This window comes from Panicum hallii, chromosome 9 (assembly GCF_002211085.1).
Source record: "Panicum hallii strain FIL2 chromosome 9, PHallii_v3.1, whole genome shotgun sequence".
Lineage (NCBI taxonomy): Eukaryota > Viridiplantae > Streptophyta > Magnoliopsida > Poales > Poaceae > Panicum > Panicum hallii.
The window spans coordinates 15,785,198-15,907,093 of NC_038050.1; the positions used below are offsets into that span (position 1 = coordinate 15,785,198).

The following is a 121,896-nucleotide window of genomic DNA, read 5'->3' on the forward strand; positions in this document are numbered from 1 at the left end:
GAAAGTGGTTAGAGGGTTTTCCTGACTGCTTTCATCTCTAGCTACCAACCAGTACCGCACAGTACGTGTCGTCCATTCAGAAACGGCAGCAAAAGAAAAGGCCCGCCGGGCTTGCAAAAGCCAAGCCCTGAGCCCAGCTTGAAGCCCAACACGAGCATCACCCAAACCTGGAGCCCGGCCCAACCGCACAAGCCTGGCCTAAGCCTAACATTAAGTTTACTCACAGTTACAATAGTAACGACTAGAACTGCGGTAACAAACTTACCACTACAGTTTGAACCTGTTTATTTGCGTGTTTTCCAACGTGCATTACCTAATAAACTTTTTTTAAAAAAATACGAATAATCCACACAATTGCTCACATAGACATACACACACTCCTCCTGTAAATACAACAAAACTACAAACACACTTGTATCTACATAAACACCATCGAGCGACTAGGCCGTTAGATCTTGTGATTGATAAAGTTGCTAGAAGAACCTCAACACCTTAAGAATGATTAGCCAAAAATACAAACAACCGTGACGAATTGAGCTATCAAAAATGCACTTCAATTAGCTACGAAATATATAGTTCACTCATCAAGGGTCTATTTGGATCCACCACAGATTGAGAAAGCTAGCTTAGGATTATGGACTATTAAAAGTTGGACATTTAAAAAACTGGATTGTAAAAGTTAGTTGTTTGGACCCACCAAGAATGTGGGGCGGTTCTCTCACAAGTCGTAAACACGGGGAATTAGCTAGCGTTGGTGGTCTGTAAAAGCTGGATCACAATTTAGGATGTTTGGATCATAAGCTTGATTGTAAAAGTTAGATTCACCATTTGGGTGGATCCAAACATTATATGCACTAGCTAATGTCAATCGTTGTCATAGGCATCTTTATCACGTCATCATCCGATGGAAGTAATAAAGCATCGTTAGATACCAAGCTTTTCAGCCAGAAAAGCCATCACGGAATACAAAATGTCACCATCGTGCTTTGAGTTCTTGATGTGACGCGACCAAATCCAATTGACCATAAAACATTTGGTCCAAAGCATGCCGGCCACTTGCGTACCGAATCCACGTGGCAATCAGCAAATAGTATTCCACCTACGCACTTAGATTAGAATAAGACCACCACCTGATTCGCTCTCTCATGATCATGTCGTATGTTCTGAGGCAAAATAATCAACCTAAATGACACTAAAGAATCTTTTTTCTCTTTTTGAACGAAGATTTTTTTTTGACTGAAGACTATTCAGAAAGCTGAACTTTACGTAGGCTGTATCTGGACACACAAAGCAAATTTAAATATGTTTCCAATCCCGTTTGATTAATTGAACTTGTAACTGGCGCCTGTTTTTATTTACTATGTAGTAACTACAACACAAGAAAGCTATGACCCTTTGTTCCCTTCACATCCGCCACAACGCACTACACACAATGTCGACCACCTTCATCGGCATTGTAGTTAGATCGCCGGTCACCATTTCAACTGGCCTTTCCTTCGACAAGTCAATGGACGACAACAGGAATATTTCTTTCTTGTTCAATAAATAATAAAGCTTTATGATCAAGAGACTTGACATAAACATATCAATATCATCAGTACCGCATAAACATATCCAAACCATCAGTACCTGTGCACAGGTACTAATGATTTTTGTTATGTTTATACGTCACGTCTCTTGGTTGCAAAGTCTTGCAAGAAATAAAGAAAGATACCTTGACAATAATCATGTCACAACCAGATGTATGTTACGACGACGACTTGACGCGGTGTCCATCCAGAGAAAAGAAGGGAAGGAGAACAGAACAAAGCGGCGATCGATCATCAAGATGATGTTGGAGATCGAACGAATATGATCCACTGTGTGGCGGGGTGGGACCGTGGGAATAGTGAGCTTGTTCCACTCCGCACCTGATCGAGATGATGTGAGCGAGGCTATTCCGAGAATGACGCCGCTGCACGCGCATTTTGTTTGGCGATAAGAAGGGCCAGCCATTTGCATCTACTGCCCAGTGTTGTAGTATAAGTGACTTGCCTATCTCTTCCCATCAGTTTAAGCTTTTGGCTTGAATTGATTGATGCATGTAACTCAATATGGTTTCAGAGCCAGAGGTCTCGAGTTCGAATCCTAACGGGCGCGATTAAATAAAATAATTGCAGCCAACTCCAATTTCCACGTTTGAGGCCTGAGGGAGAGCCTGCACGTGAGGGGGAGTGTTGGAGTATAAGTGACTTCCCCATCTCTTCCCATCAGGTTAAGCTTTTGGATTGAATTGGTTGATGCATGCAACTCAATACCTAGTACTGGCATGCATGGATCTTGCCGGAACGGGCATGCGTGTGTGGTGCTGCGGCCATGCTCCGTTGTCCTTGCCTCCGATCCATGGTAAAGTTCTCTAGCTAGCTAGAGCGAGCTAGCTATTGTAGCTGAAAGTAACCGGCCGGGCGAGCGAGTGCTGGATGCGCGGCCTGCTTTGCGTGGAGGATGGAGCTCCTGGCATCGTTCGGATAGTCGATCGCTACGGTTAAAGGTGCCTCCGCCACAGCCAGCCAAGCAGCAGCCCTTTTTGCTGCTGGGTACCTGCAGGTGCAGTGAAATTTCGGTTGCGTGCAGCATCACTAGTGCTTTGCTTCAGTTGTGTGCTTGCGTCCAGCACGGGATGCAGCTTGGCCGACGTTCATAATAAATAAGTACGCGTGTAAGCGTGTTCACTAGAGAGCAGAGCTGCACGGGTCACATTGTAGCAGGTTATATATAGCCTTTTCGTAATCTGCAATCAATATGCATGCCCGCACGCCCCACACACCGCATGACTCTCCTCGTCAAACCCCAGCACCAAACACTATTATAGTATACTCTCTCGATCAATTAGATCATTTTAACTTTTCTACTATGTATATTTACTATTCATCTAAATATAAACTATGTATATGTAATATAATTAATCTGTAATTTTGAACAGAGAAAGTATATAGTTTAGGTTCAGTTACATGCACTAAGTACAGAACATGACATTAGTTCCGATTGGAAAACCCCGGTCCCGATAAATCAGGACTAAAAGGTCCTAAAACGTCTGCAACACCAAAAAAATAATTGGCATGCACAACCAACCTGTGCAGTCCACAGGAATCGAACTCAAGACCTCCTGCCTTGCATATAGTTTCTTACCACCCTATCTACACAACACATGTGACTTCGCTGCCTCCACCTCGGATGCGGTACACAACATATGTGGCTCCAACCAGGACTAAAGATGCCCCGCCCCCTAGCCGTTGGACCCGGAACTAATGCTTTCATTAGTTCCGGATCCAACCCCGGCCGGGACTAAAGAGGTGATGAAAGGCCTATACCGTACTAGTGATGAGCTGTGGTTGGGTCGTGCTTGCAGGGTTCGTTCAGTCTTTTGTGTGCCCCCACCCCCCCCCCCACCAAACCCAAAAAAAATGCTTGAGTTGAATTGACCATTATTTTGTATTGTAACATATGTATGGGATAAGGGTCATTTTTATCTATCTCCATAATACGCTCAAGCGGTGCTTGGTCAAGGGGCAGCAACATTCTTCCATTTTCCTGGAAAGTCAAACAAACGCAAGAGAATAATGTAAGTGCAGCGCTGGCAAAATAATAACTAGCTAGAGATATGCTAGAGAATGTTAGAACCTTCTTGCAAGCTTTCACCAAATTCTTCCACTTACCCTGAACATAAATTTATATTAGCAGCGTTATTACTGGAGGTTCATAACATAGTAACATAGCTTGTAATATAATGATGATGTATGTGCTACATAGTGCAATGTGTCACTAATGATGTACCATGCGTACCTTCAAATGCACTGATGTTCCAATTGATGTTAAGAAATATTTTGTCTTCACATCTTTCCATTTTCCAACTCCGTACTCTGATACATCGTTCACAAGTTTTCTCATTTCATCCTGCGTCCAATGTTCATTATTTTTCCTGGTGCTATGCTTTCTCCCTCCACTTGTGGAAGGCTCTTCAAACCCAAAACATCGATGGACTCTACCACCTGGAGGAAACAAATTAAACATACATGGGAGTTGTGTAAGGGTGCAAATTGGCGACCCTTAAATGCACCTCCAACCCTTTTTAGTTTAAATATTTGCACTACTTCTCTAAAATGGAATCTCAATTTGAAAAATTAGCATAAATATTTGAACTAAAGAGAATTGTAGGTGCACCTATTGTGGTCCGGTTGTGCTTGCATAGTGTGCACATGTCCCCCCCCCCCCCCCCCCCCCAACCCCCACCCTCCTATAGAAATGCTTTAGTTGTATTGACCATCAGTTTGTATTGTAACATACGTATGGGATTATATAAGTGATGTTTAAGACAAACATACCCATATGATTTCTATGTTTACATATTTGAAATTTGAGGATATGTGTTTGTGGTCAAACTTTCACAATTTTGACTGATTTACGTACCCAATGCGTCAAGTATCTGATGGATGCTGTTTATTGATTGCATATGGCAAACTCGTTCTTTCCACTATCTGATCGATGCCACTTATTTATTGCATGCATGCGTGTGCTAGGAGTTGGTTGAGCTAGTACACTAGCTATAAGTTGTCTTTGTCCACCTCGTATAAGAGATAGTAAAGAAAATTACCTCTCCAATATTTTTTCTTATAACACATTGCTCAAAGTATCTTCGGTCCCACAACCTATCTCTCATTGATAAGGTAGATTGCCCAATTTTTCTTTAAGAGCTAGCTCTTGAAAAAGAGATGGTATACTCTCTCTCCTCACCTTCTCTTTCTTCCATGTAAGCAAAATGATGAGTCAGATTTCTATGGGCTAGCTGTGTCATCAGCCTTGTTGGAGGAGGCCTTTATTGATTTGTAGTGCATGTTGCTAGTTGGAATTTGTGAACGTAGAAAGACTAGGCGCCGCGGGAGCAATGCAATGAATAGCATGCAGCCATGCATCAAGTATGATTGTGACGATACACACATTTGGTAGGCTGACAGGGCAATTGCCGGTAGCTAGTGTTTTGCCAAAACAGTTACTAGAATGGCGACGGGTGGCTCCCACAAATACACGGTTGCAACCAACCCATGCAGTAGGCCAGTAGCTATGCAGCGACCTCTTTGTTTTCAAGAGGCAGGGAACGCTGTTCTTACAGCTCTTACTATACGCCCGTACGTAAGGTACATCCTCACAGCAACACCGGCCGCTTCGGCCAGCTTGTCGTCGCTCACCAGTCATCACCATCAATTACCGGCGTACGCAACCGATCGAGGCAGTGCCATGCGACGCCCTGCGCTGCCAAGAGCTACGCGCTTCACGGAGATGGCCGGGGGAGGATGAGAGGCGCCGGCCAGAGGGTCTTGCTGGACCGGTATTATAGAATACTCTCTCGATCCTAAACTATAGATCGTTTTAACTCTTCTATTAGATATATATATTTACTATGCATCTAAATATAACTATGTATATATAAAATAATCTATAATTTGGAATAGAGAGAGTAAAAGCTAGGTTCGATTACATGCATGCATGGGAGCTGTGGTCGGGTTGTGCCTGCAGGGTCTGTTCAGTCTTTAGTGTGCATGTAACCCCCTAGAAACGCTCCAGTTGTATTGACCAACAGTTTGTATTGTAACATATGTATGAGATTATATAAGTAATGTTTAAGACAAACCTACCCATATGATTTCTATGTTTACATGTTTGACATCTGAGGATCTGTGTTTGTGATCAAACTTTTACAAATTTGACTGAGTTAACGCGTCAAGTATTTATAACACATGCCTCTCAAATTTAGTTTTGATTTCCTTCTACTTCCCATACGGCCAAGTCATTTTTTTATATCTGATCGACGTTGTTTATTTATTTCATGCATGTACTAGAAGTACATAGCTGCATGTTGCTAGTTGGAATTTGTGAAAGTAGAAAGACTAGGTGCGGCCGGAGCAATGCAATGAATACGCATGCATAGTGATGATACATACATTTGGTAGGCTGGTAGGGCAATAGCCGGTAGCAGGGGCGGATCTAGGGGGTGGAGGAGCCCCTCTAGAGCTGGTGCATTAGTGAAGGAGGAAGAAGGATTAGAGAGAAAAAATAGGGAAGGAAAGAGGAAAAATTGAGAGATTGAGGAGGGAGAAGGAGCTCAACGCCCCTCCAACATTTTGCTGTATCCGCCACTGGCCGGTAGCTAGTGTTTTGCCAAAATGGTTAGGGCGCCTCCAACGAACGTCGTTCCCATATTCTTTCTGCTCATACTTTTGCACACTAATTGATTCAAACTTTTGTTCATAAATTTGGTATTTTCTAATTATGTGCAGGGACTAAATTGACGTGCATGACTTTTTCCTCATAAAATTTATGTTGCATGTAAGCCTGTGTTGTAAAACTTCAGGACGGGTTACCACGAAATGATCGATGAATGATTAAAGAGAATGAAATGGAATGGTAAAAAACAAAGCGATGATCCATGAATAACTAAAGGGAACGAAGGGGAAGTCAGCACACATAGAGAGATAATAGCCCATATGCACCCTCCGTGGTGCAAAAGACTTCCCCGGACAGCATGTCCGAAATCGATGGCTGGCGTCCATCGTAGCGCGCTCGCAAATTAGCAGACTCCGGTCAGAGACACTAAATTTCTCATGAAGCGAGTGCAGCACCGGCTCCGGCCGACTCGTCGTCGCTCACCAGTATGGCAGTATAGTCACCATCAACAATCCGCGCGCGCGACCGATCGAGCCAGCGCCATGTGACGCGCCATGCGCTGCCGAGAGCGACGCGCTTTCACACGGAGTTGGCCGGGGCCGGGGAGGACGAGAGGCGCCGGCCGGAGTTTCTTTTAATTTCCGGATCGGGTAGTGCCTTGAAAGTGGCCTGCCAGGAAAGCACGCACCTCATGCCAAGGCTATCGTACACGACGGTGTGGGGCGGAGGGTCACGTAGCACGCGTCGTTGTCGCTGCGTCGTCTCTGACTCGCTGCTGCGCTTGGGTGGTGGTCATCTCCATTATCGCTCCTCCACTTTGGTCGTTGGCGCTCAGTCCCGGAGCGTCAGCTATGCCATGCTTCCACCCAACGCTGGCTTTCCCATCAGCGGGTGCTAATCACACTACTTAAAAAACGATCTGTATGGACATCCTGTTTTTCTCGTAGGGCGGATCAAAAGATAATCCAATTCTATAAATGGAGCATAGTTAATATAGCACATGACCCGCCTCTAGAAAAATATTTTTAGAGGCAGGTGACACCTTGCAAATGGACATCATTTTCAGGGGCGGGTGATGGCATCACCCGCCCCTGGCATTTCTAGGAGCGGGTGACGCCACCATCCGTTCCTAGAAATGGTGGCATTTCTAGCGGTGGATGATGGCATCATCCGCGTCTAAAAATGACTTTCGAAGGTGGGTGGTGGCATCATCAAACTTTATATTAAAATTGTAGAGAATGACGAGATCTAAAATTTTATAGTTGATAATATTTTTATTTAAAGTTATTTAATGATCCAAAAAATATTATAATTTCTCTAATTTGAAAATCTAGAAGTTTGATTTTTTCAAACAACCTCGGATATAGAGTAGCTCCATATTAAAGTTGCAGTGGTAAGATCTAAAATTTTATAGTTTATATATTATTCATTTAAAATCTTTTAGAATCACAAGATCATTTAATAGTTGTACTTTACATATAGCTATGACTATATAGTATCTCGTACAACTCAAGTCATATTTTGAGGGTTTCTACGATCTTAACCTTTATATACACTAAAATATATTTGGCATAATTATTTTTGTATATATAGTTCACAATAACCATAATGTAGAAGTTTTATTTTTTTATTTGTTTTGCTATATGTAAATATTTAAATAAATTTTTAGAATAAAATTGAAAAATATTTGTAGAGGTGGGTGGTGGCATCACCCATACCTAGAAACAGATTTCTAAGGACGGGTGAGGCGCCACCCGCTCCTATAAATTAATTTTAGAGTTAATATAAAAGAATAGCATACCCATAGAGTCACAAGTGACTGTGCAGTGTGGTGGAGAGGAAGGTACGCGCGAGGCTTGAGGTATACGGTTCGAACCCCACCTCGATAATACAGGGGTTTGTGGTGGCTGGTTGGTTGGAATATTTTTTTCTTTTCTATTTTATTGTTTTCAAATTTTTTTAATTTTTATTTTCTGGAATGGATTTTTAAGGGCGGACGAGTTATCCATCCCTAAAAATAGCATTTCTAACTATGAGAGATAGGAACGAGAGGTAGGAACAGATACCGCATCCGCTCCTAAAAGAATATTTTTACTCGCCCTTAGAAATAATCCTTTTTTAGTAGTGTCATGGCCGAGTGCTTGTTGCACTGTCCATGGTAGGGCCGGGGTATACACTACTGCCATTCCATCTTAAAATAAGCTAGCAGATCAAGAATTCAACACACACATGCTACATAATTAAATGCATAAGCCATTCTGTTTCATTACAGATCTTAATTTGGACACAAGACATGACAACACAGAGTTAACTGCCACCGCCATTGTGATCTGAGCACCGTCGTACTCGCCATTACTTAGTTCTGCTCTTCACCACTGACCATCGCAGCGCCGGATGGAGGTTTGGAGAGGTCGGCGGCGCTAGACGGTTATGGGAACTGTTGCTTTGCTTTGGATAAGGATCGTTTTTATCTATCTCCATAATACGCTCAAGCAGTGCTTCGTCAAGGGGCAGCAACATTCTTCCATTTTCCTGGAGAGTCAAATAAACGCAAGGGAGTAATGTAAGTGCAGTGCTGGCAAAATAACAACTAGATAGATAGAGATGTGCCAGAGAATGTTAGAACCTTCTTGCAAGCTTTCACCAAGTTCTTCCACTTATCCTGAACATAAAATTAGCAGCGTTAGTACTTGAGGTTCATAACATAGTATTAACTTAGTAATGTAGCTAGTAATATAATGATGATGTATGTGCTACAAAGAGCAATATGTCATTAACAATGCACCATGCGCGTACCTTCAAATGAACTGGTGTTCGAATTGATGTCAAGAAATATTTTGTCTTCACATCTTTCCATTTTCCAACTCCGTACTCAGATACACCATTTACAAGTTGTCTCACTTCATCCTCCTTCCAATGTTCATTATTTTTCCTGGTGCTATGCTTTCTCCCGCCACTTGTGGAAGGCTCTTGCAAACCCAAAACATCGACGGACTCTACCACCTGGAGGAAAACAAATTAAAAACCTACAATTTATATCCATATATAGCTTCCCCCTATGATCGATTGTGCATAATACTATGTTGCGCGGACTCTAAAACAAGAGATGATTCCCTGTATATGCCATCAAAATTTAGAATCCTCAATCTTCACTAGAAAAGTATGTCGTTGCTCATGTGCCACTAATTTAATCTTTGTTCTGGGAGTTTTTTTTTGCCTCTAGGGGTTATCTTAAACTCCTAATGAAACTTGTATAGTCTTGTGCTAGTTATTTAATAAAAGTGTCGCATTGTTGTCAACAAACGCTTCTATGATGGTAGTGGAATAAAGGGATTTGAAAATTGTATTGGTGGCATAGGAGGTTCGAAACTTTTTGGGTGGCAGATCAAGGCTTTCGATACCTTTCGATGGCATATATGGATATATACCCTTAGAATGATCACATGAAAGGCTGCATGCATTTAATTTGAGAGCTTACATTAGCTCCACCTCAGAGTTTACACACTCGGTCACATAGACAAATAATCTGGATTAAAGATATATATTGCTTTCTAGCAATTGCCAAAGTTCCATTTTTTTTGTCAACATAACATTTCCTCTTATATCTTTCCAAATTAAATTTCGGCTTGTTCTTAGGCCAGTCTGAGTGCAGTTTCATAAAAGTTTTATAGGTATTAAATTTTGCTGATACGACAAGATCATTATAAAGAGAGAGAAAAGTTTCATAGAATGAGAGAGGAGTTTAATCCTTGTGATACTCATCCAGCTCGGTTATCAAATTTTTAATTTTGGTAATTGTGCAATAAAATCATGCATTGAGACTGGCCTCAGTCATCCATGCTCAGCTTGGGCACGGAGCCCGAGGGGCTATCAGAGTGAACGAGTCAAAGAGGGCAGCACCGGTGTGGCTGTTCAAGCTGGGAGCTTGGTATTGAGGTGATGGCTGGCGATTAAGGTTGGTTTCCTCCACCTACATGGAGATAAAAGGAAATAAGTAGGTTTTCTGCTTTTGTCTAGTATTCAATTATTGCTTAAGGTTGGATTCCAAGCTTGAGTATGATTGATAGCTTTTCTTTTCTTATCCTTCAGTATGGATCACACCCCATATAGTTAAGTTCCTATACATCATACATACATTTGAGACCCTCTCCCGTGGCAACGTAACATTGGGCCTGTCCTTAAGGGCAACACAGGGAGTGATGGTGCTGGCTCAGCACCAATGCATTCTTGTTGGTATGACATGTTGGCCTAGGACTGCTATGGAACTACTAAACAAAATAACTTCATTGGCCTTTTGTCATGAACCATACAACTCCCCTTTGGCCAAATTATTGAGTGACTAAACTTGATATTGCTCAATATAAATTCTTTTTACCAAATAAATGCACTCTGACCATCTTAGAGAATGTGTATGCTAACCCTCATAGATGTGTTTTTCCTGCGAGGTCCTCTTCTCCCATGCCCCAAACTGCCATTTGGAAAGAAACAACCTGAAATCATGATTCGTATGTACGTGAGTTTATAACAAAAAAAGTGAGTTCACATTGCAATAAGTCACATAGACAATAATATATTAGAAGTTATAATGTATCTAACCAGGTTTTTCCATGGATTACAATGTATCCTATTTGGATGATTGTTACAAGTCTTGACTCTAAACACTGCAAGAGATTCATAGTAAGGGCGTGAATATGTAATTGTGTATATATGCATACTATGAACCTTTTTACGGTCCTTGGGTGGTGCCAAAATTTGGTATCCTTGTGATACCTCCCAAGAACTGTAAAATCAGCTAATAATCATATTGAACTAAAATTCATATTATATCGATATATTCATATTATAAGCAGGTAAATTTACTGTATAAAAAAGATAGTGGTCAAAATTATGTACATATCAAATAATGTAAAAAAATTATAAAACATAGGCTATGTAGCAGAGAAATAAAACCTAGCATGCTTGGGTCGACGTAATCTTTGGTGTCAAAGTCATCAATGATTGTTTCTTGGTCTGCTGCTTCACCGTCTTTCACATTCAGAGAATGAAATTGATTTTCCATCTATAATAAAGAAATCGAATTGGTTAGCAGTGCTAGCTTGCAGTATGTAATTCGTACTAGGATAGGTTTAACATGTACTTGGAATAAAAGTCTAGTAATCGGAAAAAAACAATATTAGTACTTCGGGACATATATCTCTCAACAACAGTAGTATATATACATGCATGATAGATCCACAAAAGCATACCTGGGAACTGCAACGGCCAAATACACCTGCAACTGCAAGATAAATCTGATAAATTCCTCAACAGCTGAATTCAAGAAGTATAGATAAAAGAATAAAACATCAGTTAAACATAGTACCCCCTAAACATTCCTGTAGATGTTTCTCGTTCCTGGGCCCTGTCCATAGCTGCTCTAAGTCCATTTCATCTTCCATCTATCATAAAGAAAAAGTTCATGCAAAAGTACAAGAAGCATGCATCTTTCCATGATAGTAGAATCAAACATGCATGATCGCTGAAGGTAGAAATTAAATATATTTTTTTGTAAATTGCTATTAACTATAAATTAATAATCTGCTACATCACGTTTGATTCTAGAGTCTAGACTTCCCATCTTTGGAATATTTTTCCTCAATAATCAGGTTTTTACAGGATCCACATCATTTCTAGCAAATGCAGGGGCATACAGAGACGATGGAAACGTATTTCTAGAGGCGGGTGATGTCGCCAGCTGCCCCTACAAATAGTCTCAGGTAAAAAAAATTCATAATTTTTTCATATAATCTCGGATGAAGTCAAACTTTATACAAAAATTGTAGAGATTGACGAGACCTACAATTTTATAGTTGATAACTTTTTATTTAAGGTCATCCAATAGTCCAAAAAATTATTATAAGTTGTCTAATAGCTATGACTATACAGTATCTCGTACAACTCCAGTCATACTTTGAGGTTTCCATGATCTTAACCTATATATACACTGAAATATACTTAGCATATTTTTTGTATCTAAATTTTACAATAACCATAATGTAGAAATTTTAGTTTTGCTATATGTAAAGATTTAAATGAATTTTTAGAATAAAATAGAAAAAGATTTTTAGAGGCGGGTGATGGCGTCACCCGCCCCTAAAAATTGAGCCATCCCCCGCTCACTCCCCGATCCCACGTCATCGATCCGCACCCTCTCACCCAACACCAATCGCGCGCCGCCGCGGCTTCTACACAACCCGCCTGCTTCCTTCTCTTTCCCTCCGATCCCCTCCCTTCCTCTCTCGATCCCCTCCTCTCTCGCCACATCGCCCCTCCCTTCTCTCCCTCGCCGTCCTCCCATCTCTTCCTCCTCTCCCTCCCCCACCGGCCTTCCCTCTCCCGCCTGGCAAAGTCACGGCGGCTCAAGGAGGCTGCAACGGTGCGGGTCGAGCCACTCCTCCCTCGCCGCCACTTCTCCTTCTCTCTCCCGCCACCCGGAGCCACAGCGGCGTGAGGGGGACCGGGGCGGTGCTAGGAGGGCTACACGGCGCAAGGGGGACAGCAACGCGCAGAGCTACCGGTGCAGGGGAGCTGCCAGCGCAGGGGAGGAGTAATGGCTCTGCGCGGCACGGGGAAGCAGTGGCGGTGCGACACGGGAGAGGGAGGCTAATGTGGCAGCAGCGACGGGAGGCGGCGGCGAGCGCACGGGTGGATTCGTTAGCGACCGAGCGCATAAGCGGATTCCGACGGCAAACGCATGAGCGGCGGTGGCGATGCTCTCCGTTCCCGGCGGCACGCCCCGAGTCGGGAGCAGCAGCTGCCGGCGCGGGGAGCAGTGGCGACTGCCAGCTCGGGGGTGCGGCGGCTGCCAGCTGTCAGCGATTTTTTGTTTTTTATTTGATCGGTAGAGGTGGGTCACGCCACAATCCGCCCCCTGAAAAATAAATTTCCAGGGGCGGGTCATCCCTTCACCCGCCCCTGGAATTCCAAAGGCAGGTGAGGGGGTGACTCGCCCCTGTAAACAGCATTCGTAGCTGCGAGAAGCAGAGGTGGGTACTGCATCCACCCCTACAAATAGGTTTTTATCCGCCCCCAAAAACTATTTTTTTATAGTGCGTATAAGATACCCAGCCAGCAATGTATTTGTACATGCTCTTATTAATGATGGGTAGAGTGGTTGTTGTCTCATGGAGATGCATATTTTCGAGGATTGAATATCGACAGATCGGTGTTCCTGACCACTCACATGTTCTGTTCAGACTTCAGACCAAGAAAAGAAAGACCGGCCATAATTGTATTACCATATGTAGGCCAACATTCAGATCAACAACCAGACACAACACTCTAGCTTGGGTACCTATTTAGCTCATCCTAATAATTCTTCTTATGCAGTCTGTGCTACGAAAATACTAGAAGTACTGTGTGTGTGTGTGTGTGAGAGAGAGAGAGAGAGAGGGAGAGAGAGAGAGAGCTCGATCTACAGGAAACTAAATATTTTCAGGAGAAAAAACCTTGTTGATGGATTGAATCCCGAAGTCTTGAGCTGGAGATCGAGAGGCCTTGAGCTCTTAACCAGCTCGGGGCAGCATCGAGCTCGGCAGCTCGCACACCGCCGTGGAGGACGGAGGAAGCAGCAGATCGACGACAGGCAGTATTGCGTCAGAGATCGAGATGAATCTCCGGCCAGAGGTAGAAGATCGCTGAGTTGGCCGGTGTGGGTGATGATGCTGAGGCTCCCGGCAGAGGTGGCTCAAAATTAAAGCTCAACCTTGCCCAACTGGAGGTGGGGAACTGCGATGAGGGCCTGCACAAGTAAAGAGTACTCAAAACACACTAGCAATTCTTTGATGGACTTTCGATGTAACAAATAAAAATAAATACAAATCAACTTAGACATCGTCAATGTAGTGCGGCCCAGCTGGTGCTATAGGGTTATGCAACTCTAGATGTCGAAATCCAGAAGTATCCCATCTAAGTACTAGTACATTAGTAATCCAGCAGTGCTGCTTAGAATATATAAGACCACCTCCAAATAAAAAAATGCACTAGAACAATAAGGCCATCCTCTAGAAGGGAAGAAACACTAGAATAAGACCACCAGCTAGTTTATTCTCTAGTTATTCTATGTACCACGTCCTCCAATAATATCGATAACTTATTTATTCTGACAAAAAAATCCGTGTGGCAAAATGGTTCAGAACCATACCTAGCTTGAAAAGGTCGCCGATTGATCCATCACTTCACTGGAGAAAATAATCTTGGTCCAGTCTGAACTGTTTTGGAAAGTTATCGACAAGGATCAGCTTCAAGTTAAATAAAACAAAAAGGTCTAGTAAATTGGCAGGAGGTGGGATGAATTTCATGCACCTCGCCGGCCAGCCGGGGGGAGGTGAGGACAGGAGAATGGCGTCGGTAGGAGGCAGAAGTTGTGGAGCTAACTCCTTGCTCTAAAGGATGGTAGCTAGAGAGAACAGGGAAGTGGGAGGAGAGAGAGGGAAGAGAAAGATCACGCGAGAAAGAGAGGAGTGACGAAGGGGTGCGGGGAGTGGGTGAAGAGAGGGAAGAGAAAGATCATTGAGAAAGAGAGGGGGAATGACGAAGGGGTGCGGGAGATCTCTCGGGTATAGTGAAACCTTTATGCCTAGAGAAAATGTGTGGGACAATTTCCATCCTATCCAAGGATATTTTTATAAAATGGATTTTCATTGTAGTACTATATAATTTATTACACCATATATATATACGATAAGTTTTATCTACACATCGCTTGTAGCTACTCTCACTATCAGTATACCACCGTGCGTATGTCCACGTACTCATCTATCACTTTGAGTATGTTTGGGAAAATCCATTCTACACGCACTTGTAGCTACTCCCACATGTGTATCTCATGACGTAGGACGTATCTGATTCAATAAAGAGCATGTACGTGAAGTATGTGATCATACTAGAATATCTATGATGATATATACGTTAGGTATGTGACCATACATACAGTATGTGGATATATTAATTTTTATATACCAGTACTAAGGTATAATTGTAATATATTTTAAAAAAATAGGGGTGCTTTTGAAAAAAATTTATATATCCTTTTGAAGTATCTTAGAATTAGTATATGAAATACTCAAAGTGATAAATGAGTATGCGGACATACGCACAGTGGTATACTGATGGTGAGAGTAGCTACACGCGAGTGTAGATAAAACTCGTCCTATATATATATATATATAATAAAAATACATTCTACACGCATGTGTAGCTACTCCCACGTATGTATCTCATGACGTAGGACGTATCTGATCCAATAAAGACTATGTATATGGAGTATGTGATCATACTAGACCATCTATGATGGTATATACATTATATATGACCATATATAGAGTATATGTACATACTCATCTTTATATACTAGTACTAAGATATAATCATAATATATTTAAAAAATATGTATGCTTTTGAAATTTTTCATATATATCACTTTGAAATATCTTATAATTAGTATACAAACATACTCGAAGTGATAAATGAGTATGTAGACATACGCACGGCACGGTGGTATTCTGATGGTGAGAGTAGCTACATGCGAGAGTTTTATCTACACTCGCGTGTAGCTACTCTCACCATTAGTATACCACCGTGCGTATATTCACATACTCAATTATCATTTCGAGTAGGTTCATATACTAATTCTAAGATACTAAGGGATATGTACGAAAAATTTCAAAAGCATCCCTATTTTTTAAATATATCATGATTATACATTAGTAGTAGTATATAAAATTGAGTATGTCCATATACTCCATGTATGGTCACATACTTAAAGTATATACCATGACAGATGGTCTAGTATGATCGTATACACCTCATACATACCTTTCGTTGAGTCAGATACGCCCTACATCATGAGATATACATACATGTAGAAGTAGTTACAAGTGCGTGTAGAATGGATTTTTTCCTTCTTAACTTTTCTTACACGCACATTCCTCTAGGGCTGCTTATCCTTTTTGTTTTAATCATGTTACCCTATGAGCTCCCCTAGAACTTATGTTAATCTGTGCCATGCCAAAATATATTTCAACAGAGCGACCTTTTACCAGGATGCACGTGAGATACGAGTAACCTGTACGCATAACCTATTGAACTCTTTAGTAACCAATCACAAAATGGATGTTCCCCTAACCCCATCAATCATCATTGAATTGAGATACACGGAGTTAATCCTTACGGTGAGGGCCGTCACGCATGAGCTCAATCTTTTGCAAGAATTTGTCACTGAAAGATGCACCACTAGCATATCAGGATTACACTTTCCATACATGATGCCCTTTGCTACTTTGGCCGGCCACCCACAAACTAGGGCTCATTAATTAGGCTAGGCATTGACCTACGATCCCTTCTCGTTATATATACATACATACATTTATGTACTATTCTACACTCTAGATATAGCAATATCTATCTAATTACTGGATAAATTTTCAGCAACGACTACTGCGCACGATTAGCGACAGTGACAGCCTTTTACTGAACGTGGTTTAGTACTACGGTAATTCAGTTCAATAATTTCTAGTCAAATAATTTGATTACTGCGCACGATTACTGACAACCTTTTTCTGAACGTGGTTCAGTAATACGCTAGTTCGGTTCAGTAATCAGTTTGGTTGGTAACTTGACCGCTGGTTGTAAATAACCGTGCCATCTAGGGTGTTGAATAGCGGCAGAGAACAGTAGTCGTTATCGAAAATCTCCATTCTATCGGCTACGGATCCGGATCATCAGCAACTACCTAGTCCGCCTAGCAAGAAAGGTACTGCAGGAGATGCTCTGAGCGTTGAACTTGTTGACAGAGACTAAAGTTGGACACATGAGCTAGTGTTTGTTATTACTAGATCTATCAAATAGCTAAGCTGGTGCCTGATGAGCTATATACAGACTCCTGCTACACGCCTACACATCAGGTGTATGTATTGTCCGTGTCGGTGGCTAATCAATAGGCCATACACATAATGCCCATGCTGTTTGATCGAGTAGCCGAGTCGATGGACACATCAGCTTGCATTGGTGGAACAATTAGCTTGCATGACCCTCTCTCCGGCGACGGCGTGTGGAAAAGAGATCGAGAGAGAGAGAGAGAGAGAGAGAGAGAGAGAGAGAGAGAAAGCGAAAGTGGCGAGACTTTGAAAAGACGACGAGCTAGGGATATATAGGGAGTGATGCATGTACTGATTTGGTGAGGCGGGGTGAAAGGCCGCGGCCATGGCATCTTGCCGAGATGGGAAAGCCGGGAGCTTCCGCGAAGCTTCCCCTTGCTTGGTAATTATTTTCCCGGCCCCTCTGCTGGTTAGTAATCGAGTGCATGGCCTATATATGACTGTGCATTGCATTGCTTGCTTGTGTTCATCCATCTGCATCGACATTATTGTTTGCAGAGAGGAGGGATCGGAGCAGCAAGGACGATTCTATTCCTACGTCGTCGTCAGATGCTCGATCTGAGTGGCATACTAGTGCCCATTTTCGGATCTAGCACTCCCTGTAGAATTCCCTTCTATGCTCCCTCTTATCTGTGCGATTAGCTCAGTAACTAATGCATATTTACTCCTCCTAATTGGCATCCAAATAAGAGGTTAAAGTTTGACCTAGAATCCAAATGGACCTTACATACTTTTGGTATTTCTCTCTGTCACACTCACACATGGCAGTGTGCTGGAGGTGAAAGAGTCGAGAGACAAGAGTGTAGAGGCGAGGGTTGTGGACGTACGACACAACAGGCATGGGAAAAGCACAACTTTGGGCGCATGCACGCAGAGCAGGCGAGGCTGGCATGGATCCTCCACGCCACGTACTCGTTGCTCGCCGTGTGCCTTCGCGCGGATCTCCTCCTCCCCAGGCCCCAGGCCCCAGCCCTTGGATCGGTCGGTGCAGGCGCGCGGCCAAAGGTACGTAGCACCCTCTCGCTAGCAGCTTCCTCCTTGGAAGCCTAACCTCTTTGACCAGATCGCTTTGTTCTCCTTCTGCGAAGATCCTTTACCAACTTCTGGCAGCGCTATTCCGCGAGGAGCCTTTTGTAGGCGCAACGATACCCATTTTTAGTTTGTCACTGTTCCAAATTATTCATCCAAGAAAGGAACTCTAAGCTGTAAGCTGGTATGAAAATTTGACTAGTTTCTCACTGTGCAATTGATACCCTATTTTTTAGATTTTGTTTTACCGTATACTAGAATTTGGCTGCCGCGCAACGAAAATGAAGATGGCAACTTGCCCTGGTATTCTTCGTGCAGTGCACGAATGGTTGGCAAGGCTGCAGATGATACTATGCCTTTGCAGCCTGTTGGTTTGATACGCGCGCGATCCACTAGATCACTACAGAGGGGAGCATAGTCAGGGTCTGGTGAGACAGAGAAAGGCTGCTGGCCGGAGTGCTGGTGATCGACCGAGGAGCAAAGCCAGGCCCTGCTCGTGTACTACTCCTACCGTGTGGCGCCGCCCATAACACGGCAGCCGGCAAAAAGCATGTCGCTACTATATAATAAGACTCATGTTCCAAAGCAAACCTGACAAGCTCGAATCGTTCAACTGATCACCTAATCATATATTTACATTACTGATGCGGCTGCACGTGTGGTTCAGATTGCAGAAAACCTGCACATGTTGGTTTATGATCTCATCTTTCAATTCTTGTACAATCCTCAGCGTAGTTTTTTGCGCTTGAACCTGGAACGAACCGGAGAAATGTTTTAAAGACAACACGTACGATTATCCAATGGTGCTGCAAGCTAGTTACTATGAGTTACAAAAATGCAAGAGAATATGACCTTCTCCTTGGAGCCAACTTGGATCCCGCAAGCTCTTAGCAAGCCTCTCCATTTATGCTAAAAATATATGCAACATCGTAAAATAATGATGATGTATATGCTACATAGTGCAATGTGTCACTAATAATCTACCATGCGTACCTTCAAATGAACTGGTGTTCGAATTGATGTCAAGAAATAGCTTGTCTTCACATCTTTCCACTTTCCAACACCGTACTCAGATACACCTTCCAACACCGATAGTATATTGTTTAAAGTAAAGATTAAAATAATGTTGATGGTCAGATGGTTATTAATTTAGTAATTTTAAGTTTTGATTTGTGAAATAGACTAAAAGAGCACTAGACTAAAAATAAAACAATAATAAAATAGAGAAGATTCACTGACTCAGTACGGACTATGGAGCCAAAAGGACGGAAGGGGAGGTACACTCGTTCACTAACCTTAGGATGAGCTCATCCTCGTAATCCACCGCAACACAGCAACACTGGAACTACGAGTTGCGGCAACAACATTGGAGGGCCGCTGCAGGGACGGGATTCTACAGGTGAACGGCTGCGAAGGCGACTGGATGAAGCGGCTGCTAATTGCTGCAGGGAATCACAGAATGGATCCTATGGGTGGAGGGCTGCTGCACTGGAGAGTGAAGGATTCAGCGGCGCGGACGGGCGGCCGGTGGCTCCTGATGATCTGAGTGAGACTCATATTCCGAAAATCTAATGAGTCACCAAATTACCAGTCCAAAAGTTGTCTAGAGCATGTAAACTAGTCGTCCGCATGCTAATCAGATAACTAATTATAGTTAGTCGATGATTAGTCGGACTATCAGACTTCTAGTTGAGCTAATCGCCTTGGTGGAAATGATTGGTTCTGGCACGCCGATAGACGATTAATCGTGACAAAGCACGACCGATAGACAATTAATCGCAACAAAACAAATCGCAATTAATCGTGTCAAATCGCGATTAGTTGGACGACTTATTAAAAACATTGCAGCACACAGCAGAGCGGATGCCCAGCTTAAATCATGCGCTCCGTCGTGGCCGGCGTGCGGGCTGGAGCAGAGAGGTCCACCGCCGCTCCAGCGCGAGGAAGCTCCGCCGCCCCGGCCGCGCCCACCGCCGTCCGTGCCTTCTCGCTTGGCTGCTCCGCCGGTCCACGCGGGTGTGCGCCGCCGCGCGTGGCTACTTCGCCGGCCCGCGCAGGGGTGCGCCGCCGCCCAGCGGAGGAGCTGTCCCAGCCGCGCGTGGCTGCGCCGTGGCCCTGCGGGAGAGCTGCCTCGACCGCGCGTGACCCCCCCGCCGCCGCGCGCGGCTGCTCCGCCGGGCCCCGCGGCGGTGCTGGAGCTGCAGCGCATCCCCGCGGGCGAGCCCCGCCGTCGCGCCCAAGGGGGTGCGAGGAAGAAGGTGAGCGGTGGAAGCACAGGAGGTGAATCAATACGCGCTACTTGAGCTACGGCTTGGCCAAAGCCTAGCTCTTGGGAAACGGCCGCTCCTCACGTTTCCGCGGAGCCAGGCCAACAGCCCTCCGCTGCACAGCCATGTAAAGAATGTATTTGGAGCTCGCTCATCAACAGATCGCGTTCACTTTCATTTATACTCGAGTTACAAGCTCACCGGCCGTTGGCAGATCCGAACTGCACGGCACGTTAATCACGCACACAGAGCACTACGCGTTCCACACGTTTCCCTGAGAACTCGGTCACTTACTATCTTGATATGATCCTAGAACGTGATACACATGCATATACGGTTCATAATACACACCGTATACGGTACATTTATATGTACACAAGACACCTATATTCTTAACAGCACCCTCAATCACAACCGTGCTGACAGAGGTTGAGATTGCTGCATATCAAACTGAATGGTGACTTGGACAATGGCTTTGTAAATATATCTGCTATCTGCTCTTTTGATGATATGAACCGAACTTGCAGTGCTCTTCTTGCTACTTGCTCTCGAACAAAATGAAAATCAACTTCTATGTGTTTTGTTCTGGCATGGAACATAGGATTGGATGTCATATATGTAGCTCCTAAATTATCACACCACAATACAGGGGCATTCCACTGAAAAATTCCCAGTTCTTTCAACAGAGACTGAATCCAAATCAACTCTGCAGCCACAGCCACATTAGCAATTGCTTTGTACTCTGATTCTGTGCTTGATCTAGAAACTGTAGGTTGTTTCTTTGAACTCCATGACACCAGATTTGATCCCATTTTAACTGCAAACCCACCTGTAGAACGTCGATCATCCGGACAGCCTGCCCAATCTGATCTGCATCAGAGAAGGCATTCAATGTATTGTCAGACTTCTGAAATTGCAACTTCTGATCAAGAGTTCTTTTCACATATCTGAGTACTCTTTTTACTGCTGCCCAGTGTTTATCCGTGGGTCCTTGAACATATTGGCTTACTTTATTTAGTGCAAAAGAAAGATCAGGCCTGGTGATGGTCAAGTATTGGAGTGCTCCCACGGTACTTCTATACTGAAACTGCTGTTCTTTGTTCAGAGTATACCCTGCATCTTTTGTTAACTTTTCTGTGGATGCCATAGGAGTTGAAATTGGTCTGCACTTGTCCATTTTTGCTCTTCTCAATATATCCTGAACATATCTCTTCTGTGATAGTGCAAGTCTTCCTCTTTCATGCTGTACTTCAATACCAAGAAAATACTGAAGTTTTCCTAGATCTTTAACTGCAAACTGTGAAGTAAGTTGCTTGACCAATATATCTGTTGCCACTGCAGAAGAACTTGCTATAATGATATCATCCACATAGATGAGCAAATACATTGTGAGATCCTTCTTCTTCAGAATAAATAAGGATGTATCTGCTTGTGAGGAAACAAAATCAAGTTCCTGCAATACCTGGGTTAACCTTGAATGCCATGCTCTAGGAGCCTGTTTTAGTCCATACAGAGCCTTATGCAGTTTGCAGATGTAGTTTGAAGTTACTGAGGAATTCTTATAGCCAGGTGGTTGCTTCATAAAAACTTCCTCTTCAAAATACCCATGCAGAAAGGCATTTTGTATATCAATTTGCCTCAAACTCCAGTTTCTTGAAACTGCCAGTGACAGAATAATCCTTACTGTGGTTGGCTTTACTACAGGACTAAAGGTTTCTGAATAATCAATTCCAAATCTTTGTTTGAAACCCTTTGCTACCAATCTGGCTTTATATCTCTCTACTGATCCATCTGCTCTTCTCTTTATCTTGTAAACCCATCTACTGTCAATCAAATTAATTCCTTTCTTGGGAGGCACTAAAGACCAGGTCTAGTTTTTCAGCAAAGCTGCATATTCTGTGTCCATGGCCTGTCTCCATTCTTTATATTTCAGAGCTTCACTCAAGCTACCAGGTTCTGTAACTGGTTTTGCCATATTTTTCAGAGTAGCTGCAGCATTGTACCTCACAGTTCCATCTGTAAACTCCTTAGGCTTCACAATATTATCCCTCAATCTTGTTCTCATCTGATGTAGAGGTTGAACAACAGACTGTACAGCTTCTGCAGTTTCTGATTGTTCAACAGATGTAGTAGAAGTGCCCATTGTGTCATCTTCTGACCCTGCAATAGAAAGGTCAACTCCAGCAGATTCATTAGCTACAGGTTGAGATGGCTCAACCTCAGTTAGTAAATCATTTGTTACTGGGCTGCTTGGAGAAGATGAATTAGAGACAGACTCTATTGTCGGATGGATGTCAGTTAGGAACTCTTCAGTGTAACAGACAGTTGGCAAGGAAATGGGTTGTGGATCAGCAGAGGCAGTGTTTTGGTTTTGATCTGGAATGGTTTTGAAAGGGAATTGATTTTCATCAAAGACAACATCTCTTGAGATGTAGACACGACCTGTTTCTCTATCCAGGCATTTGTATCCTTTGTGGTTTGGGCTGTAACCAATAAAGACACACTGTTTGGATCTAAAACTCAGTTTCTTAGAATTATATGCCCTCAAGTTTGGCCAACAAGCTGACCCAAAAACTCTAAGGATTTTATAATCAGGTTGGGAGCCAAGAAGTCTGAAGATAGGAGTTTCATTGTTTATAGTTCTACTTGGCAGCCTGTTTATAAGAAAATATGTAGATTGGAATGCATCCCTGAATCTGATAGGCATATGAGCTTGGGCTAAGAGGGTAATTCCAGTTTCTACAATGTGTCTATGTTTCCTTTCAACTAACCCATTTTGCTGATGAGTATGTGGGCTGGACAGCTGATATTTGATCCCTACTTTGCTGAAATACTTATGCAGTTTCAGGTATTCACCCCCACTGTCAGATTGAACAGTTAAGATCTTTTTGTTCAAAAATCTCTCAACTTGAGTTTGGAACTGAAGGAACACAGATTCAACATCAGATTTATGTTTCAAGAAGTAAATCCATGTAAATCGGCTATAATCATCAACAAAACTGACATAGTAGCTAAAACCATTTACAGACCTCCTAGCTGGACCCCACACATCAATGTGGATTAGTTCTAAGGGTTCAGTAGTGGTATGAGCTACAGAAGAAAATGGCAATTGATGAGACTTCCCCTGTTGACATGCATCACAGATGCCAGGGTTTTTATTTTGCACTAAAGGAAGATGATTTCTAGCCAAAATCTGATGAATAACAGCAGATGAAGGATGGCCTAGCCGACAGTGCCAAAGATCTTCAGTGTTCCTAGCAGTGAAGAGAGCTCGACTGATATTTTTATTTGGGAAGTGGTAAAGTCCATTGGTGCAGCTTCCTTTAAGAAGAATGGTCTTCGTTGCTTGATCCTTAATAAGAAAATGTGTGGGATAAAATTCAGCATAAGCATCATTATCAGCAACTAATCTATGGACAGAGAGAAGGTGTCTATTGATTTCAGGAACATGAAGGATGCCTTTTAAATGAATAGGTCTATGTGCAGCAGTAACAAATGAATTACCAATATGAGTTATAGCCAAACCTGTGCCATTTGCCACCTGAAGCCGATCACTGCCATTGTACCTTTCCTTCACAGAGAGGCGCTCAGGATCATTTGTCACATGGTCAGTTGCTCTTGTGTCGGCATACCAGTTGGTGTCAACTGCATAACCACTTGCTGCCATTGCTGCAACACGATTGGTGTCTTGGGCCACATAATTCTGATCAAAACGATGGTAACACGCCGATGCAACATGGTTGTCACGGAAACAGATCTGGCAAAAAGCTTTCTGTCCAGTGCTAGTGTTACCTTGGTTGGTATTCTTACCACCACGCCCACCAAAGTTGCGGCCTCCATTGCCGCCACGGCCACGGCCACGCCCCCGGCCGTTCTGGTTGAAATTGCCGTTGCCACCACGTCCTTGAGTGTGGCTGACTTGGTTCACCTAGGATCCTCCAGTGTTCTTCTGAATTCTCAGCTCATGGCTGAGCATGTGGGCGTAGACATCATTGATGGTGAAGACATCATTGCGGGTGGTGAGACTAATGACCAGAGATTCATACTCCGATCCCAATCCTCCGAGCAGATACGATATGACCTCATCGTCTTCAAGTCGTTTGCCGATCACAGCTAGGGTGTCGGCCAGACTCTTCACCTTGCGGAAGTATTCAGCGATGGACATGTCCTTCTTCTGAATGTTGGCGAGCTGCATCCTGATCTGCATGATCTGGGCACGTGAACTCGCGGCGAAAGCACGTTCAACGGCGCACCAGACATCACACGCCGAGGTGCACCCAACCACCTGTGCCAGAACACTTTCACTCAAGGATGCAAGCATAGCACTCATTACCAGCTGATCTTGTTGGTACCAGTGGCTGAACTCTGGGTTCACCACTTGCTACACGGCGCCGTCGCTGCCTGTCTGGGCAATGGTCGTCGGAGGACGTTCACTTGTCCCGTCGATGTACCCCATGAGCCTCTGGCTTCTCAGATAGGGGAACAACTGCATTGTCCACAACAGAAAGTTCTCACCAGTGAGCTTGACTGTAACCATCTGGCTGAATGCCGGGACGGAGACCACCCCGGCTTGCATTGATGGCGTCGCTCCTGGAGCTTGGGCGCCGACGACAGAGCTCGACTGAGAGTTGGTCGTCGACATGATTTTTTTTCTTGCGTGGATTGGATAGTAGCTCTAGTACCATGTAAAGAATGTATTTGGAGCTTGCTCATCAACTGATGGCGTTCACTTTCATTTATACTCGAGTTACAAGCTCGCTGGCCGTTGGCAGATCCGAACTGCACGGCACGTTAATCACGCACACAGAGCACTACGCGTTCCACACGTTTCCCTGAGAACTCGGTCACTAACTATCTTGATCTGATCCTAGAACGTGACACACATGCATATACGGTTCATAATACATACCGTATACGATACATTTACATGTACACAAGACACCTACATTCTTAACAAGCCAGCCATCCAAACGCGCATGAGTTGGCTGGCTATCGGGAGCCTGGTTGGGGCTTAGCCGCCCAAACAAACAGGTCCATATATGCTGCGTGGACTCTCTGTATATACCATCAAAATTTAGAATCCTCAATTTTCACCAAAAAAGTATGTCGTTCCTCATGCGCCACTGCTCTAATTTGTAGAAAGTATTAATAAAGCAATTGTAGGCATTGAACCGTTAAATTCAATATACCCTCCAAGGCGTTCTTCGCTTGCGACATTTTCTTTGGCCATGTCCTCCAACTTGCATCGGTAACAAGTCTGAAGCATATAGCATACTAACATGAGTCCATGCAAATAAATTACATACTTGGTTCATTGGGAAAAGGCATGCATGAACCCATGATAACCATAATTCATACCTAGCAAGCTTGGTGCACCAATGTATGAGTGGAATTGATGATGATTGACCTTATGATCAAGGGGGAGAATGTTGGAATTGATCTTGGCTTAGTCAAAAGGGGTATAGTTCTTGAAGGGGTTAACTGCATATGAGAATAGGGTCACGTTGGACCAAGCCTTGCCTATGATCGGTGGGCCATAACTAATTGTGTGGGTCTGGTCCCAAGTTACGCGAGCTATAAGAAGGGAGACTATTATCTCTCTATGTCATGAACGAAATTAGGAACACCGCAAACCCTTCCGATCAGGAGGTGCTCGGAAGTAACTTGAAGACCAGGTGCCTCCGTCACGACAGGGAGAGGATCTTCATCAACGCCTGCCTCCTCAAGAAGGCACGGGGTCGCCAGCGCCCCTAAAAGGATTTACTAATCTTAGGTGTTCATGTAATTAAACTACCAGATTCTAAATTTTAGTAATGTTATTTTCTATCATTTAGTATCAAGAGTCATGTCGATCAGCAAAATTGACGATGATGCACAGAATTTAATACTATGAAATTTTTCATAAAACTCTCATTGAAACTAGAATTATCTAATTTATTTTATGCTGGGTAGCACGTGGGTAGTGAAATGGGTCAACCAAATATGACCCGCATCACGAGGAGTGCATGTATATTCTCTCTTTTGTTCCGAGATACATATAAGCCCGGAAGGGTCACCATGCATCATCGCGTGCTGACTGCTACCTACTCATCAGCGTCGTCATGGGGGTGCTGGGCTCCGACCTCCAGGCATGCACTCCCACCACTTGGATGTGGTAGCGTGGTAGAGCACGGGGCGTATAGTCCACAGGTCACTAATCTTTAATCTTTAGTTAGTTAGTACTCTCTCCGTCCACAAAACGAGTTAATACTCTCTCCATCCACAAAATGATACAGTTCCGAGGAGTCAAACAATATTAAATTTGACCAAATTTATATAAAAAATTACTAATATTTATATTTCCAAATAGATTTAGTATAAAAATATATTACATGATTAATCTAATGATACTTATTTCGTAACATAAATATTAATATTATTTTGTATAAATTTAATCAAACTTAAAATTGTTTGACTGCTCGAGAATCGAGAGTTGCGTTCTTCCACGAACGGTGAAAGTAGTTACCGTGGGTATGGCTCACTAATCATCAGTTACCGTGTGACCGTGTCAATGTATATAACCCACAGCACTCAAAACTGTTTTCCCAGTCCAACGCAAATTAAAGCAGGAAGGGCGAAACTTCGTGGAAACAACCACGCTGACCATTTCGGCAAAAGCACTAGCTCTAGACCTTTGCCCTAGCGCCTTCCAAATGCGTGAAACATCACTCTCTCACACTGTCACACATCACGCACCATCATCCATTCATCATGGCTTCTCCCAACCAGTCTCCACTTGGCACTTTCACATACTCCAACCTACACGCTGTACAAATCAGTAAGCAGGCAGCACATGCAACACAACACAACACATCTGATAAAAGAAACATACGGCATCCATCCTATATATACATCACACAAAAAAATCGCTTCTCTGCTGACTAGTCAAGCTAGGAACGACCAAGAGAGCCGATAAAAATAAATCGAATTTTGAAGGCAGGTACCTAGCTGCGTAATTAATTTAAACTGTTTCCGACTAAACACTGGGCTTTAGACCTGCCTCTAGCTAGCTACCCTAGCTAGGATAACCACCAAATGGGTGCACCATCCGCTACCAGGCTTCATGCATGCATCCTCACGCTGGTCCATCGATCTGACCCCACCCCTACCTATAGAGCTCTGTTACAGCGCACAATGCTACCATATACTACTATCTGAAAAAAAAATTTGCATGTAAATATCGTACGGACGAGATTTATTCTATACTACTAAAATGTTGATTACTGGTATGAGATAGTATAAGGTAGTATAGCTAGATAGTATAGGCAGCGTATGAGTAATATTGGAAATATTATTATCCCTATTTCTTTCTAATTATCATTCTCTTTTCATAATTTATTTTTTATCCCTTCGTTTCTCGTGTTGGTGGAAACTATCGTCAGGACGTCGCTCGCATCCCCGTACGTGGCCTGCAGGTGCGTTGCTGCCTTTGCTGGAGGCATGTCACCGCCATCTGCAGCAGTTGCCAGCCGCCCAGCCCTCGCCGTTCGAGTTTTTCAGGCCTCTCGAAATTATGCCGTATGCTTGCACCGCGCGGGCCGAGAAGCTAGCACCTAATCTTCTTTTTGTCAGAAGCATTCCGCCAGACAGTTAGAGTGCATGCAAGCAGCGCCATTGCCACCCTATTTCTTTCTTGCTGCTTGTTTTTTCTCTGCCAGTACGTCCATCTCCCATTAAACACTAGCTTAGTGCTCTGCTTATACAATGGATAATATATAGATGCAAAGTGTTTGGCAAGCTGAACGACCGACGGGCAGTGCTGAAAGACGCCGCCGCCTGGACTACGACACAATGGCGTCGATGAACGTGGTGGCCCGCGCGGTGATGTCCGTGACCGCCCCTGTGGCCACGGCCGGGCTGTCGCGCCTGGTGGTCGGCCCGGCCAGATGCAGCACGGGACGCGCGGGGCGGTGAGCGTCAGGGGGCGAGAGCACCCGCGGCGGCACGCGCGGTTATGGGACAGGGCTGAGGACGTCCACATCTAGGGCCCATGGCGCCCGGCGGCGCCCGTAGTAACGCGCGAAGCAAGGAAGCCGACGCCCGCTGTGGCGCAAGATTAATCTACTATCTTACTCCTTCCACTACCAAATGGTAGTATTGTGTGTTGTAAAAGGATCCAACCCATATGTACACACACACACACACACACACACACGTACGTATATGAGAGAGAGTATACTCTGCAGCCGGCTACAGAATAGGCAGGCCACGTGTCGTGCCAGGATTAGTAACCAGCGATCCCAACTGGGTCCACACCTCCCTGCCGATCCGTCGTGGAGACGAGCCGAACGAGCGAGCCACGCAGGGTGCCGAGGGTCATTACGTTAATCAGCGCCAAATTAGGAGGGAAGGTCATAAATTACGCCAGAAGAGAATTTCCGGCCAGATTTTCGTTCTAATCAAGAGAGGTATCTCCGCCCACAATACATGCATCTGCGGCGACACGTGGGTTACGAGAATACATGGACCAGGTTTCGTCTACATGTGAATGCAAGTTTAGAATACGATCAAAGTTGCATTCTCTTCAGGTAAATGAAATGCGTGTACATGCTTGTATGACACCTTCATGTGCTTCTTTTTCAGTATTTAATTTACTATAAAATAATGTCTATGAAAAAATAGAGTGATATCACTGTCAGCAGAGTTATCACAATAGTATATTCCATTTACTACAATATCTCTGCCGAATACCAAAATCTGAGTTATCACAATGGCATATTCAGTTTACTAAAATTTCTGTATAGAAATATGATAACCTACACAAATGCGATTGCATGCCAGGTTACAATTTTCGTGCTTCCATCACATTGGCATATTTTTTTAAACGAACCAGGCAGGAGAGCAGCCGATTATATTAAACCCAAGAAACAACGCCCAGCCTGGGCACCACAACAACCAACAACGACACCACCACCGGCCAGCACGACCGCACAACTCCTCTTAACTTGACTCAATAACAACCGGTTGGATTGGAACATCAACACGGTTGCGCAACTCAACTCGACTCCACTCAAAACCACCCGCCGTGCCACCACCATGACTCAACCCTGTTGCCCAGGTCAAGTTGGGGCATCGACCCAGGCCTCAACTCACTCTGCCCGGTCAGATTGGGTCGTTGACCAGAGCCTCTGCACACCCTGCCCGGTCGGATTGGGTCGAAGATTGGGTTTTCGATGCGAGCCGCACCAACACAAGCAATGTTTTTTTGTTTTTCCTTTCAAAGGAGGAAGAAAGGAAGAGAAGAGGTAGCACACCCTGTCGATGGCTGTCACTGCCATCCAGATTAGTCTAGCATCGCCTTCAAGAAGGTTACGTCGCCGAAGGCGCCGCCAACACCAGCCCAAGGTGGGTTAGGTTTTCACATGCAACATCCAGCACGGAGAGATAGAGAGGGGCAAAAGGACGCCTCCAAGGAGGTAGCGGCGTCCGCAAACGTCGTCGTCCAAGCTTTCGCCAGCACCTTGGCCAATCCTCGGGGAACGGCAGCAGACCTGATCGCGCCAATTGTGGTGCAGGCGATCAAAACAGGCATCCCCGTCATCACCTGGCGCCGCCGCGCACAACACGGGTGTCCCCGCCGAGCACGCCACCACCAGGGGCAGCACGCAAGCCACGGGACCGTCGAAGCTGGGCCCTGCATGCCGTGGCGCTGCCAAGCCGCACCTCGCCATGTCGGGTGGGCGCTGCCGCCGATGTGCCCCTGCCGTGCGCAGCCACGGGAGCTGCCGTAGGCGCACCCCAGGCCACTGCAGCCGCGCCCCTCCGGCCCGCCAGGCAGCGGACGCTGCCGTATAGGCCGTGGGGGCCACTGTCGCTGCACCCCGCCGCGAGCCGGCCGCCGCGCAGAGGCTCTGGAAGAGCAGATTCGGCGGTGGAGGGTGCGGATCCGGCCAAGCGCAAGGCGTATCCGCCGCGGGTCGCCGGGAAAAGCCGCCGCAGCCATGGACGGGCCGCGAAGGGGAGGAAAGGAGAGAAAGGAGGGGAGGTGGAGCCCCGCTACCACCTTCTTTATGGCCGCTCGGGCTTCCGACGGCAGCTCGAGCAGTGGCAAGACGGGGGAGCAGAGCTGGGGGGCGGCGGCGCTCGGGGGAGCGGGTTCCGCCCGAGCCATCCCTAGGAGGAGCGACTCACATGGCGTATTCAATTTACTATAATATCTATAACGAAATATCAGTGTCATTGACAACAATCCAATTATGACAATGGCATATTCGATTTACTACAATATCTGTTAGAAATCTAGGCACTTTTCGGTATATTTTAATTCCAAATATTACTAGCAATTTCATGACATAGATGAGTGATAATGTGTTTAAGAGATATGTGCATGTGTTCATGTTATTCTCACTAATAAGCATGAACAAATAATTAAACCAGAATAGGTTTAGTATGTACCCCAAGGCGGGACCAGTGCCGGGGGCACCGGTTGCGCCGTTACCAGCTGGAATAGACATGCTATTCGACTGGCCTTGCTTGAAGTAGCCGAACTAAGTCGATGCAGGAAGGTGTTCGCAGTGCAGTCCCACGAACGGTTACGCCGGGAAGTAGACGAAGTAGTCGTTCGCACGAGCGGTTACTCCGGGAAGTAGACGAAGTAGTCGTTCGCACGAGCGGTTGCGCCGGGAAGTAGACGAAGGAGTCGTTCAGGGAGCGAGCAGTCGCGTCAAGACGCTTCCCAAAAACCTAATTGCCCGCGTCCCGTGCAGGACCTTCAGCGAGCAGAGGTTCCGGAGGCCCTGCTCTCGCTAGACCTGTGCGCGCAGTGCTAGCGGTGGGGAAGGCAGAAAGCAGCTGAGGGAGAAGGGAGAGGTCTCCTGAAGAGGAGTACCTTGAGAATGCTTGAGATGAGTGAGGATGAGAGGAGAGGGTGCTGGCTTATATAGGCACGAGATGACTCAGGTTCAACGAACCTGGACGTCATGAATGGCTTTGATGAGCGGCAGTTAATGTGCCTCAGGTTCAACGAACCTGGACGTCGTAAAGAGCCTTCAATGTCTGGTCATTAGTATCGACATTAACTCTCTGTTTTAATGCTCTTTACTGCAAAAACGTTCTCATCTCAGCACATCGCATCGCACCGCACCGCACCGCACCGCACCGCCCGCCCGCCCGCCCGCCCGGCCGGCCGGCCGCGCCTCGGCCTCGGCCTCGGCCTCGGCCTCGGCCACGGCCACGGCCACGGCCACGGCCCGGCTCGGCGAGGCGAGCGCGCGCGCGCGTGTGGTTCACCGTCCTCCTCTTACCGGCTTCTCAAGTGGTGTACACGAAGTCCACCTTTTAAGTCGGTTGAGATCCTCCTCAATTCCCGGTACGGAATTAAGCATTGATTCCCTAGCATTAATAGTGGGCTTTAAATTCTTTTAATGCAATAGAATGAATGGGCCAAGCCCATTACTCCAACAATCCCCACCAAGAAATTCAAGCCGCACTAGAAATGCCCTCATTCCCTCATTGATATACCAGTATTCGACAGAGACTGTTAAGTTGAACTTCCATCTAGGACAAAGGCTACACTTATTCACAACTGTGCAATGGACTATGCCTTGAATTGCCAGTTTTGTGTAAACAAGTTTGACCAGAGCCCTACACTGATACTAGGCTGCAAGAGCATCCCCGCGGTTTGGAGCTTATAAGTCATACTCCAGGCCCTTCTTGAGTTTTTAGAGAATACCCAGTTCTCATAGACCATGACCAGTGGTCAAACTCATATAGGTGTGTTCCTTTCAGATGTTCTGTAGGACAACATCTTTGTTTCAAGAAAACAACTCATTTGTTTTAAAGAAACCACCTGGACCACATTAAGGTATAGACCAACCTGCCATACAGATTAGAAGAGAAATGCACCTTATACACGGAATGAGCCCTTTTCACAAAGGTTCTCTTCTCACCGTCAGACTTTAGTTTGTTTCACCATCCTAATTCACGGGATCTCCGATCACATAGGACAGGTTTCCACTATAGAATGACTCACGTGGGTCTCAAGCCCAATTCCATAGATGCATTGTCTATCACATTTCGTGAAAGACGCTTTGTAAACTGATCTGCCAGATTTTTAGCCGTCTGAACATAGTCCAGGGCTATAACTCCGGAGTTTCTCAATTTTCTGACAGATTTCAACCGCCTTTTCACATGTCTAGATGACTTCATGTTATCCTTTGAACTGTTCACCTTGACAATTACCGTTTGATTGTCACAGTTCATTAGAATTGCCGGTAATGGTTTTTCAACTATCGGCAAGTCCATAAGGAGCTCACGAAGCCACTCAGCCTCAACAGTGGCGGTATCTAACGCTGTGAGTTCTGCTTCCATAGTTGACCTCGTTAAGATGGTCTGCTTGCAAGACTTCCAGGAAACAGCTCCACCACCAAGTGTAAACACATATCCACTTGTGGCCTTTATCTCATCAGCATCAGAGATCCAATTTGAATCACTATACCCTTCTAGTACCCTTGGGTACCCGGTGTAGTGAATTTCATAGTTCATTGTCCCCTTCAGATAGCGCATTACTCTTTCAAGAGCCTTCCAATGATCATCTCCCGGGTTTGAAACAAACCGGCTCAGTTTGCTTACAGCAAACGAGATGTCAGGTCTTGTAGCGCTCGCTAAATACATTAATGAACCAATGATCTGAGAGTATTTCAGCTGATCTCGCATTATCCTTTTGTTCTTTCTAAGAATTAAACTGGCATCATATGGTGTTGAGACAGGTTTATAGTCGCTATAACCAAAGCGACTTAACACCTTCTCCACATAGTGAGACTGTGTAAGAATCACCCCACCATTGATCTCTTTTACCAGTTTTATATTAAGGATAACATCAGCTTCTCCCAGATCCTTCATCTCAAAATTTTGAGATAAAAACTCTTTGACTTCCTTAATCACATTAAGGCTAGTGCCAAAGATCAGTATGTCATCCACATACAAGCACAAAATCACTCCTTCAACCCCACCATAGCGATAGTACACACATCTGTCAGCTTCGTTCACAACAAAGCCGGCAGAGGTCAAAGTTCTATCAAACTTTTCATGCCACTGCTTAGGCGCTTGCTTGAGACCATATAAAGATTTTAACAACTTACAAACCATTCCTTCTTGACCCTTTGATACAAACCCATCCGGCTGATCCATATAGATCTCCTCTTCTAACTCTCCATTGAGGAAAGCCGTCTTAACGTCCATCTGATGAACGAGAAGACCATAAGAGGCTGCCAGGGAAAGTAACACTCGAATTGTGGTCAATCGGGCAACTGGTGAATAAGTGTCAAAGAAATCTTCTCCTTCTTTTTGGGTATAACCCTTGGCCACAAGCCTAGCCTTGTACTTTTCAATAGTACCATCTGGCCTAAGCTTTTTCTTGAACACCCACTTGCATCCAACCGGTTTACATCCATAAGGACGTTCAACAACCTCCCAGGTTCCATTAGACATAATAGAATCCATCTCACTCCTTACTGCTTCCTTCCAATAGTCAGCATCAGGAGATGAATATGCCTCTTCAATGGTTCTGGGTGTATCATCTATGAGGTATACAATGAAATCATCACCAAAAGACTTTACAGTCCTTTGTCTCTTGCTCTTTCTCGGAGCATCATTGTTCTCCTCCTCAAGATTTTCTACAAGTGTATGTTCATTGTGTTCTATCGGCTCAGCAGAGCTATCATCCTCGATGAACTCTTGCCTAGATGAACTTGTTTCATCTCTCATGGGAAAAATATTTTCAAAAAATGTAGCATCTCTGGACTCCATTATAGTACCAACATGCATGTCAGGTACTCCAGATTTCACTATTAAAAATCTATATCCAACGCTGTAAATAGCATAACCTAGAAAGATACAATCCACAGTTTTAGGTCCAAGCTTACGTTTTTTTGGTTATTGGCACACTCACTTTTGCCAAACAACCCCATGTACGTAAGTATGACAGTGTTGGCCTTTTCTTCTCCCATTCCTCGAATGGAGTTATCTCTTTATTTTTTGTAGGAACACGGTTTAGGACATGACATGCAGTCAATATAGCCTCACCCCACCATTCCTTGGAAAGTCCCGCTGTATCTAACATGGCGTTAACCAAATCCGTTAGAGTGCGGTTCTTTCTTTCGGCAACCCCATTTGACTGAGGTGAATAGGGAGGCGTCCTCTCATGAATAATACCATGTTCCTCGCAGAATAAAGTAAATAAATTTGAGAAATACTCGCCACCACGATCTGACCTAACTCTTTTGATCTTTCTCTCAAGTTGGTTTTCTACTTCAGCTTTATAGACTTTAAAGTAATGTAAAGCTTCATCTTTTGACTTCAACAAATAGATGTAACAAAATCTAGTACTATCATCAATCAAAGTCATGAAATATTTTTTACCACCTTTTGTCAACACTCCATTCATTTCGCACAAATCGGAATGAATTAATTCTAAGGGTGCCAAGCTCCTTGCCTCCGCGGTCTTATGAGGCTTACGAGTTTGTTTTGATTCAACACATACATGGCACTTAGAATTTTTGACAAAAGTAAACTTTGGAATTAAGCTCAAATTAGCTAAGCGCATCATACAACCAAAATTAACGTGACAAAGCCTCGAATGCCAAATATTTGTTTCATCAACGTTAATAACATTGTACGCAACTTTATTACAAACATCTGACAAAGAAAGACGGAACAAGCCTCCGCTTTCATAACCTTTTCCAACAAAAGTACCAAACTTAGACAAGATACATTTATTGGACTCAAAGACTAATTTGAAACCATCTCTACACAGTAGAGAGCCGCTGACTAGATTCTTCTTGATGGTGGGGACATGCTGCACGTTCTTCAGCTGCACGGTCTTCCCCGAAGTAAACTTCAGATTTACCGTACCAACACCAAGAACACGCGCATGCGATCCGTTCCCCATCAGCAAGGAGGAAGTCCCGCCGGTCTGGTAAGAAGAGAACAAAGAAACATCAGCACAAACATGAATATTAGCGCCAGTGTCAACCCACCACTCGGGTGAACCAAAGACTGAAAGAACAGTAGGTAATAAATTACCGTACCCCGATGTTCCTCCAGGCTCGCTAATAACCATGTTGGCGGAGTCGTTGCCTTTGCGGTTCGGACACTTTGCAGCAAAGTGATCCGTACTACCGCACACATAGCAAGCTCCCGTCTTCTTCTTCTTCTTAAAAGTGGTTGTCTTCTTAGTCTTTGGTTGGTTCTGCGGTGGCTTTTTCTTGTTCTTGTGGGAGTTGTTCTTTTGAACAAGATTGGCACTTGAAGCACCAACAACTCCTTTCCCACGTATGTCCTTTGCTCTCGCCTTCTCCTCAACATCAAGAGTCCCTATGAGTCCATCTATTGTGAACTCTTGTCTCTTGTGTTTTAGAGAAGTAGCAAAGTCCCTCCAAGAAGGTGGCAGCTTAGAGATTATACCTTCGGCCACAAACTTATTGGGTAACACACATGGGGACTCTTTGGTGCAATTTTTGAGATCTTTTGCCAGAGTATGTATTTCATGAGCCTGTTCCACTACAGAACGGTCTTCGACCATCCTGTACTCAAGGAATTGCTCCATGATATACAACTCACTCCCGGCATCAGATACTCCATATTGAGCCTCAAGAGCATCCCACAATGCTTTGCCAGTTGGCAGCCGGATATAAGAATCCACCAGATTATCACCGAGAACACTTATGATCAAGCCTCGAAAGAGGATATCAGCCTCATCGAACGCACTCTCTTCCTCTGGAGAGAATTGTTCAGGCTTACCCTCTTTCACATGGATCACTCTCGATAGTGTTAACCATAGTATAAGCCGCTCTTGCCAACGTTTGTAATTTGAACCATCAAATGGTGGTGGTTTGATTGATGCAGCAAAGCTAGATACCGAAAACCTATTAACAGAATTAGGTTTTTGGATTGTTAGAAATCTAGGCACTTTTCGGTATATTTTAATTCCAAATATTACTAGCAATTTCATGACATAGATGAGTGATAATGTGTTTAAGAGATATGTGCATGTGTTCATGTTATTCTCACTAATAAGCATGAACAAATAATTAAACCAGAATAGGTTTAGTATGTACCCCAAGGCGGGACCAGTGCCGGGGGCACCGGTTGCGCCGTTACCAGCTGGAATAGACATGCTATTCGACTGGCCTTGCTTGAAGTAGCCGAACTAAGTCGATGCAGGAAGGTGTTCGCAGTGCAGTCCCACGAACGGTTACGCCGGGAAGTAGACGAAGTAGTCGTTCGCACGAGCGGTTACTCCGGGAAGTAGACGAAGTAGTCGTTCGCACGAGCGGTTGCGCCGGGAAGTAGACGAAGGAGTCGTTCAGGGAGCGAGCAGTCGCGTCAAGACGCTTCCCAAAAACCTAATTGCCCGCGTCCCGTGCAGGACCTTCAGCGAGCAGAGGTTCCGGAGGCCCTGCTCTCGCTAGACCTGTGCGCGCAGTGCTAGCGGTGGGGAAGGCAGAAAGCAGCTGAGGGAGAAGGGAGAGGTCTCCTGAAGAGGAGTACCTTGAGAATGCTTGAGATGAGTGAGGATGAGAGGAGAGGGTGCTGGCTTATATAGGCACGAGATGACTCAGGTTCAACGAACCTGGACGTCATGAATGGCTTTGATGAGCGGCAGTTAATGTGCCTCAGGTTCAACGAACCTGGACGTCGTAAAGAGCCTTCAATGTCTGGTCATTAGTATCGACATTAACTCTCTGTTTTAATGCTCTTTACTGCAAAAACGTTCTCACCGCACCGCACCGCACCGCACCGCACCGCCCGGCCGGCCGCGCCTCGGCCTCGGCCTCGGCCTCGGCCACGGCCACGGCCACGGCCCGGCGAGGCGAGCGCGCGCGCGCGTGTGGTTCACCGTCCTCCTCTTACCGGCTTCTCAAGTGGTGTACACGAAGTCCACCTTTTAAGTCGGTTGAGATCCTCCTCAATTCCCGGTACGGAATTAAGCATTGATTCCCTAGCATTAATAGTGGGCTTTAAATTCTTTTAATGCAATAGAATGAATGGGCCAAGCCCATTACTCCAACAATATCTGTGAAGAAAACCACAGTCGAGTTATCACAATGGCAGATCCAATTTACTACAATGGTCGTCTGGCCCTTCCAGAAACAGCTTCAGAAAGCATTTTGTATCACCAAGTTCCATCCCTCCTGTCAGCCTCAAACACAAAGCAAGGTGTTATGTTACATATTTATATATTTATAAGGTCAGTAAACAAACTGAGCTGTAGTATATAACATACTGATCGTTTTTCCATCAAAACTAAACAACAACAAGAGAATAGAAAAATAGACCTTGTCTTATACGCAAATCATCAGCCATGGATATCAACATCGAGGCATGTATGCCCCAAGTCCGGCAAGAAGCTTCTTATTAATCATGTTCAGTAGGTTGAAAATTATACATATATTTATAGGAAAAATCCATATAAATATGTATTATATATATGATGCTTTCATGTGACCTGTGTTAATTAATCTTTGTGATTATTAGCCAGAGAACATACTACTATGAGCGACAAGTGCTCATCGATCAGGACGATGGTTGGTAGGTCCTTGGTATAGCATTGTTCAATTCGCTTCAGCCCTGCATCACAGAGTCGAGTCGTTTCAGTTTGAGAGAGCATCTACTATGTGCAGTAGCTTATTCAATTCGCTTCAGCCTGCAGTAACTTTGTACTAGTCAGGTTTGGTAATTAGTTCACCTCAGCAATGTGGTATATATCAGTTGCAATATACGGCTGCCATACGCTTACTGATCAGCGAATCCAAGAACATGCTAATTAATATTTACAAATAGCAGGGTTGTTGATCCGGGTTCATTTGTTTTTCTCACCGTGATGCATGGCTTCTAAGGCTAAGATCCGCTGTCTGAATCTTTGTACGATCACCTCTGTAGCCTTTTGTGCGTTCACCTGGAGTGGAAGGCAGAACTGTGAAAGGTCAAGTCGATCAACATGAGTGTAACAATATCAAGAGTTGCAAAATTGTAAGGGATAGTCTGCAAGTGCGTAGCACCTTCCTTTTGGAGGTATTTTTGGCCTTGCAAGCTCTAACCAAGTTCCTCCATTTGTCCTGAGAGCACCAACGAAGCAACATTATCTAAAAACATATCTAACCATCTCATGGCAGAACATAGTATTATCACCGATTGACCCGCTCTAGCTACCTTGAGGTGCACAGCTGTCCGAATCGATGTTGAGAAGTAATCCCCCTTCACCTTGCTCCACCTTCCAATCCCTTTTCTGGAGACACCATCCACCAGTTCGATCATTTCGTCCTCTTTCCAGTGGTCGTTATTTTTTCTACTTCTACCTTCAATTTCCGGCCTCCACTTGTGCAAGGATATTGTGAGACAAATAACCGTCTGACTTCTACCTGAAAATTAAACAAACCTAATAAATTAAATTCATGTCCATTACGCATTACGGTTGTAAAAAGTACAGAACAATTATCCTAAATACTCTACATAACCATTCACGATGACGACATACAGCAGAGACACTAAGTTTGACCTAAACTAAAAACTTCAGTGGTTCATTTGGTTTATTGAGGTCTCATGAACCAAAGATATTCCTAATGGCTGACCACAGTTCGCTGCCCAAATTGGCCATCTTTCCACCTTTTTACAAAATTATGCACTGAATAAGAAATAGAAAATGTTGATTAATTATTAGAAACTATGCTTACCTTCCATGACGATCTTCTTCTCTTGTGATTTCCTCTACGACGGCATCTCCAAGGAGCTACCTGGAAGCATTTACCATGTGTACATGCATGATTCCTTATTAATAATCATATTTGGCCAATGTATATTTTTCAGATAAAATGGACATATTCAATGTTTCTCTTCAATTCATTATAGCTGGGAGTTCATGTGTGCAGTTGGTTATAAACGAGCATTAATATGTATACTATTAGCTACAGTCATATTTTAAAAACTTGATCATTAATATGTATGCTATTTTGTCGTAACAAGTGCTTTTAATAAAAGAACTGCAGTTTTTATAACTATACACGTTGTATATGTCTCGTTCATAAAAATAGTGATCATATTAGCTTGCCATTAAAGAAGATAACAAAAAGGATAATGATGAAATGAAAGAAACAGTACGTATATTATATTGAAGTGTTGGCAACAATATATACCTAGCATGCTTGGCTCGACATAATCCTCCACTTCATGGTCAGTAAACGTTTTTTGTACTGCTGCACCATCCCGATCCAGTGAACCAAGTTCGCATCCCGTCTATAACAAATAACACAAAATTTCAATTATTGTTTCCAAGAGGGCTACCACATTTAGTATTTCTGCCAATAGCTTTTTCTGCTTAAAACATTCTAAAGAGAGAAATTCTAGTTGTTTCTACATATAGGATCGGATCTGAAAGGAAATCGTACCAGACGGGTATTATGGTCAAATGTACCTGCAACAGAGAGATAAGCTAATTGGTTTCAATAAACAAGTTTTGAGTTGAACATTACAACAACTGAAACTGAGCATACCTCCCAAACATTCGTACAGGTTTTCCTCGTTCTCAGGCAAGGTCAACAGCTGCTGGATCTCCACAGCATCATCTTCCATCTGAGCCATGGAAAAAGAAGACTAACACCTACGGTCACTATCAGGTACAAACCTGGACATGAAACTGAGATTGTCCATTGTATGAAAAACAGAAAAGGATAGTGACAAATCGTGCACAATGTGGGACCGTACTATTGCCAAGCTTAGCTAGGTTTTAGAGGGGCCCGGACAAGCTGAGAGAATCATGTATGACCTAGATGTTTTTGGAAAAGGGAGTGGATGTGTAATGCTCCACCATTGGATGGCGAGTTCCATGACAAATAACGAACAAACCCATCTGTACTTTCTAGACAAAGATAGGGTACAGAAAATGATATTAAGATTCGAAGTATATATCTCCTTGTAAGATGATGACTCTCCAAAGGCGAGCCGCGCGCAGGAGGAATGAAGAATCCCAGGTAGCAGCATTAGGCAGGCGGTGCCGGATGAATTGAAGCTCTCCTTCCCTGCCGGTGAGCTAGGTGGAAGCAACAGCCTACAGCATAGATCTGGGCGGCGCGAGCGAGGCTGGACGAGCTCGAAGGAGAGCGGAGGGGAAGAAGAAGAGCTTGCAGGGGACAACGGAGCTCTGTAGCTGTGCCTGTGATCGAGCGCGGCAGGAGCAGGAAGACGCAGCAGCTCGGCACGCGGCAACTCCAGGCCGTTCAGCTTGATCCTAACCTGCTGGCCTATATACAAAGCAAGAAAGGCACAGGTCATCAGGTTAGGGGATTCCCTGGATGGTTCCTCGTCTCTGCACACTCTGCAGTGTTCCGTACGTTGTAGTTGGGCGACTGGTCTGAAGGCTTGCGGTTCAGAGGGGGACCGGCAAATCCAGCGCCACATGAGAACTTCACAAAGGTGACACTACTTTAGTGACAGCCCAAGAAAGCACGGAACGAGAGGTCGGTATTTCGGATGGTGCGCGTTGGCCACTAGTGTGGCGTGGGGGGAGCACAAGCCACGCAAAGATTAGTTGTTCCAAGTCTTGATCCACGCAAAGATCATATATTCGACTACTAAACATCACTAGATTTCAGTCATTTCTCTCTTTCCAATCGGGATTTTTTAGGTGTGAAGTGAAGTTCACCAGAAACGCTAGCTATATATGCATGGCCTTTATTACGTCGAGGTGGAAATGCCATCTTTTATTTTCATGCCACTTTATAATATCATATATATGAAGACTGATGTGTCAAACGAATTTCCATGCGACAGAAGAAACCCATCTATGGATTCAGATGGCTACAAGTCAAAAGTTAATTTGGACTTTGGTCTAATTATGATGTCGCCATTAACCAATGTTAGTGTAAGTAATTGGGTAATTAAGAAATAGAGACCAAACTAACCCAAATGTGCATACACAGTCACAATATTTTCCTCGCATGTAAAAGTGGTTCAGGAAGTATCATGAATACGCGGTATATACTTCAGTCCTTTATTCTGGCTTACAATCCTTTATGTTGATAACAGTTCAAAATTAAACATTTTACAAGGACTAACTTATAACGCGTACCGGAGGTCCAATTAAATACCTCACCAACTCTGCAGGGACGCTGAAGCGTCCGGGAAGGAGCACAATTACAATCCATCACTAACACGAACACACTTTTGCAGGGAGACCATCGGGCATACGTACTTCCATATACGTGCAAGGTCCAATTCATCACCAAATAAACTCAACATGTAGTAGCAGAACCTCTTTTCTGCATAGCTTCTAACACCACTGCACAAAACCTTTTCATGGGCAGGTAAAACAATATTTGTAGGAGCAGACGCGAAACCTGTTCGTGCTTCTCGCAGTTACAAGTGTTGTTTGCACACGCGGGTAACGCGCCCGCCCTAGGGGCGGATCATACCCTCACCCACCCTGAAAATGCGTTTCCTGCCGAAAAATTCACTGATTTGAATTTAAATTTTTCTGGTTCCCGCTATTTTAAAAATTTTGTTTCCCGCCATTTTGACCTATCAAGCTAGTGCACGATCGAATGTTATAGTGACCGATATAGAATCTGTTTCATAAAAATAAATAATTATATATACAAAATTAAATCATGTAGAAATATATTACCACAGTGTATCATTAGAGTACGTCATCAAAGTGTGCATGGAATACATATTTTTGTCCTATTACCCACGATTAATGCTATTGTAGCCGGTATGGAGGTGCTGAGTGTCCCACGACGAAGACCTTCGTATTTTTTTTAGTTGCCAATTTATGTTCAGGGTGAACAAAATACCCCATACATGGACCACTTCATGCAAAATGGACCGGCATAAATCGGGACTACATTGAGAAGTTATTGCTCATGGAGTTGTTCCTCGTATCTTATCGGCTGAATCTGCAATTCAAAAATGAAATCACCGTCATCAAGTTTATCATCACTGCTATCATCACTGCCACCATCGATGGGCCCTATCGACACCATCATCATAGCCTCCACCAACATCTTCATCATTGCCGCCAGCATCATCAAAATCATCATAATCATCAAACAATCTATTAAACTCGGGATCTTGTATGATTTCATCGAGTGGATTCTCCTTTGGAGGTGATGCTTTCTCGCCATGATACATCCAGATCATATAATTATCTGCAAAACCACCCACCAACATATACGATCTGATTGTAGTTGCGTCGTTGAACACTCTTATATTCCTGCAGATTTTGTATGGGCAAGGTATCCTATGTGTCTTCTCAATTCTTACGTGCTTTTCCGCAAATTGAATAAATTTATTAAGTTCTACAAGGAAATAGACCTCCATCTTTCGAGCTTTGTACATCCATGACCTTTCCAAATCTGAACAACAACAATAATTTAAATGGATTAAAATAATCTCTTCAATAATTTGATAAATAAATGGTAAATAAATATATACTTCTATATACGCGTAGATATTGGAAAAAAATCAATTCAAAATGTACTAACTAAAAAATTCAAAACCTAACCTCGAGATATGTTCTGATACGATTTCTTGGCTGGTGTTGGTTGGTATCTTTGTAACCCTGGTCTCTCGGATATATAAGGGAGGACAGGGACCCCTCTTAAAACACGATCTCCAGATCATCTTACACCAAAGGCAATACAAACCACTATACAGGACGTAGGGTGTTACGCGCTTTGCGGCCCGAACCTGTCTAAGCTTTGTGTTCCTTGCACCTTCGAGTTCCTGATCTCGGCGACTCCTCACCCAAAACTTACCATCTTGGGTATATTCCTCGGTGGGCAGCCGGTTAAACACCGACACAAATAGCCATAAATATATACTTTTATATATGCGTAGATATTGAAAAAATTCAATTTAACATGTACTAACTAAAAAAATCAAAACTATTGAACAACTAAATTTTGGGAAAAACTAGCATGCATGTGTGTAAATATAGAAAAAATCAAATCTTCTTCTCTCCTCCATGGATCTAGCAATTTGTTTACTTAGGAATGAGGCTAAAATATAAAGATTGGACCTAAATGATTACATAATCTTGTTCTCCTACTAAAATAACCTTCATCCAAAAGTTTGAGGCAAATGGTGCCCCAAATGGTAAATCCATACCATAGAGATCTAGATCTAGCTAGAAGTAAAAGAGCTCCATTTGAGCCTTAAAACTATCTAAAAAGCTTAGAAAAATATGGGATTAGCACCAACTTACCTCCTAAAGCCCCAAACTCGAAGGAAATCAAGTTTAAAACCTCTCCTCCCTTTTTTCTTTTTTTGGATTTTCGGGCAGCACCTCCCTCGAGCAAACAATGAGCTGTCGGGAGGAGGAAGAAGGTTTGTGCCTACATTTTTATAGGTATTTTTAGGGTAGGTGATGGCGCCACCTGCTCCTAAAAATAGGGCTGGGTGATGGCGTCACCTACCCCTAAAAATGCATTTCCAGAGGCAGGCATTTTCAGAGGCGGGTCAACTGTTACAGTAATCTCGTTCTTTTTGTAGGAACCACGACATTTTAGGAACCACGACATTTTAACTCGTCCCTGGAAAAAATAGAAGATTCCTACAAATTATTTTTTTTATAGTGTGAACTTCTGATCCAATTCACAGCGTACATACATGGACATTCATCATCACGAAACTCCATGGCAGCCGCTCTCACGTGCCATGCTGCCTCCGGATAGTGAAAGCTGGGGCTTGATGGGAATCTTCCCTGGTGTGCGCTCGCATGGGCACTGGCCAAGGAGAGGGTCAGCTAGCATGGGGCACGCCTAGCAAGACCAAGAGCTCAGCTTCTGAAGAAACCAAAGGGAGCAAACGCTCAGCGACCTTGGCGGTTTGACTGTCGTTCAGGGGCTTCGGCAGATGCTGGATCGGTAGGACTGAAGAAGTTCAGAGTTTCAGATGCTTGCAGCCGTGACTGCCTGAGCCTCCGAAATTATTGACGGCTCGAAACCAAGAGAACCCACAGCCCGCTCAGCAGTAGCCGGCATGGTGGTAATTGGTAAAGGGAGCTTAATTGCATTGTGGAGGCAGTACGTGCACCCACCCAGCAGAGGCAGCTCAGAATTGAAACCAGATTAAAGGGCAAGCAAGAACGCCCTGGCCCAAGCCGACTGCCACCTCCGGCTAACATGTATATGTGCGTCTGGTCCGGCCGGGCCGGGGCAAGCTAGCTGCTGTGCGCGACAGTGGCGACACAGCGTGCCCACACAGGAACAAGATGTCACGACCCATGCCAGCGTGACCACCCTGATGACCGCCTCATTCGACGTACACCTCGTTCACTTGCTTCCCTTGCATCGCCAATCGAAAACGACACTTGATGGGCATTGCCCCTGCATCGATCCTTCCCGTGCTGACGGGTGCCGTTTCTCCTTGTCCTTGGTGGTTGCTGGGCGCTAAGAGTGGTGGAGGCTTGGAGCAGATTGTTGCAATGTACACATCCATCCACGTCGTGCATTCCAAAGAGGGATCCATCTACGAATTCGGGAAACATTTTACCTTAGTTTTATTTGTACTTATTTACAAAGACTGTTTGCTATGATCCGGATCCATCCTCTCTCTCTCTCTCTCTCTCTCTCTCTCTCTCTCTCTCTCTCTCTCTCTCTCTCTCTCTCTCTCTCTGAGAAAGATGATTGACAAAGATCCGGTGTCTGAACATCCGTGGCCCTGACATCTATTGAGTGCCAACAACAACCAAGAACACAAGAGAAGAGCAGGGTTTTGCTTACCCAAAGCACCAGTACAGGCGGATCCATGGTTACATCCCACGACGTCCTCCACGTCAGGAGCTCGAGCAGTACTACTCCGAAGCTGTAGACGTCGGTCTTGAGAGGAATCCTTTGGCCAGCCATCAGATACTCCGGCGGCAGGTAGGACCGTAGGAGGAGGCCGTCCCGATCCTGTGCTGCACGCACGCCATGTCACCGGTCTTGGTCTCATCCGGTGGCAGCTGGTCGAGCACGTCGTAGTCGGCGCTCTTGGCCCTGAGGCCTTGGAACAGCAATAAAGAAAGTGAGATAAAATCTGATATAGAAGGATGACCGCGCGCTCCCAGACAATGTAGATGGGTCGATGGCACAATTGTACAGTTGATATAACATAATCTGCCAATCTAAACAAACTTTATTATTGGAAAAAATATAATAAGTAGTATGGAGTAAAATGCGTATAAATCACCCGTCCTAGGGAAAACTTTCTCTCTCGGGGCCAAGAGCGCCGACTACGACGTGCTCGACCAGCTGCCACCGGATGAGACCAAGACCGGTGACATGGCGTGCGTGCAGCACAGGATCGGGACGGCCTCCTCCTACGGTCCTACCTGCCGCCGGAGTATCTGATGGCTGGCCAAAGGATTCCTCTCAAGACCGACGTCTACAGCTTCGGAGTAGTACTGCTCGAGCTCCTGACGGGGAGGACGTCGTGGGATGTAACCATGGATCCGCCTGTACTGGTGCTTTGGGTAAGCAAAACCCTGCTCTTCTCTTGTGTTCTTGGTTGTTGTTGGCACTCAATAGTTGTATGCTAGTTCCAGCTTATTATTGCCAAAAGAACTGATCGAAGGCATGCACTATAGATGCTATGTGTTGGACTGTTGGTACATGTACTTGACAGGCAACTCCATTGCTGAGAAAAGGAGGAGTTGAGCAATGGATCGACCCGAAGCTTGGCACGCAGTATCCAGCTGCTGGAACTCTCGAGGTCTCCACTCTCTTCCCTCACAACCTGTTAGCGCCAGATCCTAACTGGCAGTATATGATGAACCTTGTTCTCCCCTGCAGCTCGGGAGGATCGCTCTGCAGTCTGTGCATGACAGCCCCAGATCCCGGCCAACCATGGGAGCCGTCGCCCAATTGATCAGCGGCTTCGTCGTCGGAGACTAGCTAGGATGTATGTTTATTTCATATTATAGATTATAAGCTAGATTATATAATTTAGGTGGGAAACAAACACCCCCTAAGATCGATGTACGGCTGCCATACACCTTTTTCCTGCGAATTTTGGAGAGCATCTATTTATCTATTATATTATATTAATACGGAAGTGTTAAAAGAACCCACCATGTTCGCTGAGAGGGTCTAGAAATTACCACATTAATCAAAAAAATATATAAACCGTTGGATTTTATGAAGATCTAATTGCTTAAATTAATTTAAAGAGTCCATGTCAAATATGAACAAAATATTAAATTATTACTAGAAAAGAAAATAATATGCATACAATAAATTATATAAAAGGGAAGGAATATACAAGTAATAAGATAAGCAACTCTTTACTAATTTCTCATCTGCACTCTCAAGAAAAAAATAATGACGATCACCGTACCAAAACCAAAACAAGGAAATTAGCACTTTCTTTTTTTCTTTCTATAAGGAAACAACGGGGAGGCACATTCCCCACCTTTAACTAATTCCATTGGCCCATAAAAAGCTAGCACGGGAAGGGAGGGAGGTTAGATGTCACCAATTCCATGCATTAGGTTCCGTCGGTCCAAAATAAGGAAATTAGCGCTTTACTTTTTTCTTTCTATAAGGAAAGAACGGGGAGGCAAATTCTCCACCTTTAACTAATTCCATTGGCCCATAAAAAGCTAGCACAGGAAGGGAGGGAGGTCAGATGTAACTAATTCCATGCATTAGGTTCCGTCGGTCCAAAACAAGAAAATTAGCGCTTTACTTTTTTCTTTCTATAAGGAAAGAACGGGGAGGCAAATTCTCCACCTTTAACTAATTCCACCTTTAGGTTCCGTAGGTATTTCGAACCGTCAACCTGCTGAGGTATACCTTGAGGTAGTAGATTGGTCGATGGGGGATCACTGGATTTAGAGCTTGATGGTAAAAGCGAGAATACAAGATACGGATTTAGATAGGTTAGGGCCACCGTAGTAGCGTAATATCCTACGTTCTGTTTAGGATATTAGTATATTGCGCCCTGCGCTTGAGTGTTGTTTTGCCTAGTTTGGGCTTCTGTTTAGGATGTTAGTATATTGCGCCCTGCGCTTGAGTGTTGTTTTGCCTAGTTTGGGCTTGAGATCCTTCTGTATGTCGATCTATGTACCTCTGCCCTCCTTTATATACTCTAGGGGCTAAGATACTAGTCGGTTTCAAGTCGGTTTTAAGGTAGAAATCCCAGTTGAATTACAGCATGGAGCATCCCTACAAAACAGCATGATTCACTAATACAGTGGTTCATTTCTTTTTCTGAACTACATGCTTGGCTTCCATGGCTAAGATCCGGTGTCCGAATCTTTTCACAACCAACTCCGTAGTCTTCTGTACGCTTACCTGGAGTTGGTGGAAGAATTGTAAGACAGTTAAATCAACTGTACTGCTAGATAGCTAGCCAGATATCCTTGAGATAAAAAATTGTAAAGAGATTGGTATTGACTATAGCACCTTCTTTGTGGAGGTATTTTTCTCCTTGCGAGCTTTTCTGGAGGTATTAGCCTTGCAAGCTGCTACCAAATTCCTCCATTTATCCTGAGAGCATGAAGCAACATTACCTTAGCATATACACTCTGTGATGGAACATGTTGCCGCCAATAATCAAGTTACTGTACCTTGAGATGAATAGCTGTATGAACTGATGTTGAGAAATAATCATCCTGCACCCTGCTCCATTTCCCAATCCGTCTTTTCGAAACACCAACCACAAGTTAAATCATTTTGTCTTCTGTCCAGTGGTCATTATTTTTCTTACTTCTATATCTCCCACCAGCACCTGTACAAGGATATTGTGAACCAAATAATTTGTCGACTTGAGCCTGAAAAAAATAAACCAACCAACAATTCATCCATTATGTATTACTTTGTAGTGAAGACTACGCATATAATTCATATGAAAGAATGACATTGACGATGGTAACAGAGACACACTTAACCTAAATAAAAAACTTTCATGGGTTCATTTGGAGTGCTGAAATGTCATGAACCAAATAGATTCCTATATGCCACACCTGAGTCTAATTTGTCAAGTTTTGCTATATTAGTGTTGTATTGAATCAAATATACACACTTCATGCGTACTTATTAGATGCTTACCCTCCATGATGATCTGCTTCTCATGCGAGTTCCTCTTCGGCCGCATCTCCAAGGGGATGAGAAACAACCTGAAAGCATATCCAATGTACATCTTTGCAATATAAGTATATAACTCACTAGCGGGGCATTCATTCTTAGCAGTAAGTATTACATAAATGATCATCACAAGGTATAATGAACTCTATAAATGAACTAAATCAGATGCAACAAGAATAGACCTGTTGTGCATTCCACGGAGAATGATCCATCCGAGCAGATGCAAGTGTACATAGACAAGATCCATATGCAATGCTAAATTTGGTAGAACATACTACCACCAACTCTTCTTTATACTCTGAATAACAACAGTTCTTTTTTTTTGGACATCTCAAATCCATACCATCGAATTTCAGAAACTTGATCACTGTCTTCTATGTTTTCATCTTTACAAATGCTTGCATAGTAGTGTAGTTTTTATTGCTATACGTCGATATGTTTCATTCATAAATAGGTGATCAATTTAACATACCTATCAATGCGGATGAAAAAAGGACAACAGAGTCATTTATAGCACTTGTACCTAGCATGCTTGGCTCGAGATAATCCCCCATTTCATGGTCAGTATGTATTTTCTGTACTGCCTCCGCACCATCCCCATTGCGTGCATCTTGTTCATACCTCATCTATAGTAAAGGGGGAAAAAACTACAAAAGTGTCAAGCTAGCTTGTCATGTCCATTATTATTGCTTCTTAGAGGCTATGGCATTTATTACTTCTAGCAACTTATATCTTCCTCTAAAACAATGCAAAAGGAGAAAAGTTTCAAGTGATTTCTGAAATATCCCACGGATAGGATCACATCTGAAAGCAAGGAAGTCCTACCTGATGAGTATTATGGTCAAATGTACCTGTACTGGAAACATCTTCATTACTTTCCTGCCAGTTAAATTGAACAAGTACACAACAGGACAACAACAACAAAAAAGTTTGACAATTTACATCCCACTAAAATTTCATATAGATTTGCCTCATTTGGGGGACCTGTCATTAAAAGTTGTATCCCCATCCTATGATCTTCCATCCGTGCCATGAAAAAAATAAATCGATCAACGCTTACGCACAATGTCAAGTAATAAGCTAAGCATGCAAATAATGAAATGCAGTAAGTTTGCTGGGATAAATTAATTAAGAAAAAGAATAAGAAGATAGTAATAAAAGGGCATGTACAATGTGGGATCACCGGCAAAGCTTGACTAGGTTAAAGTGGTGCCAGACCAAGCCCAGAGAAAAAGTAGGGGTTGTGTCATGTTCCACCAGTGGATGCATGGTGAGTTACATGACAAATGCATGACGAAACTATAATTTCTTTCTGCAAATATTTGGTAGAAAAAGGAAATTAGTTAATACGATTTCATTGAGTATTTCAATTAGTAGTTCTTGGTTCACATATCAACAGAAAGATTATTTTCTAGGTTTCCATATCAAATATATTCCATACCAGGTATACCATAAGTGCCTCTTCTGCCAAAAAAAAAAGGAAAATCATGAATCAATCATGGGCACGCATGCTTCAAAACCACAGGCGTCCATTCATTGGTGCATGGCATCCAAATGTTAGTGTTTTGTACTACACATGAAAACGACAGCTGAAGCATCGATGTCGGTGGCACGTACGCGTGATCGGCCGAGCTCACCGCCTGAGGATGGAGAGGGGGAGGAAGAACTTGCCGATCGAAGAAGACGAGTTCCCGAGCTCGATCAACGCCCCCTCGCGCCCATGGCTGGCCACACGGCAAGCGGCGGAATGGACAATGGAGTGCTTGATCGCCGGGCGCTGAAGACAGGCAGTAGCTTGGGCACGTGGTGAAGCGAAGCAGGTCACAGCTTGCTTAACTGGCAAGTGACCGCATATATATAGAGCCGGAGTGCAGGAATTTCCAAGATGGTTCGTCAGGGGCGAGGGCAGGCAGGCAGCAAGTCGTTTAAACGGGGGAAGATTCCATAGGTCCTAGTGGGGAACACACGCCAAACCAAAATGATATATAGGAACCTCATGATGGTCCGATCTTGACGACAGTAGAATGACGATTGACAAATAAAATGATGACTTATATGAACAGCAGGTTAACTAGTTTTATACCTGATTAAGATTAGATGCGATCAAACAATAGGAAGATAAGCATCGAATCCTCGAGGACTTCGACTTAATCTTCAAACAACCGTAGAAACATAATCCGGAACTAATCCATAACAAAAGGCTCGAAAGCCTATAGCATGAATTAGGGGATCCAAAGGGATTTCTTCACAAGCTCATGAAGAGCAAAAAGAGTGCAAGGGACTCGCAGCTTGGCTGCAAAATCATATGAGTTTATCAATTCATCAAAAATTATTTTGGGATAGCACATAAGGGGTATTTATACTAGGAACAACCCTTCTAGTTGAGTATGAAATAAAATCACCACGTTGGAAGATGAAATGTCAATTGGTGGAAGCATTCACGAAGTCTCCTTGGGTTCTCGCGCGTCTTTTGGGCTTCTGCGCAGTTTTCAGTAAATTGACCATTGCTCCTAATTGGGAAGTCCAAATGATACTCCGTTTGTTGAGTTGGAAAGTAGACTTGATAGGCTTTCCAGCCATACATATCATGCACCTCAAAACTTGACAAGCTGATACAGACTTGCACGGGAAGTTGAAACACTTATCATGTAATCTAGGATCCTGTGAGCATAAACCTGCTCACCATGCTTAGTGTCCTCTGCGCAATCCGCGATGCTATCTATGTAACCCATTGGAGAAGCCTCACAGCGGCAGCTAGCACGATTGTTTGACTATTGGAAGCCAAAGGTGATGGTATATTAGTGTAGGATTTGCGCGTTGAGGTGGGCATGCAGTGTTTTGAAACTCTAGCGTGCACTACAAGAAATCCTTTAATCTGTGATGGATTTGCGATGACGTATTGACAAAACGTCACAAATTCAATACCATTAGTGACGATTATCAATTTTCCGTCACAGATTTTCAATGGTAGGCTTTTGGGCCCATAATTTATGACGAAATGCACGAAACCATCGTAATCCTAACTTGAAAATGTCATGGATTTGCCCACCTAAAGTAATATAGTGGTGACGAATATGAATTCGTCATGGTGTGTTTAATTCAAGATTAAGCCCATTACATTGTTTAATTCATTATATATTTAACATATTCGTGTTACAAACTGAAAAAATTAAAAAAAATTAAGATTACAAAATTTATTTTGGTTGTTGGTCTAAACAAACTCTCAAATAAGCCGGGAATATAAAAACAGAAATTGACTCAGGAAGGATTCAAATCATCTACCACTCGAGCTCCACCAAATTTCTTTTGAAAGAAGGACCAAGTTTGTTTTAGTATTTTATTTAAACTAAACTAGAAAAATTGAGACATCAATTTTCTTGACTCGGCATAGCCGAGAATCGAACCCGCGACCACTTGAAAATGAAGGTAAACAACTAACCGCTAAACCACAGCTCGTTTGTTTAACAAGTGATGTACTGATTACACTTATACATTTCTATTATACTCTTTAACCCTAAGGCCCAATCGACCAGAATGCTCCGCTCCCTGAATCTCGCGATGCCGCACCCTGTTCCTCTCGCACAGGCAGCTGCCCTCTCATGGTCTAGCTCGCCGCTCGCGCCTCTCCAAAAGGCGGGCAGCAGCAGCAGGGGCCGGTCTCCAGCAGGAGCAGGCGGCCTCTCCATCTCCAGCAGGCCGGCAACGGCAGCAGCCAGCAGCAGCAGGTGCAGGGCAGGGGCCTCTCTCTCCAGACTCTCTGGACTCTCCAGCAACAACAGGCGCAGGGCAGCAGCCAGCAGTAGGCAGGGGTGAGATTACCCATGTTTTGTCCTACAAATTAGTTAATTAAAAGCTCGTTATTGATTTAGCATTTCAATTGTTTGCATACAATTAGTTTTTTTACTGAATTTTATAACAATTTTAATTGCAGTTGGTGGGCTTCTAAATGCAACTCCAGGAATGTACCTAAAGATTATCATTAGATTGCTTGCTCTGCATAATGTTGGATAGCCAAGATATTTTTTTTTCTTTAATAACTGTGGCCTATATATGCATTTAGCTTTCTTATCCTGAGGTAGATTTGTTGATTTAAGTTTCTTTGCAATGCTTGATTAGATTGATAGAAGTTGGGTGCATGCTAGACTGTTCTCTCAAGATTACATCAATGGTGTCAAAGAATTTATGAGCTTTATTCATGAGAAATTTGGTGAGGATGAAGAAATTTTATGCCCTTGCAGTAGATGCCTTAATCAGAGGTATCAACATCAAACTCTTGTGGAGAGGCACATATTGATGAATGGCATGGAAAGTACCTATACTCGATGGATTCATCATGGAGAGAACATTGATGTATATGGTAATGAGCATTCTGCTAATGAGTTAGGTATGAGTATGACTGAGCATGACAACCATGATGATGGTAATTTGAACGGGTTGCTACAAGACCTACACACTGCAGAGAAAGATAAAGAAGATGGTGAAAATAAGAATGATGCAGAATCTAGTGATAAGGAGTCATTTTTTAAAATAGTGATGAAAGAGGCGAAGCGTCAGCTTTATCCAGGTGTACCAAATTTTTGAAGTTGTCCTTTGTGGTAAAGCTTCTTCATATGAAGTCATTGTATAAGATCTGCAATTCTGCCTTTTCTGCAATATTAAAGCTTTTGGCTGAAGCTTTCCCAGAATGCAATACGCTCCCTAAATCATATTATGAAGCAAAGGCTCTTTTAAAGAAATTAGATCTTGGGTATGAATCAATTCATGTGTGTTACAATAATTGTATGCTCTTCAGAAAGAAATATACTAAGCTTGACAATTGCCCTATTTGTGGTCTCTCAAGATGGGTTGATACTGAAAGAAAGAAGATCCCACAGAAAGTGTTACGACATTTTCCGTTGATACCGAGGCTATAGAGGATGTTTGTGAACAAAGAATCAGAAGAACAAGCACAATGGTACAAGCTAAAATAAAATCCTAAGGAAAAGGAAATGAGTCACCCAGCTGATGAGGCATGGCAAGATTTTGATAGAGTATATCCTGATTTTGCAAAAGATGCAAGAAACCTTAGACTTGGCCTAGCTACCGATAGGTTTAACCCTTTTTTAGAAAAGAACACTAAATACAGCATGTGTCCTGTATTTGTTGTGCTAACTAGGTGTAGTTTATTCCAGCTAGTGGCCCTGCGCACTTGGATGAGAACACCCACGTCGCCGATGAAGGTCATGTTGTTGCTCCTCTTGGTGGGCAGAACTATGCATGCAATGAAGGTGATGATTTGCAACAACCATTCTGTTAGTTTCTTTAGATAATGAATGCATTCTTATGTCTGCCATCTTTCAGATAATGGGCATGTCCAAGCTGATGGCAACATGACAAATGGAGATGAAGTTGATGATGACAATAACCAGATGCTCAATGAAGGTGATTTTATGAATTACCAGTTTTGTTTTGCTTTCAATTGACCATTGCTTGCTTATCTTGGATCCATGCACTATCCATCTCAATAATTTCTACTTCTGTGCAGATGTACAACTAGGTGAAAATGATCGATGGGAAAAGGGAACCAATATGGGACATGATCTCTATAGGATTAACCGAGCTTTGCGTGGAAAATTGCAAGTTGTCATTCCTGAAGGGAAGATAAGGCCCATGGCACCACTTGTTGCTGCTAAGTTTGCAACTGAATGCAATATTTCAGTTAGAAATCATTTGCCGGTGTTGAAGCATTGGAAGGAATATAAGAAAAAATAGGGCCTATTTAAAGTATTTACAGGAAGACTTAGTGTAAGTGCATTCTCCACCTTCCACCACTTTGAAAATTGGTCACTATTTACTTGCATATTAAGTTCAACACTACTTAATGTAGCATCATTTGAATGATTATATAAGATGGTAGTTTTACACCATTTTGAATTGATGTATAAATATCATCATTCCTCCATGATAGCTTTACTTTCTTCATTGTCATCTATATTGGCATGTCTAGGTTATCTAAGATAGTAGTTCTCTCATTCCTTTGTACTCTTTTGTTTCCTTCAAGGTTTGACATAATCATAAGTACATATCTAATATATTCATTCACTTGAATAGGCAAAGTTTGACATCAACACGAGTGACACTTCAGTTCAAAATGGTTGTAACCAAATGACGAAGAAGTTCGGCAACGACGACATCGGCTCAAGAAAAAGTATTTTAATCCTTTTCCACTACATTTGGTGCCAAAAATATCTCCAATCAGATCGATGACTGATCAAGAGTGGAATGAACTTGTGGAATATTGGAAAACTCCAAAAGAGATGGTATGTTTCTTTCTAAAAACTGAAATCTTGGACATACATATTGCTTACATTTACTTTATAACTGTTGTAGGAGATATCTCAAAAGAACAAAGAGAATCGAACCCATGTTATATACCATCAAACAATCGGCTCTCGTAGTTACCAATTTCATGTGAAAAATTTGGTAAGTTACATGTCTTTACTTGTAGCCTTATGATTTATTGATTAATATGAGAAAAGTACATCTGCTAATGCAGTCAAAAGTAGCTGTTTTGGATTAATCTATTTGCTAACTTGTGAACAAGTTCCTGATCAAATGTACTAGTTGTAAGATGTATCTTTGTATACACATGAGTAAAGTGTTTTGATCAAAGTACTTGTTGCTCATATGAATTCCAACAGAAATTAATTACTGCTGCACATTCTTATTGCTGTATTTTTTTCTAGAGAGATAAATACAATGACCAAGAACCTGATGCATTGGATTTGTTTAAAGAGTGTCACTATAGCAAGAAAAAGAAATGCTACTAGTCTAATGTGCATCAAGCTACAGTAAGTCATTGTCATTCAAAGAATTTTATTTCTAATGCATATTTGAAGGTTTTCTGATCAGTAACCATGTTTGTTTCTTGCATGCTAGACTCAAATGGAAAACAAGTTGTCTACACCAGCAAAATGTGAAGGACAAATGTCTGTGATAAAAGTTGTAGCAGATGTTCTTGCTGAGAATACAAGGAAGAATATGTTCCTTCAAAATGTGGGGATACAAAATTCTTATCCTAGGTCTAGTGTAAGAAATATTGCAGCACAACTTGAAGCGGAGAAGAGGGCAAATACAGACCTTCGATCTGTTGTCAACACCCAACGTGAGCAACTTGATGTGTTGTCAAAACAAATGCAGGAAAGAGAAGAGTTAAGGGTTAGGGAGCAAGAGGAGATGAAGAAGAGGCAAGCTGATCTGGAAGCAGACATGAAGAAGCTTCAACTTTTGTTAAGTAAAATTCAACCAAGTTAGTTGAATTGGATGGTATGTGGCAAGTCAGATTTGACATAGCTTTTGTTAAAACCTCTTTTGCTGAAGTGGAAACATTCCATTCTGGTTTTGGTGCTTCATCATGTGTGACTCATGCTGTAATATTTTGTTGTTTGTGTGTTGAACTGACATTGGACACCAAACATGATGTTTGTGGTGCTATATTAGATGTATGGTTGAAGTAACATATTAATTTTATGTTGCAATGTTGTTTTGGGTAGAATGACGCTTTTTAAATGTGTTGAAATGAAATTTGTATAAATTGATATGGGTTACTTTTACGCATGAGCTAATAATTGGGCCAGATTTGAGATGAATTAACAAATGGGTCAAATTTTATATTGGGCTACATTCGTCAAGCTGAACTATAATATAGGCCAAAAATTTCTTATAAGTTGATGGGCTAGATTTGAAGCCCATGTTGGATGATTGCATGTATGCCACGTCATCGTCCATGTGGCAACCATCCGTGATATTTTTTTTGTCATTGATTTTGGGCTTTGGATCGGGTTGCGCAGGCTCGAGCTCATTTTGTGACGATCGGGAAATGTCACGGACCGAGGCAATTCATGACTGTTTTGCGAAACCGTCACGGATAACAATCCGTGATGCCTATTACATGACGTTATGCAAAACCGTCATAATCATGGTCCTGTGACGATTTTTTTAATTCGTGACGAAATCGATCCGTCGTGTATTAAGGGATTCTCTGTAGTGGTGGTTCGGATCGGCCTTCCTCTTTCTACTCTGGTCATCTAAACCAAGCCCATGGCAGCAGCCGCTGTGCTCAACTCTGTAGGTATAACCCAACCGGTGACCTTGATTGGCACTGGGTCAATCCAGGCAATTGCTTGGTTCTCATTCTCGACAGGGAAAGTTATATTTATGAAGCCAACTTGTCAAACCCGGCCTATCACTATCATGCTATTGCGCAACAGATCAGCATATGCCAACATCAGACTTTTGACTTCTTGATGCGACTCAAGAATCCAACTGGTCACATAGCATTAGTATTTTTTTTTTCTACCAACGAGTCAGGGCGGACCAATGGCCTGGCAACCCCGGGCGCCTAGTCACGCTCCATACCAGTTACAAGGTCAAATCAGCCATCTATGTAACAACCGTTCTGCCGGAGGAGATAGAAAAGCTAGCTGCCTTTTTTTTTTCTTTGATAAGCTTTGCCATTCAACCCTTGGGTCCGCCGCTGTCCAATTATGCATCCTAGTTCACTAAAAAATGGTATGCATCCTAGTACTATGCTAATCGGATGTCTCAATAATATTTCCTGCGTAGTTGAATTAGAAAAGGAGCACAAGTTAGTTGTAGCTAGTTGTGTTACATGTACTAATTAATATATACGCAATCATTTTTTCTCACTTTGTACAAAAATCCAGGAACTATCACATACACATACTAGTATAATATTTTACATATCATATATAACATATGTAAAATCCCCTATGGAAAGTTCAAAAAGGCTGTGCAGGATGTGTGCAAACAGATGTACTCTAACACGAGATTGGACACCATTTGTTCACAACCATGTACATGCATTTACTCTAGCCAGCAATGGTAGCTGCTCCCACCGTTCCAAATCATCGGTAATTTTGACTTCTCTATATACGTATAGTTTTCTCTATGCATATAAATATTAAAACGATATATAATTTGGAACGGGGAGCAGCTATTGCGTACAGTGGTTACGTTACGTTGAAAACTAAACGATTCCTGGTCAACAACACTAGAACAGTGTTGTGATTGGTTGCAGACTTGCAGAGTCCTGATCGATCCATGGACCCGTGGCTTGCTTGCATAGCGCTGAGAGTGATAGAGCTCTCGTCTGGGGAGTCTGGATCTGGATCCAGCACGCCAACACCCGTGGCCGAGACGCTCCTACTGCCCAAACGGGAAAGCGGGATGCTTCGGCGAAGCTTCCCATCCTGCTCCAGCAACGAAGACCCCGGCCGGCTTTGACCGTGCTTGGAGCTCGGTCCGTGCGTGCGTACCATCAGGTGCCTTTTGCTGGCGCTGCGGCTCCTCGATGCGTCAGATGGGTCCACCACCATCTTTCCGCCCGGCCCGGCCTTGCAAGTAGTATGAAAAAATGGAGGAGAACAGATAAATGGATGCATTTTCTCGTGCGCTTGCGAAAACAGGTAATGTCAGCGCGCGTCAAACTTTTCAGGTACTGATACTGCAGAGAAGCCGCACCTAATTAAACTTGTGGGTCGGCGGCTGGCTAGCTAGGAATGGTACCAAACAAGTCAAAAGGGTTTTTTGGGATGGCAATACCAAGTTCTTTCAAGCCAATGCAACAATTAAATACACCAGGAACACCATTACATCGCTAGAGGATGAGACTAGAACACAGTTTTTTTTATCATAAGAGTAAGGCAAATCTTCTTAAGAGTAAGGCAAATCTTCTTTGGGAGGCCTATAAAGCTAGACTTGGCACATCTGAGTTTGATGCTATTCATGTTGATCTGGGTAGTCTTCTGCATGCACATCAGGATCTCTCCTGTCTGGAAGAACCTTTCACAAGGGAAGAAATAGATGATGTGGTTACAGACCTTCTATCTGATAAATATCCAGGTCCCGGTGGATTTAACACAGATTTTATCAAAAAATGCTGGCATATTATTAAAGAAGACTTTTGTAAATTGGTGGAAGATTTCTATCAGGGCTCTTTAACTGTGCAAAGTATCAATGGGTCTTAACTTCACTCTTATCCCAAAAAATGAGAGTCCAATCACAGTTGCAGATTTCAGGCCTATTTCACTTTTGAATTGCTCTATCAAACTGATAACAAAGCTCCTAGCCAATAGACTCAAAAAAAATCATGGAACATATAAATGTCAATCAATATGGTTTTATCAAAAATAGGTCAATACAAGACTGCTTGGCTTGGTCTCTGGAATTCTTGCACCTCTGTAACAAGTCAATAAAAGAGCTTATAATCCTCGAGTTGGATTTTGATGTTCCCACAGATACCTAATTGATAACAAAGTTGAATGGCTTTTTTCGTCCAATTCCATCCATTTTTGTTGAGACAAGATGGATTTTGGAAAGACGTTTGACAAAACAGAACATGAGCTCATGTTGCAGAACACGAGACACAAGGGATTTGGAAATAAATGGTTGCAATGGACGTCGCCTCCAAAGCCTCACATCGCGAGTTTATTTGAGGCTTCGGAGGCGCCATTGAGGTACACACTCATTGCTTAATTTTGGTAGGAAATTTAGTTTATTTGAACCGTAACGAACAGGCGGCCTATCGGTTGAACCAATCAAACCGTGAACCAAGCGTTCTACTGGTCCGATGTCCGGTCCGGTTCCGATAAATATGACTGCAGAATGAGCGGGATGCTCTCACCATCGCCACCCATCACTCCATCAAAGACGAGCGGTGGTTCTCCACTTGGAAAAGATGCTCAAGAACACATACCCCACGCGCGGATATACTCATATACCCTAGCATCCGCCTAAAACAGGAACGCAGGCGTACGCTCAGTTACACTACATTTGCTTTACCACTTGCTGGGTTTTAGGCTTTTGGCCTCAAACAGTTGAAGAGTACTCGCCGTTGTCTTTTTGAGTTAGGTTTGTGAATTGCGATCACTAGCCGGGGGCAACTTGCATCTTTGTTGGGTCGGTCGGTCTTTTGTTTCTTGCGCCAGAAAGAGAAGAGTGGAATTGTAGCGTGGCCCGCCTCCCTCGATGCCCTGCGCAGCAGGCCCAACTCGTTAGGCTATCTCCAGCGGACACCTTTAAAGCGTCCAGATTCCGTTCTCTATTGCTCCAGCAGCGTTCTCTAAATGGTCCTCTAAAGTAGAGAACGCTACAGGTTTCCTCTATATATAGAGATTCTTTCTCCTCTTCTCTATTTTTTCTTTACGTTTCAAACACTGAATTAAATAAAAATAAAATATGTCCATAGTTTGAGGTATGATAAATACGTACGTACAAAAATTTGGAACAAAATACATTTCTAATATAGGGTTTAATGTATAGAGAACGAGATTTAGAGAACGTTGTTGGAGAGAAATGAGATATAGAGGAGAGAATCTTGTAGAGAATTCTGTAAATGAAGGATGTAGAGGATGGGATTTGGAGGATATCGCTGGAGACAGCTGTGCAGCCGGCTCAACAACTTGCCCTCGCCACTTAAAAGATTTGCATCCCAACAAATATAATAAGTGGACCAAATATTTAATTGGCCCAGCCCGTGCAATCAAGGGGAAAAAAAGGGGGAAAGAAAGAAAACAGATTTTCATATATCAGGCACTTCCCTTTGAGAAATATCTGGCACATGACTTCCAGATATGGGAGTCAGATGGGAGTGCGGGTGCCCTCGAAATCACTACAAAGTACGTTAACACTACCCAGGATTCTACGACTGAGCTACCTCTTGTTTCGACTCTGCTGGTGCAAGTCCACGGATCTTCACATCATAGTAGACCTCCTCCACCCTCCTCAAATCATACTTCATCCCTGCAAAGCGATTAACAGAGAGGTGACTAAATTACACACTAAATTACACACCGTGGCAACATAACAGCCCCAGGCAAATATTAATGTACTGTAAGATACAGCAGCACGCCAGTCATGTTTGTAAACCTAAGCAGATTAAACTCACCATCAAATTTCTTGCGCAGGAAGTCATTGCGCAGGTTCAGCATCCTAAACGAAGCATGAAGATCAGTCAAGAAGCTCAAAACCTTTCTTGGACAGTCGTAGTCTCCAGCAGTGACGCGATTTACAACAAATCTAGGCTGCAAAAAATTCATCATGAAGCCATTAATTCCAGTCTATGGCAGGTGAGCATTACAACTTTCTACACAGTGCGCAGGAAGTCCACGGAGCACGCACACACAATAAAGCATCTAGTATGAAATGTACGCAGTGTATAGTTTTGTACACCCATAAAGTTTGCTGATACCCATGATGTACAGTTGTCTTTACCTATAAAGAACTGCACAACAGAGAACAGAACAATCCAAATTCCAGTTTTTGAAGTGCAGGTGTAGGTATTTAGTCTAGGCCAAGCTCTAAATTTTTTTATGGTATTTGAATAATTGCATACTTCTTTTGTGCATATAAAAGTTTAGAAGTAAAATAAGGATTATACTTATCAAAGCACTCACCAAATCCTTAGGTGCCACACAAAGAAACTATTGCAAGATAGAGGTGTTATATGTTTCAAACATTTGTTTGTTTCTCTCGATGTCATGAAGAAACTGGGATGTATGAAGTTTGTTTAACAGTGCAAACAAGAAAATGGGTTGAACATGACAGACTACAATGGGAAAGAATAAATTGGGGGCTGAACTCATACAAAAATGTTAAATTTATCTTAATATTGTAGCTGAAATTTTATTGGTATCAATTGATATTCTCCCTCAACTTTGTTGGTTTTGTTCAGTCAAATACACTCTCCCATTTCACATAGTCATCTAAGCAAACCATTTTGCCCTTATTGTAGCTGAAATCTGCAAGTCTCACCACTATTGCGCCTGTTTGCCATGATTGCCACGAGATTTAATTAATTATCCATTTATAACAATACACTTCCATAGTAAAGACACAGCTGTGTGCTATACTACTATCAATATTAAGTTTGAACAGAAGAGTAAAAGGTGTTAAACTTCACATATTCATACACCATTACCATAGTAAGAGTGTAAAGACATAATCAGCTATCAGGCAACTAGACAACTTACTATAGCATTGCTGTGCAAAAATTTTAAAAATAACATGGAACCAAATGCAGCCCATGTCAGATAACATGAGACTAACTAATCTTTCTTACTTCCATTGTGACCCTCTATTTATCAATACAAACTTGCTATTTTTCCACACCATAACTATTCAATTTTATGCTCATGCAGAGACACAAGAAAAGTTATCAATAGACATTACTTTATTACTTGCACAGTTGCAAGAAAAGACAACTATCCTCATGAAAAACCACCAAACAGTTCCTATCATTTAGTCCAAATGCTACCGTTCTGCTATACGATTCACCAAAGGTACTGTATGATATGACTGTTACACACTGAGGTTATGCAATTCTACATTCATTGCAGGATTGTTCTTCAAATTAATATGAGTTTAGCTTCAGCAATATGAAACCGATTGGAAAAATAACCGTGTCCATTAAAATATGGAAGTTAATTTAGATGCCCTCTTGCCCCCAAGTTGAATCACCTATAACCACTACTCAAAGATAAAACTAGGGACATCGGCCCATCTTCTAGAGGTCTACTCCAGCCAAGGTTGACATAAATAAGTTGGCTTCTTAGAGAAGCTTTGGCTGGACCAAATTTGTTCCTGGTCAACTCCCTCAGATATAACATGACACACACAATTAGAATAGTAATAGCAGCCAATGACTGTAGTGGCGGCATCTCTTAATTCAACTAAAACCCTAGGATTTTGTTAATATTGGCCTTGTAAACAGCAATCAAAATTTATGCAATCCTACAGCCTATAACCAACACAAGAAATGTTGTTTTCCAACAAGGATATCTGATATTACCGCAAAAAAAAGGATATCTGATAAGAAGTTCCATCGATTAGGAAATTTATTTGTAAAAGCATTTTACAAATAGGCTTGACAAGAAGTTCCATCGACTAGGAAATATCAAGTAACAAAACAGACAATATTGTCAAAATCCAAAACAATGCACAACTCAAATGAAGCTTAAAAAATGAATTTTCTTAGCAAGGTAAAGTAATTAAGAAGCAATTGCACACCACATTTTGACTCCACAAATGGTATGGCAAGTTGGCAACTGGCGAGCTAGCTTAATTGATTGCACACACAATGACAATATGCAATAAAATCACAAGTAGTTGATAGTCCTACCCAAAGACATCATAACTCTACTGCACAGTTGTTTTTTTATTGGAAACAATTAATATGAATATCGTAGGTGTAAATTCATCTATTCAGAGGAGCGCAAACTAATGCTTTAGACTTATCTTGTTAAATAAGATCTCCATAAGTACATATAATTATTAATTAATGGTGTGTGCATAGTTGGTTCTAGTCTACAAATTATCTAGTCAAAGTAATATGCAACATTCCCCAACAAGGATATATTGATTTTCTCAACAGTCTTATGTTCAGCACTTGGGCTGGCTGAACCATTTTTGTTCTTTCAAGCCACAAGCATACTGAAAAGGAGCTATTTGCACAAAATGAAAACTACTGGAACTACTCTTTGTTTGATGAGTTGTTGAACTTACAAATTCGTTGGACATGAAGCACAATCCTGAAAAACAAGCAAGTCCTCATGTAAGTGACAGCATAATTTGCACAGAACATTTTACAAGACATAAGTGTCATAAATCTATAAAGTACAAATAGAATGAGTTCAGAGTTGTTGAGGATACTGAATTGGTTCTCATGTTTCAAGCAATAAGTGACTGATGACAATGTCAGCAATATGATAAACATGCACATATGCATCATGATTAGCAGAAAAATTAGAATCCAAAGTACACAGTGCAATTTGAATCCAAAACCTTTAATCCATGTTCAGTTCTTGTGCAAACACTCCAGACTTACATCCATAGATCCCAAGCGTAAACATCTATTTAGAAAGTAAAAAAAAAACAAAGGGTAGGAAAAAGTAACGTACAGACTGACAGAGACACTAACCTGTCAGATAGTCCTCAACATCAAGGCAAAACTCCCCAGAGCTCACTGCAAAAGCAAGGATACAAATTTAGATGCAATGAGACACTACCAATTACCACAATGCTATTACTGCGACAATTGACAGAATGCTGACATACACCCTAGCTTCTCCTGGGCCTCAGCGTGCATTAGTAGCCCGCCAGTCTCCAGCCAGTGCATGAATGCGAGCATCGACACCACCGCCTGCGTCTCGGACCTCCAATCACCGTGGTACCTAAGCCACGAACCCCCACACACATGAGACATGACACATTTCCCTCACAAAATCCGATTGCTAACAACCTGGACACAGATGCGCCGAATTGAATGGAGCAATTCACCTGTAGTACTGGCCGGGGCACTCCTTGAGGACCTCCGCCAGCTGCGCGTACAGCCCCTTGATTACCTCCACCTGCGCCTTCGCCTTCCCGAGCACATCTGCGCTAGTAGAGAGGAGGGTAAACAATTCCGGAGCAATAAACAAGATTAGGCGCAAGGAGGTGACAGACGCCCAGTAGAAGTGAAATGGGGGAGGAGGAGAGGCGGCAACCTTCGAGGGGGACGGGCTGGTGGACGAGGAGGAGCGCAGCGGTGGCGACGCGAGACGCAGACTCGATCTCGGATACGACGGTGCGGATGCGGTCGCGGAGGGTGGAGGACTCGTCAAGCTGCGCGCGGAAGGACACGAACTGCGCGTCCATGACGGGAGAGGGCAGCCGCGGCGGGAGCTGGGAGTCGGGGGTGGCGGAGGCGCGGGGAGGGGCGGGGGAGCAGAGGTGGCGCAGAGGGGGGAGGAGGAGGGCGGCTCGGCGGTGGGTGAGGAGAGCGGTGGCTGGGGGCGAGAGAGAGGCGGCGGCGGCGCGGAGGCGGAGCGCGGCGGCGGTGGCGGTGGCTGCTGCGGCTGCGGGTCTCATTGCGGAGTGGGGTTTTGGAGATGGTTTTGATGGCGGAGGCGGGGGAGGCGTGCCGTGTCGTGGGGGAGCCGGAGAGGCGTCGGCCCGTGGAGAAGACAAGTGTCCTTCCAGGCGCATGCGATCAGTTTTGGGCCAGGCCAGATCGTGCTCAGAATTTTCAGCCCAAAATCATAGCACGCTGGGCCCAGTTGGTCTCGAAAAAAACTCCGGGCCTAGTTCTGCCCGGTGTACCTGATTTGAATTTCACGTTTTTTTCCTACTAAAATAGTAAAATGGATAAATGATCTCATCTCAGGCCTGACCGCCTGACTGGCTGCCTGCAAGTTGATTACAGAACTGATCTTTGCAACTCCAGAAACAAGGGCAATTGCAGTGAAGCCAGATATTAAAGAACCCAGCCTTAATGTGGCGCACACAAGTGAATTCGAATATCGATGATGCAATGATAAATTTCATTGTATAAAAGAATTGTGTGTACATACATTCAAAAATTATTGTTCGGTGTTCCATTCCAACGGGTTTATGGACAGGAATGGTGATTCTAAATCTTATATCTATTTCACAATATTCATATACTCCTGAGTGTAATTCATATACTGAGTGTACAGCTTCCTAGACGAGCCTTCTTTCGTACAGTATATACAAAAAAGTCGAAGTGCCTCCTCTATAGGTTGGGCTCGAGTCCGTGAGTACGGTAAGCGAACACTAGTCTTTATCGCTAGAGTCCATAAGATGGCAGACCTGCACAACGCACATGTTTAGAATATGCAACTTTGTCGTTAAAATACGTAGTAGTAACATACATGGAATGAGGAGAAAACCAATGATACAGGTACACTTACATCTATTTCAGCTTTAACAGACTAAGATACGCAACAAGCCGGAAGAGTACACCATGAAGCATAATAATGGTGATGCAAAGACCAAAATTGTTGATATCATAGCCGCCTTGGAGCAATGCTCCACATCTAGTGATCAGCCACACACCTGAATACCTGAAGGGGGATACTGCGTTAAGCAAAAGATGGAGAAATCTTGACATGCTTATACAAGTTTAGAGGCATGAGTGCAGGTGGCGACTGGTTAGTGAGAAAATCATAAGATGTAAAAACATTATGCAATTTAATAATTTATTTACTCTAGAAACTCTAATACCAAAGAATATCCATACACTGAAACACAAATAAGCACTTTGAGAACTAGTTCAATAATTTCAGGTTATACAACGATAATAGTTGAGTCACATATAGGCTATAACACCAGAAGTACGAAAACATTATATCTTCTAGCTGAAAGAAGTGGTTCATAGCTAGTTTCTTTCAATTGTGAGAATTCTGGATTTTTTTTCTTGTGCGTGAATAAACAAGGTGATAATAATAGTTTTACAGCGCATAAAGGTTGTGCTACACAAAAGTGTGATTAATAACACCATAACAAGTTTTTTAACTACTTGATGACTGCCGATTGAAGAAACAGGGTACTAACTCTTTTGCTCCTGCAATGATGAAAGCTTCTAGGGCCCACTTTGGATAGCTTAATTCCTTTATAAACCGCGGAAGGTCTGGTTTAGTGCCCACCAGGACCAGCACAACAGGTACTATTGCAGAAAACTGCAACAGTATAGTTTATTAGCCACCTTCTAAAGAGTTATATACATGATTAAAAAAAGTTTGAAGATGCCCTACTTACCAACTGAGCTAATCCAAGCTCAAACCAAACAGAAAAGGTGTAACCTATGCCGGTTACACAATAAATTAGTGCCAGCAAAACCAAATAATTGTCTCTAAGAGTCGACCGTGGGTTGTTGAAGAAATAAAAAGTTGAGAGAAAGATGATTGGCTTAACAGCAGTATTGAAGTGATCAATAGTATCTCTTGCGAGAAAGTAAGCTAGAGAGCTCATGCCAGATTCTCTCTCCCTCCAATATTGCAACTTTTCTGGTGAAAATGACCGCAATGCCGCAAGCTGACATAATAGTGCTGCAAGAAGCACATTAAAATTAGTACTGTAACGTGTTTATCTTACATGGGGAGAAAAATTTCAGTGTTACTATAAACATTTGATTGCGAAAAAATTTAAATTTTGCTAAAATTTTCTATGAATGAACGAATAGCTAAGACTTAAGGTAGGATTCCCATTGTCAAACAGGGCACTGTCATGAACATGAGCTTGGCTGTGATTTGTGTATTTCTACTTGATAAGTTGTTGTAGCTAAGAGCTTATGACAGAGAATGAAGAGAAGCGCATGTCTTGTTTTCACTTGTACTTGTACGATATCTTATAAACGCATTATCCTAAGAGAGTGCATTTTTAAAGTGGCATTTTTAAAGTGTTGTAGCCACTGTCAGCTTACGAAATATGCATATCTTGATTCCTATTTCAGCTCATTGTGATAGGTGCTAGGAAAAAAAATCATTTTTGGACCACGACTACTCCAAAGTCCAAACTGGACAAAAGCGTAGGATTAATCTGTTAAAGAAAATTTAACTTCAATGATATCTTCACTCGCCAACCACCTCAAGAAAACATGCCAAGCAACGATGCAACTGATGGATATATATATATATATATATATTCCATTTAAATTAGAGAAACATAATGACAATGCTATATCATGTATGATTAAGACCTGTGATAGAAGTTAGTATATATTTACTAAAAGCTCTTGGTAATGTCATTGTAGCTCAACTATATACAGTCTATTATAACTTAGCTATGTATAAGGGTAATTTCACAACAGGGCAGCCTGTTTTTGTTTCTTTGATAGCTTATGTAAATTTACTAATTTGGAAACAGCAAAAGATTCTGACTTACAAACTGCCATTATGGTATATCCATAAGAAGCTACACCGAAAGAATCATCTCGAACTCTAGCAATTGTCCCAATGCATATGCCAGCAATACACAATATTAAGTAATCAACGGCCTGTTGTGTAGATTCACGCAGCCGTTGCTTTGCCACCCTGAAACATTTTGACAGTATAATTACAGACTGATTCATGCAGCATGCAGGAAATGTCAAAGAAAACAATTTACCTCCCCAAATAGTACCCATACTGTGCAAAAACACCAGGTGTTTTTCTTTCCAGTGATTTATTTGATTGTCTCACATTGTGGTGTGCAGAATCTGTATTCTCCGTCTGTTCTGCCAAAGAATGTTCGCTAGAAATGGACCGAACAGTATATAACTCACGAATTGTATTAATATTCTCAAGGTCCTTCTGAAAATCATCTGGAACTTCATAGCCATTATGTAGCACCCAAAGGAGTGGTAAGTGTTTAGGAGTCACATTTCCCCTAATTTTTGTCTTTACTATTCCCTCTAAAATGTCAATGAAATAGTCTGGGGGATTCTCACGGTCTGGCACCTTGACCCCCAGGCCTGCAAAGTACGTTTCAACTTCACTTACAGGTCCATGATAAGCAATAAGGCCACCTCTTGCCAAAAGGACAAAGTCATCAAACATGTTGAACAAAGTATAGCTGCGTAAAAGATTAACGAGAGTCAAGCTTATATGCCAATAAAGCAAAAAGAAAGCAAAGAAAAGATTATTTTAAGTTTTTAACTCAATGTGAAAAAAAAATTATCAGCCCTTTTTGGATAGCCAATCACATGTACTGGCTTAGCATTACAGTGCGGAGGGTTCATGGGCTCAGGGGGTGCTAAAATAACCCCTCAGCCCATGAATATGCAAGTTAAATTACTCCTTTAGCCTTGAAGATAACACATAAAATAGGAATTTAACTCAAGTACAGAGGAGCAGCACCCTCTTTGGCCTAATCCTGGATCTGCCCCCTTCATGTGGATGAATTTCTTTCACAAGGTATTGATACCAACTAATTGGCGACCTCAGACAAGAAGTGCAAGCTTTCAGGCCCATTGACCAATGGATGTTACAGATATCCATTAGAAAACTTTGCATGTGAGCGAAGTCAATTTTAATTGAAGATATGGAGAACATCAATTCATACAGAGAGGAGAGAATTGATGATTAAATGTTTAAGAGATACCTTGGTTGGTGAACCACTGCACAAACATTTACGCCTTCAAGTGCTTCATGTCGAAGAGCCCTTAGAAGTAGCTGAGAGGAAGCACTGTCTAAGCCTGTAGTTGGCTCGTCTAATATCAGAAGAGATGGTTCCATAACCATTTCAATCCCAACATTTACACGCTTCCTTTGTCCTCCAGAAATACCCCGCTTCTCCACTGTCCCTACAAGGGAATTTCTGATTTCTTGAAGTCCTAATGATTCAATAACCCGTTCAAGAACTCGAACCTTGTGAGATCTTGACATGCCTTTGCTTAACCTATTCCACAATTCAATATCGACTGCTGTAATAAACCATTTACTTTATGAAGATACAAACAGGTACATCACGAAAAGGATTACTGAGGTCAACTCCATTGCATTTTCTATACATACGTAGCAGACACATAAGGCTGTTCAGGTCATCATCTAGGCACCTAATAGATTAAAGCTAAGAGCTAAAGCTACTTTATGTATCTGAAGACAGGAAAAAATCAAATATAAATCACAAACCTTTTTAAAAATCAAATAATGATATATCCAAAACAAATGAACATTATGTTTAACATGTTGCGTGGAGCAGCCATGAGAAAGAATATTATTACAGCATTTACAGCATGCACATCAGTATTTTTCTGTCTGTTGATAAGTCTTGAAATACTATTTCATTGTTTCTTATCACAAGTTAAATATTTGAACACTGCAAGTTAAAAACTTGCATACAGGGGGAAAAATAATTAGATATTGTGCCACTGGCACTGCAAAAGTTAGTTGATAAAGGCTTGTACTAAAATAGTTTAGTTCAACAGAAAAGGAATAGACTAGGAAAGCGATTAAACTTTGTGCTTTGAATGTATCAAATACCTGCAACATGAACTAAACCGAAGATTCTCCTCGACAGTCAGATTCCCGTGGACAATATCATCTTGTGGAACAAAACCAACGATCTTCTTATATGACTGCATTGATTCAGGTATCCCATTTATAAGGACTAGCCCATCCTTCTTATACCCCGACGTTTTACCTAACACAGCATTGAGAAAAGTAGTCTTTCCTGCTCCAGAAGGGCCCATGATAGCTGTTACCCTACCTGGTGAAAGTTTTCCTGTAACACATTGCAGAAGTTTCTTTTTCCCAATAGATAGTGTTAGACCTTTGAAAGCCACTTCAAGCATTGGCCTTTGCGGTCTATCTTCAGTAGCTAGAGACACCACTCCAGCGAACGATAATTTATCATTGTTTGTCTTCATAGTTCTATCTGTTCCAATCTGATTATATGCACGCCCAAACCTTTCAGTGTGAACCTGAGTTAGATTTTCGTGATTTTTGGATCCATTAGCATTAGCTTCAGCACCATTTAGTCCTCCATTAGATGATGTAGCTGATTGCTGAGGTGTATTGAAAGACTCAGGCATTTCTACCTCATGTCGTATCGCAAGTTCTTTTGCTAATTTCCATCTTTCACGTGCTGCGGCTGATTTGTTTGCCTTTTTTGCAGCCTTTTTACGAGCTCTAGATGACATTTTTACTTGAATGGTAATGAATAGGCCAGAGCAATTGTACACCAGTAGCAAAACAAAGCTCAAGATAGCCTGCAAAGAAAAGATTAGGAGTACAAAAGGAGTTTATTAAAAGCCATAAGTAAGTCAATAAGCAACAATTTAGAGAACTGTGACAAAGATATATTACATATCCGAGCATTACGCTGAAAAGTCATAAATCCTATTTCGAAGTGAAATCAGAATAGCATCGGTGATGCATTAAGCATTAATTTCCAACAAGAGAATACTTTTATGGATCAAAAGAGTATTAGTTAGTAATATGTAATAAAATGTTGCTAGAAAATATTCCTCAGTCAGGCAAGAATAATTGTAAGGTTGGCGATTCTTAGGCATTAATTTCAAGTCTAACCAGAAAACAATTTGTGGACCATGGGAGTATGAGTTAGTGATGTAACAGAATGTTGCTAAGAAAATATTTTTCAGTAAGACAAGATGTTTTAAGAATAAAATTGATATACATTTTTACCAAAATGTGTAAACTGAAATGATGGCTGTAGTATAGAACGACAACACTTTTAACCCCAACTCCCAAGAGTATAAAATTGATACACACTTTTACCAAAATGTGTAAAATCAAATGATGGCTGCTGTCTACATTTAAGGCTGAAACAGTATTCCAGTAAGAGGTAAGTTTTATAGAACCGGTTTTGGATATTCTGTTGGGGTTGGGGATGCACATATCAATTTTAAAGTCTCAGATGAAAATACAGCACTCAAAGACAAGAAAAGAGATGACAAAGGAAATTGGTCAGATATGCTACTTACAATTAATATAACGCCATATAAAGTCAAATCTTCTTTTATTGCATTATCCTTGCAAGTGTTTTTCCAAAAGCACTCTGCAAATTTATGTGCCATTACTAAAGATCCATAAATACATCGTTATTCAATAGATCAAATAGTAGTATAGATTCCTGCAGTTTGCGCAAAGTATTGCAACCAGGGGGGGGGGGGGGGGGGGGCGGGGCGCAAACACAGAAAAGTCTATTACGCTACTCACAAAAATATTATCATAGAAATAAATTATGTAGTGTATGAGACTGTTGCTACCTAATCCAGATTTTAAGAACAAGTAAAGTAAACAAACATATCAAGAAATCAATAAGGTTAAGAAATTAGCAAGGCATATCAAATGCTCAACCAAGGACACATAGGAGAGAATGGCAATCTAATTGCATCAAACCCCGCCGCTACTAGCATGATTAAAAGACTGAGAATTCTACGTCTTAAGGAGAGTCAAAAAAAAGTAACTCAACAAACATGCAAACTATTGGCCGCCTTGCATGCAATTCTTCCTTGAGGCAGAGCATGATGAGCACGGAGTTAGGCAGACAAGCAGGACAAAGAGTAGAGATGACATGGTAGTCAGCAAGCGCAAGGAACAGGCATGGATTGTGAGCTCCCGCTTGCCGCTCTGCTACAGAAGGAAGCAACATTTCCTATTATGCCAGGTTTTGACAGAATTGCAATCTGGACTACGTGAAATTTATCAAAGATAGTTTAAGCCACAAAATTGGCACGATTTTTACATTTTGCAGACACTGCAAACCAATAGTTAGGATTTCAGGCACCCGCCCTGCTGTGAAGAAACATTTAAGTGCTGGAATCATAAATGAGACTTGATGGATCATAAGTTTGAACTAAAGGAACCAGTTACTAGGCAAGTAATAGTTCTAAATGGTCCCTTCTGAATGAAGATTATTTAAAAAATAGGATATACATACTCTTCTCATTGGTGGAACCTTTGCGGCAATAGTACCTTCAGGATAAAAAGTTACAAATAACAATTAGCAACAGAACAAAATATCGCAATAAATTGTGGATGATGGCATAGAAAAAAGAGATGGTACCCATCGCTACAGTTGTGTTTCTGGGTTGTGGTTGGACAGTAGTGCCCTGGAGGGCAGAAGACATCATTGGTTCTAACAATATCAGCCCAAGAATCTGCAGTACCGCATGCAGTGTTCATTCCTGGAGTTATTTGGTAAAAATACCTGGTATATTTAGAAAGAAGAAACAAAAATTCAAGTGCTGAGCAATAGTTATGAAAAATATTAAATTACAAATAAAGTGTTGAAAATGAAAGTTCATCTTACGGATCGCAAAGGCCAGTAGTGTCATTCAATGTCCCAAGAGGACAGTAAGCACCCAAAGGACAAGCTGAAAAAGTTGAGAGCGAATTTGAAGGAGTTAAGCAGAAACAACCGTGAATGCCAAAAAAAAAAGAGGGGTAATTAAGTCTAGAACAAACCATAATCTTGAGGGAAGGAACAAGTTCAGATTTTTTTTTTTTGGCAATTGTACTCTCAACTAAAAATATGTTAGCTTAATGCATCCAAACAAACAAAGGACTTATTTTTGCATATTAGAACTTTGCTCAAGGGTATTTGAGCAATGTTCAAATTCATAGGGTTAACCGTAATATAATACCATTTGTTTCATGCAAAATAAGTTCAATATGCTTGGCTGGCAGTAGGGATGCAAGTTATATTTATTTTGGGTCATTGGGTCGACCCAAAAATTTGATAAAATGAACTAGGATGGCATTGTGCGTAATTAATTTAGGAGAAGAAATGGATTTGGATGGCATGCCATCGTAATTATTTAGTTGACCCATAAAACACCATTGGGTACCCACTTGCATCCCTAGCTGGCAGGCTGGGTTTCTTCGAAGAAAACTTACGTATCATGCATGTCAGGCCACGGGGGCAGAAGAAACCCGGACAGCATGGCCTGCAGTTCAGTGTTCTTGATGGAACCGATTCGTCAGATGACTCATCACTCAACGACATGCAAGCCCAGCCGGGCTGGCACCCAAGTGCCCATGAGTTTCGATTGCAGTTCTTACTTATCCTGGAGCTGCTACGACTGCCAGAGCTAGCCAAGCTTTTGATGTACACCTCCACTTCAGCTCTACCGCACAGCATCCCGGCCATGTTCCCTGCACAGACAAACCCTTTTACGGAGTAATCATGGTACGTTTTCCTCAAGGCTTCTAATGTGGAATCCAGTACCTTAACTCTCTCTCCAGTGAAAACATTGCAGTATCTAATCAAAAAAGGTAGGTTCATTCAATTGAAACAAAATCGCTAGCAGTAGGCATAAGCATCTCCTACTTATCTAAATATACAGAAATTCGAAACTAACAACATACATTTCCCAGATTACCAAATCCTCTCCAGTCTCCACCAAACGGAGATGCGTCTAAACCAACAAACCCATGAAGCGTTCGCCCTACGAATACTCGGCTCTCTACAGGATATAAAATTAAACAAATCGGCGAATCCGCGCTCGCGGAACCATTCGAGGGTTTGCTGGGAAAGCGGCCGATTGCGGCGGTGCGAATGCAGGGGAGGGCATCGGTGGTTCGGTCGGAGCATACCGCAGCACGTGAGCAGCACCCGCGACGCCCATGCTCTCGACCATAGACGCCACGCGGCGCGGAGGGGAACGGACGGGATGGCGGCGGCGCCCTCGAGCGGGCGGCGCGGCTGCCGCGAGCGGAGGCGGAGGCGGAGGCGTCATTTAGTGGCAGCTCGGGAGTGGGTGACGTGGTCTTCGGCTAGCAGTTTGTGTTTTTCGGTCGCCCAAACCGGTCCCACTTGTCGGCCACTCGAAAATGTGTAGCAGTATGTTATGCAACCGAAACATGGTGCCAAACTGCCTAGAATTTTGATTTTTGTAAATTAAAAAGATACTCCCTCCATCGTATAAGAAATGCAATCCTACGATTTAAGTAGTTAAATTTAATTTGCAACGAGGAACCACCACGCGGCTGCCGCTCAGCAGCCGGCGAGGGGGCCGACGAAGCAGGCCACGCCGCCGGATGGGAGAAGGAGGAGGAGCCACGGGAGCTGCGGAGGCGGCGGCACGCGGCGGCGAAGTAGACGCGGTCGGCGAGGCAGCGCAGGTGGAGGAAGACCACGCCCAGGAGCTCCGACCACGACGGCGCCATCAGCGCGCGGAGTGACCACGCGGCGGGGGATCGAGGCCGGAGAGACTGCACTTGCGCAGTGCAAGAAGCAAGGGAATGCTCGGTGCTCATGGAGTACTAGTAGCCCCAGCTCCCAGCTATTTTTATTATTAGCCAAACTCCCAGCTATTTTTAACTAATCGATTTTGGGTCTGATGCGAATCGAATTGGTTGGGTTCGAGTTCAAATCAATCTGTTCTACGCACGGTTCATAGGGAAAGATTGAGTCTAAAGTAGCTTGCATAGCTTAGTTCGAGTTCATGATCTGTTACCCGTCTGCTTCCTCTGTCCTCTTCTAACGCACAGCGGCTCCAGGGCCCTAGCGCCACGCGTCCAGGCGTTGGTCGCGGCGGCGTCCAGCAGCGGCGCTACCCGACGCCCGACAGCGTCGGAAGGATCGAGCGGGAAAAAAATTACCAGGGAAGGAACATACGTGGGCCCGCTTTGAATAAGGAAAGTTTCTTGGCTTCCTAACTGTTTTGGAAGTTTTTTAGATTATACCTGGACTCTTGAAGTTGCTCTAAAAACTTTTCACGCCACCACTACTCTATTTAAAAAAGAATTACATTCTTTATGGGACGAAAAGAGTAATATTGCGATACATGTCCCATTTACACTTGTGCTGACGACGGAAGAGTCGATATGGGATCTTTCGGTACAAGTTCGATATGGGATCTTTCGGTACAAATCCATCATTGTAAGAAATATTTAGAATGAGAATACCTATGAAAATATATTTTGACCACTGATTTCTCTTCATTTATATTTTGACAACTTTTATACTATGAGCATTATATGGTTTAACTACTTTTTTGTTAAAGTTTGCAAAGCTAACATTTCGAAAACAAAATACGCCTTATGAATAGAGTAACTGGTATTCATGTCGATAATTGCTTAGGTATTCGTTCGTGATTGCAGGTATTCGGTTCCACCAAGAGCTAGCGTGATGCTGAATTTACGCACAGGTATTTGCGTCGATTGTCAAAAGCAAGTAAGCAACCAAACTCAGCCAGTTTATTTCAGCAAATGGCACGACGATCAACTTGCAGCTGAATTGTTCAGAGATTGCAGCAGACTCACCTCTGGTTTGCTCCATGCAGTCGGAGGCGAAGCTAAAGTCGGAGGTGAAGTTGAACGTCTGGTTCAAATCCTTCTTCCTGGTGAACGAACATCAAGCGTTAATTAAGCCAGCAGCAGCAGCATCCAAATCATCAGTTTCCATCGGTTGACGCCTCGAAGATTGACGACGGCAGGGAGCTCGATCAGGCAACGTACACGTCGGCCATGCAGAAGGCGTACTTCTTCTGCAGCTGGGCGGTGAGCTCGTCGGTGAGGCGCCGGAGGTCGGCCTCGAGGTCCTGCTGCACGGCCGGCAGCGGCGGCGCGCCCTGGAGCACCTGCGCGAGCGGCGGCGGCGCGCGGTCGAGCGGCACGGACGGCGGCAGCTGCTGGCACCGCGCCGGGGGGGGCAGCGCCAGGAGCAGCGCCGCGGCGGCGAGGAGGAGCGGCAGGGCGCGCATGGTGTGGCCGCCGCGGGTCAACCACGGCCACGGCGCCGTCGATCGATCATGTACCGGAGGAACCAGGGAGATGATGGGGGGAGGGGAGGGGATGAACTGCTGGCCTGGGGATATAGCCGGTCAGCTTCTTGCCGAGACGTGTCAGTGTTCACGGCAGAGACCGGGCCTCTGTCGGACACGGTCAGATAGAAGAACCTCCACACGAAATTTCGGACAGTGCAAAAATCTTATCTCAGGCGGTTCTGATTTCGGGGGGTCTCTCACTTTGACCGTGCTTCTTTGCAATCCGATGCAGGAGGATTCAGGAGATCAAGAAATGGTTTTCTATAGCGGCGGCGAATCGAATGCTCCTACAGGGGTGGGTTTTTTTTTTCCCTAGTTCATTGCAGAGTAGTATGGGATTGTCCTTGCTGCACGTGTGTTGTCAACGGTGTTCGTGTCTCGGTCAGCAGCTCGATCATCAGGAGCAGAAACGGCTGAAGAACTTGCATAAACAAAAGAGAGACGCGCATTCCCTGAAGTTTCTCGACTAATATATAGTAAGTTAGTCGCAAAAGATGATTGGTTTTGGTGGAGTTCGGGTTGTTGGTCGTCATTCAGAGTTCGGGTAGCAGGAAAAAGAAGCAGGTGAACGAGCTTCTCATAGCCATGAACAGAATCTGTGCCTCTGTCTGTAGTTGTACAATAGTAGACGCATAGCAATCTTCTCGTGCGTGCGCAAGTGTGTCCTTGTAACGAGCGGGGAAAATTACATGAAACAAGAAGAGTAAAGGTGGGATCAACAAATATGGATTTGATTGGCAAAGCTCTAACTCTGATATCCATGTAGGATTTGGTGTTTTCTTGTTGTAATAAAGTGGTTTAAAGCTCTGTGTATACTCGACGACTGAGTAATTCGTACTACTAGAATAAAATGGCTCAACTAATTACCTTTAATATGGCCACAACTATTGTCAAAGAATTTATGTGCCAATAAACATTAGGGCTTTGTCAAACAAGATCTATATAGCAACAGTTGTGGCAAGCAACAGCTGTGTTTTCAGACGAGCCCTATAAAGATTTATGGCATCTATATATAGAGGCACATCATAACACACGACACCATGAAAACACGGTGTAAATATAAATATTACTTCCTCGTTTTGTACATAAGGCATTTTAGTTTTGTTCTAAACTAATATTTCCTACTTTTGATCCAGATTAGCATCTTCAATTCCAAACTAATGCACTATATGGTCTGATTGGTTCGCTTCCAAAATATTGGCATGCCTAAATGTAGGTAAGCCCATAAATTTTGGCACTTTTGGATTGAAGGCTAGAAAAGTAGCCCACATAATCAAATGCTATTCTAAACTTGCTAAGGTTTTGGTAAAAAAAATTGGAGTGCCCACATTTGGCATGCCAACATTTTCGCATCCAGCAAAGCAGGTCCATATTCTCATGATGGATTTAAGAACTAAGGTTAGACAAATTTCATTTATAACTATAACAAAACTAGAACTCGTTATACAAGGTTATGGACGTTTTCTCACGATGTGTCTGAGCACGTATTTCATTAAGAGGAAAGCAATACGACCATTAAACCTTAATAAGCAGAGCCTAACCTCAACAAATGACAAGAACAGAGCACGTATTTCATTAAGAGGAAAGCAATACGACCATTAAACCTTAATAAGCAGAGCCTAACCTCAACAAATGACAAGAACAGCAAGAACAACCGGGGAGGAGACTAATCCGAACCTACACACCTAGCGAAAACTAAACAACTATGCCTGCTAAAGAATACTACAGCGTCAAGGTGCGAAGGTCGACAACACAGCAAGGTGGCACAGCATCCACCCAACCAACCAACCACGGCGGCAAAGCATCCGCCCGAACGATCTCCAACCAAAACGACGGCGGTGGCAAAACATCCGCCAGAGCAGAGCGGCGGCAGTATTCGCCAGCGAAGAGAGGGGCGGCAAAGCGTCCGCCAACTGACGACCAACGCAAACCGGATGATGCAGAAGAAGCTAAACGAAGGCAGACGCAGGAGTGGAAACTCTCCGAGGAGAGCAGATGACCGCTAGCAGCAAAAGCTTCCAAAACAACGCCTCCGGGGAGGGAGCGACGCGATAGGCACCGTCGTCGTCCGACCAACGTAGTCTAGGTTCTCACCCAGGACGCCCACCGGAGAGGAGGGAATAGGGGAAATAATGACGCCTTCGAGAAGGTGAACGGCATCCGAGGACGTCATCGTCGTAGACTTTTGCCTCCACCCCATTTCTATCCCAAAGCCAAAGACCGACAAATGCCGCCACAACATAGGAGAGCCCACCAGCACCCCGCCCAGGTTGCGACCAGAAGGAGCGGTAGCGGAGGCAGCAACCGAGTGATAGGAGGCCGACACCCCAGGCCAGAGATTGGCGGCCGACAACCAGCCTCCAAGAGGACGGCGCCTTGCGCTGAAGACCCACCCCATGCGAGTAGCAGCGCGACCACGGCCCCCGGCCGCCCAAACCACCTGGGGTGCATGCTGGGCGGCAGCGACGGCACGGGCCCACCACCACCCGAGGGCTGCAACTGCGGCGCGCAGCCAAGGGCCCCGGCCACCCGAGGCACAGCACCTCGAGGGTTGTTGCGGCGACGGCGCGCAACCAGGGCCCCCGGCCACCTGAGGCACAGCACCCGGGGGCCGTGGGCAGCGGGGGTGGCGATGTCGCGCCCCACCTGAGCCAGGGGCACAAGGAGGCGACCCCACCTGGGTCTGGCAGCAGATCCGGTCAACGGGGCCCTGGATCCAGCGAGGAGAAGGCTGGATCCGGCTCCGGCTGCCGGTGGCAGCGAAGGGCGACGAGATTGTAGGTCGGGAGGAGGGAGGTGGGGGGAAGAGAGAGGAGAGGGCGTGGGGTGGGGATACGGGCTGAGCTAGCTCAGCCGCAGGCCACCGTCCGGACGGTCGCCGTCGATGGCGACGGCCACCGGAGGCACCTTGGGAGGGAAAGCGGACAGCGGTGGCGGGGCCTCCTGTCGCCTAGGAGAGCGTCGCAGGGATGGTTTGGTTAGGCCCCGACAATATATATTGTTCGGGGATAATGGTATGCGATTTCAGTGCTATTCTGCCGTGTGCTTATGGACTTTGACCCACCAATCTTAAACATTCAGTAGTTATTTTATTAAATAAATCAGTGTAGTCAGGCGAAGCGCTTTCCGCAACAAATCCAGCGGAGTAGGTAGTAGAGTTAAAGTGTGTTGGATTTTGGAAGTGCATGTCCCAGACCTTGCTGCACGAGCGTCCCATCAGTCAGCAGCCTGGGGTACGCACGTACTTTGAACTTGGATAAACTAGGGGAGAAACAGTCACGCTCGGTGAAGTTTCTCAGTCGAACTAGTCGCCTCAGGATAATGGTTTTCAAAGGGGTTGGGTCGTCGAACGGGCTGAGATGGAAGGTAATGAAGAACCAGATAAAAAGGTCGTTGTGTCACTGAGCGAGAGAGTTTGATGAGACCGTGGCTGGCGTGGCTTGTGGGCCAGCATCAGCCGCCACTGCTCTCCAAGAAGAGCCCAGCCCAGGCCGAGGCCTCTCACACGGGCCAGCACACCCAGCGTATGCTGCAGCCCAGGCAGATCCGTCGCGCAGAATTCACCTTTCCGCGCGCGCCAGAATTTTTTCGGAGCCGGCAGAAAGAGAGATCCTTTTTTCCCCCCGAGAGCCTGAACTGAACTCACAGCAAGAGCTTCCGCGCGTCAGAACTGTGGTCGTGATACATGCCAAGCATTGACAACTTGACGTCAGAACTATGTCCGCCAAGCACTGATAAAAATAAAATAATAAAACACTGCGGGCTCGCCCAGCAACGATGTCAGAAGGATATTGTAATCTGGCGAGCAAGCAAGCAGGCATGGAGCTGCTTCTGAGACTGAAAGGCCACGCCACCGATATGAAAAGGCCTCGCCGCGTCCTGTCTCCCGGAGAGGGCACCACGGGCGCCTCCTGGCTTCATCCGGAAAACAATGAAGCATAGTGCAGCTAGAACCCTAGTCCGATATGAGAAGAATCTCCAACCAATCCATCGGCGCTGATACTGGTTCAGATCCCCTGGACGGGAGAGAAGTTGACCGCGCGAGCGGGAAGGGAGGGACGCTTCCGCTCAAAGATTCCGGGACGGGACGCGACAGCTCATGTGCGCTCGGATCCAACCGGCGGGAAAGAGCTGCTGGCTGCTGGGCTCTTCTTTGATCAGCACATACTAGGATAGCAGCACTGTTCAGCGATGCTACGGCACCGAATAGCAGCAGTTTTCAGAGCAACAGCATGCATGTGGAAAATGCACCCACTGTTCAGCACAGAGGAGAAGTCAACAAAAAACACCGACTCACGAGGCACAAAAGTCCTCGAGACGGAGGTGATGGCAGGAAGAAGATGCATGGATAAGCGTTTGACTTTGCTGATTGCTGGCTGCCGTTTACCGGTCCTAATCGTTACTGCTTGGCGAAATCTGGAGCACGAAGCCAGGCGAGTACTTGGTCAGACCGGAGCGTCCGTTTTTTTCCTTTTCCCTGGGGCGCGCCGATCGACCGAGCACTTTGCAGTGTCAGCTCCGCTTCAGGCACAGCTGCAGCCTCCGATCCGTGCTTGCATCGTGGAGACAGGCTACGAGAAATAGGAGTACATAATACAGGGGGAAAAAAATGTTCTCCTTTTTCTTCCCTTGTTTACTGGCAGAAAAATAAAGAATCTGGCCGGCTGGAAATTAAAGAAAAGGAGAGCAAAGTCGGCAGCCTTTTTTGTTCTATTGATGAACTCGACAACTATTTGCGATGACTACATTATTATTTGCTCCTACGGAGTGCAGCTGCCCTCCTGAGAGTATATATGTTATCCTAGCTGCCTCAAGGAGAGGAAAAGAACATTTCTGCACAGCGACTATTCATCGTCGAACGACAAGTCGATCGATGCCTGCAAGTTACGCCAATAAACAAGTGGCCAGGCTCATGTTCACACGCAAGCCGAAACCCTCGCATGTGAAGTGCCTTAGTTTATGACAAAACTAAACGGAAAAAAGAACTTTTTAAGCACGCCTTGGGTGTTGTCGTATCCCGACAAATCTTACCCACCAGTAGATAGATCACCGATGGCCGTCGAATGGGTTTAAAAAACTTCTCGAGTTACCTGCCGCAGGATTTTAAATTTTAAATTTTAAATTTAAAAGCGCCATCTGTTCACACAAATAAAGCATTCCTGCAAACGACGTGTACATACGAATCTGCCATGTCACCACATCCTTTATATGTACACTGGCTGGCTGCCGTGCATCTCGAACGTCATCAGCAGTCATGTAAGTAGGCCCAACCCTAACTTGTTAAGGATTTTCCTTTGTGAATAGCCAATGATCTTGTCCACCAAGTCCCCCACATGATCCCAGAGTGGACTTGTTCTGTTTCAGCTTAACCTAATTTATGGTTGTTAGGATATCTCAAGTTCCACGCCGTGAAGTGATCGGTCTTCGCTGGCAATCTTAAACCATTATTTTCAAGTCAAGGTGAGAAAAGAAGTTATTGTTGAGCAAAACAATCCGCCTGAAACCTACTCCGATTCAACTATTATTTTTAAATTTGTGATGTTTATTGGTATATGTTTTGGACAAGATTTATTAGATTCGGCATATCTGGAGTGCAGAAAAATGACGCAGCCATGGTAAACGTCTACTGAATTCGACATGTATTTGGTAATAGTCCAAAGTTATTAAACATCATTAGTTTCGAACTGAATCATATTTTCCCGACTGTTCGAAAGTTCCAACCTGTTTTGAATCTGAGATCTTTGTCTGCCTGCTGAATGTGGTAGAGGTAGAATGTTCCATGCTGAAACATGAAGTTCTAACATGACTAGAACTCACATTCTAAACTTGAAAAACCAATTAAAATGGTCTAAATCCACCTAAATTTAGCAGAAGAAAAAAAAAACTACGTACATACATAGTGAGTTTTTGTCCAAAATCAAGATTGCAGCCACCATTTTCCGGATTCAGCGAAGACACATAGGAGATGACCTGTGGGAGACTCGGATAGAAGAAGCTGGTTGTGTGAGGGAATCTAGGGCTCACCTGAGATACCCTCACACGTCCAAGCAACTGGTTTTCTAATAAAGTCGCTAAAAAATTCTACCCAGACATAGAGATAAAAAATTCACTCATAAAGAGCTTTGACCATCAAAAAATGCAAAGGGGCTGAAACTAGGAGGGGATTAGGATAAATATATATATTTTTCCTGTCTCTCCACCATCCTCACCTCTACTTAACCACATAATCCAGCAACACCGGAATCCTTAAACCACTTCCAATTGTGTCGATCACCGATCACACCAAGACACATGTCCTATCGTCTTACGATCACGCAAGACCAGTTTTTCAGTTACGGTCAGTATAATCTACCGTCATTCGGCATTAATTTAATTATCACGATTCATGATTATTTGCAATCTTATCCGAATTTGCGATGACGACGAGTAGAGGTCCATTTTTATCTTTCGTCTGATTTCTTCTAGATTTGATCGATTTCCAAATTCCAACTCGAGTACGCATGGTATTTAAACCTCTCGCTGTCGAATCCCTCACATTTCTCTCGCCCCTGCTCGCCCCCCAAAGCAAGTAACCAACCAAACAGACAGAGACAGCGGGAGGAAGACGAGGACGTGGACCGAGCCGATCGAAGCCGCCGGGCCTAGCGCACGAGCAGCCGCCCACCCGATTAACCCACCCACCCTCCCTCCTCCACCTCCATTACCCGCTAACCCTTCACCCCGGCCCAACGGAACCCAATCCTTTCTCGGGGGCGGCGGCGGACTCCGGCGAGCGAGCGGCCGAATCTTCATCGTCGTTCTTCCCCATGTGGAGGTGACCAGGTGGGCGATCGAACCCAAGCTTGTGCCTGTTTTTAATGTCCTTGGGTGGGAACGGGCAACGGGATTCGTTCGTTGGGGTTGGGTGCCGAGAAAGAGATCGGGCCGGGATCGGGTAACGCCATCGACAGCGATCGCGCGGACGGTGAAGGTTGGTTGGGAGGTTGAAGGGGGAGGGCCGGCTTGAAAAATGTTTGCTGCCATGGCTGCCTAATCGTCTCCCTGGCCGTGACGTCATTGCTCTTGTCCTGCCGCTCGCCTTCTTCAGATTTGGTGGGTGGTTTAAAGTCCATGGATTGGTGATGAGTTTTTGATCTTTATTTTGGTTCAGAAACTTTGCTTTGTTGCCAAATGGAGAGGTATAAGTATACTATAACCGTGTCTTTTCTGATCTGCCTTTTTGGCCTTCTTTTCAATTTTTTCCCCATTTTAGGCGTGAATGGTTCAATTTTTGCTTTTCAACTTGATATAACTTCCGGAGTAGAGAAAAGTTTGAATTCCATCAAGAAGTTTCTGCTTCAAATATTTATCAGTGTTCTTGCCTGTCGCCATTGCTGCCATTCGAGGGGAGTGGAGAAAACAATCGCCTCTTAATTTGTCGCCAACGATGCTGCTGCAGAGCAGGGGCGGCGTCTCCAAGTAGCAGAAGAATCGCCATGCACTGCTTCCGGTTCCCGAGCTGGGAGCGGGAGCGGGAGGGCGACGAGCGGCGCGGCCCGGCGGCTACAGGGCGGTCGCTGTCGACGCGGTCCAACAGCAGCACCACGTCCACGGACCCCGACGTGCGGCGGTCGGCGTCCGAGTGCTGCTCCCTCAACGCGTCGGAGCTCAGCAGCGGCGGCTCCTTCGGGCGGTGCCGGCAGCTCTCGCTGTCGCAGCGGCCGCCCAACGCGCTCCGCATCTTCACCTTCCAGGAGCTCAAGTCCGCCACCCGCGGGTTCAGCCGCTCGCTCATGCTCGGCGAGGGAGGCTTCGGCTGCGTCTACCGGGGCACCATCCGGAGCGCGCTCGAGCCGCGCCGGAGCCTCGACGTCGCCATCAAGCAGCTCGGCCGCAAGGGCCTGCAGGGGCACAAGGAGTGGATGACGGAGGTGAACGTGCTCGGGGTCGTCGACCACGCCAACCTCGTCAAGCTCATCGGCTACTGCGCCGAGGACGACGAGCGGGGGATGCAGCTGCTGCTCGTCTACGAGTTCATGCCCAACGGGAGCCTGGCCGACCATCTGTCCGCGAGGTCGCCGCGGCCGGCCTCCTGGGCGATGAGGCTCAGGGTGGCGCTGGACACCGCTCGAGGGTTGAAGTATCTCCATGAAGAATCCGAATTCAAGGTAATCTGACTCTGATGTTCTTCTGACTGATCGGTTTCCTCTGTTCCTTGCCTTTCAGCATGTGCCCAATGGCAAGAAAAAATGCATTGCTGTTTAACTTGTTTATGGACTACTCTCAGAGTCTTACATAACTTGGATCGTAACAATTCCTTCTTTTTGTCAGATAATATTTCGAGATCTGAAGCCATCGAACATCCTTCTCGACGAGAAGTGGAACGCGAAACTGTCGGACTTCGGCTTGGCGAGATTAGGACCTCAAGAAGGAAGCCATGTCTCCACAGCGGTATGCAACGAACAATCTTGTTTGCAAACTGTACAGAATTTGATGAGGCAATGATCTTAGCTTACTGCAAAATGCTGGCACGTTGATCTGAAATACAGCTTCTCACGCCCCTCTGGTACCTGGAACCATGTACCAATCCCAAGAGCAGTTAGAACACAGAATCATTCTACCATTCTGATCCGGTCAAGCAACTGCTACACGTGCTTGAAAACTTTTCAAATATTGGTGGCCTCGCGAAGGGCTGACCATATACTTTCTTCCACGCATGCAAATAAAAGTAGAAAAGTAACACATAGGCAGGCGAGCACTTTCGGTCAGTTTGCACGCTAGTGCCCAAGGAACCACCAGAAAAGCCACCTAACCTTTCTGGTCAGTTACAACCAGCTAGCTTTCTGGGAGCTTTCCAGTTCCAAACACTTTACCATGTATGCTTCTAAAATGCTGCATCAAGAAAATATCCAAACATATTTGTAACTAATAGATACCAACATTTTCTGAAGGTTCATTATTAAAATTCTTGTTCTGTATGACAATCAAACAGGTGGTGGGGACGATTGGATATGCTGCTCCTGAATACATCCACACAGGACGCCTCAGCACCAAGAATGACATATGGAGCTTCGGTGTGGTGCTTTATGAGCTCCTTACAGGCCGGCGACCTCTGGACCGAAATAGGCCGAGAGGCGAGCAGAATCTCGTGGACTGGGTGAAGCCCTACTCTTCTGACGCTAAGAAGCTTGAGACAGTGATCGATCCAAGGCTTCAAGGGAATTACAGCATAAAATCAGCAGCCCAGCTTGCGTCAGTGGCAAACAAGTGCCTGGTGCGCCATGCTAAGTACCGGCCCAAGATGAGTGAGGTACTGGAGATGGTGCAAAAGATTGTTGAGAGCAGCGATCTTGGAACACCGGAGCATCCCTTGATCAGCAATTCAAAAGAATTAGTGAGTGATGAAAAGAAAAGGAAAGGCCTCGACTTGAAGAGAAGAATCGCAGATATTAGAGCTGGGGAAGGTAGATGGTTTGCATGGCAAAGATGGACACCCAAGCTTGTGAGAACACAATGATTCACAGCAACAGCAGATGATGTGTTTCTTGCATGGCTTGACGCATAGTTAGTAGCGAAAACAGCAAGTGACTGAAAGATCACCTGGGGTTTTCATTTAGCATACAAGTCAGAGAGCATCACAATTGTAAACAAATGGTTTGGTCCAGCCCATGGTGGCACCACAAAATAATGGATTGGTTCACACTTTCTGGGATCAACATAGGCAGTCTTCTCCAACCGCTTGGAGGGAGGTTCCATGTTTTTTATTAGATCTTAATCAAAGTTCTAGTAATTTTTCCAAGTAGAATTTATTGTACAGTTTAACTTGGTTTTATAGAGTGATTTTGAGTTTTACTAAAGTGTATGTAGCTCATTGCTTCCTATGCTTGCAGGTGTTGCACTTTGCGCACACCTACCTGTAGAATTCCTGTTTCTCTATACTTGGCAAAGCTGATGTACATGAAAAGAGGAGGGGGGAATATGTACTGAAGCAATGTAGGGCAGAAACTGCTTATGTTCTTCCATATAAAAATGCCAGAACATGCTCCTGGGGTCCTGGCACATTGCATGCTCCAAAACAGTTTTAGCTCATGCTGCTGACAGATGAAACACACTGTGATATGGTTCTCACCTTATTGCCAAATCTGTCATACAAGCAGTGGCTACAGTTGAATCAATTCCTGAAGAAAGCTTATCCAGATGTAAATACTGTCTGCCTGCTGTTCGAGCAATGTCCATATACGTACAGTAATCATGATTGTCATTAATTTCTCCTTTGTTTTACTGAATTCTCGAAGCGGCTAGGAGAATCTCAAGACTACTTCTGGATCCCATCATTTTATGTTTCTTTTTTCAGTAGAGAATGTGGTACAGATGTTGCTTCTTATCTGCACATATCTGTCCCCTGATGGATCTGCTCACAACTAGGTTGTACCTGGCAGTTTAGGCTCCACTTAGCCTAAATGATGCTTTGGGTAGTGCTTCAGTGGACAGAACTGAGAGCGACAAATACTATGTCCAGATTCACTCTGGAAAAAAATAACCAAACTACTTCATGGAAGTTGTTTCTTGAGAGATCCACAGGTGCAACCATCACTCTAGCAGTGTGCACTGAGGTAATCTGAAATGGCATCATCATCCTTCATTTTCATCTCCATCGCTATCAGATTCAGTAAGTCATAAATCTGCGCCGAGCCCGGATGAGTCTTGTCCTGCGCAATGAACCTGGAGATCCCTCCACCAACATCAATCTCACTAAAGCCAGGGACCTTCTTTACACCCCGCTCCTCCATCACCTTTCTCGCTTTCTTCGCCTCTTGCCACCGCCTAGCAACAGCGTAGATATTGGACAAGCCAATGTACCTGCCATCATGATCTGGCTGCAATTGGACAAGCTGCCTGCCGACTACCTCACCAAGCTCTACCCATCCATGTAAATGACATGCATTCAGGAGAGCACCAAGCACAGAAACACTGGGCTGCATTGGCATGCTTTTAACGACACCATATGCTTCCTCCAAGCGCCCTGCTCGACCAAGCACATCTACCAGGCAAGCATAGTGCTCGACGTGCGGTCTGAGCCCTTGCGCCTCGAGCAAGCGGAAGAACATCCAAGCCTCATCCACTAGACGACCGTGGACACAAGCACTCAGCAGACAGAGGTACGTGATCTCATCTGGTGCAACAGCAGCACGCTGCATCTCCTGGAACATTTCCAGCGATTCAGTGCCCATGCCATGCACTGCAAGGCTGCCGATCATGGCGTTCCATATCAGGACATCAGTGTTCTCAACTGGCACAGCCCGGAACACCTCCAGCGCCTCGCGGATCGCCCCACACTTGGCATACATGTCGACAAGCGAGGTCGCCAGCCTGAGTTTCAGAGCGAAGCCCCGATCCCTGAGGCACTGATGCACCCGCCTCCCACGCTCGAGGTCCCCCAGGTGCGCGCACGCGCTGAGTACACTCACCATTGTGACGTCGTTCGCCCTCACCCCGCCCCCGCCCTCCTCCTCCTCCACTGCAGCGGCGTTCTCCATCATCTCAAACACCGCGAGTGCTTCCCGGTGTTCCCCGCATTTGACGCACCCGTCGATCATGGCGCTCCATGACACCACGTCCCGCCGGGGCATCCTAGCAAACACCTTGCGCGCGGCGGCGAGGTCCCGGCACTTAGCGTACCCGTCGAGGAGAGCGTTCCACGAGACGAGGTTGGGCCGGGGGATTTCGTCGAACACCCGGCGGGCGTGGTCCGGAAGGGCGCAGGCGGCGTACGCATGGACGAGGGAGTTGGCGACGTGGAGGTCGGCGGGGAGGAGCCCGAGCCGGAGCGGGTGCCCGTGGAGCGCGGCCGCGAGGGAGGCGGAGGACAGGCGCGCGGCGGCGCGGGCGAGGAAGGGGAAGGTGAGGTGGGACGGGCGGAGGGCGGAGCGGAGGAGGAGGATGAAGAGGGCGAAGGAGAGGGAGGGAGACGGCGAGGAGGAGGTGGACCGGATGAGGGGGTCAAGGAGCTCGGTGGTGAGCTTGCGGCCGTGGAGGTGGCGGAGGAGATGCGGGGGCAGTGGTGGGGACGGAGGCGGAGGCGGCATGAGCAGAGGATGGACCAAGGGCGGGAATTCGGGGACACGGGGCCGCGGGGATCAGTCGCTGACTGATTATGCGCTTGAGAAATGGTTTTAAATTATATACCATTTTTGCTTGGGGAAATAGGAATTATGGAATTAGTGGGTGTCTAATGGTGTTTTATAGGTTAATTAAATAATTATAATGGTAGACCATCCTAATTCATTTCTCCTTCTAAATTAATTATGTACAATACTATCCTAATTTATTTTATCAAGTTTTTGAGTCGATTCAATAATCCAAAATAAATATAATTTGCATCCCTATATGGAATGGTACATCGTAGCTTCAAAATGGACGTCAGCATTTAGACTCGACGCATTAATAAATCCGAACCAGCTCAGGAGCAACTCTGATGTAGGGTCAATCCTGATAACAAGTTTTAATATTTTTAGAAAATCATGTCAAAAAGTTATAATTGATTGATGGTATAGTTTCAATTTTGGTGTTTCATATGGATTTATTGTATTTATTTTATATAAGACACCATATGACTTAGAAATGATACAGTTTTCTCTTCTTTAAAGTTTTGGCATGCCTTTATTTTATAAAAACTTTAGGTTAGCTGGCCGTAGATTAGCAACCTGGAATGGCTCCAACAGCTCATTAGTTTGCTGCACACCAAGTACCCTATCCTCTCATCACATCATATCTTGTCTTTCTTACGAAGTTAGAGGCACCACTATCGTTACGAACATGTGTTTGGATTTTTTATTACTTACACAAACTCATGCAACCAATTTTAAAATTTTTAAAAGTTATAGCTCTTAAACCGGGTATCAAACTCAAATTCCGAATGCGTGGTTGTATTTCTTTCAACAACACTTTTAAAATAAAATCCTACTTGCATATGTTTCGATAATATTTTCAAAGACACGTAGTTTGCTTATGTAAAATATAAAATTGATAAAACAAACAAGTTAAAATGCTCAATTGGTTTGCCAAAATAAACTACCGTTAAACATGCATGGAACATCCACCCACCACAACACAATTGTTTACCCTCTTTGTTTATTACACCATCCAATCTATCTTCACAATATCAATATAAATATCCATTTAATTCAACAAAGGTGACCGAAGCAATCTTTTGTAAAGTCACAATATCGCTGAAAAATATTTTCTCTCACTAGAAGTATCACTAAAATACATTGATGTGAAATTTTATTTTGAAGCTCTTGTTAAAACAATCACAATGGCGGAACTAGATTTTGATTTGGTTTGAAAACTACGACCTTTTAGTTTTCTGTTGGCATCGTTGATTATTTTTTTCTCAACATGCATGCATTAGCTTTTTTTTATTCCGAAAAAGTCTACATAATCCCCAACTATTAATGGTGGACTATTTCACCCCTCAAACTATAAAATTGGATATTCTACCCCTAAACCTTTCAAAACCGACCAAATAACCCCCCAAGTGGTTTTGGACGGTGGTTTTGCTACAATTGCGCGGTTTTGTTTTTTGTTTTTTTATTTTTTCCGCTGAATTTTTAAAAAATTATAGTAAATTATAGAAAAATTATAAAATAGAAAATCTAATTTAGTTGGACTCCACATGTTTAGATATAAACAGTGACGATGTAATATGATATATTTTAGTATAAAGTTTTTTCTGTAGCTTGAGATCTATGCTTTTTTTATAATTAATTCAAATAATTCATAGCTGCAGCTTCTACGGTCCAATTGTGGTGAAATTTTTATGGTTGGAAAATTATTGTATGCTTGAACTGTAGTAAAAAATTTATACTTATTGGATCATGTATAACTTAGTTATGGATAAAAGCATAGATTGAGAGCATAGATTTAACAAGTATAAACCTAAATAAATCTATAACTAAGTTATACGTGATCCAATGAGTATGAAATTTTTACTACAAATCAGGCATACAATAATTTTCCAACCATAAATATTTTATCACAATTGAACTATAGAAGCTGCAACTATGGATTATTTGAATTAATTATAAAAAAGCATAGATCTAAAATTATAACAAAACTTTATACTAAAACATACCATATTATATCTTTACTATTTAGATCTACTGATGTGGAGTCAAAAAAATTAGATTTTTTATTTTATAATTTTTCTATGATTTACAATAACTTTTCAAATATTCAACGGAAATAAATAAAAAATAAAAAGATAAAACCGCGCCACTGAAGTAAACCACCGTCCAAAACCACTTGGGGGGAGTTATTTGGCCGGTTTTGGAAAGCTCAAGGGTAGAATATTCAATTTTATAGGTTGAAAATAAAGTAGTTTATCATGAATAGTTGGAGGATATATAGATTTTTTCTTCTATTTCCGAGCATGTACATCACAAAATAGTACGTAGTTTCATTTGAGGAGGAAAAACAGTTGAGACGCACCCTAAAAAATTGTTAGCAATTTTTGCTAGAAAAAGAAAGTGCTACGATATGACAAGTTAACTTATTTTAAAAATGACATCGTCGTGAGGGGACCTGCTATCACATAAATAAAACAGGCAAAATAAATTTATTTATCCCTATTTATTAGCTATATTCAATACTAATTGATTGTTTAGCGTAAAATAAAATATTTTTAAATGTAAATTTTAAATACTAGAATGTTTTATTTTTCGAGACGGAAGGAGTATATGTTAAGATTGATAAACGAGAAAGAAATTTTTATTAGAAGTAGCCTGAGTATCCTAGATATTGAAAAGGTTAAAAATCCAACGAGAATCAAACATTTAAGTTTAAAATAATTTAAACCTCGCACACCTCTAATTTGTTACTCGCGAAAAAGGATATCAACGCACGGATCACCAAGGATGCACTAAATTTCAGTTTTCCATAGTTCATAATATTTGCACGAGAGCGAATCGCTAAAATGCTTTACAATTTTAGCCAATCGACAGCTATGCTCCAATGAGCAGACCACATTCAACCTGATCTGGATTTTCTTATTCTGGTAACAACATAGGCTGGCAGAGAATATATGCTCTGACAGCCAAAATTTATCTCCTTGCACAAAAAAAAAAGACCTCACATTCATAACTGCAGAACCCAACGAAGACAATCATCAAGAAATTGTCATCAACCAAGAGAGACATTGGCCAATAGTATATCATGAATAATTAAAACAAGCCGAGAGTCGGCTACATCCAAATGTACGGAACATAAATATCATTGCACGGCATCTCGTGTCTAAAGTATGATTAGTTTTAAACAGATGATTGATGCGACTGATATCGAACACAACCCAGAACCAACCAGCAACAACCCAACAAGAAACCTAGCTGTATAGATCGTCATCATCAGCCGCACCAGTGGATGCAAAAGGATCAGCTGCAGCTGTGGTGGCGGCAGTCGCTGACTGCTCTGAGAAGCGGAACTCGCTGCCAAACCCACGGGACTGCTGCAACGTCTGGGCAAACGCCTGGTACTTGCGGATATCTGCGTCGCTGACACTGCGGCGTGCGTACTTCATCGACTCCTCAAAGTGAGCTGCCTTGATTTCGGCAATGTCATCCACTTCATCCTCCTCCATTGCCTCCGGGTTGTCCTTTCTCCGCCTTTCCCTCTCAATATCCTGAAAATTGTATTCATGCAGATTATAAGTCACCAGTGATTTATTCATGAAAAAAGAATGGTCAAACCAAGCCTAACTAGAAGAGAAACAATGAATGTGATAAACAAACAATACTTGCAAGTAAAACTGTTAATCTGAAATTTATTATTTCAAGGCTTGGGTAGGAGACATGAATCAAAAGACAGATGATCATTCACAAAGCTACAGTGTACTTCAATGGTAACTATATCTTGCTAAGATGTCTGATTAGTTCCTAATCAGATGTGTTCTGTGAAATAACTTCCATTATTCAGAGTATGAAAATGTTTGCGCTCAGTACTAATTCAAATGGTCTGAGGAAGTTACCTTCTCAATGTTCTCTCTGATGGCATATTTGACGGCACGCTGGCAAATTTCAGTGATATCTGCACCACTGAACCCTTGGGTGTACTTAGCAAGAGCGTTCAAGTCCACTTCCTTCGCCACAGGGGACTTCCTAAGGCAGGCCTTGAAGATCTGTAGCCTAGACTGCTCATCAGGCAGTGGAATGTAGATCAGCTGGTCAAGACGCCCTGGCCTAAGCAAAGCTGGATCAATGATATCAGGCCTGTTTGTAGCCCCAATAATGAAAACGGTTTTCTTAGCATTCATGCCGTCCATCTCTGTCAATAGCTGATTGAGCACTCTATCAGCTGCACCTCCAGCATCACCTACACTGCTTCCTCTCTGCAACATGGAATTAAGATGTGTAAGGCATAGAAAACATGTCACCAAACTCTAGCTATGGCAGGATGTGTATGGACCTGAGTAGCAATCGAGTCAAGCTCATCAAAGAAGAGGACACAGGGAGCAGATTGGCGAGCCTTGTCGAAAATTTCACGGACGTTGGCTTCACTCTCACCAAACCACATGGTAAGCAATTCAGGACCCTTGACACTGATGAAGTTGGCCTGGCACTCATTGGCAATTGCCTTGGCCAACAAGGTCTTACCACAACCAGGAGGGCCATAGAACAGAACTCCTTTGGATGGAGACATGCCAAACTTCTCGAACTTCTCCGGGTGCTCAACAGGATATTGAACAGTCTGCATGAATTTTGAGTAGCATTAGCAAATTGTCTGGAACAGAATAATAGCAAGAGCACATTACAAGGTCAATTAGCATATAGGTACCTCCTGGAGCTCCCTCTTGACGTTGTCCAGCCCACCAATATCCTCCCAAGAGACATTAGGAACTTCAACAACCTGAATCCAGAAAGGTAAATCAGCACCACAGAACAAGAGCATCTCAAACTGACAATTAATGACAGGGAACTCACAGTTTCACGAAGAGCAGATGGGTTGCTTGTTCCAAGTGCAGTCTTGAAATGGTCATTTGTAACAGCCATCGAGTTGAGTATCTCAGCATCTATCGTCTCGTCCTCAAGATCTATGATGTCCATCTTCTCACGAATGCACTGAAGAGCAGCCTCAGTGCAAAGAGCAGCAAGATCAGCACCAACATATCCATGGGTATCCTTGGCAATGAGTTCCAAATTAACCTGAAAATTACAGAAAATCAACGTCAAGTGATGCTAGAAGATAAGAGATTATCATAACCAATATCAGATGCCATGGATTATGAATGGTCACTTACATCCTCAGCTAGTTTCATGTTCTTCGTGTGAATGCGGAGGACCTCAAGCCTTCCAACTTCATCAGGAACCCCAATGTCAATCTCCCGGTCAAACCTTCCAAATCTTCGAAGAGCAGGATCAATGCTGTTAGGTCGGTTTGTAGCACCCATAACAATAACATGGGAACGAGCTTTGAGTCCGTCCATAAGAGTCAGTAGCTGTGAAACAATACGACGCTCCACTTCTCCATTGGTCTTCTCCCTCTTGGGAGCAATGGAATCAATTTCATCAATGAAAATGATAGATGGAGCATTCTTTTCTGCTTCTTCAAATGCCTTCCTGAGATTGCTCTCACTCTCACCTGCTAGCTTTGACATAATCTCTGGGCCATTGATAAGAAAGAAAAAGGCTCCAGTCTCATTTGCAACTGCACGAGCAATAAGAGTCTTCCCGGAACCAGGTGGTCCGTACAGCAATATGCCCTTTGGTGGCTTCACACCAATAGATTTGAAAAGCTGAGGATGGCGCAGAGGAAGCTCAACAAGCTCCCTGATTTGGGCCATTTGCTTTCTGACTCCTCCGACATCATCATAACCAACTTCGTCAAGACGTTCCTCATCCTCCCTCTTAATAGGCTCCCCATCACAAAATATTTCAGTATCTGGGGCAACAATGCAATACTCAGCAGGATCAGTCTCTATCACTTTGAACTCCACACTTCTCATTCCACCCCTGACAAGGAAAAGGTCTCCTTTCCTCACGGGACGGTATGCTTCTAGGAAGTATGCTGCATAGTTTCAAAGGGGCAAATTGTTAGAAAACAATAAAGCAGCAATCAAGTTTAGCATGCCATGGCAGAAACCAGAAATGAGCATATTATAGCTACAAGTAGCCTAAATGTCAGACATTTCCTAGTTCAGAATTCAAGAAACGCTTGACAACAGGGAAGGTAAGAAAGCTACTTCAGTTAAGTTTCAAGTAAAGTAAGTATTGCGTAGCCATGCTTAAGCAGCAGTACAAAAAAAAAACTTGATCAAGTAAGAACAATGTTCACAGGATCAGGAACTCACGTTTCAAGAAGGCGTCAAACAGGTTCCCTGTAATGCCTTCAACTGTATCATCGATTGGAAGAATGTGTACACGCTTCCCATATTTCACATCCTGGCACTGGTGGACGGAAACCACATCACCAAGCCTCACCCTCAGGTTCTGGCGGACAACCTTGTTCATCCGAACCTTTGGTTCCTCACAGGTTTCATCCGCAAGGACAATGCAAATAGTATCTTTCCTCTTCTTACCCTATAATGGAAAACATAAAGTGAGACCTTGAACATGGACTAACAGTGCCAATGAGGTTCAACAACACATAAACAAGCCACTGAACATAAAGAAATGAACTTACAGAAAAATAGGCCACTACATGCCAAGTTGTTCAATACCCCTTACATAAAAAAGTTACAAGTATTCCCATTACATCCAACTGTCATGCTAGCATCCAACCAGAAAATCATGAACACCAATTTGAATACCAATAGTAAGTATTGGTATAACAAAATGAGAGAGATATTCATGCAAAAAGAATCTGGATGCATTTAAGTCTAGAATAGATGTATGACTAGATCAAATTTGAAAATAAGAAACCACATCTGGTAAAATATATCACTGAAGAAAAAAGAAGGTGTAAATTGCTATGAACTTCAACTGAATGAATGTAGTATGACTGCAAATTTGGCTAAATTTTCCAATCTACCAGCAATTTACAATCCTTGATAGCAGACAAACGCCAACAAGTACATATTCTCAAAGCATAACCAAAATTCAGAAACAAAACAGATACAATCAAGGATTTTCGACACTTCACAGCGATATAGGGAAGGTTTTTTCCCCCGACAGATCTGCAGCTCGAATCCACCAAATCCCACTCCCCAACTAATCATGCACAGATCGGTTCCGGCAAATCAGCTCAACATCACAAAGCAGTAAACAAGCTCAGATTAGAGCGTGTCCCACCTTAAGGAGCACGGTATCGCCGCGGAAGAGCTGCAGCCTCTCCATGGTTTCCGGGTGCAGAGCGACGACGGAGTTGTCGTCGTTGGTGGCCTCATCAACGACCAGGCGGTTCGGCGACTTCTTCCTCTCCAGGATCGCCGTCGAGTAGTCCTTCTTCCCCTTCCTGCACACGCCACCACCGGAGAACCATCACCAAACAAATCCCCCACCTCAGAAACGCAACGGAACCAGCCAGATCGGGTCCCGGAACCCCAAACCCTAGGGAAGTCCACCAGATCGGATCGGCCGGGGAAGGAGGGGAGGGAGGCGGCGAGATCTTACGGATCGGAAGCGGAGGCCGACGGCTCCCCTTGGCTCGCCATGCTGGCGGCGGTTGCGGCGACCACGGCGGAGGTAGGTTTCGGGTTGTTGGCCGGCGGTGGCGTTAATTGCAGCAGCAGCGGCGAGGATGCGAGATGCGGAGGAGCCGAGGGGGATTAGCGTTCCTTTATAGCTTCTTTCTTGCAGCGGGGGTTTGGGACTCGGAGGCCCCGCCTCACGGGGTGCGTCACCGATTCGGGGGCCCGGCCGGGTGCGCGGCCCACCGCGCAGAGAACGATCGAGACCCTTCTGGAGGTAGGTGTGAGACTCCGAGCCGGAAGCCGTCGCGGATGGGGCGGAGGTAGGGAGGGGCCCCGTGCCGACGTGTGGGGACCACACGGAAGTGATACCGGTGTGGGCGAGTGGGGACCACGTGGAAGTGAGGCCGGGGGTGGGATCGTGTTAATCGTGCCCGTCGCGTGCAGGGTTGGAGAAGGGGAAGGAGAGGGGGAGAAGTTTGGTATCGTTCCAGTCTCTGTTACTCTCCTTTTCCTGAGTCTTGTATCTGAAGGCGAGGGGGAGTAGGAAATGCACACTGGAATCAACTCTCTCTTGTGGTTCCAGAAAAGAGTCCGGGGTTACATTTGAAAAGCAGGAATTAGTACGAATCCTGCGCGGTTTCTAGTAGTAGTTCATCGTTTTTCAAAATCAAATTCAAATTCTTTGCTAGTTTCAGAGTTCCAGGTACACCTAACATCTTGCTAAATGAGTTGATGCTTATTTAGGGACAGTGGAGCATAGACTACGACCCCTCACCAAATGGAAGTGACAGATCGAACTTAATGAAACCAGCTTGTAAGCGGAGCTTTGAGAAGCTTTCTATGGACAGCAAGTGCAATTAAATCTAAAGTTTCACGAAAAAGGAAAGATATAGAAGAAAGGATATACCAAGCTTTCAAACTGGAAAGATGGTTGGAGGGACGTGCAGGCTCTCTTGGTTCAATCTCATGCTCAATCTAGCTTTGTTGTCATATCTATTAATATACAAGTATTAAAAGAAGCAATCACTCTCACAAAAGAGGGCAGCGAGTTACCATGTTAGTTCAAAAAAATAATAAGCTAGGACGTTGGATTTTATAATATTAAACACGCCTAATACGATAAATAATAATTAATTTGGAATAAATAATTATAGAAAAATAATAATTTGATTTAATGTGAATTAGGGAGCAAAATAACTAAATAAAGAGTCCATAAAATAGTAAAGACTAAATTTAAACTAAAAAACAATGTAAGCTTTGCATAATTTGATTCATGCACAACCAATGGGGGTAACACAACGCAACAGAAACCAAGATTCTAAGGAATGCGATAGCCTAGTGATGAAAAAAAAATTCAATCAAGACAAAATCTAGATGGTGCGGATCTAAATGGATGTGGACGCAATGGTGAAGTGATTAATCGAGTCAAAGTAGTTTGTGGTGGTACAAGTCGTCGAGTGTCCCGTGGGAGCAAGAGGAGGAAATTAAGGAGGATGTGCATCATGAAGGATTGTGATAATTTTTTTCTTAGCCATTTGAGGAGACATCGGAAGTAGTTGATATGATTGTTTCTTTGCTTGTTTCTCTCTAGACGGGCTTCAAACGGACTCAGCTGCTAGGAGTGATTCAGCACAAGGATAGAGATTGGAAAGTCTCATGTGGGGTGGCGGTAATTAAAATTGCTACAGGCATGAGATAAAAATCCTCTACCCCGGGTCCTCTCATGTTGGCACAGAGTATCTTAATATATGATTCACGCACCAAAAGAGAGCAAGCAAGCGTGGCCACGTCGCCGGCGATTCTCAACCGTCGGATCGGCCGGGCGGACGGCTTAGATTTTGAGAGTCCGGTCATTTTGCAAAAAAAAAATCTCGAACTTTAGATAAATCAATCCGCAGTCCGGCCTTCTCTCTGATAATTTTGCGAACAAAACCACAATTTTTTTCTCAAAAGCAATCTGCTGTCCAATCTTCCTGATTCAAGAAAAGTTGCATAGAAAACCTTACATTTTCATAAAATCAAACTATAACTCGTTCATCCGTTACTTCTACACAAGCAACATTATACGTACAGTTTGAACACCAAATTGCATTGAAATCAAAAGTTGTTCAATATAGAATTTGAAAAAAATTCAAAAACTAAAACTTCATTATAGAGCAAATTTTAAAATTCAAAACGCTTTTGCAATTCATTTGTACAAATGCTTGCATGCGATCCATCGTACCTACAATATGGACACCAAAACATCTTCAAATTAAAAAGTGTTCAATACAAAAGTTGCTTACAATTTCAAAATCTACAGTAAAATACAGTATATTTTTAAATTCAAAGCGCTTTTACAATTCATTCGCATATCGCATAAATATTTATATAAGATCCATTCTACCTACGATTCAGACACCGGAACATCTTTACGTCAAAAAGTTTTGAATACAAAAATTGCTCAAAATTTCAAAACCTAAAGCTTTGCTACACAAAATTTTTTTAAAGTAAATAATAACCAAAAATACTATAACCAAAAACAAGAAAACACTAAATATAATAAAAAAGATAGTTCAATTTCCATAAAAAATAATATACTAAGTACAACAACATGTTGCAGATCATGACACCTACATATAAAATAATTACTACTTCGTACATGAACGAAAGTCTATATCAACTATAATTCAACGATATGAAATACAGAGCCGCCTTTCGTTGTTAACTTACTTAACTAGTCACGCACATGATAGAGAGCTCTGGGCCAACACAACAGCAAGAGTACTCTTCAATGCAACTCTATACACGTCGCTTGCGTTATTTGAAACTAAATATTTTAGACGTTATTGATTGTTTAAAGTTTTAATGTTTGATTGGTATTTCGTCCAAAACAACAGGTGTTTCCAAACTGGAGGGAGTATATAAAGACTAATTCCTCCCATTTTTGCAGACGATTTGTGGCCATGGGATCTCCTTGTTGGTGGTGGTTAGCATTCCAGTCCCGTTCTTTTCTCCGTCTGTGTCGCCTTGGGCGACGAGCTAACGAGCTAAAAATGTCGAGGCACGTAAGGGCCTGATGAGCCCACCACCATATGGAACTGACAAGCTTATTGGGCTTCCATTTACGACCCAAACCGCACGCTGTGGTTCTCCTGGGCTCCTGCCCCCGCGATGCGGCTCGCCAAGAGGCGGGTGCGCACTTCGCAGCGCCTTCGTCAACACGGAGTTCGTGCACCACAAGGCGGCCCCGGCCGTCCAGGGCCATCTTCGCCGGCGTGCGCTCGTCCTCGCCGGAGGAGCTGGACGCCATCCGCTACGAGCTTGTGAGCGACGGCTTCCCAGTGCGACTTCGACTGTAGCTAAATCGCGGCCAGTTCGTGGAGGAATGAGCCGAATGGGCCTTTCGGATAAACATGGCAACTTCAAATGCGAAGTAATTTAGACAGCACCCAGCAATATGCCTCGTCACTCCTTCAAAACCAAAATTTCCGGACACCCTGCTAACGGTAAAATATGATCTTAAATTTGATGGGGGTGTTATCATTGTTACTAAACTTTCAAAATACATATTTAGATGCTTAAACTTACCAAACGTGAGGTCCAAATCACAGTTGTTTAAACTAAATTGAAAGTTATATAATTTGTTCAAATAAAAAAGTATATACAAAACATATGCACGAAAAAATTATAACAAATTTACTTGTACAATAATATTTAAATACAAAAGATTTGTATAAAAATTTTGTAGGAAATGAAACTCATATGCAAAAAATTCAGAAAATAATAAAAAAATTTTGGAGAAAACATTAAGAAAAAATATTTGGACATAAAGTTTTAAAATAAAATTTTGAAGAAAATTTTAAAAATATAAGAGTTGAGCACAAAAATTTAAAGGGGAAATAGCCAATTTCATCCATGAACTATCGCGCTTGGCTCAATTTCGTCTTACAACTATGAAAACGTCCAAATTGGTCATCGAACTATCGAAACCGCCTCAATTTCATCCTTCCCAATCAACTAGAGCTTCAATTCAATTGAATAGACCATTTTGCCCCTGTTTTCTTTTCTTATTAAAGCAGCATAATCTCTTTTTTCCTTCTCCACATGGCGGCTGCACAGGAGCAGTAGCTCGACACCCCAACCATCCAACCATGCAGCTAGCCGGCCACTTAGGTGACGAGGCAGCCTCGTCAGGCTTGGCGAGCACGTCGAGGTCACAGGCCTCGCAACTTACCAGGTTAGTAGAGTCTGCAAACAAGTACATAGTAGTATGATGTAGTACTGGGTGCAGCCAAGCAAGGGGGCCGTGTGCGGTATTCTCTCTCTAGTCCAGCCAAGACCCGTGCTGGTCCATGACTTGGCGCCGAGCTACTGCTCCTGTGCAGCTGCCATGAAGAGGAGGAGGAGAAAAGAGATGGTGCTGCTTTTATAAGCAAAGAAAATAGGGGCAAAATAGTCTATTCAATTGAATTAAAGCTCTAGCTGATTGAGAATGACGAAATTGAGTCGGTTTGGATAGTTTGAGGACTGATTTGGATGTTTTTATAGTTGAGGAACGAAATTGAGCCAAGCGCGAAACTCAAGGACGAAATTGGCTATTTTGCCAAATTTAAAATAAAATTTGGGACCACATGTAAGCTCGATATCAGCATAAATACTTTCGCTTTATAACTTAAAAATAATAATTGGACTTCATGTTACACAATTAGTAAGTTTGTGGAGCTTAATATGCATTTTGGAAGTTTGAGGATCCAGATGACATTGCAAGCAAGTTCGAGGACGGATGATGCATTTTACTCCCCTGCTAACCTTCTATAGGCTCTTCAAATCACAGGTCGCCTGTGTAATGGTGAAAGTTGCTCAGATTATAAGTCGTATGGGCTATTCCTTAAGAAAAACGACCGAAGTCATCGCATTTCTGCCTCTACATTTTTTTCTGCCCCTACATCTTTTTAAGAGAAACTCCAAGAGTCTAGGTATAATCCTACCTAAATTTAGAGTTATAGAGGACTCTAAAAAAATAGAAAACTTCCTTTGGGGTAATCCAAAAGACTCTCCAAATCTTGACTCTCCATTTTCAAATAAGTCCACGTTGGCTCTTTTCTCCTCGTTCCATCCGACGCCGCCGCGCCATAGGCTCGCTGCGCTTGGACATGACCGCGTCCTGGCGTCTGGAGGCCGCCACAACCTAGCGCCTGGACTCGTGGTTGCTAGGGCTCTAGAGCCGCGGTGCGTGTGGACGATGTCGCTCGCCCTTGCTATGTGGACGGAGGAATCCGACACGCTCGCCATTGCCGTGTCATGTAAATGATCTCGTGATTCTGCACTGCACCATGCCTGTCAAATCTTTGAAGATGAGCGAGACGATGAATTCAATCAGTTTGTAATGAATGAATAGATTGATCCCTCCTCTTTGGTATGCCTAGTTCACACAATGATATAAATGTGCTTCAAGATTTTATATATTTGCAAGGTTTGCTGAGGAGGAAGGTCCACAAGTTAATTACAACATCAATGGTCATAATTATTCAATAGGTTATTATCTAAGAGATGGCATATACCCGTTGTGGGCAACTTTTGTTAAGACTATTCTTGAGCCACAAGGTAATAAGAAAAAATATTTTGTAAAGGCACGAGAAGCGTGTCAAAAGGATGTTGAGAGGGCATTTGGGGTTCTACAATCTCGCTTCGCTATTGTTCGTGGGCCGGCTCGTTTGTGGGATGAAGACACGCTCCATAATATTAAGATGGCTTGCATCATAATGCATAAAATGATTGTTGAAGATGAGCGAGATGAACACGGGGGACAATATGAATACAACTTCGACGATATGGGACAATACGTTTGCAACTACGATGACATGGGAGAAAGGGTGATAGATGGATGCTTTCATTCAGAATTACAAAAATATCAAGAACAAGGAAACACACACTCAGCTTAAGGCAGACCTAATCGAGCACTTGTGGCAATACCATTCAGATTTATACAATATTGAGTAATGTGTCTTCAGTAATTTTTATGTACTCCATTTAATAATTATTTGAGAATATTATACTGATACGTGTGTACTCCATTTAATAATCATTCGAGAATATCATACTGATATTATGTACTCCATTTAATAATTTTTGTGTCAATCATATTTTAGTTAATCATGCCAATATACTAAGCCACACAGTAAGCAAGCAGAACTGAACAATAGCTCAACTAAGCCATAATGATAATTCGAGCACCTTGTCCAAACTGAACTAAAATTGAACCACAATAATCCAGTTAAAAAAAAACAGTGCATATTGAGCACAAACTTGCTGAACTCAAACTGAACTAAAATTGAACCACAATAATTCTAGATATTAAAACGTCTTGCAAGAATCTCATTCTGACGCTCTTCATAATATTGCTGTTGTCTGTAGCTCATTGTGCTCAAATCCAAACCAAGAATTCTCTCATCTTCCATGTCTCTTTGGAACTCAAACTTTTCTGTCTTCAATTTTATCCTTTCTTCCTGCGGAGCAGGCTTTGTTGCACCTCTCTTATTTATTCAAGTCTTTCTCAATGTCAGCTTTTTTTTCTTTGCCATTAGATAGTCCACCGCTTCGATGGTTGAATGTTGCCGAAGCTTTTGTTTCTCCTTTTTGTTTCTGTCAGGTCTTCCTGATGGTTCAGCATCAGCACCACCAGCAGCAGGGGCATCAGGGGCATAAGGTGCAACTGATGCAGTAGATGAATTTGCCACTATCTTCTGTTCTTATTGCTTGTTTTATTTGCACTTCTAATTCCTTCCACTATCCAACCACTTGGGCTTATCCTTTAGGATTTTCCAGCAATGCAAGTAGGCAAACTTTCTCTGCTTATTATCTTCGGCCTTGAACAGTGTACATGCATTTACGATCTGCACATTTAAAACCAAAATAAACATGAAAATGAAGAACTGACAAATGATCATTGCTGACAAATAATATGTTTGCAGTAAATTGAGTAATTACCTTGTCATCGACTGACCAACCACTGTGGTTCCTAGCCTCAATCCCGGGCACACATCCACAAAGGATATTCACATCATGTTGTATACCGGACCAACAGTTAATTAAAGAACCTTCTGAACGATTTGACTCAAACTTCTTGTTTCCATGGAAGTATTCATGTATTCTTCTCCAATATGTGCTCTGTGTTTGATCAACTTCTAGAGTAGGATCCATGCCCACATTTAGCCAAGCTGACACAAGAAGTACGTTCTTCTTATCTCTAAAATTTTTACATCTTCCCTAAGAACTCATGGCTGTTGCAGGAGCATGATGGATGGTTGGACCACTAGGAGGTGCAGGTGTCGGTGTTTTACCGCCACACCCACCGAGGGATACCCCCGAGGTGGTGAGGTTGTAGGTAGTGTGTCGCCGAGATCAGAAACTCGAAGGTGCAAAGGAACACAAGGTTTTAGACAGGTTCGGGCTGCCGAGAGTGTAATACCCTACGTCCTGTGTGGTTTGTATTGCCTTTTATGATGACCGGGTAATCTCCTGGGTGATTCCCTGGAGGATCCCTGAGTTGTCCCCTGGAGGGGGTCCTGTCCGCCCTTATATAGTCTGGGGAACAGGTTTACATGGAAGTCCTAGTTGGATACATGCCCTAGAGTCCTACCCTGAGTGGTTTTCTGGTAGTTCCATACTGTATCCGACTAGTTTGACTACTGTAGGAGCAGTTCTACTAGCTACGAATAGTTACACAGATGTAGAGCGTGGGCTATGTCCCATCCCTTATCCTAGGAAAAGTATGCCACGTGCACAGTCCCGAGTGCCCGGGTCTGACAAGCCCTCAAGCTCTTCGTAGCCGAGTACTGCAGATGTCCGAGTACTTCTGAGGGCATCTTCGAGTTCTCCCGAACTTCATCTTGAAGATGTCCTCCGAGTACTTCCTTAGCTGCGTCGAGGCTATCAGATGTCATACCCCGAGTAGTTGTCTTCTTTTATATAGGATGCGGTTGAACTCGCACTCCATATGGAGTAGCCTCCGAGTTTTAGATTGACTCGCAGAATCAGGCTGAGGGTCAATTCAATCTTGAGTCTTCTATCTTTATCTTCCAGAAGATTTGAAAAATAAGTCATTGATGACACGTGTCCTGCAGCCCCCGAGCCTCGAATCCAAACCCCAAGTTTTGGAATAAAGGGTCCAAAGAATCGGCATGCAATCTTCATTGCAAAGAGCTGTGTTGTATCCAGCCCCCGAGCCTGGGAGCTAGATGAGTTGCATAGGATATGCCAAGTAGTCGGTGGCGCCAACCCCCGAGTCAAGATATTAGCCAATTATCTCTGGATCTTTAACTGTCGATGAAGCCCACTAGTCGAAGTCGATTCCGACTAGTTTTGTAGGCGAGACGAGTAGTCAATGTAATCGCCAGCGTATCGCCGAGCATAGTCGATTCCGACTAGCTTGTAGGTGAAACGAGTAGTCGAAGTAGTCACCAGCGTGTTGTCGTGCATTCTTCACGAAGTCAAGTAGTCACCGATGGTTGTTGATGAACCCAACTAGTCAGAGTCGAATCCGACAAGTAGTCTATGTAGTCAGCAACATGTAGTCGAGTGCTCTCGCGAAGTAGAGGTAGTCGTGGGCGATTGTTGATGAAGCCAACTAGTCGGAGTTTGCCAACTTGCCTAGCAGCATGGTCCAGTCCCCTGCAAGGTAAATATAAAAGTATGTTGTAACTGATATACATGATATCGTGTTGGGAGCAAATCCCAGCATTAAAATGCATTTAAAATTTTTCACGTTGCACTCTTGCTGGGTTGCATAATGATGCCGAGTAGGTAGCCTGTTACGCTAAGCACCTGATCCTTGGTTGCCGTAAACCGTTGCGCAGGGAGCTTGGCCACGTGCACGCGTAGTTGCATAGGCGTACAGAAGAGTCGAGGTGTTATGATAAGCGTATGCTACCCGGGTATTGTAGCAACCGTTGAGAGAAACTAAAGCATTCGGCGCCGCGCCAAAAAAGAGAACGCTCGTGAAGCACAATTATATGTAACCCGATCGCCCGAGTTGCAAGGCGGACCGTGCAGGCAATCGGAACAGGCATGACATGGCCTGTGAAGAGAATGCGTGTTGTGCAAAAAGTATCCGAGCCTGTGAAGAGCAAGTCGCAAAAGGTATAAGTGACTTAGCTTGAGTCGTGGACGATTGTCGACGAGCTACAGTGGCTGTCAGTGGAGCCGTGACAGTTTGTTGATAAAGCCGACTAGTCGGAGTCGATCCCGACTAGTTGTTGACGGTGTGAAGCCCACTCCCGACTAGTTTTGTTGCCAAAACTAGTAGCCGGAGTAGTTGAAACACGACCAGTCGTGGACGGTTGTCGACAAAACCGCAACAGTCCTCGATGGAGCCGCGACGATTTGTCGATGAAACCAACTAGTCAGATTTGATCCCGACTAGTTGTTGACCGTGCAGAACTAGTCGCCAAGTAGTTTAAGGCTCGTCCACGATCAGTGGGCGGTGATGGCGCGTCTTCGTTGTGGCACGGGCTGAATTCGAGTCGATCACAAGTAGGAGCCGGGTTGGATCCAGACTCGTCCTCACGGTTTCCGATTAGATCGGAAAATCAAATTATGCCGAGATCTTCAGCGAGGTCATCATTATTGCGGCAAGATGCTGGAGCAGATGCCGTCGGTCCACGTTGTATTGCCTTTGATGATGATCGGGTGATCTCCTGGGTGATTCCCTGGAGGATCTCTGAGTTGTCCCCTGGAGGGGGTCCTATCCGCCCTTATATAGTCTGGAAGGACAGGTTTACATGGAAGTTCTAGTCGGATACATGCCCTAGGGTCGTACCATGAGTGGTTTTCTGGTAGTTCCGTACTGTATCCGACTAGTTTGACTACTGTAAGAGCAGTTCTACTAGGCTACGAGTAGTTATATAAATGCAGGGCATGGACTATGTCCCATCCTTTATCCTAGAAAAAGTACGCCATGTGCACAGTCCTGAGTGCCCGGGTCTGACGGCAGGTACTTGAGAAACTTCATTATCATTCACAGGAGGTCAGTGTAATACCCTGAATCCATAGCACCTGGCACAAAAAAAATTATATAGCATATACTGATCATTCAACAATTCTTGAGTGCATACAATGTACAACTGGAACTGGATAGTCTAGCACTAAACATTCAACAATTAACAGTCCATAAAATAAAAAGAAACAAATAGATATCTTTTTGAAGCAATACTAAGTAATAAGACTGGATAGTCTAGTGCTGAACATTCAACAATTCACTGTTTTTGAAGCAAGTAACGAACACAGCATCTAAACTAATTCATGTACCTACTATAGGATTGGCAACAGGGATGGAGATTGGTGTCTATTTCATCTACTTCAGGTTAAGCTAAAAACTCAATTTAAAACGGGGGAAGAAAACAGCTCCACTGCCCATGGAATCTAAATCAATCTAGCTACAAATACAGTGAGAAGTCATACTACAAAATCATTTACTGAACATTCAACAATTCATCAATTGAGCAAGTATTCTATAGGGAAAATCATTTACGGAATATTCAACAATCCATTTGTAAATAAATCAGATATGGCATGCATTCAACAATTCAATGGTGCAAGTATCTTACCATAGCAACCATCCTCCACATCGAATTGCTCACCATTGAGCAGATCCTCAGCCATCCGGCCATCGAAGGTTTCCTTCCTACCTGGCGCAAACTGAGACATGGAAAGATTGAGAAAAAGAAAGCCGGTTTCCTCATGAGCCGTTGACACGAGCGGCGCTATGTTGACACCGGATTTTGACCAGCAAAATTTCATAAGATCCGGAGTGAGAGATAGCCAGTTGTTAGCGTCCATAAAGACGGGGATCGTTAAGTTTCTAGGGATTACGAGTATCTCTCAACGGAGGTTCAAACAATGGCCTGTTCAGAGATATTTTTGCTAGCCGATTGACCGCTCGTTCCAAAGAAATCCAAACCTTCGTTATTGGTTTTGATCCAACGTGTAGAAGCTATCAAACATGGAGTCCAAGAGTTCTAATACAGAAATTGGCTTCATCAGATTGGTCATGCAAGGTGATTCGAATGAAGAAGGCAAGGAAAAAGCATCCACGTATGAGCAAGGGTGATTAAAGTAAAGAAGGAAGGATACGGCGTGGGCGTTTGTTTTCCTTGCATACGTCACGTAGGAACAGTCCGGATCAATCACACATATGGATCGGTCTTTGTACGGATGGATTGGATGAAGCTTTATTAGCAAGATCTCTGCACAAGAGAAATTAGAGTCCATGTATCTTAATAAATTAGGCAAGTTTTATTTAATATTTATTAGGCAAGTTTTGTACGAGTCCACATGAGGTCCAAGCCGCCCCTATAAATATAAAGGGATGACGGTCGTTGTAATTTTTATCTCTCGATCAATACATCAACTCTACTTTTTTTCTTCGCTCAACGCCAAACCCTAGGAATAGGAGTAATGTACCTACTCGGCGTATTCTTCGGTGAACAGAGCTGCATCGCTTCGACCTCCAGTTCGCCGTCATCTTCGCCTATCAGGTGCTCTAGGCTTTAGTCACGGATGCATCACTGTGATTTCGTCTTATCTACCTAGTTATCGATTTGACCCTATCTTGTAAGGCTACATCAACTTAATCTCTTGGTGGTAGAATCACAGTTATCCTAGCCTTGATTAAGCTTACATCGGCTGATATTCTATTAATCTATCATCTCGCTGTTTAGTTTGCTTCAATTAGATTATTTAATAGCATATTGCATCTTAGTCTCGGCTACCTCTCCAGTACCGTTGGAATCAAGTTCTATTATGAATAGATTCATCGGCTTGTGAAGTTTAGATTAATCTCTTGCCGCCAACATCTCTAAATTGCAACTATCGGGCGCATCGTTGTAGTTTCATCTAGAAATACTGGTGGTAACGTTTTCTTATAGCCCTAGTCATAGTGGAGCGAGAGCTCAACGGTACACTGTTCCCTATTGGCTCTCTAGCTGATAGCTTTCATGCTTTATTGTCATCAAATGTGTGGATCTGGTTTGGACAGCCGATGAGCCGCTCATGCTTATCAGGATGCTGAAATCAGCCTCATAGCTGATTATTTACTTATCATGCTTTATTAGACTGTCGGCTGACATAGCCGCTGGTAGCACGTGCCATAATTGCTTTAGTCATTTACATTATATAACTACATTCAATATCTATTTGCATGTGGTGTTTATTCAAAGAACGCCTATCTATGAGCACGAAGGCTTCATCGCCTATCGCCTCATGTATTTTATGTTTACCTTATCAATTGCAGGTCAAATTGACTGGCACACCTGCGCACACCTTGCGAGTCAAAATATAGAACCTGCACCGGAGTAAAGCAAATCTCCCAGACTATCAACACAGGGGTTCACCGCTCGATTTTTGCGTCAACACGCCGGCGTGAGGGCGGCAGGGCACGAGAGCGGCGCCGACGCCAGGGTGCGGGAGCGGCGTGACTGCGGTAGGGCGCGGCGGCCTGTACATGGCGATAGGAGCGGGCGGGAGCGGCATGACGGGGCGGGAGTACCGAGAGGGGTGGCGCCGGCAAAAGGGGGCGGGCGCGGCAACAGGCCGCGAGCGCGGAGGGGAAGGACAGGGGGCGGGAGTGGCGAGAGGGGAAGGAGAGGGGGCGGGAACACGAGGGCGACAAGGCACGCAGGTCAAAATTTGTTGCTGGAATAGGAGGGCGTGCACGCGAGGAGGAAGATGACGAGGGGAGTCCGCTCGGCAAAAATAGCTAGCGGAGGGGAGAAGATGCCGAGCGGCACAGCGAGGAGAGGAAGAAGGAGAGTCTGTTGGATATAATTTTCACCATCCCTGTTCCAAATTTACCCAGCCAAGTCAATATACCTAGGCACTTAGGCTCTTGGAGTTGCTCTGGTGGGCAAACTCTTATGCTTTTTCCAAGTATCTTATATTACGTATCTTCGTGCTGCATATGTTGTTCTCTCGTATGCCTTCTCTCACCGTTTCTTCAGTGCGGTAATCGCACTCTATCATCACCCCACCCCAAATATCAGCTGAGAACGAAGAATCTACCATCAGATGCCTGCGTATCTCTCCATTCCAATAATAGCGTCGCGATAACCACCTCTCCCGCGGATGTTCCCCGCACCTTCGGACCATTGGACGCGTCGGCTATCGCAGGTGCTGTTGCATGCTAGAGACGCTGACGACGACGACTCCCTTGGGTCCTCTCCAAGCATTTCGGACCACAGGAGACGTCGACACGTCGGATCCTCTTGCATGCCCGCCATGGCGTCACGCGGCAGCAGGATGCCCCACCGCTCATGGACGATTCCTCAGCAGCTCAACCGGATCCTTCCTGCAGCGACCCAACCCAAGATATGCACGCGCCTGGAGCCATATCGTCGTCGTTCCGCAAGACGCCGCGCGCACCACCCCCCACATGCCACCAGCGCGCGACCATGGATCGAGCCCGGCCTCACCCTCCTATATACCAGCCGCCCACCCCGCTCGCTTGCATTTTCCTCACGGTTTCACGCGCACCACAGGCTCCAGAGAGAGGAGTTTTATATATTTTGGTCCAGGCACATAGGGAGGGGAGGAGGAGAGAGCGCGTGGCGTGGCACGTATGGGGCAAGAGGCCGTCGTGGCAGCGAACGGCGCCGGCAGGCCGCACGCCGTGGTGGTGCCGTACCCGCTGCAGGGGCACGTCATCCCGGCGGTGCACCTGGCGCTGCGCCTCGCGGAGCGCGGCTTCGCGGTCACCTTCGTCAACACGGAGTCCGTGCACCACCAGACGGCGCGCGCGCTGCGGGGCACCGGCGGCGGCGGCGGCGGCGACATCTTCGCGGGCGTGCGCGGCGGCCAGGAGGGGCGGCTGGACCTGCGGTACGAGCTGGTGAGCGACGGCTTCCCGCTGGGGTTCGACCGGTCCCTGAACCACGACCAGTTCATGGAGGGCGTCCTGCACGTGCTCCCGGCGCACGTGGAGGAGCTCCTCCGCCGTGTCGTCGCCGACCCGGCGGCCACCTGCCTCGTCGTCGACACCTTCTTCGTGTGGCCGGCCACGCTGGCGCGGAGGCTGGGGGTCCCCTACGTGTCCTTCTGGACGGAGCCCGCGCTCATCTTCAACCTCTACTACCACATGGACCTGCTCGCCGAGCACGGCCACTTCAAATGCAAAGGTACGTACGCTGATCGTAATCGAAATAGTGGCCTTACGTTAGCTACCTGTTCGTCGTTCATAATCGCTGCTAAGTTGGGCTTGGGCGGGTGTCTATCTATGAGATAATAATTCTTCTTCCTTTAAACAAAAACAAGGCCACCTTTTTTTTCTAACTAGATGTGTTAGAGAATGCGGTTCTCAGTACCACACGTAGTAAGCACATCGCCTCCAGTAGTACTCTCCAGTCCAGGATGGGTGACCATCTCCTTGGGGCTAGTCCTTAGCATGACTTTTCCTGGAGAACTAGAACATGGCCAAAACAGGTGACGCGAGCGGACCCCAATCAGTGAGAGGCACCACAGGTGATCGAGTGATTTTCCAGCCGCCATCCCAGGAACAGGGGCAGGAACGTCACTGGCAGCAGGATTGAGAGGGGACGAACCACGTAGCCGGAGGCCCAGGACCGGGACCGTGCGCGGATACACTCGGCCAGCGGTCGCCATCTGGGCCACACGACTGGCGCTTTTCGGTTCGGCTTGTTGCGGGCGTGCAGCATCATTCCAAACGCTCTCTCTCATCGTCCGTCCCTCTATAAGAAAACTAGCACTCTCACTGTCATCTATCGCTCATGTCGTTGCCTGGTTGGTCCGGTGAGCGAGGAAGAGTAGTAAATATCGTGCTGCGCAGGCTGAAACGGACCGATGACTTGGCCAGTCATGCATGGACTCCCGGTGAGTGGGTGGCAATTTGTTTCACCACTTGGCCAGTCAAATGGCTGCGAGAACGGGTAATTGCCACTTCTCGAGTGGATCAATTGCCCATACGTTTAAGGCATCTTGCATAAACCCATTCTGATGGGGGGAAGCACCGCATAATAGTGGCGGAGCCAGGATTTGCGGCTGGGTATGCCATGTATAAATTTTTTTAAAGCAAATACGCAATATAATGAATGCTAAGTTATAATGGCCATAACAAATCCATAATAATAACCAAATTACAAGTTCTAAATATAAATAATTAAAATATATTATAAAACAGTAAGGGCTACTACAATATAATCCTACGATTCCCTTATTTTTTTAATGCATCAACCCTTCAAGTACAAGCTGTAATATCTGAACCTTACGCACTAACCCACACCACCACACTCACACACGCATGCTAGACCTACAACCTATACCCAGAAATTAGGCTTGGCACTTGACGGGCACGTCACCCTGACCATTGTGGTGCATCCATGCGTGAGGCAACCGCAAAACACACCTGCAGAAGAAACTAGGAAAAACCCCGGTGGGAATCGCGAGTCGAGCAGCTCTCGAACTCACGACCGACAGCTCCTCAACCTGGAGCGTTTGCCGCCCAAGCTACGGTTAGTTCCACTTATTGGAAGAGATCGATGATATCATCATCTTTCATTTGACTGGAGAATTCTCTCTTAATAAATGTAACCAAACAATTGTTCCTTGCTGGACTAGTGGGCTTTGTTTCTCCATGCGCGTATAAATATGTATACTTGTTAACTTTTTCTCTCAAATTATAGGTATGCCGAGGCATACAGGGGCATACCCTGCCGCCGCCCCAGCCACATAAGCAGTTTGCTGTAGATGACGACCCATACTAAGCTGTTTACTTCACTCTATTGCAAAAACTACCAGGACATATACATGCAGAGGCACGAAACGAGAAGGCCAAATTAAACTAGTTGAGCTAAGCTTGTCCAAGTACTTGGATTAGGCTTACTTATCATGTTACAGTAAAGATCTCATACAAATAGTAAAACTCAGGCGTGATAAATTTTTAAGCTCTAATCAACGATTCTTGGTGGAATACCCAAAAATTGTCACTCTATACAAGTGTCTAGCTTCCATAAAAAGACTACATCGGCGGCTCCACAAATTAATGAAACTAACTGAATCAGTTAAGCATATATGCATATGCCAACTATGTCAGCCGTTAGATCTCCACCCGATGCATATTCTGATTTCGCTGGTCGATAGGCGCTAACCATATTCTGATTCTTCCTCGCGTCGCGCCGGCCGTCGCCGCCCCTGGCCGTGTAGCCCTAGGGATCCTCATGTAGAACTGTAGAAGAATCTTAAATGGTTAGCTACTTGGTATCCTCTGGGTTCTGATAGACTTGTTCGATTATTCTACACTGTCACCTTATCTATTGCATGTGCACCCCTATACAATACTCTCTGAAGTCAAAAAGTATGTATGTGCGGCGGCTCATAGAGCAGCACCAAAGCTTGTACTCCTACTCCTTTGTGTATGTATTTTCAAACATAAAGAGTCTAACTGTGAACCAACAAGAAGGCTTGTGGCCGGCCGGCGGCTAACGCGAAAGTAACAGAGTAAAAAAGAAGAAGAAGGATGGCACGTTATTAGGTGACGCTGCTCGTGTCAGACATGGGGGTCATATAGCGAGCAGCCGATGCGCAGGCATGCCCAACTACACTGACCACCTGACCAGCTAAGTGGAGAGACAGAGAAACTAGCTAGGGTAGCTTAGCTAGGGAGAAATGGGGCCACCGGAGGCCGCCGGCGCCGCAGCAACAGGCCGCGGCGGCAAGCCGCACGCGGTGGTGGTGGCGTACCCGCTGCAGGGCCACCTCATCCCCGTGACGCACCTCGCGCTGCGCCTCGCGGCGCGGGGCTTCGCCGTCACCTTCGTGAGCACGGAGGCCGTGCACGACCAGACGGCGCGCGCGCTGGGCGCCGACCCGGACGGGTACGACGTCTTCGCGGCGGCGCGCGCGTCGGCGTCGGGCCAGCAGGGGCTGGACGTGGCGTGCGAGCTGGTGAGCGACGGCCTCCCCGTGGGGTTCGACCGGTCGCTGCACCACGACGACTTCATGGGCGCGCTGCTCCACGCGCTGCCCGCGCACGTCGAGCGCCTGCTCCGCCGCGTCGTCGTGGACCCGGCCGCCACGTTCCTCGTCGCCGACACCTTCTTCGTGTGGCCCGCGACGTTGGCCAGGCGCCTCGGCATCGCCTACGTGTCCTTCTGGACCGAGCCGGCGCTCATCTTCAACCTCTACTACCACATGGACCTGCTCACCCAGAACGGCCACTTTAGATGCGACGGTCATTATTTTAGAAACTGAACTAATACAATCGTCTTGCCAGAAAATCTTCTTGTTGGAGTTGGACTAATAATAATGTCTAGTGGTACGTAATGTTTTTGCTGAACAACGAATAATGCCTGAATTTATAATGCAGAGCCTCGCAAGGACACGATCACGTACATCCCCGGCGTTCCGTCGATCGAGCCGGGCGAGCTGATGTCGTACCTGCAGGAGACGGACACCACCTCCGTGGTGCACCGCATCATCTTCAAGGCGTTCGACGAGGCCCGGCGCGCCGACTACGTGCTGTGCAACACCGTGGAGGAGCTGGAGCCATCGACCATCGCCGCGCTGCGCGCCGAGAAGCCCTTCTACGCGGTGGGCCCCATCTTCCCGGCGGGGTTCGCGCGCAGCGCCGTGGCCACGTCCATGTGGGCCGAGTCCGACTGCTCCCGGTGGCTGGGCGCGCACCCGCCGGGGTCCGTGCTCTACATCTCCTTCGGCAGCTACGCGCACGTGACGCGGCGGGAGCTGCACGAGATCGCGGGCGGAGTGCTGGCCAGCGGCGCGCGGTTCCTGTGGGTGCTCCGCCCGGACGTGGTGAGCTCCGACGACCCGGACCCGCTGCCCGAGGGTTTCGCGGCGGCGGCGGGCGGGCGCGGGCTGGTGGTGCCCTGGTGCTGCCAGGTGGAGGTGCTCTCCCACGCCGCCGTGGGCGGGTTCCTCACGCACTGCGGCTGGAACTCCGTCCTGGAGAGCGTGTGGGCGGGCGTGCCGATGCTGTGCTTCCCGCTGCTCACGGACCAGTTCACCAACCGCCGCCTCGTCGCGCGGGAGTGGCGCGCGGGCGTCTCCATCGGGGACCGCGGCGCGGTGGCCGCCGACGAGGTGAGGGCGCGGATCGAGGGGGTGATGGGCGGGGAGGAGGGCGAGAGGCTCAGGGGGCAGGTGCGTAAGCTCAGGGCCACGCTCGAGGCCGCCGTGGCGCCCGGCGGCTCGTCGCGGAGCAACTTGGACGAGTTCGTCGACGTGCTGAAGCGCAGGTGCGGGGGCCAGTGATCGGAGCTAGCCGAGGAAGCATGCAGCCGCGCCGCGAGGTCTGGAATCCGTGGCATGTATCATGTGTAGCCGTGTAGGTGTAGCCGTTGTATAGTATCCTCCAGTGTGCCGTCGAACATAAACCGGCCGGCTCGATCGAAGCGTGTGTACGGTCGGCCATTGTATTGTTGTGCAGGTTTGATGTCTACGTACGTACGCCAATGACCTTTGGTCACCCGTTGCTGAATCTAGAAGCTCTCTGCTTGCCTGGCCTGGAAACGTCTGACGTAGAAAAATGGGCTGAGCCGCTGTCAAGGTGCACGCTAGCTATGTGTTTCTTAATTTTACACGCATACGTCCCGTGACCTGTGAGCCGGATAGCGCGTGACGGCCACGCACGGAGGCATCGGATCGAAAGTTTAGCATCGTGGCCACGGAGGCCACTGATGCTATCGCTTCAGGTGATGGAACAGCACCATATATATCACCTGAAGCTGCTGCTTCCGCCAACGGCGCAACACGGCCCGCTTCCTTCTCGTTGTATTCGCCCTCACGCCGTCGTTCTTCCCGGCGCTGGCGGCAAAGCCGTTGCCGCCGTCCAAGCCCGATGAGCATGTTCTGTTTTTCCTCTGCTTTGCCCCCCGCACCACCTTCCTCTACCATCTCCGGCGGCCGAAGCCGACACCACGCTAACCCGGCCTCACCTAGTGGCGTACCTAAGATTGCATAGAGGGTATGCTACGGTATTTTTTCCCACTTGCAATCCGGTATGATCCATATATAATTCGGTGACAAAATTTAAATTTCACCGAGAAATTCGGTTACCAAGAATAAAAATTACATTCCAAGTCTTAAATTCAACAATTAAATACCGATGTTGTATAAATTATAATACAAATTGTTCAAACATACTAGTTCAAATGAATACGATTTCTAAAGTTCATGAAAGTCTCGATTATGTCATTTTCAACCACCTCAAAGAAAATATCCCACTCAATGAATGGTGACAAGATAATCATCTAAAAGAGCATCACCCAACTTATTTCTTTTCTTAGTGTTGACGGAAGCCATTGCAGAAAATAATCTTTCAACACTTGCCGTCGCCACCGGTAGAAGCAATCCCAATTTGAGAAGTGAGTAAACCATGTCATACAATGTGTGTCTATTTGTTTGAACAAGCTTTACTGAGAGGTCAACAAGATTCACAAGGCCTTTGAAGCTATCATTTTGCCTCACATCATCAACATAATTATCAAGTTGCAATTCAAGTTTCATCAAATTATGGCCTTTATTGTCATTAGGGTAGAACTCAGCTAGTCTACGCACCTTTTGTGCATCAAAAAAAGCAAATGAGTTGGAAGGTTTGAAGGCCGACATACAAGAAAGCAACTCCATGTTTATCTCATCAAATCGATAATCAAGCTCTTGACTAATTTGATTAATGACACCAATATATATTTCTCTTACGAAGCGATCATCATTTGTTTGGTTCCGAGCATAACATGCTGATTTTCCATAAGGCACATAATTATCCTCCATAGCTGGAATTTGGACACCATGTTTGTTGCAAAACAAAGTAACTCACTTTCAAGGAATTGTTCCCAACCAGTAGTGCTCAAAATTCTATTCTTCGCCACATTAACAAGAGTATCTTGCTCTCTTCTTTGCAAACACTCGGATAATTCATTTGTGTATCCAAGAATAGCAAACATTAAGTGTGCAGCAACAACAAACTCAAAGGACTCAAATGCTCGAACCATAAAATGTATTTTTATCCAATCAGCCTTATGTGAAGGATCATCTCCAAGAGTGACAAGTACTTCATGGATTGAAGGATATATAGCAATGATGTTGCATATAGTTTTATAGTGAGAACCCCATCTAGTCTCACTAGGTCTAGGCAACCCCATCTCTTGATATAATTCACTCCCAGATTCAAACCACAATCAAGTGCTTTTGTGATTTGCTCAAGTCTGGCATTTCAAAGTATTCCATGACGCTTACAAGAAACTCCAACAATATTTAGCAAGAGAGATAATAAGCAGAAGGTGGCTCTTGCATGATCAATATTTTCAGCCCTTTAATACCACCTTTCATGTTGCTAGCCCCATCATAACCTTGACCACGAATTTGAGTTATAGTCGAGCAATGACTAACTAGTAAAGCTTCAGTTGCTTCCTTAAGTGATAAAGAGCTTGTATCATCAATATGAATAACTCCAATAAAATGCTCACATGGCCTTCCCAATTTATCCACATACCGCAAGCAAAGAGCTAGTTGTTCTTTATATGATATGTCACTGGACTCATCAGCTCAAACTGCATAAGGCTCATCACCAAGTTCTTCAATTAGTTTCTATGGCACAACAATGAATAACCTGTTTTTTATCTTTGGGCTGGTTAAGGAGCGGTTACCTGGAGAATTGTTTAGAACATACTTATTCACTTCTTCACTATTTGCTGCAAGAAATTTCAAAAGCTCGATGAAGTTCCCTCTGTTGCTAGAGTCTTCACTCTCATCATGTCCACAGAATGCCAATCCTTGATGCAAAAGAAATTTAATGCATCTAAGTGTATAAGTCAACCTGATCTTATAAAGACGACGATCCTTATCACTCCACTTCTCAATTTGATTATCAATTGCTGCACGGGATTAATAAAACCAATGTATTTCTCTTGAGCCAACTTGTGTGCTTTAGAATGCATATGTTTCAGAAGTGATTTGTCTTTTATATTCCAATTTCTCCAACCTTCCACAGTAAATGCAGTTGTACCCCTTTGCCTTGCAATTTGGGTGAATGAACAAGCAGCGAAAGAAGCAAAATGCAGCATCCTTCTTGATATTATTCAAGTCAATCATGGTTCTACAGCAAAAGAAGCAAAGTAGCAAAAGAAGCAAAATGCAGCATCCTGCATGAGCGATATCTGTCAGACCCGGGGCCACGGGACTGTGTACATAGCGTAGTTTAAGAGATTAAGTCCGTCTTATCTCTTATTCATCTTGTTTATCTCTTATTTATTCCGTTTAAATAGGAGATAGAGCTAACCAACACGGAGAGGATCTACCCGAGATATGTTCTGGTATGATCCCTTGACGGAGGTTGGTTAGCACCTTTGTAACTCTGACCTCTCGGATATATAAGGGAGGTCAGGGACCCCTCTCAAGACAGAAGATCATTAGGTCATTCTACACCAAAGGGAATACAAGCCACCATACAGGACGTAGGGTGTTGCGCTCCGTGCGTCCCGAACCTGTCTAAAGTCTTGCGTTCCTTGCACCTTCGAGTTCCTGATCTCGGCGTCCCCTCACCCAAAACTTACCACCTTGGGCATATCCCTCGGTGGGCAGCCGGTTAAACACCGACAATATCTATTTCCAATTTTCCTTTTTGGAACTTCATGGTTAATTTGCTTGAGCGGATTTTTCAGAATATATGCTCTTCTAATTGCATCTTGATCATTAATGTGATAACTTGCAATTGGCAGCCGTTCACCTGGATCATGTGGAAGACGATTGATATCATTAACCGGCAGCAACGGTGGTGTTGGTGGCTGTGGTTGCGGTGGTAAGACATTATCAACATCAATTGCTTATGAAAGCACAGCCGATTGCTCTTGATTTTCTTCTTCAATCACTTTTGTCGCTAGAGCTGGTGGAGGAGATGAAGCAGCAACAAGTTTCTTTGCTTCATGCTTCCTAAAAGGAGAAGCAATATCCCCATTCCTCTTCATAGTTCAATTGTTCTACAGAGTAAAGACAAAGTATGAAAGTGCATCAATAATCAATTAATTCATAAATCCATAATTCCTATGTGCTACACTAATTTGCAATTGTCCAATTGTTCAATCATAGTAAAAAATTAGTGAACTACAGTTTAACAGTTAGGGTTCCACAAATTTCATACCAGAATGTGTGTGGAGCTGCTGAGCTAGGAGGAGTGGAGGGCCGAGGTGCCGAGGTCGCGCTTGTGGCTGCAGAAGGGAGAGCCGTCGTGCCACGCGGTGATGAGGACATCACCAAGGTGGATACGCATGAGCCATGTCCTCGCAAATTACAAATCATCATCAACTTAGACTCTGCGTTTGGTTCAGATTTAGCAGACCACGCTAGATGGAATCGGCCACATCTCCCTCATACGACATCAAAACGAGGCGTTCTTTGATGTGTTGCAAATCTAACGACGGAAGCTTTCTTTTGGTTCTGTTTCTATTCTAGCTCCAGAAGGTTCATGGATCATCCTTTGCAACCACGATAAGGTGTTGCATCACCAGTTTTGGGCCTTAACGGCCTTTGTATCATGTCGGGCTTTAAGCCCATGTTGTGGACGCCCCCTTGGTCGCCCCCAATCCTAGCTTTGTCCTTCTTGGGTATAAACTCAGTAATCACCGCCACATTAGGATTTGAGTTTGTTTAGTTCTGATTTTCCATCGAGAAATAGATATCTTTCATTTTAACTGTGACGTTGAATTCTTTTGCTATGAATCAGGGTCCCTGTTCTTATTCTACACCACTATGGCAATTAGTTCTTTTATGTTCAGAGCTTGAATATCTTTACTTCATACACATCCGCAATTTCAGATTGTGTATTTATCCTTTTTTGCTTGTGCTGTTCGATTCGCTTGCAGGGAAAAGTCTTCTTGGTGAGGTCAATCAAGTTAAACTTGGTTGATAACCAACGGAGCAGCGGTGTAACGGTTGTAGGGATTTGAATCATGTTTGATTAGAAACCGGATCGCCAACGTCGAGTCTCCACCAATCGAAATTACCATACCTATCGAAAGATCGGGCCAGTGCTACAATCACATGGTCAATCAAATGGCAGCGGGCGCCGTAGGCGAATGCGGCGCAGCAGCAATGCAACAGCACCGATGTCAAGGCAGAGTGCTCAGCTAGTCAGCTGCGGCGTGCGGAGGAAAGCCTGGTGTGGACGCAGTGTCGGTGTTTAACCGGCTGCCTACCGAGGGATATACCCAAGGTGGTAAGTTTTGGGTGAGGGGACGCCGAGATCAGGAACTCGAAGGTATAAGGAACACAGAACTTAGACAGGTTCGGGCCGCAAGATGCGTAACACCCTACGTCCTGTATGGTGGTTTGTATTGCCTTTGGTGTAGAATGACCTAATAATCTTCTGTTTTGAGAGGGGTCCCTGACCTCCCTTATATATCCGAAAGGCCAGGGTTACAAAGATACTAACCAATACCAGCTAAGGAATCGTACCAGAACATATCTCGAGTAGATTCCTCCTGTATCGGTTAGCATTACCTCCTATTTAAACGGAATAAATAAGAGATAAATAGAATGAATAAGAGATAAGACGAACTTAATCTCTTAAACTACGTTATGTACCCAGTCCTATGGCCCCGGGTCTGACAAGCCTCCGAGCTCTTCGTAGCTGAGTACTGCAGGCTTATCGAGTACTTTCGAAGCAGTCTTCGACTTCTTCTGAAGCTTCGCCTTGAAGTCCTTCTTCGAGTACTTGCTTGTCTGCATCGAATCTATGAGGTGCTCATGCCCCGAATTTTTATTTTTAACATGACGTGCGATTTGAAAAATCGCACTCCATATGGAGTACCCCCCGAGCCTTAGGTTGAATCGGAGAATCAGGCTGAGGGTCCCATTTGTCTGTAATCCTCCTTATTCGTCAAAGAAATTTGAAAAATAAGTAGTCGATGCCACGTACCCCGCAGCCCCCGAGCCTTAAATCCAAATCCCACAAATATGGAGATAAGGATCTAAAAACCGTGGCATGCAGGCTAAAAATGATGACTTGAAAAATTACCAAAATGATGATACACTTGATGGAAACTAGATCATCAACCCGAAAAACCCCTTTTTTCGGGCTAACTAGCCCTGAAAAAATGGTTAATCGAATTTTTAATCCAAACAGTCCACCAAATGACATCTCATATTCGGAATATTCCCAAAAAACGACCCTTGGACTTCGGCACAGTAACTTTCCCCACCCCGCTGATTATTTAACCCCGCGACAACAGTGGAAAAAACTGTGCTTTCAATCTGCATTTTGCCAAGAACCACCAAAATCCCCAAACAGAGCCAAACGCCGCCGCCACCTCTCCACAGAAATCCTGCCCCTCCAACCTCCCTGCCCCTCTCCCCGCAGCCCCCGAGCATCTCATGGCCAGCGAATTGGAGATGGCGCCCAAGAAAGTAGAGATCGAGGGGAAGAAGAAAGAGGCGCAGCCTTCGACCACGGAGTGAACACACAGTAAGTGCTCCCTCAACCATCTTAAGAACCTAGTTTCCGAGGGGTTGCTACAAGAAAAGAACCTTGTCAACTGGCGCCCCTCTTACCGTGAACCTTTTCCCATGGAAAATATTGACGAAATCGTCACATTTCTCCATTTTGCCGAATGGGGGTTGGCCCTCCCCTCTTGTTCCTTCTTCCGAGGCCTTCTGTATTACTACGGGCTTGAGCTTCATCATCTCAACCCAAATTTTATTTGCCACATTTCAATTTTCATCTATTACTGCGAGGCTTTTCTTGGAATCGAACCCCACTGGGATCTTTTCCGCTCCCTCTTCCGCATCAAACCATAGCCCACCTCCAAGAATCTTTCCGTTGTGGGGGGCGCCGGCATCCAACTGCGTCAGCAGGCCGGCGACAAATATCTCACATACAAATTCCCCTCCAACCTTCCTGGATGGAAGAACCATTGGTTTTACATCGAGAACCATGCTCCCCATCTCCCGACGAAGTCGAACAGACCACCTGTAGTGAGGGGAGAGTGGAATCTCAAACCCTCCGGCGGGGAGATGGATCAGGTCAAGGAGCTGCTCGACGTCATAGAGGCACAGAAGAAGAAGGGAGTGACCGGCGCCTCCGTCATGTTCACATTTTACAAACGCCGCGTCCAACCCATCCAACAGCGCCATCGCCTGGGATTCGAGTACACAGGCCCCGCTGATCCTTCTCGCATGTGCGCAGAGGATTTGCCAGATGAAGCCACTCTCCAGCGAGTTCAGTGGGTGCTGTTGGACGTGGACGCCGTGCCGTACGTGCCCACATTGTTCTCCGCACGAAATCCGCCCAAACCAGTAAGTATTCGACTTCTTTTTTGCTGAAGATAACCTCTGTTACTCCGTTACTTAACTGAAGAACCTTCTGCAGGGACACACGGAGCTGTACCGCAGCTACCCGCCGCGACCTGACATCCCCCGGCCAGACCACCTCCTCCCCACTGCCGCCGCTGAAGCCAAGAGGGCTCGCCTTGCTGCAGCTCAACGCAGCAGCGAGTCCACCGAAGGCGTGAGCTCGCAAGCGGGGGAAAGAGCAGAAGGAGAAGCGCGCCGGGACAACTCCTCCGAGCAAAGTGTGGAGTTGACCGGCGCTTTGCCGCTGGTGCCGCAAGGCCGTCGACTGGTGCGCAAACGCAAGGCGTAGGAACTCGAATCCACCGGGTAAGAGTCTACTGGTTTGTTGTAATGCGGTACCTTAATGCTGAGTTGTACTTATGACATCCTCCTATAGTCCTTCCGCGTCCTCCACCCGGGCCGAGCCCGAAGAAGAAAGGACGAGTCCCGCGGCCGCCGCCGCCGTCACCATCACCGTGGCGGGGACCGCGCCACAAGCTAGTGAAACCCCGCCGCCAGCAACGGGGGCGCCGCGTCGGGCCGTGCGGATGAAGAAAGCCATTAAGAAGAAATCTGTACTGTAAGTCTGCCTCTGGTTGCACAGCAAATGATTTGATCTTTCGACCTATGTATTGACTAACTTCGACTTCCTTAGTGCTGCAAGTGCCGCGGACCTCCAGCTGACGCCAGCTTCGGCTACCCCCGACCCGGGAGGAATCATCAAGTGCGGGACCAGTCGCCGCTGCATCAGCCCCCGAGGCCTCAGCCCCAGAAGGATCAGCGCCCGCGGAGCCAACCCCCGGGACAGACGCGACGCTGCCCGACCTGCCGCCGCCTGAGCTCCGACAAGTCAAAGTCAGGGCCATTGGTGAGAAACAAGTCGAGACCCCTGGCGCCGCTCCCACGGATGGCGCAGATGAGCATCTGACCGCCCTGGCTGGCTACCGGGATCTGCATGCTGTATGCTGAGAACATATGTGATTGCAGGTGCGCAACAGCTGACTACTGAAGAAGTCGCGGGAGCCTCCGGGGGACCCGCTGAGTTGCTGCTGGCCGGGTCTAGTGGCCAAGATGCCGTCGCCACCGACCCGGCAGATGACCTGCTGCTGACGGACGACAATGTAGAAAACGTCAAGAAGGCGCATGACTTTACCATGGTAAGACCTGAGAGCCTTTCTGCCAGTGGCTATATCGAGTTGCTAATCTGGGTTTCCCATTTTTATGCAGAGTGTGATCGCCCACTCCCGGAAGCAGGCAGAGGAATTGAAGACCCTTGCCCGTGACCGCAAGGAACTCGCTGCCCTGAGGAAGCGCTTTGACAACGAGAAGACGGAAAACGTACATCTTGAGAAGGTGAACACCGAGCTCCAGCAACAACTCGAGGAGCAGAAGAAGGAGCTCG

General features: G+C 44.5%; 8 protein-coding genes, 1 long non-coding RNA gene and 2 pseudogenes across 13 annotated transcripts; 5 read left to right on the plus strand and 6 right to left on the minus strand.

The window, feature by feature from the left end:
• Nucleotides 1–35,300: 35,300 nt before the first annotated feature.
• LOC112877499 lies at nt 35,301–36,558 on the minus strand. The gene is made up of 3 exons (XM_025941815.1): nt 36,505–36,558; nt 35,476–36,312; nt 35,301–35,360 (listed from the first exon to the last, which is right to left on the minus strand). Exons 2-3 carry the CDS (start codon nt 35,991–35,993, stop codon nt 35,336–35,338), a joined length of 543 nt encoding a protein of 180 aa, XP_025797600.1. The 5' UTR covers nt 35,994–36,312; nt 36,505–36,558; the 3' UTR covers nt 35,301–35,335.
• A 16,344-nt stretch (nt 36,559–52,902) lies between these two features.
• On the plus strand, nt 52,903–55,803 carry LOC112872856 (annotated as a pseudogene).
• Nucleotides 55,804–59,991: 4,188 nt separating this feature from the next.
• On the minus strand, nt 59,992–64,477 carry LOC112875914 (translin). The gene is made up of 7 exons (XM_025939920.1): nt 64,056–64,477; nt 63,847–63,943; nt 63,625–63,740; nt 63,488–63,532; nt 63,073–63,098; nt 60,458–60,593; nt 59,992–60,312 (listed from the first exon to the last, which is right to left on the minus strand). Exons 1-7 carry the CDS (start codon nt 64,417–64,419, stop codon nt 60,212–60,214), a joined length of 885 nt encoding a protein of 294 aa, XP_025795705.1. The 5' UTR covers nt 64,420–64,477; the 3' UTR covers nt 59,992–60,211.
• A 365-nt stretch (nt 64,478–64,842) lies between these two features.
• LOC112874441 (ABC transporter G family member 25) lies at nt 64,843–75,532 on the minus strand. Of its 2 annotated transcripts, XM_025937758.1 has the most exons (15): nt 75,258–75,532; nt 75,063–75,139; nt 72,693–72,950; nt 72,106–72,169; nt 71,860–72,003; nt 71,734–71,768; nt 70,775–70,848; nt 69,312–70,039; nt 68,431–68,727; nt 67,456–67,902; nt 67,234–67,382; nt 66,109–66,398; nt 65,905–66,029; nt 65,262–65,414; nt 64,843–65,160 (listed from the first exon to the last, which is right to left on the minus strand). In XM_025937758.1, the coding sequence occupies exons 1-14, from the start codon at nt 75,500–75,502 to the stop codon at nt 65,264–65,266; spliced, it is 3,084 nt and encodes a 1,027-aa protein (XP_025793543.1). In that variant the 5' UTR covers nt 75,503–75,532; the 3' UTR covers nt 64,843–65,160; nt 65,262–65,263. The 2 variants fall into 2 exon arrangements, with proteins under 2 accessions (XP_025793543.1, XP_025793544.1); XM_025937759.1 differs by lacking the exons at nt 64,843–65,160; nt 75,063–75,139; nt 75,258–75,532 and adding an exon at nt 73,392–73,527 and having other exon boundaries at nt 65,264–65,414.
• LOC112874442 lies at nt 73,727–76,288 on the plus strand. The gene is made up of 2 exons (XR_003224977.1): nt 73,727–74,973; nt 75,083–76,288. It is a non-coding gene; the product is annotated as an uncharacterized LOC112874442 (long non-coding RNA).
• Nucleotides 76,289–82,244: 5,956 nt separating this feature from the next.
• On the plus strand, nt 82,245–85,603 carry LOC112876316 (serine/threonine-protein kinase PCRK1-like). 4 transcript variants are annotated; one of them, XM_025940400.1, is made up of 4 exons: nt 82,245–82,387; nt 83,004–83,712; nt 83,876–83,995; nt 84,537–85,603. In XM_025940400.1, the coding sequence occupies exons 2-4, from the start codon at nt 83,041–83,043 to the stop codon at nt 85,059–85,061; spliced, it is 1,317 nt and encodes a 438-aa protein (XP_025796185.1). In that variant the 5' UTR covers nt 82,245–82,387; nt 83,004–83,040; the 3' UTR covers nt 85,062–85,603. The 4 variants fall into 4 exon arrangements, with proteins under 4 accessions (XP_025796185.1, XP_025796187.1, XP_025796184.1 ...); XM_025940402.1 differs by having other exon boundaries at nt 82,267–82,387; nt 83,009–83,712; XM_025940399.1 differs by lacking the exon at nt 82,245–82,387 and adding an exon at nt 82,415–82,743.
• Nucleotides 85,604–86,083: 480 nt separating this feature from the next.
• LOC112876315 (pentatricopeptide repeat-containing protein At5g08305-like) lies at nt 86,084–87,654 on the minus strand. Its single transcript, XM_025940398.1, has one exon. The coding sequence runs from the start codon at nt 87,628–87,630 to the stop codon at nt 86,140–86,142; it is 1,491 nt and encodes a 496-aa protein (XP_025796183.1). The 5' UTR covers nt 87,631–87,654; the 3' UTR covers nt 86,084–86,139.
• A 3,064-nt stretch (nt 87,655–90,718) lies between these two features.
• LOC112874537 (cell division cycle protein 48 homolog) lies at nt 90,719–95,303 on the minus strand. The gene is made up of 9 exons (XM_025937909.1): nt 95,146–95,303; nt 94,825–94,987; nt 93,885–94,113; nt 92,835–93,601; nt 92,518–92,739; nt 92,372–92,443; nt 92,003–92,284; nt 91,566–91,925; nt 90,719–91,220 (listed from the first exon to the last, which is right to left on the minus strand). Exons 1-9 carry the CDS (start codon nt 95,184–95,186, stop codon nt 90,924–90,926), a joined length of 2,433 nt encoding a protein of 810 aa, XP_025793694.1. The 5' UTR covers nt 95,187–95,303; the 3' UTR covers nt 90,719–90,923.
• A 6,191-nt stretch (nt 95,304–101,494) lies between these two features.
• Nucleotides 101,495–107,675, minus strand: LOC112872857 (annotated as a pseudogene).
• An 889-nt stretch (nt 107,676–108,564) lies between these two features.
• LOC112877911 (UDP-glycosyltransferase 86A1-like) lies at nt 108,565–113,649 on the plus strand. The gene is made up of 2 exons (XM_025942283.1): nt 108,565–109,315; nt 112,519–113,649. The coding sequence occupies exons 1-2, from the start codon at nt 108,760–108,762 to the stop codon at nt 113,421–113,423; spliced, it is 1,461 nt and encodes a 486-aa protein (XP_025798068.1). The 5' UTR covers nt 108,565–108,759; the 3' UTR covers nt 113,424–113,649.
• On the plus strand, nt 109,323–112,487 carry LOC112877912 (UDP-glycosyltransferase 86A1-like). Its single transcript, XM_025942284.1, has one exon. The coding sequence runs from the start codon at nt 111,819–111,821 to the stop codon at nt 112,401–112,403; it is 585 nt and encodes a 194-aa protein (XP_025798069.1). The 5' UTR covers nt 109,323–111,818; the 3' UTR covers nt 112,404–112,487.
• Nucleotides 113,650–121,896: the final 8,247 nt, after the last annotated feature.

What these genes read in the sequence shown, in the direction of transcription:
- LOC112877499 (XM_025941815.1), bottom strand. Translation starts at nt 35,993, where the DNA reads ATGGAGCAATTCCTTGAGTACAGGATGGTCGAAGACCGTTCTGTAGTG. An exon ending in GAGCCTGGAGGAACATCGGG is followed by an intron (nt 35,361 to 35,475) that starts GTACGGTAATTT and finishes TCTTCTTACCAG; the next exon opens with ACCGGCGGGACTTCCTCCTT.
- LOC112875914 (XM_025939920.1), bottom strand. Translation starts at nt 64,419, where the DNA reads ATGAGACCCGCAGCCGCAGCAGCCACCGCCACCGCCGCCGCGCTCCGC. An exon ending in GGCCCAGGAGAAGCTAGGGT is followed by an intron (nt 63,533 to 63,624) that starts GTATGTCAGCAT and finishes TTGCTTTTGCAG; the next exon opens with TGAGCTCTGGGGAGTTTTGC. An exon ending in CCTGCGCAAGAAATTTGATG is followed by an intron (nt 60,313 to 60,457) that starts GTGAGTTTAATC and finishes ATCGCTTTGCAG; the next exon opens with GGATGAAGTATGATTTGAGG.
- LOC112874441 (XM_025937758.1), bottom strand. Translation starts at nt 75,502, where the DNA reads ATGCGCGCCCTGCCGCTCCTCCTCGCCGCCGCGGCGCTGCTCCTGGCG. An exon ending in GCCTTCTGCATGGCCGACGT is followed by an intron (nt 75,140 to 75,257) that starts GTACGTTGCCTG and finishes TTCGTTCACCAG; the next exon opens with GAAGAAGGATTTGAACCAGA. An exon ending in ATATACCATAATGGCAGTTT is followed by an intron (nt 66,399 to 67,233) that starts GTAAGTCAGAAT and finishes TGCTTCTTGCAG; the next exon opens with CACTATTATGTCAGCTTGCG.
- LOC112876316 (XM_025940399.1), top strand. An exon ending in ATGAAGAATCCGAATTCAAG is followed by an intron (nt 83,713 to 83,875) that starts GTAATCTGACTC and finishes TCTTTTTGTCAG; the next exon opens with ATAATATTTCGAGATCTGAA. An exon ending in GAAGCCATGTCTCCACAGCG is followed by an intron (nt 83,996 to 84,536) that starts GTATGCAACGAA and finishes ACAATCAAACAG; the next exon opens with GTGGTGGGGACGATTGGATA.
- LOC112876315 (XM_025940398.1), bottom strand. Translation starts at nt 87,630, where the DNA reads ATGCCGCCTCCGCCTCCGTCCCCACCACTGCCCCCGCATCTCCTCCGC.
- LOC112874537 (XM_025937909.1), bottom strand. Translation starts at nt 95,186, where the DNA reads ATGGCGAGCCAAGGGGAGCCGTCGGCCTCCGCTTCCGATCC. An exon ending in TCGGCCTCCGCTTCCGATCC is followed by an intron (nt 94,988 to 95,145) that starts GTAAGATCTCGC and finishes TGGCGTGTGCAG; the next exon opens with GAAGGGGAAGAAGGACTACT. An exon ending in GCGATACCGTGCTCCTTAAG is followed by an intron (nt 94,114 to 94,824) that starts GTGGGACACGCT and finishes TTTCCATTATAG; the next exon opens with GGTAAGAAGAGGAAAGATAC.
- LOC112877911 (XM_025942283.1), top strand. Translation starts at nt 108,760, where the DNA reads ATGGGGCAAGAGGCCGTCGTGGCAGCGAACGGCGCCGGCAGGCCGCAC. An exon ending in CGGCCACTTCAAATGCAAAG is followed by an intron (nt 109,316 to 112,518) that starts GTACGTACGCTG and finishes TTTATAATGCAG; the next exon opens with AGCCTCGCAAGGACACGATC.
- LOC112877912 (XM_025942284.1), top strand. Translation starts at nt 111,819, where the DNA reads ATGGGGCCACCGGAGGCCGCCGGCGCCGCAGCAACAGGCCGCGGCGGC.